The 130,066-nt window shown below is 47.5% G+C and overlaps 2 protein-coding genes across 4 annotated transcripts; both read left to right on the top strand.

Annotated features, from left to right (window-relative positions):
- The first annotated feature begins 12,172 nt into the window (after positions 1-12,172).
- Positions 12,173-56,249, top strand: LOC129704665 (thioredoxin reductase 1, cytoplasmic-like). Its single transcript, XM_055647950.1, has 17 exons — positions 12,173-12,318; positions 12,772-12,900; positions 14,642-14,702; positions 18,227-18,336; positions 21,712-21,816; positions 23,770-23,842; positions 24,362-24,481; positions 25,448-25,590; positions 27,466-27,581; positions 30,283-30,508; positions 32,960-33,052; positions 36,926-37,002; positions 47,148-47,304; positions 49,379-49,486; positions 51,710-51,805; positions 54,141-54,275; positions 54,877-56,249. The coding sequence occupies exons 1-17, from the start codon at positions 12,265-12,267 to the stop codon at positions 54,940-54,942; spliced, it is 1,869 nt and encodes a 622-aa protein (XP_055503925.1). The 5' UTR covers positions 12,173-12,264; the 3' UTR covers positions 54,943-56,249.
- A 1,957-nt stretch (positions 56,250-58,206) lies between these two features.
- On the top strand, positions 58,207-118,831 carry LOC129704662 (uncharacterized). Of its 3 annotated transcripts, XM_055647939.1 has the most exons (33): positions 58,207-61,081; positions 64,028-64,164; positions 67,093-67,265; positions 67,519-67,602; positions 70,589-70,698; positions 71,889-72,011; positions 73,396-73,469; positions 74,793-75,010; positions 77,036-77,201; positions 78,343-78,549; positions 79,189-79,338; positions 81,727-81,819; positions 83,746-83,911; positions 84,923-84,997; positions 86,953-87,105; positions 88,401-88,503; positions 91,901-92,003; positions 93,686-93,885; positions 94,897-94,982; positions 97,516-97,614; positions 98,509-98,581; positions 100,573-100,676; positions 101,722-101,866; positions 102,912-102,976; positions 104,064-104,183; positions 107,572-107,599; positions 108,415-108,449; positions 110,552-110,571; positions 111,804-111,848; positions 112,952-113,094; positions 114,372-114,534; positions 116,673-116,844; positions 117,978-118,831. In XM_055647939.1, exons 2-33 carry the CDS (start codon positions 64,145-64,147, stop codon positions 118,002-118,004), a joined length of 3,543 nt encoding a protein of 1,180 aa, XP_055503914.1. In that variant the 5' UTR covers positions 58,207-61,081; positions 64,028-64,144; the 3' UTR covers positions 118,005-118,831. The 3 variants fall into 3 exon arrangements, with proteins under 3 accessions (XP_055503914.1, XP_055503913.1, XP_055503915.1); XM_055647938.1 differs by lacking the exons at positions 58,207-61,081; positions 64,028-64,164 and having other exon boundaries at positions 66,918-67,265; XM_055647940.1 differs by lacking the exons at positions 58,207-61,081; positions 64,028-64,164; positions 78,343-78,549; positions 79,189-79,338 and having other exon boundaries at positions 66,918-67,265.
- The last annotated feature ends 11,235 nt before the right edge of the window (positions 118,832-130,066 follow it).

Genomic DNA, 130,066 nt, shown 5'->3' with positions numbered 1-130,066 from the left:
GGAGATGCAACGAGACCTGGGTGTCATGGTACACCAGTCATTGAAGGTAGGCATGCAGGTGCAGCAGGCAGTAAAGAAAGCGAATGGTATGTTGGCTTTCATAGCAAGAGGATTTGAGTATAGGAGCAGGGAGGTTCTACTGCAGTTGTACAGGGTCTTGGTGAGACCACACCTGGAGTATTGCGTGCAGTTTTGGTCTCCAAATCTGAGGAAGGACATTATTGCCATAGAGGGAGTGCAGAGAAGGTTCACCAGACTGATTCCTGGGATGTCAGGACTGTCTTATGAAGAAAGACTGGATAGACTTGGTTTATACTCTCTAGAATTTAGGAGATTGAGAGGGGATCTTATAGAAACTTACACAATTCTTAAGGGGTTCGACAGGCTAGATGCAGGAAGATTGTTCCCAATGTTGGGGAAGTCCAGGACAAGGGGTCACAGCTTAAGGATAAGGGGGAAATCCTTTAAAACCGAGATGAGGAGAACTTTTTTCACACAGAGAGTGGTGAATCTCTGGAACTCTCTGCCACAGAGGGTAGTTGAGGCCAGTTCATTGGCTATATTTAAGAGGGAGTTAGATGTGGCCCTTGTGGCCAAGGGGATCAGGGGGTATGGAGAGAAGGCAGGTACGGGATACTGAGTTGGATGATCAGCCATGATCATATTGAATGGCGGTGCAGGCTCGAAGGGCCGAATGGCCTACTCCTGCATCTAATTTCTATGTTTCTATGAAAACATCGTCTGCCCATTCCCTCCACATATGCTGCATGGCCCGCTGTGTTGCTCCAGCAATATGTTGTTGTTTTTTTGGTTAAGATGTTAAAGATGTTAAAGACTGATAATTTGGTGGGCAATTTAGAACAAGATAGTTAGTATGATTATATTGCAAATATTGTCGTATTTTCTCTCTCATTTGCAATATAATAGTACTAGCTCGTTCCACATCGCCCACTCAATCATAAGTCCAGTCAACCTCTTTAACATCATAACCAAAAAAACACGTGCTGGAGGAACTCAGCGGGTCAGGCAGCATCTATGGATGGAATGAACAGAGGACATTTCGGGTCTGGTCCTGGGGGGTGAAAACTGGAAAAGAGAGGTGAGGATGGGATAAAGCCAAGTGAGTGATAGGTGGGTCCAGGGGAGCGGGTGATTGGCAGATAGATGTAGTATGTGATAAAGGCTGGAGGTGGAAGGCTGAGTTGGATGATCAGCCATGATCATATTGAAGCAGGCTCGAAGGGCCGAATGGGCTACTCCTGCACCTATTTTCTATGTTTGTATGTTTCTATGAGACAAAAGGGTATCAGGTAAGGAGAGAAGATGAGGGGTGAAATGTTTTAGAGTTGGGGAGCAGGCCCCTTATGTAGCTGAGCTCAGACACTCAGCTCAGTGACATTAGAGACCAGATGGATTTGATAAACGATCTATAGGAAGAGGTTGCACAGCCTAGGACTAGATTCCATGGAGCGCAGTAGGCTGAGAGACGATCTTATAGAAGTGTACAAGATCATGAAGGGAATAGATTGGGTAAATTAATAGAATCTTTTACCCTGAGTAGGGGAATAAAGAACTAAAGGACACAGTTATAAGGTGAGGGGGGGGAAAGATTTTTTCGGAACCTGAGGGGTAATAAAGGGTGGTGGCTGTATGGAACGTGCTATGTGTTCGTGGTTGAGGCAGGTACTATCGCAATGTTTAAAAGACATTCGGACAGTTACATGGATAGGATAGGTTTAGAGGGACATGGGCCAAGCACAGGCATGTAGGACTAGTGTTGATGGGGTATATGGGTTGACGAGGGTAATTTGTGCCGAAGGGCCTGTTTCGAAGCTCTATGTCTCAATTACTATGAAAAGTGATGCCAAGTTATAACAATGTTGAGAATAAAGTGCTAACCATGTTAACTCAAGGGCAGTTTGTTGTTTAAGAAGGAACTGCAGATGCTGGAAAATCGAAGGTAGAAAAAATGCTGGAGAAACTCAGCGGGTGAAGCAGCATCTATGGAGCGAAGGAAATAGGCAACGTTTTGGGTCAAGACCCTTCTTCAGACTGATGTGAGGGTGGGGGGGGGGGGAGGCAGAGCTGGAGCAAGTGGACTGGAAGGTGCGGAGAGAGCTGAGAAGGGGAGGAGAAAGTAGGGACTACCTGAAATTAGAGAAACATAGAAACATAGAAAATAGGTGCAGGAGTAGGCCATTCGGCCCTTCGAGCCTGCACCACCATTCAATATGATCATGGCTGATCATCCAACTCAGTATCCCGTTCCTGCCTTCTCTCCATACCCCCTGATCCCTTTAGCCACAAGGGCCACATCTAACTCCCTCTTAAATATAGCCAATGAACCGGCCTCAACTACCTTCTGCGGCAGAGAATTCCAGAGATTCACCACTCTCTGTGTGAAAAATGTTTTCCTCATCTCGGTCCTAAAAGATTTCCCCCTTATCCTTAAACTGTGACCCCTTGTTCTGGACTTCCCCAACATCGGGAACAATCTTCCTGCATCAAGCCTGTCCAACCCCTTAAGAATTTTGTAAGTTTCTATAAGATCCCCCCTCAATCTTCTAAATTCTACTTTATACTGTGGCGTTCTCTGAAGCAGTCCCCCCAACCCTGGTAACATCAGTGGCTGTTCCACTGGGTCTTCCCCATCCCCCTCAAACCATGTGACCCCAGCCCTTCCCCACCCACACTACAGTCTTCATATCCCCCCCCTCCTTGACCACACCCACCCCCCCCCCCCCCCCCCACCAGACGTTGCCTTCCGCCTCAGTCCACTCACCTGCCTTCCTCCGGCCCCAACCCCCATCCTTGCCAAGTGTTCACCATCGCCCCTGACCTCCCCCTCTCATATTCCGAATGGTCTGTCCTTAGCAGAGGCCTCACCTTTGGCCCCCTCCATCCCCACCTCAATGAGTTCCGCGCCTGCCGCGATTTGGAGCTCTTCTTCCATCGGCTCCGCCTCACAGCGTTCTTCCTTGGGAAGGAGTCCTCGCCCCCCATTGATGATCCCTTTTCCCATCTCCAACGGCCCCTCTCCTCTCGAGCCCCCCGCAATCACCGCTATGCAATGCTCAGGCCCTCTCGCCGGGATGATGGAACTCCGACGTCGGAACGGAAGAACACCCTGAGCGGCTTGGACTTCCGAATCGGCCATTTCCTATCGGAGACCGCGGCTCCCGAAGTCCACAGGCTGAGCTGGGCGGAGATTCACACTGGCGGCCCTCGGCAAAGGGATCCTGGAGCTCCGCGATGTTGAAATCAGCATGGCCCGAGGCTGGGAGCTCCGCAAACCACAGCTCTGATGTTGAAGCAGCAGGCCCAACGCTCCGGAGCTTCAACCGGCGATTCAGGTAAAGCATCGACCGCTCCGCGGTGAATCCAATATGTATTTTTAAACCAACTATTTAATGACAACATACAGTAGGATCTAAAAGTGTCACACTGTCACTGTTGGGTACTCATGGCCCTCTAGTCGTGCGTGTGGGAGATTGGGAGGGGGGGGGCCTCACACGTGAAATAGCCTAGGGTCTCTCTTCATCTAAATCCGGCCCTGTGTTCCAGAGAAAACAATTCAAGCCATGTCAATAATACTCCCTGATCCAGGCAGCATTCAGGTAAACCTCTGCACCCTCTCTGAAATCTCCACATCCTTCCTGTAATGGCATGACCAGAACTGCATGTAACACCTCAAATGTCATAAAGCTGCATCATGACTTCCTGACTTTGGAATGTTACATTAGTCTGACCGTTTAGGTAAGGTGTCTGGGTAACTGTAAAGTATAAGTGTAATCCCCCCTCTTTTATTTGTGAATAGTTGTATAAAAGGGAGCTCAGTTAAACAGTGAAAGAAATGTGAGTGGCACAGTAACGCAGCGGTAGAATTGTTGCCGCGCAGCACCAGAGACCCAGGTTCGATCCTAACCATGGATGCTGTCTGTATGGAATTTGCACGTTCTCCCTGTTTCCTCCCAGATCCCAAGGATGTGCGGGTTTGTAGGTTAATTGGCCTCTGTAAATTGCCTCGAGTGTGTAGAGGAGTGAGAAAGTGGGATAACATAAAACTTGTGTGAACAGAGCCAAAGGGCTTCTTTCCATGCTGTATCACTAAACTAAACAAAGGGTTGGGTTGAGGTTTATTATTGTCACTTGTACCGAGGTACAGTGAAAAACTTGCATGTTTAATCAGATCAGATATACTATACATAAATACAATCAGTTCAAACTCAAGTGTCACAACGACTGGGAAGGCAGATGAAGGCTGCAGCAGAAAAGGAGTCTCCGATCGTCTTGAACTCCATGCCACTGGACCCTGACCCAGATCTGTCAAGGATCGTGGGGTGGCTGTCTGTGCACCAGCCTCCCCACGTTAAACAAAGTCACGCACAGGCGTCCTCCATATAGGGAATAGCACCCTGGGGACACCTTGGTCAGCCATGACCGAAGGGGACCTAAGAAATGTCTCAGACAAAACAATGGAATTCTGATTTGCAACAGCACAACAGAATATGTAAACATACTACTCTATAAGCAATATAATAAATGAAAAAAATGTTCAGTGGATATATATATATATAAAAAATAAATAAATCTGAAAATCATGGATAAGGTGATGTTTCGGGCCTTCAGTCAGATGCCTGACCGACTGAGATACTCCAGCACTTCATGTATTTTTTGTTGTAAACAAGCACCTGCAGTTCCTTGTTTCTCTAATCTTGGTCATGTCTTCAAAAAACCTAATCAAACTGGTGAGACATGATTTCTCATGCACAAAGCCATGATAATAATTCCTGATCAGTCCTTGCCTTTCCAAACACAAATAAATGCAGTCTCTCAGAATCTCCTATGGTAACTTTCCCACCACTGACTGCTGTTAGGTTTACCAACCTGTTGTGTTCCCTGGTTACCCCTGTCCCCTTCTTAAATAAAAGACTAATGATCTATCCTCTAGTCTCTTGGTATCTCACCTTGGCTAAGGAAAGCACAGGTATCTCAGCCATTACTTCAGTAATGAGAAGGGTTCCAAAGTGAAATGTCACGTATCTGTATTCTGCAAGGATGCTACCTTTCCCGCTGAGTTGCTCCAGCATTTTAGGCTGTGGGCTGAGCATCGAAAATGGTCTAGAATTTAACTTTTGTGACCAATGTCTGCTATCTACTTGGATTTAGGCACGGATTTAGATGAAATATAGAAACATAGAAACATAGAAAATAGGTGCAGGAGCAGGCCATTCGGCCCTTCGAGCCTGCACCGCCATTCAATATGATCATGGCTGATCATCCAACTCAGTATCCTGTACCTGCCTTCTCTCCATACCCCCTGATCCCTTTAGCCACAAGGGCCACATCTAACTCCCTGTTAAATATAGGCAATGAACTGGCCTCAACCACCTTCTGTGGCAGAGAATTCCAGAGATTCACCACTCTCTGTGTGAAAAATGTTTTCCTCATCTCGGTCCTAAAAGATTTTCCCCCTTATCCTTAAACTATGACCCCTTGTTCTGGACTTCCCCAACATCGGGAACAATCTTCCTGCACCTAGCCTGTCCAACCCCTTAAGAATTTTGTAAGTATCTATAAGATCCCCCCTCAATCTTCTAAATTCTAGCGAGTACAAGCCGAGTTTATCCAGTCTTTCTTCATATGAAAGTCCTGACATTCCAGGAATCAGTCTGGTGAACCTTCTCTGTACTCCCTCTATGGCAACAATGTCTTTCCTCAGATTATAATTGAGAAGGAATTCATAACTCGGTGTCAAAAGTTGCACTCTAATCAATTAAGCTAATTAGAAAATTAGATCAAAAAAGTAAGCGCCATCTTGTGCTCAATGCTCATATTACTCTAATTCTGTGCTGCGGTCTATTTAAACCATTATTATACTGTAGCGAGACAAAACGGGTAGAGTTTGTAAAATAGTTTTATTGTAAAAACAACATTTAAACTACACGAGTATCTGGTCGCGGGAAAACGGTTTTTGAGCTCTTTTCAACTGTCAACTGTCAACTGTCAACTGGTAACTGTCAAAATCCCGCGCACCAACCCTGTCACGTGACAGTTCCGGCCAAAGATCCTAGAGCTCCTCTAGGATCTTTGGTTCCGGCCTCTGACGAGGGTTCTGTAATACGCAGTTTAGCCACTAGGTGCCGCTACAATACCATATATGTCAAGAGTCAAGAGAGTTTATTGTCATGTGTCCCAGATGGGACAATTAAATTCTTGCATTGCTGCAGCACAACATGATATTGTAGTGATAAATACAGATCAGATCAGTGTGTCCATATACCATAGAATATATATACACACACATAAGTAAACAGATAAAGTGCAATAGGTTGTTATAGTTCATAGTTTGTTTGAAGTTGTGTTTAATAGTCTGATGGCTGTGGAGTAGAAGCTGTTCCTGAACCTGGATGTTGCAGGTTTCAGGCTCCTGTACCTTCTACCCGATGGCAGCGGAGAGATGAGTGTGTGGCCAGGATGGTGTGGGTCCTTGATGATGCTGGCAGCCTTTTTGAGGCAGCGACTGCGATAGATCCCCTCGATGGTAGGGAGGTCAGAACCGATGATGGACTGGGCAGTGGTTACGACTTTTTGCAGCCTTTTCTGCTCCTGAACGCTCAGGTTGCCGTAACAAGCCACGATGCAACCGGTCAGCATGCTCTACTGTTATATATGACTTGTATATGATTTGTGAATATGACTGGAGTTATATATAATATTATATAAAAATAATATAATGAATATAATTGTGAGTATGTACGTTGAATGAGACTGCCGCAGAGGTTCCGCTTTTCACCGACTCCTGAACCCGCCTAATTAATGGGTGAGGACAAATCCTGTGCGTTTCCCCATTTACTAAACCCCGTTTACTAAACATTATTTATCATTTTTACTTAACAGTTCACATCATCTTTACAACGATAAATCAGTTGTAAAACAAAATTATCATCAAGGTTAGCATTACCTTTATTTTTTCCAAACTTTGCTATTTTTTTGATGTAATTAGAAGACAGCCATGATCCCAGTGTGCTCGCTGCCAAGCTGCCATGAAATAAAGCACGTGAGTGGTCAATTGGCGTCCGACGCAATGTTGAACGTGCATTGATCGGAATATTGAACAAATTGGAGGTTTTTCTTATATTTTTAAAATATGTGCAGGTTTTGGTCTTGACGAGTTTCAGGTTCTGTAATATTTGTACACAATATGTTATAAATACAGGTAGATACGTGATTTGGGTCACAAAATGAAACGGAAAAGCGCCTCAGGTCACGGTCTATTTTGTGACTTTCAGTAATCTCCCTGGCTGCCTGCAACATCATAGGATATTAGACATGATGACCTTTATAGACAATAGGTGCAGGAGTAGGCCATTTGGCCCTTCGAGGTGATCATGGCTGATCATCCCCAATCAGTACCCCGTTCCTGCCTTCTCCCCATATCCCCTGACTCCGCTATCTTTAAGATCCCTATCTAGCTCTCTTGAAAGTATCTAGTGAATCGGCCTCCACCGTCCCCTGAGGCAGAGAATTCCACAGATTCACAACTCTCTGTGAGAAAAAGTGTTTTCTTGTCTCCGTTCTAAATGGCTTACCCCTTATTTATAAACTGTGGCCCCTGGTTCAGGACTCCCCCAACATCGGGAACATGTTTCCTGCCTCTAGCGTGTCCAAACCCTTCACAATCTTATATGTTTCAATAAAATCCCCTCTCAACCTTCTAAACTCCAGAGTGTACATGCCCAGCCGCTCCATTCTCTCCGCATATGACAGTCCCTCCATCCCGGGAATTAACCTTGTAAACCTATGCTGCACTCCCTCAATAGCAAGAATGTCCTTCCTCAAATTAGCGGACCAAAACTGCACACAATACTCCAGGTGTGGTCTCACTAGGGCTCTGTACAATTGCAGAAGGACCATTGATCAGTGCATTGAGTACAGATTGGGAAGTCATGATGTATCTGTACAAGATTTTGTGCAGCTCGGTGCAGCGGTAAAGTTGCTGCCTTACAAATAATACAGCTCCAGAGACCCGGGTTCAATCCTGACTATGGGTGCTGTCTGAATGGAGTTTGTACGTTCTCCCCGTGACCTGCGTGGGTTTTTTCCGAGATCTTCGGTTTCCTCCCACACTCCAAAGACGTACGGGTATGAAGATTAATTGGCTTGGTAAATGTAAAAAATGTCCCTAGTGTATGTAGGTTAGTATTAAAGTGCAGGGATCACTGGTCGGCGCGGAACCGGTGGGCCGAACCCGAAAGGGACTGAACTAAATGATGAGACCACACTGGAGCACTGTGTGGGAAAGAACTGCAGAGGCTGGTTTAAATTGAAATTTTAATGGGTGATGTTTTGGGTCGAGACTCTTCTTCAAAGAGTGGTGAATCTCTGGAACTCTCTGCCACAGAGGGTAGTTGAGGCCAGTTCATTGGCTATATTTAAGAGGGAGTTAGATGTGGCCCTTGTGGTTAAGGGGATCAGGGGGTATGGAGAGAAGGCAGGGACGGGATACTGAGTTGGATGATCAGCCATGATCATATTGAATGGCGGTGCAGGCTCGAAGGGCCGAATGGCCTACTCCTGCACCTAATTTCTATGTTTCTATGTTTCAGACTTCGCACCTGTTCAGGTTTAGTTTAGAGATACAGTGCGGCCCACCGGGCCCGCGCCGACCAGCGATCCCCGCATATTAATACTATCCATATACCAAGCCAATTAACCTACAAACCAGTACATCTTTGGATTGTTGGAAGAAACCGAAGATCTCGCAGGTCACGGGGAAAACTTATAAACTCCGTACAGACAGCACCCTTAGTCAGGCACTGTAAGGCAGCAACTCTACCACTGCACCACCATGTCGCCAGTTCTGGTCACCCAGCTATAAGAAGGATATCATTGAGATGAAAACTACAGAAAAGATCCATGAGGATGGAACCAAGACTAGAGGGCTTGAGTTATAAGGAGTGCTGGATCGGCTGGGTCATTTTTGTGGGTGTTAGACCAGTGGCTCTAACACCCATTGTAATGAAGTGTTTTGAGCGACTGGTTATGCAGCACATCAAAAATAGTCTACCTGCCGACCTAGACCCACTGCAGTTCGCCTACAGAGCCAACCGATCCACAGAGGACGCAGTCACAACAACACTGAACCTCGTACTGTCACACCTTGATCGGAAAAATACTTATGCCAGGATCCTCTTCATAGACTTCAGCTCTGCGTTTAACACAATCATTCCGCAGCAGCTGGTGGAGAAGTTGGAGCTATTGGGGGTTGATGCTGGCACATGTAACTGGGTCCTGAACTTTCTATCACAACGGCAGCAGACAGTCAGGGTGGGCAGTAGGACATCAAAAACCATAGCCGTGAGCACTGGCTCGCCCCAAGGCTGTGTCCTAAGCCCCCTGCTGTTTAGTCTGCTTACACACGACTGTACTGCTAGACTCAATAACAACTTCATCAACAAGTTCGCTGATGACACAACAGTGGTGGGTCTCATCAGTGACAATGATGAGTCGGCGTACAGGATGGAGGTGGAGCTGCTCACAGGATGGTGCAAATCCCACAACCTCATTCTCAACGTGGGAAAAACTAAGGAGATGGTGGTTGACTTCAGGAGGGCGGGAAAACAACACCATACACCTCTGCACATCGATGGAGCTGATGTGGAAAGGGTCAGCAGCGTGAAGTTCCTAGGACTCCACCTGTCAGATGACCTGATGTCCATAACCAACACCACAGCACTGGTCAAGAGAGCCCAGCAGCGACTACACCCTCTCCGAAGACTACGTAAAGCAGGTCTCCCCACTACACATCTACAAACTTTTTATAGGGGGACAGTCGAGAGCACATTAACCAACGGCATCACTTCCTGGTTCGGGAGCTGCAAGGCGTACGAACGGCACCAACTTGACAGGATTGTGAAGACCGCCAGCAGGATTATTGGTGCTCCACTCCCTTTCTTGCTGGACATATACAGGAAGAGATGTATCAACAGAGCCATCTCCATCATCAAAGACCCCTACCACCCATCGCATCACATGTTCTCCATCCTGCCATCTGGGAAGAGGTACAGAAGCATTAGCTGCAAAACCAGCAGGATGCTCCTCAGCTTCTTCCCGCAGGCTATAAGACTGATAAACGGACTTAGCCCCCTGCCAAAGTATCGCGCACCAACCATCAACCTGGACACACTGCAGCAGCTGTCGATCGGAACGCCTGTTGATGTTTAGTAGAGAGTAGAGTGTTTAATTTAATTTGTTCATGATATATGTATTTTTATTCCTATTTACTTGTTGTTATTTGTACTGCACACTGAATGGACACTGGTTGAGCAACGTTTTTTTGTTTCCTCTGGGTATGTGAGTACTCAGGAAATGACAATAAAGATATACTGATACTGATACTGATGATACTGATTTTTCTCTGGATCGTAGGATGTTAGAAGTGACCTAATGGAAATATATAAAATCATCAATAGACAGTGTCTGAAGAAGGGTTTTGACCCGAAACATTGCCTATTTCCTTCGCTCCATAGATGCTGCCTCACCCGCTCTGTTTCTCCAGCATTTTTGTCTACAATAGATATTGTGAATACAGTCTTTTTTTCGTGGTAGGGCAGTCTAGCACTAGGGGGCATGGGTTTAAGGTGAGAGGGAAAAAGATTGAACAAGAAACAAAGGGGCAACTTTTTTACAATGAGAATGGTGGGCATATGGAACGAGCTGCCAGGGGAGGTAGTTGAGGCAGGTACTATAACAACATTTGGCAGGGATATGGGCCAACTGTGGTTAAATGGGTCTATCATAGATTGGGCATCTGGTCAGCATGGATGAGTTGGGCAGAAGGGCCTGCTTCAACTGTATAGTTTGGTGTAGTTTGTTTGGAGAGCTGTCTTCACTACTAGAGCTGCAATGTTGTCTACACCCATTGCACTGGCTGAATCCAATTCTTTCAGCCACTTACGTTATAGTGTAAGAATGAATTGCACATGCTGGTTTAAACCGAGGATAGACACAAAAAGCTGGAATAACTCAGTGGGACAGGCAGCATCTCTGGAGAGAAGGAATGGGTGACATTGTCTGAAGAAGGGTCTCGACCCGAAACGTCACCAAATCCTTCTCTCCAGAGATGCTGCCTGTTCCACTGAGTTACTCCATCTTTTTGTGTCTATCCTCGGTTTAAACCAGCATGTGCAATTCATTCTTACACTATAAAGAAGTGGCTGAAAGAATTTCATTGCAAAAGGATTTGAGTATAGGAGCAGGGAGGTTCTACTGCAGTTGTACAGGGTCTTGGTGAGACCACACCTGGAGTATTGCGTACAATTTTGGTCTCCAAATCTGAGGAAGGACATTATTGCCATAGAGGGAGTGCAGAGAAGGTTCACCAGACTGATTCCTGGGATGTCAGGACTGTCTTATGAAGAAAGACTGGATAGACTTGGTTTATACTCTCTAGCATTTAGGAGATTGAGAAGGGATCTTATAGAAACTTACAAAATTCTTAAGGGGTTGGACAGGCTAGATGCAAGAAGATTGTTCCCGATGTTGGGGAAATCCAGGACAAGGGGTCACAGCTTAAGGATATGGGGGAAATCCTTTAAAACCGAGATGAGAAGAACTTTTTTCACACAGAGAGTGGTGAATCTCTGGAACTCTCTGCTACAGAGGGTAGTTGAGGCCAGTTCATTGGCTATATTTAAGAGGGAGTTAGATGTGGCCCTTGTGGCTAAGGGGATCAAGGGGTATGGAGAGAAGGCAGGTACAGGATACTGAGTTGGATGATCAGCCATGATCATATTGAATGGCGGTGCAGGCTCGAAGGGCCGAATGGCCTACTCCTGCACCTAATTTCTATGTTTCTATGTTTTTGAGTCTATCTTCACTTCATTTATGGTATTGAAACAAATCAATTGGCTGTAGAATGGCTTTTATGCAGGTGGGAATCTTTGGAACAAGGATTGTGACGAATTAGTATATTTATACCGAGGTACAGTTAAAAGGTTTTTGTTTCATGCTGTAACATGGGTAACTATTACTGTTGCCATCACTCATTGCAGGGGTGGGGGAGTTGAAAGGCAGGGAGGGAAATTATTCGGCCCACCGACTTCCCGCGCCCAGCCGCCAGGGGTCGCTGTTGCCGTGGCGACGTTAACGCCTTCAGAACTCGCGCACTGTTGGTCACCCCGGCAACTGAGTGGTCGCAGCCACAGCAGCAGCAGCCGCCGATCTGATCCCGGTCCCACCTCCCGAGAAGAAGGATCCTCAATGGGTTTGACTATTGGTTCGTCGCGGGGCGGAGACAGAAAGGAGGAGAAGGAGGTGAATGAAATGGAGGATGAGTAAGCATGCGCAACAGGGGCCGGTGGATGGAGACGGCGGCCGGGTGAAGGGAGCATGCGCGTTGGGACGAGTGGGAAGAACCATTAACAAGGGGCGGGACGAGGGGAGCATGCGCGTTGGGGACAATGTGGGAAGGGACAGCAGAGAGCTTGCGCCTTGGAGTTAATGGGCGGGGTCAGATGAGAAGAGGAGGGGCGAGGTGGAGCATGCGCAACGGTACCGGTTTGTGGGGAGGGGCTCGGAACGGAGAGGTGTGCACAGAGCATGCGCATTGGGACCAATGGGTGGGTCCAGGTGACAAGGGGTGGGACGAGAAGGGGGGCATGCGCAGTTGGCTCGTCACCGGTAGTCGGCTGCCGAGCGCGAGAGATTCGGGAAGGTGTTGCGGTCGGAGCTGAGGTTAACGTCCGCGCCGGTCGCAACCCCCCCCAGGCTGCCGCCCGCATGGCTTCCACCACCTTGTCCGCCCCGCAGGAGGAGATGAAGGCCACCATCAAGAAGCTGATCGACTCGAATATGGTGGTGGTGTTCAGCAAGAGCACCTGCCCGTACTGCAAGAAGGTGAGACTGGGTGACGAGGGGTGGGGACCTTGGGGAGTGGGTGGGGGGGAGAGCTGGGGAGTTAGGGGGGGTGAGGGACTGGGGGGGGGGGGGCAGGGGGGGGGGGGGGGAGAGGCAGGTGGGGGGGCTGGGGGAGAGGGGGGTGGTGGCCTGGGGGAGGGGATAGCCGGTGGGAGAGTGGGATATGCCTGGGAGAGAGTGGGCTATGCCTGGGGAGAGAGGTGTGGAGGGACATCGTGTGTTAACTTTCTGCCTTCCCTTGTTGGCTCTATGTCCATAATGAAAGAAATGCTATGTAAACAGTCATGCTGCTGGGTCTCCTACCTAATTTCCATGCCTTTTTTTAATCTACAATGGGGAAATGCTGTAGAAACACAGAAAATTCGGCCCCGAGAGCACCGTTTTTCAATATGACCATGGCTGATCATCAAAAATCAGTACCTTGTTCTTGCTTTCTCCCCATATCCCTTGATTCCTTTAACTCTAAGAGCTAAATCTCTCTTGAACATTCTCTTTAAAGTGAATTGGCCTCCACTGTGCCATCTGTGGCAGGGTCCCGACCAAAAATGTCAGATTCAGATTCAATTTTAATTGTCATTGTCAGTGTACAGTACAGAGACAACGAAATGCATTTAGCATCTCCCTTGAAGAGCGACATAGCAAACGATTTGAATAAAAAAAAAAAAAAGTCTCCGGGGGGGGGGGGGTGGTGATTGGCAGTCACCGAGGTACGTTGTTGAGTAGAGTGACAGCCGCCGGAAAGAAGCTGTTCCTCGACCTGCTGGTTCGGCAACGGAGAGACCTGTAGCGCCTCCCGGATGGTAGGAGGGTAAACAGTCCATGGTTGGGGTGAGAGCAGTCCTTGGCGATGCTGAGCGCCCTCCGCAGACAGCGCTTGCTTTGGACAGACTCAATGGAGGGGAGCGTGGAACCAGTGATGCGTTGGGCAATTTTCACCACCCTCTGCAATGCCTTCCGATCGGAGACAGAGCAGTTGCCATACCATACTGTGATGCAGTTGGTAAGGATGCTCTCGATGGTGCAGCAGTAGAAGTTCACCAGGATCTGAGGAGACAGATGGACCTTCTTCAGTCTCCTATCTATGTTCTCTAATGATGCTGCCTGACCCACTGAGTTACTCTAGCTCTTTGTCCTTTTTGCATTTCCTTGTTTTGAAGTGTTAGGTGAATTGTTATTTTCTTCAAGCGTTCCTCTATTCTCCAGTAGTTCTGGCCATGTTCGTACTTGGCCCTGGTCAGCAAGTATAGGAATGTTCAACTGTTGTGGTCATGGGCAGGTTCGTGATTGAGGTGCTTCAAATAGAGATGAAGGTTGCAAGCACCTGCTTTAGTGGCAGGTTTAAAAAAAAATTCAAAAAAGTGTCGTCTTGTGCTCTAGAGTTCTACAAGTGCTGATAACACTTTACAAAGATAACTTGGAGTCCTGCAATTCGATTACAATGTTCCCATGGTGAATTCAAATATCTTCAGGATCTTTGGATTGCAGTTGTATGGGACATATTAACACATGGTTTAAAGTCGAGTTGCTGAAGGAACTCCAGTGGGTCAGGCTAGTCTGTTGAGGAAAATGGAGGTGTGGTGGGGGTTGGTGAAGGTATAACTAGAGATGGGCACATGCAATTGTAGTCTTATAGTAGTGTGCCCATTGTGTGGTCTGTGGGTAATATTCAGACAATGTTTGTTTATTTTCATATCAAATTTCCTTTTTTTATATATCATAGGTTAAAGATCTTTTTGCGAGCCTGGGTGTTGATATTCACGTTGTGGAGCTTGATGTAGTAGGTAATAAATTTTTTTATTCAACTGATTTTGGTTGATTGTGATTACCCAATTCTATTCAAAGACACTGTTTTAATATTTGATGTGCTGTCCTTATCAGTATAGACTTTCAGTAGAACATTGCAAACAAAAGGGAGATTTGCAGAGTCATGCAGAGCAAGGGAAAATGTTTAGATTCTAGTTGAAATTGTTTATGGGTTATCACTTTATTACCATGATGCATAATAAACAATGAAGCTGCTGTGTCACCATGCTCTTGGATTTTTTTCCCCTCTAATCTTCACCCAAATACATTGTTTGTCAGCAGCCCACCTTGCCCTCGAGTGAGAAGCAAAAATTATCAGGTTGATCACCTTCTAGGGGAATTGAGATTTGATAGAATTACATTCGGCCCAATCTGCTTGTGCTAGCTCTTCAGTAGAGTTGTTAAAATACTCCTGCAGCCCTTTACCTGAAGATTTTTATTCCTTCATTATTCTTATGACTGCTACTTACTGGCAGAAGGTATCACCAGACTGCGGAATAACTGCTTCGACCCCATTATCAGGATTCTGAATGGGCTTGAATAAAGGGCCGTGGATATTTAATTGAGCTGTACTAAATTATGTAATTGAAAGAATGAGTATGAAGGACATTTCTTTACAGGTGTGATCCGTAACCAAGGATTACCTGGACTTTCAGAGAGCATTTGATAAGGTCCCACATAGGCGAATAGTGGGCAAATTTAGGGCATATGGTATTGGTAACTTCTGAGTCCCTCACCATCTTCCAGTCCCGCCTCAAGACCCATCTCTTCACCTCTGCATACCCTTAGTCCTATGTCCCCCTCCCCTTTGCATCTCTGTCTTACTGCTCTATTTTGTTTTGTTCTTGACTCACCATGTAAGGCGACTTAGTCCTTGAAAAGCGCTATACAAATAAAATGTATTATTATTGGGGGTAGAGTGCTGACATGGATAAAGAATTGGTTGGCAGATGGGAAACAAAGAGTAGGGATTAACGGGTCTCTTTCGGAATGGCAGGCAGTGACTAGTGGGGTACCGCAAGGCTCGGTGCTGGGACCGCAGCTATATACAATATACTTCAATGATTTGGATGAAGGGATTCAAAGTAACATTAGCAAATTTGCAGATGACACAAAGCTGGGTGGCAGTGTGAACTGTGAGGAGGATGCTATGAGAATGCAGGGTAACTTGGACAGGTTGGGGGAGTGGCAGATGAAGTTTAATGCGGATAAATGTGAGGTTATCCACTTTGGTAGCAAAAACAGGAAGGCAGATTACTATCTAAATGGTGTCAACTTGGGAAAAGGGGAAGTACAATGGGATCTGGGGTTCCTTGTTCATCAGTCTATGAAGGTAAGCATGCAGGTTCAGCAGGCAGTGAAGAAAGCGAATGGCATGTTGGCCTTTATAACAAGAGAAATCGAATATCGGATGAAAGAGGTCCTTCTGCAGTTGCACAGAGCCCTAGTGAGACCACGCTAGAGGCAGGAAACGTGTTCCTGATGTTGGAGGAGTTCAGAACCAGGGGCCACAGTTTAAGAATAAGGAGCAAGCCATTTAGAATGGAAACGAGGAAACACTTTCTCACAGAGTTGCGCGTCTGTGGAATTCTCTGCCTCGGAGGGCGGTGGAGGTAGGTTCTCTGGATGCTTTCAAGTGAGAGCTAGATAGGCTCTCAAAAATAGCAGAGTCGGGGGATCTGGGGAGAAGGCAGGAACGGTGTACTGATTGGGGATGATCAGCCATGATCACATTGAATTGTGGTACTGGCTTGAAGGGCCGAATGGCCTACTCCTGTACGTATTGTCTATTGTAAAGACCCAAAATAATTAGCAGCAATTTTGAAGATATTGAACTTCAACCAGCTAGAGTCGAGCATTATATAGGTGAAGCTTCATCTTGGTGGTGGAATGACAAATAAGCTGAAGTTCATCACAATCACTGCAACATTTCTTTTTTAACCCTGACTGAATTTTTTTTTGGGCAGCAGCTGGGGAGAAAAATGTTGAAGGGGTCTAGGGGCCAGAGCTTGTGCTTTTCTCTTTGCCCATAATATTCATTTATGCTTATCCTGTATTGAATTTCAAATAATGAGCCCAGCTATTTAAAGATGTGGTGCAAGTTGCTATGGCAATTGGACAAACAGTGGCTTTAAGAGGGAAATTAGCATCTAAAGCTATTCTGGATAGAGAGCGTGTGCTTTTGCATATACACGTGTTCAAAAGCACATCAAAGGTACTTTAACTATAAAGGTACATCAGCTGCAGATCATTGGTCTGCACAGGTCTTTAGTACTCAGCCAAGTGCACCATCTGGGCTGGATGCATTCTGTGGTTTCGCCTTAAAGTAGTTCCTGTGCAGGAAGTATGAGACATTTTCTGCATGTCTTGCAAATAGCAGTGAGAAATTCATCATTAATTGTTCAATAATTTTGAATAATTATTCAACGCTACTTTGAGGGAGTGGGAGAATAATTATTCAGAATATGAGGTGGTGTGGAAGAGAAAGTAATTGGATAACGTAGATGGCCAATAAGTTTCTCCTGCAAACAAAAATTTAAATAACACTACCAGGTACTGTGTGGGTAGCAGGATTCTCTTTACTCTTCCACTCCATCGAAGTAGGGATGTGGTTCTTTTGAACCACAATTTCATCCTGACCTTTTAAACCCCAATCTCCATTTACAGTTTGCAATTCCCTGAGCTTACTCAGTGTGGGTCTTGTACAATTCAGATAATATATCCATAAGGTTTGCTAGCAGATTTCATTAATAGTTAATGTTCTAACATGTTAATGGCACAATATAAATATGGTCTATCTGTGGTGGTCTGTGCGTGGTTTCCATGACCTGCTTTGATTGTTTTACGATTCACAGTTCATGACTTTCACATCTAAGTCCTTTAGCGCTTAGTACAGCTGACATAAAACACTTCAACTGCCCTGCCTATCCCAAAAATGTAAAACAAAAGCCTGTAACATTGATCAGATTACGGCGGCAGGCACGGGCACACCGCGACGCCCTGTGTCTCCCTTTCAAGGGAGATGCTAAAAATGCATTTCGTTGTCTCTGTACTGTACACTGACAATGACAATAAATTGAATCATTTCATTTTTTTTTCAGATGCTGAAACAATTGGTGTATTTGTGCAGACTGCAAGCTAAATACAGCATGTCAGTCGTTTGCATGTCAGTAATTTACAATGTAGAAACAAAGAACTGCAAATGTTGGTTTCCACAAAAGAGCACAAAGTGCTGGAGTAACTCAGCGGATCAGGCAGCATCTCTAGAGAAAATGGATAGGTGACGTTTGAGGTCAGGGCCCTTCAGACTGATTGTAGTGGGGCGGGGTGGAAAGCTGAAGTGTTAAGGGTCTCAACCCAAACTGTTACCTATCCATTTTCTCCAGAGATGCTGCCTGAACTGCTCTGTGTGTCCAATTGTTTTCTTCAGGTATCCAGCCCCCTTGTCATTGCTATCCTGACACTAAGTTGTATTTCCTCTGCCATGTTTTTCTCTCTCCAGAAAAGGGAGCACTTATGCAGGAAATGTTGAATGATATTACGGGCCAGAAGACTGTTCCCAATGTGTTTGTTAACAAGGCTCATTTGGGTGGCTTTGACAGTACCAAGCAGGTAAGGTACTATTTGATGAAGCCGCACACGTTTCTTGCTGCGACAAATACTTCATATAACCCTGTGGCGAACCTTCATTTTTGGGCCCCTGAAGCTTGAACTGTTATGGGGCCCCCTTCGCAACCAGCAATGAGGTCTGAGTAACCACTGTTATCTTCTTTAAAGGGGTTGTTCCATAACAGGCTGGCTAGGACCCCAGTGGGATCCAGGGGCAGCTCCCTGGTGGGGGTTCAGAGGGCAAAGTCCTCCTGCATTTTCAATAAATTGAAAATGATTTTCAAGCTTTCTCGCCCCTCAAATAAACCTCGCACCTTAACCCCACCTCACTTAACTAAACCTCCCATCTGATGCCTAATCAGCGCCTCGACTAATCGCCTTCTCCCCGCTGCCCCCCCCCCCCCCCCCCAGCCGTTGGCAGCGCCTCAAGTGAGCGGAACGGCTACAACGGGGGGGGGGGGGGGGGGGGGCAGTGCGGTGCAATAGAGCTGGTGGGAGGAGAGGGGCGCACGCACACTGACATTGATATCGAGTCTGTGCCCCGGCCACTGCCCCTCCCCACGGGATATAAATCGGAAGAATACGCTTCTGGGGCCCCTCCAGGATTAGGGTCCCTTAAGCTTCATTAATATCATAGTAGATCCGCCTCGATACATTTTAATTTGCCTCGCTCCTTTCCCTGCTTTATAGTTTAGTTGAGAGATACAACGCGGAAACAGGCCCTTTGAATGGGTCAGCACTGACCAGCGATCCCTGCACATTAACACTACCCTACACACACTAGGGACAATTTTTACATTTACCAAGCCATTTAACCTGCATACCTCCATTTCATTTATTATTTGGAAAAACAGTCTGAATGTAATTTAGAAGTTGCATGATAAAGTGTGGAGCCCATTCCAGATGTGTTTGGAATTCCAATGTGATGATGAGACCTACAGATCAAAGTCCTTGGTTTGATTCCCTTGTCTCTCCTAAGTTAAGAAACTCATTCTTTGGTCTACCACGTGCTGACTGTTTAGCCTATCTTCATTAATTGCATTTGCCTGCATTATATTTCTATGCCATGCCTATTCAAATGTCTGTTTAAATGCATCCAAAAGTAGTGATTGTATCTGTTTCTCCACCACCTGGCAGCATGTTCCCGTTATTAACCACTCTGTATGGGTAAACTATTATCTCAGATCCCCTTTAAATCTCTTCCTCCTCACTTTATACCTTTTATTTTTGACATGTCTATCTTGGGACACTCAGCGGGTGAAGCAGCATCTATGGAGCGAAGGAATAGGTGACGTTTCGGGTCGAACCCTTCTTCAGATTGATGTGGGGGTTGGGGGCGTGCAGGAAGAAGAACGGAAGAGGCGGAGACAGTAGGCTGTGGGAGAGCTGGGGAGGGGAAGGAGGGAGAAAGCAAGGACTACGTGTAATTGGAGAAGTCAGTGTTCATACCGCTGGGGTGTAAACTGCCCAAACAAAATATGACGTGCTGCTCCTCCAATTTGCAGGGGGACTCTGGCCATGGAGGAGGCCCAGGACAGAAAGGTCGGATTTGGAATGGGGGGGGGGGGGGGAAAGAGTTGGTGCTGAGCCACCGGGAGATCAGGTTGGTTAATGCGAACTGGGTGCAGGTGTTGGGCAAAGTGATCGCTAAGCCTGCACTTGGTCTCACCGATGTAGAGCAGTTGACACCTAGAACAGCGGATGCAATAGATGAGGTTGGAGGTTATGCAGGTGAAACTCTGCCTCACCTGGAAAGACTGCTTGGGTTCTTGGATGGAGTCGAGGGGTGGAGGTAAAGCAACAAGTGTAACATTTCCTGTGGTTGCAAGGGAAAGTACCAGGGTAGGGGTGATTTGGGTGGGAAGGGAAGAACTGACCAGGGAGTTACGGAGGGAGTGGTCTCTGCGAAAAGGGGAAGAGATGGGAAGATGTGGCCAGTGGTGGGATCCCGTTGGAAGTGGTGAAAATATCAGAGGATTATCTATTGTATGTGACGGCTGGTGGTGTGGAAGGTGAGGACAAGGGGGACTCTGTCCTTGTTACGAGTTGGGGGATGGGGAGTGAGAGCCGAGCTACAGGATATGAGAGCCTCATCTATAGTCGAAGAGGGGAACCCCCGTTCCCTAAAGAATGTAGACATCTCCGATGCCCTGGTTTGGAACACCTCATCCTGGGTGCAGATGCTGCGTAGACGGAGGAATTGGGAGTAGGGGATAGAGTCCTTACAAGAAGTAGGGTGGGAAGAGTGTAGTCCTGAAAGCCATGGGAGTCAATGGGTTTATAGTAGATGTCGGTCAGTAGTCTGTTACCTGCGATGGAGATAGTGAGGTCTAGAAATGGTAGGAAAATGTCAGAAATGGTCCAGGTGAATTTGAGTGCTGGATGGAAGTTAACTGACTTCATCCATTTCACCACTAATCCTCCGCTCTGTTCGCATTAACCAACCTGATCTCTCGGTGGCTCAGCACTTCAACTCCCCCTCCCATTTCAAATCCGATCTTTCAGTCCTGGGCCACCTCCATGGCCAGTGTGAGTCCCACCTCAAATTGGAGGAAGAACACCTCGTATTTCGTTTGGGCAGTTTACTCCCAGAGCTGCCAAGTAGTATGGATTTTCCGTATTTTGTACGGAACGTCACCCATTCCCTGTCTCCAGAGTTGCTGCCTGTCCTGCTGAGCTGCTCCAGCTTTATGTCTATCTTCACTTTCAGAGTTAAATTAAAAACACAGAGTGCTGGAGGAAGTCAGCGGGCCAGGCGGAGGGGACGGACCAGGAGCCGGCCAGGGCGAGAGAGATGCAAGAAAGCAGCTATGACATAATACACAATAAACTGTTACAAATGCACAATAAACAAGTTATGCATTCTTGTACTCTTTCATGGGTATGACCACACATAAAAAAATATTGATTTCAGGTACTAGAATAATGAAATGCTCTGACAAACCTTGGCAGCTCTGTACACCCCAGTGGTATGAACATTGATCCCAAATTTCAGGTAGTCCTTGCTTTCTCCTGGAAAGGTTGGTTAATGCAAACTGAGCGGAGGGTTAGTGGTGAAATGGATGAAGTCAGTTAACTTCCATCCGGCACTCAAATTCACCTGTGCTCCAGGTGAATACAGCGTGCCTTCTCCTCCCCTTCCCAGCTCTCCCACAGCCTACTGTGTCTGCCTCTTCCTTTCTTCTTCCCCCCACCCCCCACCACATCAGTCTGAAGAAGGGTCTTGACCCGAAACGTCGCCTATTCCTTTGCTCCATAGATGCTGCCTCAACAGCTGAGTTTCTCCAGCATTGTTGTCTATCTTAACTTTCATTGCTGTGGCCTTTAACCTAACCTAACTATGCAAAGTATGCTTGTAATTTTTTATTAATCCTGCAGGCTCAGGATGATGGCTTATTGAAGAGACTTTTGGATGGTGGTGAAATGTATGATTACGACCTTATAGTTATTGGTGGTGGTTCTGGAGGACTTGCAGCCTCAAAGGTAAAGTGTCTTTTATATTGTGAAATAAATCTTAATGGTCATTCATTGATGTAATAAGAAAACATTTGTTCATGAATTTTGCTGCAGAAAGTGTTAGCAACAGTTCCCCTTATCAAATTGATGTGGAATTTATTATTTTTATGCAAATTATACTAATTGAGTTCTCCATTTATATAAACAGTATTTACCTGTCCAAGTAGAGGAAGTGATAAAAGGCTAACCTGAAATATCACCTGTTTCTTCAGATGTTTTCTGACATGTCCGATGTTTCCGACAAATTGTCTTTATAATTTAAAGTTTAGAGCATTTGGCTTTTTGCTGTGAAATTGATAATGTTCGCATCTTAAAAACGGACAAAATACAATGGTTAAGGTAAACCACACATGCTTTACTTTTATGACAGATGGGAGTGGAGGGTGATGTTACAGTCCAGAAGTATCCAGTGATACTTCTGGTTATCCCAAGATACCACTCACTTTAACAAAGAATCCCGGGGTCTTTTATACAGCAAAAGTCACGTACGCAGAATACCAATGGAATTAAGTAATGTCCCAAGAAGCATCAGCCAAGTCCTAATATGGAGTTGTTTTTCACCTTTTGCTGAAAATCAAGACATTAGTCGTGGTCCCAAGATGCAACAGTCCAGACCTAACATGGAGTAGGTCAGGGTGTTTTTCTAGCCTGATGAAAAATGTCCACGAGTAAAAAAGGTTGTGAAAGTGGGACAGGCCCTTAACCCTCTTAACTGCTAGTGCTTTTCCACAGAGAAATACAAAGCCACAAGATCTGATCACGTATCCCAGCAAGCAATGCAATAGCAGTTGGCTCTCATTACAGAACGTGGTGATGACTAGTTAGGCGGAGTAGAGTGTTACAGAAAATGGTTAAATATGGCAGCAAACTATATAATAGCGATTAACTTTCAGAATTATTTTCTGACCATTTGGGAATGTAGAGGCTTTAATTAGCTTATTTGCTCACATTTCTGAAATGGAGTTAAGTTCATATAATGGGTGAATGCTGCCAAGGCTGGCACCTGGGTACATAGTAATTTCATTGCAAAGTGAAATTATGTTCTCTACTGGCTCTAACTGCGAGAGTGTCATAAATCATTCCCAATTCACGCTCAGTCACTCTACACCACCCCCCAACAGGAAGGCCTGAAAGAACAGTTTCTTCCTGGCCATGTTTATTGAATAAACCTTCTTGCTTGCAGTCTACAATAGACAGGTTCTGGTTCAATGGCTATTAGCCAACCTCAGAATACACAGAGTGCCTCGAGGGAGCAAGAGATGAGCCCCAAGCCCACTCGCCCATGTCTTGTGTCATGATATTGTCAAGCTTGAAAGGCTTCAGAAAAGATTTACGAGGATGTTGCCAGGACTAGAGGGTGTGAGCTATAGGGAGAGGTTGAGTAGGCTGGTCTCTATTACATGGAGCGCAGGAGGATGAGGGGAGATCTTATAGAGGTATACAAAATCATGAGAGGAATAGATCAGGTAGATGCACAGTCTTTTGCCCAGAGTAGGGGAATTAAGGACCAGCAGGCATAGGTTCAAAGGGAAGGGGAAAATAATTAATATGAATTGAGGGGTAACTTTTTCACACAAAGGGTGGTGGGTGTATGGAACAAGCTGCCAGAGGAGGTAGTTGAGGCTGGGACTATCCCATAATTTAATAAACAGTTAGACAGGAATATGGATAGGACAGGTTTGGAGGGATATGGACCAAGCGCAGGCAAGTGGGACTAGTGTAGCTTGGATATTGTTGGCTGGTGTGGGCGAGTTGGGCCGAAGGACCTGTTTCCACTGCATCACTCTATGATGTCAATGTATACTTTGTGAGTTTCTTTGTAATCCTTAAAATATTGGTTTATTCTGACAATTGTAGGCAATTTGACTGAGGCAGCCAATTCTATTTGGGATGAATCTTGACCTTTGCCTCTGTTTACAGGAAGCTGCCAACCTCAATAAGAAAGTCTTGGTGTTTGATTTTGTTGTGCCGACGCCCAGGGGAACTACTTGGGGTATGTTTTTTTGTGTTTTCTGCTAAGCTAGAATTTTCACGGATGTAGACAAGCTTTTAGATTTTTGCTTGTATTGTTGTCCGAGTCTGTGTGCCTGTGATGCGGTTGCAAGGAAGCGAGCCTTTCATTGCACATGTACCTCACCATACTTGTGTATACGACAGTAAACTTGACTCGACTTGAATGTCTGTATTTACGCTGGAGTTGAATCTTTTACCTAAGATTGTGGTAGAATTTGACTTGGATACCAATTATTTCTGCCATTCTCAAAACGAGAATAGTTGCCCAACAATACAACACATACTAAACCAAAATATCTAATGTATTTGGTTGTCAGCAGTATATTTCAGGAGAGGAGAGAGACGACTTAATTATCAGAATGTTTTCTACATAATCATGGTTTATTTAATATTTAGAATTGGTTGCACTCCACCCCCCCCCCCCCCCCCCCCCCCCCCCCCCCCTCCCTCCATGTTGGTCGTTCTTAAATCTGAATTGTTCTACTTTCTTTCTCTTGAGGTCTTGGAGGTACTTGTGTAAATGTAGGGTGCATCCCAAAGAAGCTGATGCACCAGGCTGCTATTCTAAACCAGAATTTAAGTGATTCCCGTAAGTTTGGCTGGGAGTTTGAAGAGGCAGGTAAGATTTTGTAAACTCATTTGACTGTTTTCCTTTGGAGCTTAATAAGTGGATTTCTTAACACAAGCGAACAAGGTGGCTAAATTTGAAAGGTATGTTCAGTTTTTTTCTATGATGGATCAATGCATTCAGTTAACTGTGTTCAAGACGGTTTCTCCATGTTGTTATGGCATTTGGCTCATCGAGTCCATGTTATCACATCATATAACTATTAAAACTCTGATCTTGTATGTGGATGTATTTGTTTGTGTGTGTATTTATTTGTGTGTTTGTTTGTCTGTGTATAATCACCGTCTCGAAAAAAACGACACCCTTATGGTAAAATGTTTACATATTCTGATAGAGATTTTTCCCCTGGAGTTCAAAATCGCCTTATCTGAAAAATTCATGGTTTATTTCTCGAGATATTAATGAAAATGTTACTGAGATACTTACTGTATTATAATTTTGCTGCATGTCATTGTGGTATATTGGTTGGTGAATATGTTTAGTTTGACTATATTTGAAGCAGAAATAATATGTGAATGCTTCATTGAGCACAATTCCCACTGGTAACTACGCACTTCATCCGAGCACATTATCGCACGCGTCATAAATGACCACCTAAACTGTCATTTGGCAACCTAAAAAGCTGCCAAGGTTGCCTGGTTGGCAACGGGGAAAAAAAGTTAAGTGTGAGCACTGCTCTCTCCCCCTCCTCCTCTCCTCACCCCCCCCCCCCCCCTCCCCCCATTTCCTCTCTTTCCCCCCCCCCCCCCCCCCCCCCCCCCCCCCCCCCCCTCACTCTCCCCATAAAGGCATATTGCTTTATGTGGTTCCTTATTTAAATGTCGCAGTTCCCTTTTGACTTTTAAAAAAGAACTGCATTTTCTTTTAATGTGACCCTTTATTTAGAACATTTCTCACCAGTAACTGCAACAATATTGCTATCAAAGTTGGAAAGACTTATTTGTTTCTGAATTACAGTTCAGCACAACTGGATCAAGATGAAAGATGCGATCCAGAAGTATATTGGCTCTTTGAACTGGGGCTACAGAGTGGCCTTGCGGGATAAGAAAGTAACTTATCATAACTCATTTGTTGAGTTTGTGGAGCCACATAAGGTCAAGGTATGTAATACTGCATCTTTGTTTATATAAGAACATGTACAATGTGTTTTATAGAATTACTACTTGTATTTCCTTCTTCTGCCATGTGTTCATTTGGTGATCTGAAATGTTAGAGAATCCTGGCACGTCAAAGATTTAGTCCATATCCTAAAAAATGTAGTTCAGTCTAATTTCATTCCTTATCTCTTGGTCCTTTAATGTTATGACATTCCCAGTGCCTATCTAGGAACTTTATTAATTTGATGGTTTCTACTATTTACAGTTTGTACTCTGAGTTGCAAAATACTGCTACTTGTGTCCACCTGCAGCTTCCTCTTGATGTCACAGCCTTGGATACTACTGCGCATTAATTTTCATTGGATTTAATTATTTTTACTTTTTTAAATTTTGTTGTCTTTGTCGGCATTTATAACCTACCCTAATTGCTTCTGAACTGAGGAGGCAGTAAATAGCCAATTGTATGTAGGTCTGGAGTTGCATGTTGTCCAGGTCAGATAAATAAGACATGTTTCCTTCTCTGAGGGGCATCAACAAACCCGGTGTGTTTTTATGATCATGCATCATGCAAATAAAATCCTGTTTCATTTTAATTCCAAGAATTTATATTCATCCTGTCGCTATAGGGGGATTTTAACTCTCGTCTGCATTAATGATCAAGGGTTCTAGTTGCAAGTTATGTTACAATCAAGAGCCTCCATACCTTGAATGCTTGAGTTATTTCCCTCTTTGCTCTGACAGAATCCTTTCACCAGAAAGACTACCTTGGTTCAGGTCGTAGCTCACTTCCACTGATATGGACAATTAGAGATTAATTGATTGATAAATCCTGGCTTTGCCATCTTTGCTTCCATCCAATAAACCAATATGATACATGTGCGTCCTTGTTTTAATCATTCACACATTAGAAGCTACACCTACACTTGCCTGAATTGCTTCTCGGGTCTATCCAGCTTTTCAACCTTTCTGTCCTGCCGCAGCAGTGACTTGCCCATGGAATGCCTGTAAGGGTTGGTGTTGGATGGGCCAGGTTGAGTACTGTTGCTTCTCAGCCTTGTGATATGGGGCTCAGGAAGACACTTGGATGGCATGGTGAATATTATGCATTTCTGGGAAGTGGCAACATCATTACAAAATCTGTGTGATGGGCAGAGCAAAGCCAGTAAACAGAAGAAGACACGTAAATGTCTCCAGAGGCCACGAGTACTGGGCAGTCTATCCACATGAAGAGTGATGGGTGTCAGTCACCAGTAATGCTTCACACTCTCCATGTTGGCTACACTGCATCCTTGTATCTAATATCCCATAGTGGAGCAGATATGCTGCTTAAAAGCACATCCCACCGGATTGAGGAGTCGTCAGACCACTAAATAGGCCTCATAAGCTACGGGTGCAGTCCTATCTCATGTTGCCATTGCAATTGTTTTGATCTGCTCTTTGTAGCTATAACGCTGTAACATATTCAGCGCTCTGGTATTTTTTGCTTTGCACTACCTGTTGTACCTACGTTTGGTTTAATTGTGCTCGTGTATGGTGTGCTTTGACTGGAAAGCACGCAAACAAAGCTTTTCACTATCTCGGTAACCGTGAGAATAATAAACCAATATCAATATTCTGCCATGTGCTTTGTCTGAGACGCTCTGTTCAGGTCCAAGAGCGTTAATGGAATCGGCACCATAGCAATGTTGTGGTGGGAAACAAGGGGGTGGTGGGGGTGATGGTGTGGGGGAGAAGAGAGTCTGCTTGATTACATCCACTGTTCATTTGACCTCATGTTTATACTGATTGAAGTGTCATGTGATTTTATTTTCCCCTCCACTGTAAAACATCGTTGTATGTGAACAGTCACTTTTCTCCTCTTTCTCCAACTGCCTCCAGGCTACCAACAGGAAGGGAACTGCGAGCTTCCATACAGCAGATAAATTTATAATCGCAACAGGCGAAAGACCTCGTTATTTAAATATACCAGGGGATAAAGAGTACTGTATAACCAGGTGTGCTTCCTGAATATAATCTTTCTTTGGTGTGGCTATGATTGTGAGTGCATATGTTCCTTGGGTCTTTGAAAGCAACACTGATTTCTTTGTTATAGATTCATAAAGTTTCAAATTCCAGGTCGATAAAAAATTGTTACTAATAGTTAGTGTTGAGTAAACTAATAGTGCCCTCCTAACCCTATGTAATATCTGGTTGCTATAGTGGCCTCCATAATGTTTGGGACAAAGACCCTTCATTTATTTATTTGCTTCTGTACTCCACAATTTGAGATTTGTAACAGAAAAAAAATCACATATGGTTAAAGTGCATATTGTCAGATTTTAATACATTTTTAAACAGATTTTAATTTTATATATTTTGATTTCACCATGTAGAAACTACAGCAGTGTTTAAACATAGTCCCCCATTTCAGGGCACCATAAAGTTTGGGATGTAGCAATGTCAAGTAAATGAAAGTGGTCATGTTTAGTATTTTGTTGCATATCTTTTGCATGCAATGACTGCTTGAATATCTGCGATTCATGTCCATCACTAGTTGCTGGGTGTCTTCTCTGGTGATGCTCTGCCAGGCCTATATTGCAGCCATCTTTAGCTTATGCTTGTTTTGGGGGCTAGTCCTTCAGCATATAGAAAGCATGCTCAATTGGGTTCAGATCGACGATTGACTTGGCCACTCAAGAATTGACCATTTTTTTAGCTTTGAAAAACTCCTTTGTTGCTTTAGCAGTATGTTTGGGATCATTGTCTTGCTGTAGAATGAACCGCTGGTCAATGGGTTTTGAGACGTTTGTTTTAACTTAAGCAGATAGGATGTGTCTATAAACTTCAGAATTCATTATGCTACTCCCATCAGCAGTTGTATCGTCAATGAAAATAAGTGAGCCAGTACCTTCAGCACCCATACATGCCCAGGCCATAACACCCCCACTACCGTGTTTCACAGATGAGGTGGTATGCTTTGGATCTTGGGCAGTTCCTTCTCTCCTCCATACTTCTTGGCAAACTGTAACCTGGCCATCCTATTTTTGTATAAAATACCCTTTAATAAAATCTGACAAGGATTCCAGGATTCAATGGTGGCTCCACTGTTGTTTGTTACCTATCTATACATACATACATAACTAAAACTCTCATCTTGTTATTTTCCGGTTTGCATTGTTTTTACAATTGCGCAAAACGGTACACGACAGCACTATGATTTGTCGCCACCTTACTCACCAGTCTCCTGTGCTTGTTCTGTTCTGTTTTGTTCCGATTGGTGGTATATTATAAGTTAATCTGCGTCATCTATCCACACGACCTTTTTTCCACAACTGTGGTTGCTGTTTTAAGTACTTCTTGCCAAACTATAACCTGGCCATCTATTTTTGCGGCTAACCAGTGGTTTGCATCTTGCAGTGTAGCCTCTGTATTTCTGTTCATGAAGTCTTCTGCGGACAGTGGTCATTGACAACATGGACACCTGACTCATGAAGAGTGTTTCTGATCTGTCGGACAGGTGTGTAGGGATTTTTCTTTATTATAGAGACAATTCTTCTGTCATCGGCTGTGGAGGTCTTACTTGGCCTGCCTGTCCCGTTAGTAAGCTCACCAGTGCTCCCTTCTTAATGATGTTTCAAACAGTTGATTTCGGTAAGGCTGAGGTTTGGCTGATGTCTCTAACAGTTTTATTCTTGTTTCTCAGTCTCATAATAGCTTCTTTGACTTTCATTGGCACTACTTTGGTCCTCAGCAATAAAATTTTCCAAAGACATTATGGTGCCCTGAAATGGGGGGGGGGAGACGCTATGTACATACACAGCTGTAATTTCTACATGGTGAAACCAAAATGTATACAAATACCCTTTAATAAAATCTGACAATGTGCACTTTAACCACATGTGATTTTTTTTCTCTTCTCTATTATATATCTCAAATTGTGGAGTACAGAGGCAAATAAATAAATGATGGGTCTTTGTCCCAAACATTATGGAGGGCACTTTTTTCTGGATGTTGTATTATGCAGACTGGTTTTAATTTATGTATTTTCCTCTTTAATTCCCTTGAAAATCTCCTTAACCAGGAAACAGAGGGTGTCACAGTGGCGTAGGGTAGTGCAGGTGGCAGACCAGCTTCTTCACAGCACCAGAGATCTAGGTTCCATCCTGACTTTGGGTACTGTCTGTTTGCCTGTTCTCCCTGTGACTGTGTGGGTTTCCTCTGGGTGCTCTGGTTTCTCCTACATCCCAAAGACTTGTGGATTTGTAGGTTAATCGGTTTCTGTAAAATTGCCCCTAGTGTGTAGGGAGTGGATGAGAAAGTGGGATAACATAGAACTAATGTGAGCGGGTGTTCAATGGATGAGTGAGAAGGAATTAAAAATATTCTGGCCAAAGATAGGAAGTTTAAGTGGAGTGTAAATCTTGCCATCAAGCTTACTCCACTTTAAGATCATGGTAACCTCGATAGCACATTAGTATCTACCTGCCTATCAAGTACCTGTCTGCACTTAAAAAGATATTGAAGGAATCTGCTTCCTTGGAGGGACACTCCAAGGACCCTTGGAAGAGAAAACCCTTTACCTCATCTTTTAAATGGGCGAGGTTGGCGTGGACTTGGGTGGAAGGACCTGTTTCCTTGCCGTAGCTTTAAAATTAAAACTAAAACTAAACTATTCCTGTTGATTCTCATTTTGTGCTTCTTGCTTTGTTTCCACAGTGATGATCTATTTTCACTGCCTTATTGCCCAGGGAACACTCTGGTTATAGGTGCTTCCTACGTTGCACTGGAATGTGCGGGCTTCCTTGCTGGCCTGGGATTGCAAGCGACTGTTATGGTGCGCTCAATTTTTCTGCGAGGATTTGACCAGGAAATGGCAGGGAAAGTTGGAACTTTTATGGAAAGTCACGGGGTGAAATTCCTGAAGAAATATGTGCCAACGAAGGTAATGCAGGAGATATTTGTTACAATTGTCTTACAATATTTGACTTTTGAGATGAGTAAAGTTGCAGGAAGGAGGACTACTACAAAAAGATTGCAATATTAAGATCTTAATATTTACAGCATCAGAAATACGAATTTAAATGTTGCTCTTAATCCTATCGATCTAGAAATAAAAAAAATTGAAATACTTAAGTTGGAGTTTGTGAGGAGAATAATGTTTCAGGTCAGCAGAATGATCTGGTGAATAATCAGCCTCTCCACACTTGTTGCTTAGCCAATTGAGTTTTAACAGCTTGCTTTTCCTGATAAGGTTCAAATCTGAATTGTGTACATCCTTGATTTTCTTGCTTTCTTTAAACAAGAGGGGAAAACAGACAGCAACGTTTGTGTTGTTTGCCAAGGATCACATTAAATGGAACAGGCTTGAGGAGCCAAGTGAACCACGCTGCTCCTAGTCTGTATGGAAGAGAGTGGGAGATCAATTTCCATTGTTTCCATTCAAACTATTCATATATAGGCTGCCTTCCCTGAATAATTTGGCTGTTGAACTCTGATGGATCCCTCTAGTTTCCCTCTTGCCAGCTTGATCCTACTTTTATTCCTTCAGTTTAACTACTGAATAAAACTAACCAATATGAATTAATCAGCCTCTCCACACCAGGTGATGAGTGGTGCTTGGTTTCCTCCAGACGTGACACTTGACATTCAGGCCAAAGAGTTCAACCTTGGTTTCATCAGACCAGAGAATCTTGTTTCTCATGGTCTGAAAGTCCTTTAGGTGCCCTTTGGTAAGCTCCAAGTGGGCTGTCATGTGCCTTTTACTGAGCAGTGGCTTCCGCCTGGCTACTGTACCATAAAGGCCTGATTGGTGAACAGCTGCAAATATTGTTGACCTTCTGGAAGGTTCTCCCAGCTCCACAGAGGAACATCGGATTTCTGTCAGAGTGACCATCAGGTTCTTGGTCACCTCCCTGACCAAGGCCCTTCTCCCCGATTGCTCAGTTTGGCCGAGCTCTATGAAGAGTCCTGGTGGTTCCAAAGCTCTTCCATTTAAGAATAACGGAGGCTGCTGTGCTCTTTGGGACCTGCAATGCTGCAGAGAGATTGTTTTATACCCTTCCCCAGATCTGTGTCTTGACACAATCCTGTCTCGGAGGTCTACGGTCTTCATGGCTTGGTTTTTGCTCTGACATGCACTGTCAACTGTGGGACCTTATATAGACAGGTGTGTGCCTTTCCAAATCATGTCCAATCAATTTAATTTACCACTGGTGGACTCCAATCAAGTTGTAGAAACATCTCAAGGATAATCATTGGAAACAGGATGAACCCAAGCCCAATTTTGAGTGTCATAATAAATGGTCTGAATACTTGTGTAAATGTGATATTTCAGTTATTTATTTTTAATTTGTAAAAATTTCTAAATGGCTGTTTTCATTTCTTCATTCTGAGGTATTGTGTGTAGATTGATGATAAAATAAAAATCATTTAATCCATTTAAAAATAAGGCTGACGTAACAATGTGCAAAAAGTGAAGGGATCTGAATACTTTCTGGATGCACTGCATAACTGTTGTAAATCCTGCTGTGTCCTTTGACAGCTGCCTTCATTGTCAGCAATTCCACCAGTTTTTGTATCGTTGCTTACTTGCTAACCAACCTGTTTACATGTTCCTGGGACCATTCGCCAGGCCAAGCAGTATCTGTGGGAAGGGTCGGTTAATATTTGCGTGCAGTTTTGGTCTGCAAATCTGAGGAAGGACATTATTGCCATAGAGGGAGTGCAGAGAAGGTTCACCAGACTGATTCCTGGGATGTCAGGACTGTCTTATGAAGAAAGACTGGATAGACTTGGTTTATACTCTCTAGAATTTAGGAGATTGAGAGGGGATCTTATTATAGAAACTTACAAAATTCTTAAGGGGTTGGACAGGCTAGATGCAGGAAGATTTTTCCCGATGTTGGGGAAGTCCAGGACAAGGGGTCACAGCTTAAGGATAAGGGGGAAATCCTTTAAAACCGAGATGAGGAGAACTTTTTTCACACAGAGTGGTGAATCTCTGGAACTCTCTGCCACAGAGGGTAGTTGAGGCCAGTTCATTGGCTATATTTAAGAGGGAGTTAGATGTGGCCCTTGTGGCCAAGGGGATCAGGGGGTATGGAGAGAAGGCATGTATGGGATACTGAGTTGATGATCAGCCATGATCATATTGAATGGCGGTGCAGGCTCGAAGGGCCGAATGGCCTACTCCTGCACCTAATTTCTATGTTTCTATGTTTCACAGTTGCTACTTAACCTGATTTTTTTTTTTTTTTTTTTCCCCAGCATTTACTGTTTATATTTTTAGCCTCTGCATTTTTTGGATTTTTTTCTATCTAGCATTACTCATGCCATTTTGACATTTACGTAAAGCTTCCTCAAACCTCAATTCGCTGCACAATTGTCTTTTCAGATTGAAGAGCTGGAAGCTGGAACCCCTGGAAGAATCAAAGTAACTGCAAAGTCCACATCTAGTAGAGAGGTTATTACTGGAGAGTACAATACTGTGAGTATGGTGCTGCACAATTAAAAAATAGTTCTTGAATTATGGATATTGAATCACACACTAATATTTAATCTTACCCTTGAAGAATTGAATTTTATATAAATGCAGATTGTTAGGTACTTTTCCACCTCTGGAGAGCTCCAAACACCTAGCCATTCATGTTTTGAGATGACAGTCAGCCTGCTGTGTAGCCATATTGGGGAAATGGGTTTAAGACACCCTATCTACAGCTTTCAAGGGAGCTAATTTTACCTGCCACAGTTAAGGAGTCCAGTTGTGTATGTTATGTTCTCTGTTTGGGATTAATGAAACGGAGAGAGAGAGAGAGAGAGATGATGGCAGCTCAGGAATTCCTCATGTTTTCTGATTTTCTTCAATAATGCAAAGTGGGATTGTACTGCCACTGCTTGTGTGCTGTGACATTTTTTAATAATGTGCAAGTAGTCTGCAACTGTTCAATTGTATAAAATGGGGAAAGAATGAAACTGAGACTATCTTGCTGTGCAGAAATTGTTTTAAAGATTGTTCTTATTTACTCATTGAGCTTTTAATTTGTGAATAACACCCGCTGAGTTTCTCCAGCATTTAAATGCTTGGGTAGTTTACACCCCAGCAGTATGAGCATTGACTTCTCCAATTTCAGGTAGTCCTTGCTTTCTCCCTCCTTCCCCTCCCCTTCCACCTTCTATACTGCATATAGAAGCAGGTCTTTTGACCCACTGAGTTAATGCTGATCATTGTGCTTGTCTGTACAAATCCCGTTTGCCTGCATTAATTCCACATCCCCTTCTATTCCCTGCTTATTCAAGAACCTGTCAACATGTCTTGTAAATATTCCTGTTCCTACCTCCACCACCACCTCACAACCACTACCTCACAACTCACTCCATCTACTCTGGAAAGAATATGTGGAAACTCCTACTGCCAAGCCAATTTCATATCCAATTTGCTAACTCATCCAGGATTACTTAGAATCCAGGATTACATAGAAACGTAAAAAAAATAGGTGCAGGAGTAGGCCATTCTGTCCTTCAGGCCAGTACCGCCATTCAATATGATCATGGCTGATCATGCAAAATCAGTATCTCGTTCCTGCTTTTTCTCCATATCCCTTGATTCCTTTAGCCCAAGGAGCTAAATCTAACTCTCTTGAAAACATCCAGTGAATTGGCCTTCATTGCCTTCTGTGGCAGTGAATTCCACAGATTCACAACTCTCAAGGAAAAAAAGTTTTTCCTCATCTCATTCCTCAATGGCCTATCCCTTATTCGTAAACTGTGACCCCTGGTTCTGGACTCCCCCAATATCGTGAACATTTTTCCTGCATCTAGCCTGTCTAATCCTTTAAGAATTTTATGTTTCTATAAGATTCCCTCTCATCCTAAATTCCAGAGACTACAAGCTCTGTTGGCCCATTCTTTCATCATATGTCAGTCCTGCCATCCGGGGAATTAACCTGTTGAACCTACCTCAATAGCAATAATGTCCTTCATCAAATAAGGAGAACAAAATTGCACACAATACTCCAGGTGCAGTCTCACCCTAAGCCCTGTACCTCCTTGCTCCTAAACTAAAATCCTCTCGAAACGAAGGCTAACCTGCCATTAGCTTTCTTCACTGCCTGCTGTACCTGCATGCTTACTTTCAGTGACTAATGTACAAGGACACCCAGGTCTCGTTGCACCTCCCCTTTTCCTAATCTGACACTATTCCGATAATAATCGTCTGCCTTGTTCTTGCCACCAAAGTAGATAACCTCACATTATACTACATCTGTCATGCATCTGCCCACTCACCCAAGTCACCATGCAGCCTCGTAGCATCCTCCTCGCAGCTCACATTGCCACCCAGCTTTATATCATCTGCAAACTTTACATTTAATTCCCTTGTCTAAATTGTTGCTATTCCATGTCTTCTAACCTTTTGGGCCAGCCTGCCATGCGGAATCTTGTTCAAATCTATATTTATCACCTTGCCGTCGTCAATCATCTTGGTCAGATCTTTTATAAAAAAAACAAAAAAAACTGGATCAGCTTTGAGACTTAATTTCTTATTCTCAAAGTCAACCTGTATATCCCTATTCAATCCATGCCTTTCAAAATGCAAACAAATCTAGTCCCTCGGAATCTCTTCATTAACTTTCTCCCACTGAAGTGGGGTTTACTAGTTCCTTGTAGTTCCTTGGCTTATCCCTGTTGCCTTCTTAAATAAAGTCCCAATATTAGCTATGCGCAGTCTTCTGGTACTTGGCCTACGGCTGAGATCAATACAAAGATCTCCGTCAAGGCTTCAGCAATTTCCTCTTTTCCCTTGCATCCTTGAGTGCACCTGGTCAGATCTTGGGGATTTGTCCACTTTTATACATTTCAGTGCTTCCAACACCACCTTTTAATATTGAGATGCTCCTGGATATTGCTGTGGCCTCCCAGCTTCACCAATTCTCCCTGATCAGTTCGTCCCTTCCCACCCAAACCACCCCCTCCCCTGGTACTTTCCTTTGCAACCGCAGGAAATGCTACACTTGTCCCTTTACCACCTCCTCCCTCGACTCCATCCAAGCAGTCTTTCCAGGTGAGGTAGAAGTTTACCTGCATCTCCCCCCACCTCATCTTTGCATCCGCTGTTCCAGGTGTCAACTGCTCTACATCGGTGACACCAAGCACAGGCTTGGCGATCGCTTCGCCCAACACCTCCGCTCAGTTCGCATTAACCAACCTGATCTCCCGGTGGCTCAGCACTTCAACTCCCCCTCCCATTCCGAATCCGGCCTTTCTGTCCTGGCCCTCCTCCATGTCCAGAGTGAGTCCCACCACAAATTGGAAGAGCAGCACCTCATATTTTGCTTGGGTAGTTTACACCCCAGTGGTATGACCATTGACCTCCAATTTCAGGTAGTCCTTGCTTTCTCCCTCCTTCCCCTCCCCTTCCCAGCTCTCCCACACCAGGGGCGCCGGGGAGATGGCCAGCCCTGCCGGCAGTCTGTTAGTTTTTTCACTTTTTTGTTATTTTTAGCGTCTGTTTAAAGTTTGTTTTTATGTTCTTTGGTTTGTTTTGTGTGTGGGGGGGGGGGGGGATCGGGGGAAACTTTTTTTTCAAGTTCTTACCCTCCCGGAGATGTGATCAATTTTCGGATCACACTCTCCGGGTTTTGCGGCCTACCATCGCTGGAGCTGGGAGCCGCCTCGGACAGTCGTGAGCCCCACTGTGGGGCGCGGACTTAACATTGGAGCGGATCCCTTTCCTGGGATTGCTCCCACCGCGGCCTGCGGACTTGCCATCAAGGGCTCGCAGTCTCGGGAGAGGCTAGTCGGAAGCTCCAACGACGCAGAAGGTTCGTCCAGCCCCGATGCGAGGTTCGATCGTCCAGCGCGGGGGAGCTGACATCTCCCCGATGCGGGAGCTGAACGCCTCGACACGGAGGGCCCGAACGCCGCCGGCTACGGGTGTCAAGATCGTCCCGTCAACGGAGGGCTCGAGGCCCCCGACCGAGGAAGAACAAAAGAATAGACTTGAACTTTATTTCGCCTTCCATCACAGTGAGGAATGTGTAGGCGTCACTGGTGGATGTTCATGTTAAAATGTGTTTTTGAGTCTGTTGCTTTTAAATGTATGACTGACCAGGACGGTGAAATTCCTTGTATGTTGCAAAACATACTTGGCGAATAAAATCTAATTCTGATTCTGTCTCTGCCTCTTCCTTTCTTTTTCTCGCCCCTTCCCCCGACATCAGTCTGAAGAAGGGTCTCGACCCGAAACGTCGCCTAGTCCTTCGCTCCATAGATGCTAACTCACACGCTGAATTTCTACAGCATTTTTGTCTAGCTTCCATGTGAGATCTTTTAATAATTAACAAAGAGTGACTTTCTTCTTTAGGTAATAATTGCAGTGGGTCGTGAAGCTTGCACCAAACACATTGGCCTTGAGAAAGTTGGTGTTACTCTCAATGACAAGTAAGATTTTTTAAATTTCATAAAAGTAATTGGTTTGTCCTCGTCCTCATTTAATAGATATAGTATGAAATTAGGTGTCAAGGGTAATTTCCCTTCCAACCCACTCTGCTCAAAGAATATTTTGCTCACAATTCTTTCTGTTTTGCGTATTTTATGAATAATGACTACCAGAAGTGATCCTGGATGATTCCTGCTGTCTGTAACATCGGGATTCCAGTAGAATTCTGGCCTTTTATTGCTGCATTGATGTAATGCTGAGAACTGTATTCTGCACTGTGTATCTTCACTTTTTTCTACCTATTATAGTTGAGTTTTTTTTGATTGTGTTGATGTATAGTATTATTTGATTTGATTATGTAGCAGGAAAAGCAAAGTCCCTTGGAACACATGACAATAAACCTTAGTTTGATTTTTAAAAATGATCTGAATAGAATGTCTATGGTCCATTGCCATTTACATTTTGTTTTGCATGGAACACTTGATCCAATTCTGGAGACCCTCTATCACAGGCAAGATAACTTGACTACGATAAAAAAAGTTAAACGCCATTATTTCTCCACCTCCTTTTCTGGCAGCATATTCCAGATAGGAACCACTATAATAAATTGCCCTCAAATCCCATTTAAAACTTCTTTCTCACACCCTAAACCTACTCTTGTGTATAGGTCCCTACACCTCCACTCTGTCCAGGGACCCTGACAGTCCTCTCGGGTTAGGCAGAGGCTCACCAACACTACATTTCGAGTTCCAGAATATACTGTACCAAGTAAAAGCAAGTCTAACCCCTCATAATTTTGTGCAGTGATTTGAGAATTAAAGTATATGAGGACATTTGCAGATTCCAACTTTAGTACATTTGATAATGATAAAATATTATTTTAGGTTTTTAAGTGTAGAACAAGAGTAACTAAACTATTGATATACAAATGTTTCATTATTTATGCCAGCATTGTATTATTATAAATCATTGGAACAATGCCCATGTACAGGGTAATATTTACACAGAAAAAAATATCAGTTACTTGTAAGCAGATAAGTTACATTCCACAGTAAGACAAATAATGAATTAGTCATCCAGCTGGCAAACGTCTAAGATATTCTATAATGATATGGTCCTAGAATGATACAGTGTGGAAACAGGCCCTTCAGCCCAGCTTGCTCACACCGGCCAACATGTCCCAACTACACTAATCCCACCTGCCTGCGCTTGGTCCATATCCCTCCAAACTTGGCCTATCCATGTACCTGTCCAACTGTTTCTTAAACATTGGGATAGTCCCAGCCTCAACTACCTCCTCTGGCAGCTTGTTCCATACACCCACCACCCTTTGTGTGAAAATGTTACCCCTCAGATTCCTGTTAAAACTTTTCCCCTTCACTTTGTACCTATGTCCTCTGGTCCTAGATTGCCCTATTCTGGGCAAGAGATTATGTGTATCTACCCGATCTATTCCTCTACACTATAAGATCACCCCTCATCATCCTGCAATCCAAGGAATAGACACCCAGCCTACTCATCCTCCCCCGATAGCTCAGACCCTCTAGTCCTGGTAACATCCTCGCAAATCTTCTCTGAACCCTTTCAAGCTTGACAATATCTTTCCTATGATGCTGCCCAGAAATAAACACAATATTCTAAATATGGTCTCACCAACTGTTACAAGGGAGCAGGTTGAAGGATCTGATTAGTAGATCATAAAAAGGCTGACTTGTCTGTTTAGTTATAAATCAGTTTTATTGGCAAGAGAGAACAAAAACAATACTTGTCCTGATATGCGCTGGGTCCCGTTTACAGCAGCACACCTGTCTCTCTGCCTCAGTCCGCGGCGCTGATCGCGACTCAGCCCGTCGGTGAACCCCTCTCGTACATGAACACATCAGATCTATTGGCAAGAGAGAGAACAAAAAGAATACTTGCCTTGGTATGTGCAGGGTCTGTTTTACAGCAACAAACCTCTGTCTCTCTCGTTTTCTCTCTTTTTCTCTCCTCTGCCCGCGGTGCTGATCACGACACAGCCCGTCGGTGAATCCCTCTCGTACATAAACTAATTTATGGCTACTGGCATCTGCCTTTATTCAGGTAAGAAATCAGCTGTTGAAATAGCCGCCGGTAAGTCCTGGCCAATAACGCTGCTCCGAAATTCAAACTATAACGAATGGCATCCTAGCGAGGCCACACCGCCCAACATTGGGAACAAAGCGCAATCGTCCGCCAACTGGCATGTAAAGCAAAACATACAGCGCTGCCAGTTTGGCACGCAAAGGTTTAAACTGAGTGCTGTCGGCTGCAGCGCTATGGGTTCTAAAATAGTGCTACTGGCCGCAGCGCTATGGGTCACAGACTGTTGGTGCAAAATTCCCGCATAACATTCCACCCCTCGAAAATGTCTGGTTACCGTCACATCCAGCCCACAGACTGCAGTAAAGTCCACGCTGTTGTGATGCCAAACCGCACATACAACGTCGTAATATGATGGCCAACAAGATTGTCCCGATTGTCAGTACCATGTGCACCACTGTTGTCCACCAGCCTCCAAACATCCTGAAAGGCCACCATCCTCAGTTCAGTTCAGTTTTATTTGTCATATGTAGGTTAACACCGGGTCAACGGTACAATGAAATGTGTTGTCATGGTATTGTTCTCCGAATCTTCTCTACGGCTTACTTGATGTGGTCAGCGAGGTTGATTGTGTTCTCTTTTACCCCGCTCAAGAACAAACCAGTCACTGAGTCTGTATGACCATGCATGGTATAAATTAACTTGTTTAGTCGGAGATCCCAAACCGTAAAATACCGTCATCAATGCCACCAGAGATAATTTGATTGTTTGTGTCATTAAACGTTGCTGTCAGTACTTGGTACGTGTTTTGAAACGTATGGATTGCAGCTTTCTGCCAAATGTCCCATAGCTTCACTGCTTTGTTGTTGCTTCCTGTACAGACCAACTGTAGTCCCCATCGGGCTGGATAACATGAATATGCGAGTTTGGTATTCTGTCTGCACGTGCCCAGGTCATAGGTCATTCGCGAAAAACATCTGAGCTGCTGCGTGTATACAGACCTGCGTTTCATCCATAGTCAGGATTGAACCCGGGTGCAAGCGCTGTTGAATTGCTACTGGTTAGATAATGTAGAACAAGGGCGAGCAGGTGATCTCACTACCGTCCCCGTCCCCTCCTGAGTCTCCCATCCCTGTCCGGGGACTGCCGGAGATATCCGGGGTTACGGGACGCTGGCTTAAAGCCAGCGCTAACTGCAGCTCAACTCTGCTCCAACTCCCGAGGAACTCGTTCCCCGATGGGCTGGGGACCGTCAGCTGCACCTCTCGCCTTATCCAGTGGCTATCGGTTAACCCCCTTGGTGCCGGCGAAAGCCAAGCATCAGTCATCAACGGGGATATACACAAAATGCTGCAGTAACTCAGCGGGTCAGGCAACATCTCTAGAGAAGGGTCTCGACCCGAAATGTCACCTATTCCTTCTCTCCAGAGATGCCGCATGTCCTGCTGAGTTACTGCAGCACGGTGTGTCTACCTTCAGTGTAAACCAGTATCTGCAGTTTCTTCCTCCAGAGCGATCCCAGGCTAGGATTGGGGGCAACTGTGTGATTCTGACTTCTTTCTAAAAGGGGGCTCTTAGATTGCAGTATTGAAGAATGTTGCACTAATGGGTCGATAGACAAAGGGAATGTCTGAGCCGATGAAAGGTTATCAATATTAAATACTTGTTTCCTCTTAAAAATCCTGCCAAACTTATTGAGAAACTGCAGATGCTGGTTTAAACCAAAGATAGAGACAAAAAGCTGGAGTAACTCAGCCGGTAACGTGGCCTGTTTCCTTTATCATCGTTACTTTTTTGCACATATTTTATTCTTTGTTCTTCATCTCTCTACATCATCATCTATATCTCTCATTTCCCTTATCCTTAACCAGTCTGAAGAAGGGTCTTGTACCGAAACGTCACCCATTCCTTCTCTCTGGAGATGCTGCCTATCCTGCTGAGTTACTCCAGCTTTTTGTGTCCAGTATGTTCTGATTATTTCTTCTGCATTAATAATTCACTTTTGAAGGGAGTAAAAGGGCTCTGTCCTCCAGTGCTTTGTTAGAACGACCGTCACCATTGTTTGCTTGTAAAGTGTTCGAGGAGATGTCTTGTCATATTGATCCAGCTATTTCTATGCGTTGAGCAAGGTATACAGTTGAAGTTGCAGCCAGATGTAAACTGTGGCTCCCATCACTCCGCAACAAACATGGCCAATCCCTCCTGGATTCTTGATTAGTAAGGGTATTAAGGGTTATGGGGAGAAGGCAGAAAGAATGGGGTTGGGACAGAAAGATAGATCCAGTAGGCGGCGCGGCTCTGGCCAGCAGCGGCCTCTGTAGCCTGTCCGCGTTTTTATTATTTTTTGTCTGTTTTTATGTAGTTTTTGTTATTTTAGGTTGGGGTGTGTTGTGGGGGGATGTTGGGGGTGGGAGGGGGGGGGGGGGGAAACTTTTGAATCTCTCCTGCCTGCACTATTTTTCTATGGGTCGTCGTTGAGCAAACGAGGATACAACGGGAAGAAGAAGTTGCAGCCAGATGTAAACCGTGGCCGTCCCAGCTGGCCGAGACCGCAACAAAGCATGGCCAATCCCTGCTGCTGCTGCTGGATTCTTGATTCTGCGGAGGCGGGAAGGGTATTGCAACGGGTTTCTCCCGCCCGAGTGGGGGGTCGAGAGAGAGCGGGGCCTAACACCATTGCCCCGCGCGGCTGGAACGGCCGCGGGACTTTGCGAGCGCACACCGGGGGCTCTAACATCAAGACCCGGTGTGCGACCTCGCACCACCCGGCGTGGCTTCAATGGCTGCGGGACAATCGCCATGCCAGCTGAATGGGGGGGGGGGGGGAGAGAGAGCAATTTTTGGCCTCCATCACAGTTATGTGATGGATGTTTATGTTAAATGTAATTATGTTGTGTCTGTGGTCTATTTGTGTGTATTGTATGGCTGCAGAAACGGCATTTCGTTTGGACCTCCAGGGGTCCAAATGACAATTAAATTGACTCTGACTCTGACTCTGAGCCTTGCTTGAATGGCAGAGGAGACTCAATGAGCTGAATGGCCTAATTCTATTTCTATGGCTTCTGAACATGATCCTGTAGATTTAATTGTGCTGATTTTCTTTCATTATTCCCTTCTTTAAAAAAAAATGGGCAAACAAACGCTTGAATCGATAAACCGGATGCATTTCCAACGATGTAGGGTATTAACAGTGCTTATTTCTTCTACAAAAAGGTACCAAATTCACAATTTAAAAAATATGTGTCCTTTGGCTGGGAAACACCTTGAAGGCGTCTAACATTTTTAGAGGTGCCGGTGTGGCATAATAGCAGAGACTGTCACATAAAAAGCACTGGGTCTAACTAAACCATCATAATTTCTGATCTATTTTCATGCTTTTTTTCCTGTCCATTTTCCCTGGATTTCCATTATCACTGCAATGTTAAACTGTGATATTCTCCCTTAGTAATGGATCTCTTAAGTTGGAATGCCTCATGCCAAAATCTTCCACACTATATTTGGATTTTTTCTTGATAATATTGCTGTGCTTTTGGCAGAGGTGTTGTGAGGGAATGAATTGGCAGTTTTTAACTTGAACACAATCCAACTTGTACTGGAAATACATCCAGCTGGAAGGGTGAAGTTTGTTTGTTGGACTTGCACATGGAGATCAATGTCTTCCTTTGGGCCCAGGTGGCTTTTTCCTGCACAATTAAAGCTACTCCTGCAGCTGTTTCAAATCCGACGAGGTGTGCTGCTGGTGGTTTACAGCCTGGCGGTGTTCCAGTTATTGCTGCTTAAGTTGCTTAATCTGCAGAACGCTTAGTTTTGAGATAACTGCCAAGAATTGTGCAGGTCTGTGTCTGCCTCGTAGTATCATCTGAACTAATTTAACATGGTGGTTACAGGTCATTCCTGAACCTAATGACATCATATTGTTCTAATGCTACATACTGGCACCCAACATGTGCCAAATCTGAAGAAGGGTTTCGACCCGAAACATTGCCTATTTCCTTCGCTCCATAGATGCTGCCTCACCCTGAGTTTCTCCAGCATTTTTGTCTACCTTCGATTTTCCAGCATCTGCAGTTCCTTCTTAAACATAGTTCACAAACAGATGAGTTTGGGGTGAGGCAGCTGGTAGAACCGCTGCCTCAGTGCCAAAGACCAGGGTTCGATCCTGGCCTCCGGTACTCTCTGTGGAGTTTACATGTTCCCTCTGTGACCGCTTGGGTTTCCTCTGATTGCTCCCATTTATTCCCACATCCTAAAGACATGTGGGTTTGCGAGGTTAATTGGCTCTCTGTAAATTGTCCCCTTGTGTGTAGGAAGTGGATTAGAAAGTGGGATAACGTGGAACTAGTGTGTGAATGAGTGATTGATTCTTACAATCAATTTCCCAATCAATCAAAGTTACGGGTCTGATGTCATGGATCAAAGGTGCCATGACTGTAGAAACCTCAGGAGAAATGGAAAAGAAAATGAGGGCAAAAAGCAAATGCAAATAGGCTAGTAGGTGATATGACGGAGAACCCTAACACTTCTATACATCTGTGAGTTATGAGGGAGGTTGAGGTAATTGTGGACTAGAAAAGAGAATTCCACATAAAAGCAATGGGCAATGGTGAATATATATTGAGTACATGGTAACAGTTTTTATGGCGGAAGAGTGCAGTGAATTCATTATTTCAATGTAAAGGTGGTGTTTGGGAAGATGGTCAGGATATATAGAGTGAAAATTGCTGAGGGGGGAGAGTATGAGAAAGATTGACTGCTTAAAGTAGGTATCACTCAGTCTAGATTGGTGCTCTGGGAGTAGAAATTGTAGATAGGTTGGGTAAAGGAGTGGTGCTAGAGGACTGAAGTGACAAATGTGATTCATTTGTTCAGTTGCAAGTGCCTACCTGGCAACTGGAATGTTTGTTGACCTTGTACAAGATGTGTTACAGTTTGCTCTGTGCCAGTTGCCTGCGCCTGGCCTGTATCCCTCCAAACCTTTCCTAATTTTGTACCTGTCTAAGTGAAGTTTAAATGTTCTATTTGTGCCTGCTTCCTCTGACAGCTTGTTCCATGCTCATGCCACCTTCTGAAAGGGTTGCCCCTTGGGTCACTTTTTCCCTTCTCCCACTAAACCTATGGTCTCTAATTTTAGACCCCTCAGTCTGGGGAAAATACTGTGTGTCACTCTTTTCTATGCCTCTCATGATTGTATATACCTTTATACGGTCACCCCTCTGCATCCTACACTCCATGGACAAAGTACACAGGCTATCTAGCCTCTTCTTGCAGCTCAATTGCTCCAGATCTGATTATCCTTGTAAATCTTTTCTACACCCATTCTAGTTTACTGTATGCTGTTCTAGTCACCCAGGCAGCAGGGGGACTAGAACTGTGCACAGTATTCCAAATGTGGCCTTATGAACACTTTACACAGCTGTAACATATTCCAATTCCTGTACACATTACCCAGACCAGTGAAGGCATAGAAACATCGAAAATAGGTGCAGGAGTAGGCCATTCGGCCCTTCGAGCCTGCACCGCCATTCAATATGATCATGGCTGATCATCCAACTCAGTATCCTGTACCTGCCTTCTCTCCATACCCCCTGATTCCTTTAGCCACAAGGGCCACATCTAACTCCCCCTTAAATATAGCCAATGAACAGGCCTCAACTACCTTCTGTGGCAGAGAATTCCAGAGGTTCACCACTCTCTGTGTGAAAAATGTTTTTCTCATCTCGGTCCTAAAAGATTTCCCCCTTATCCTTAAACTGTGACCCCTTGTTCTGGACTTCCCCAACATCGGGAACAATCTTCCTGCACCTAGCCTGTCCAACCCCTTAAGAATTTTGTAAGTTTCTATAAGATCCCCCCTCAATCTTCTAAATTCTAGCGAGTACAAGCCAAGTCTATCCAGTCTTTCTTCATATGAAAGTCCTGACCTCCCTGGAATCAGTCTGGTGAACCTTCTCTGTACTCCCTCTATGGCAAGAATGTCTTTCCTCAGATTAGGAGACCAAAACTGTACGCAATACTCCAGGTGTTGTCTCACCAAGACCCTGTACAACTGCAGTAGAACCTCCCTCCTATACTCAAATCCTTTTGCTATGAATGCTAACATATCATTCCAGTTGCCAAGGCAAGCAGACTCTTCCTTTACCACCTATTCACCTGTGTTGCCTCCTTCATGGAACTACGTATCTGCACACTTGGGTGTCTCTGTATTACAATACTCCTTATCTGGATTATACTCCATCAGCCCATTGATGCAGATCCCCTTTTAACCATAAATAATCATCGTTAGTGTCTATACCATCACTTTCAGTGTCATCTGCAAAACATACTGGTCACTTCACCTATATTTACATCCAAAGTGTTAATATAAACTAGACAAAGTGGGACCTGTTGGGTCCCTGTCACATGGGAGGTCCCAAAGCAACTGTTCCCCCAGGCAATATTCCACCACTCGCCCATAGCCCCAACTGTGCAGGTGCGGCTCATTTCCCATCATCCCCAGCACTCTCACGCACCTCTTCACCCTCCCTCTTCTTTCTCCTCTCCTCCTCCCCTCCCCAATCCCTCCCTCACCTTGCTAAATAAATGATGGGTCTTTGTCTCAAACATTATGGAGGGCATTGTAGATGGATGAGAGGGGATCTTATTGAAACATACAATTATTAAGGTATTAGACAGGCTAGATGCAGGAAAAACTTTCCTGATATTGGGGGAGTCCATAATCAGGGGGTCACAGTTTAAGAATAATAAGGGGTAGGTCATTTAAGACTGAGATGAGGAAACATTTTTTCACCTAGAGGGTTGTTAATCTGTGGAATTCTCTGTCCTGGAAGGCAGTGGTAGCCAATTCACTGAATGTATTCAAGAGAGTTAGATATAGCTCTTGGGGCTATCAGAATCAAGGGATACGGGCAGAAAGCAGGAACGGGGTACTGATTCTGGATGAGCAGCCATGATCACATTGAACAGTCGGTGCTGGCTTGAAGGGCCGAATGGCTTACTCCTACACCTATTTTCTATGTTTCTATCTATATTTTCTCTCCAGTTACACAATATTCTGCTTAAAAATACATTTTATTATTTTGTTATTGTTGAGCCTAATTTCAGAAATTCTTCCTGCAGTGGTTCATGGAAAAAGTCGATCAACACCTTCAAGGGCAATTAGAGATGGACTAAATGCTGGCCTTATCAATAATGCCCATGTTCCCCAAATCTTTTATTCGTCGATCATATTAAGATCAAAAATAGTGTAGGAGTTGGCTTATGAACTCCTCAATGTCCTGAACTCCTGATTGCTCAGACTGCAGATGTTGGAATTTTGAACAAAAAACAAAGCACGGAAGAAGCTTAGGCAGCATCTGTGGAGGGAAATGGACTGACTGATGTTTTGGGTCATGACCCATCACCACTCTGAAGAAGGGTCCCAACCCAAAACATTGCCTGTCCATTCCCCCCCCCCCACAAAATATTGCCTGACCCACTCACTTCCAGTTTGTTACTAGCTCCTTGATTGCCTTGCTATGAATGTATCTTGGGGGAGGCGGGATGTAAGGGGGGGGGGGGGGGGGGGGGGGGTGTGGGCAGGATGGGGAGAATGTGGAGAAAGTACATGAATGGAAATATAAGAAATCATTAAGTTGTAAATATGTTTCCACTGAATGCTCTTGGTTCAAGGAAACTTTTGGAGAATTTGTGAATATAAAAAGAGTTTTTGTATACTGACCTTTGACCAGGAAGTTCCATCTTTTTATTTGTTATGTGGATGTCTGCCTATAATTCTACTGCAGTAAAAAATACAGTGGAAGAACCTGCTGAGAGCATGTGATTTTCTGTTGAGCTTTTCTTTGAACAGTGTTTCTTTCTGACAAATTTATTCAGGGTAATTATTCTTTGCCATATAACTTTAGCAAATGATAGCAAACATTTTGAAAAAATAATTGCAATTTGTTAACTTGTTAAATAAAGTTCTATATCTTAAAATCTCTTTAATTTTGGAATTGAGGAATGAGGATTTTTAAGTATAGTATTTTTATACTTTTGGTTACATCTAATTTTTGAAAGTTTGGTTACATTAAGTTTTAATTTTTGTCAGAAATGGGAAAATCTTGGTGGACAGTGAAGAAAGGACCAATGTGCCATACATTTATGGTATTGGGGATGTTATTGATGGCAAATTGGAACTGACCCCTGTTGCTGTTCAAGCTGGAAAGCTACTGGCACGCAGACTCTACAAGGGTGCTTCACTCAAGGTAAGATGCTGGCTTGATTTGTGATATTCCTGTACTGTCAATGCAGAATCTGCGTACTTTACACTGCTGCCCCCATGCTCATTTACCATCCCGTCTCTGAGCTCAATCAGCCTGAGATTCTGAGAGAAAGGAGACATCGGCGCAGCGGGTGAATAGCTTCCTCAACCATAAATTTCTGAGGTGGTGAAAGCCTTTTAGGGGAACTCAGTGGCACAGTTGGTAGAGCTGCTGACTCACAGTGCCAGAGATCTGGGTTCGATTCTGACCTTCGATGCTGTCTATGTGGAGTTTGCACGTTCTCCCTGTGACTGTTTCCTTCGGTGGCTCTGCTTTCACCCACTTCCCAGAGATGTGTGGCATCTGTAAATTGCCCCAAGTATGTAGTGAGTGGATGCAAAAGTGGGATATCATAGAACTGGTGTAAATGGGTGATCGGTCTTGGTGGACCAAAGGGTCTATTTCCACGCTGTATCTTTCAATCAATTTAATTTTTACTCCTCTTGGGACAGAAGGAAAAGCGGGTCAAGAACAGTTCCTTGTCCAATGATACATGGTTGATACTTTGTAAAATCCACAACATTTCACAGAAGTAGATATTGTAATATCAACATTTTGATGATCAATTTTTAGTGAACACTTTTTTTAAATGGCATTATGCGAAAGGGAATTGGTGAGGTTTGTGAGGAAATTCAAGAGCATGGGGGTAGATGCTGCCTGTGATGGCAGAGGAACCACTGGTGATGTGTAGGGGTGGGGAGGCAAAGGAGATTCCACTAATACTGGAGGTGCACGACTTTGGACTGTGAATGCAGTGGAACGAATTAAACTTTTCATCTGGCACATTACCAGACTGACATTGGTCTGGGTGAGGCACCAGTGAATTGAGTTATGGCCCTTGAACCGCTGTTTGTGGGAGGGGACAGTAGCTCGATGGGGTGAAGTCCAAACAAAATATAAATAGTTAATATATATATGCATTATCAGTAAACACTGATAATCCATTGCTCAGAACTTTGGTTTGGCAGTTTTTCCAGACTATTAAATATTTGCTTAACGTTTATTACTGTCACATCTACCGAGGTACCGTGAAAAGTTTTGTTTTGTATGCTATCCAAACACATCAGCTATACCACACAAAATGGTACAATGGTGGTATCACTTAGTGGTATTACACAGTCTGAAGAAGGGTCTCGACCCGAAACATCACCCATTCCTTCTCTCCAGAGATGCTGGCTATCCCGCTGAGTTATGCCAGCATTTTGTCTATCCACACAGATGCAATCAGTTCAAACTCAAGTACAATAGGTAGAGCAAAGGAGAAGATAGAGTGCAGAATGTAGTTCTCAACATTGTAGCGCACCAGTTCCAGAGACCAATGCCCTCAGTGGGGTGGAGGTGCATCGGACAATACCCCAGCGTATGAAAGGACTGTTCAGAAGCCTAATAACAGATTGGAAGAAGCTGTTCCTGAGTTGGCGGTGTGCGCTTTCAATGTTCTGTTACTTGTGCCGGCGGGAGCAAGGAACATTTCTATGCATAGCTCAACTCTTGATTCACTTTTTTGGGGTGTTACATGGTATAGTAAATATTCCAGTGAAGCAGTTAAGATGAAAGGGAGCATGGAGGCTGAGGGCATGAGACTGCAGATACTGGAGTCTTGAGTGGAAAAAAAAAAGTGCTGGAGGAACTCGGAGGGTCTAGCAATAGCTGTGTACGGAAATGGACAAATGATGTTTCAGGTCTGGACCCTTCTTCAAACTTGGCCCCAGCAAATTGTAGCAAACTGCGGCAAACATTACCTTGTGGGATTTCTAAATATTTTGTTAGATTATTGTAGATATCGGCAAAATTGCAACTTGGACAATGGAATAGTAAAGCACAGGAAGAGGACCTTCGGCCCACTATGATCATGCTGTACATGATGTCGGGTTAACGTAATCTCCTATGCCTGCACATGATCCCTATGCCTTGATTCCCTGCATATCCATGTAACTTATATATTGCTCTTACTATTTAACTAGAAATGTACTGAATTGTGGCGTGTAGTGTATGATTTCTGCTTATTCATTTTCAGTGTGACTATGTTAATGTATGCACAACTGTCTTTACACCTTTGGAGTATGGATGTTGTGGGCTATCTGAGGAAAACGCTAAAACACTTTATGGAGACGCACATATCGAGGTAGGAACACAGTTCATTTCTAAATTTAATTCATTTTCTCATGGGCTCTTGTGTGACAATCTGGGTGTCTTGCTCAATACTGCTAGTTAAAAGATACAAGCCAGTTAAAATTGGAGCCAACATCATATGTGTATTTCTATTTATTTTTCATGCACACTGAATGGACACTGGTTGAGCAACGTTTTTTTGTTTCCTCTGGGTATGCGAATACTCAGGAAATGACAATAAAGATATACAATACAATACAATACAATATGCTCCTTGCAGCTGTAAATCCTGATCAGTGGGATGTTTGGTTGCACTTCTAACAACGTCATTCAGCTCACATCCAGCTTTGGAACTTTAGCCCAGTTTGAGCAAGGGCTGACATCAAATGTTTCTAAAAGCATTCAGTGTATTGTGAAAGCCTATAGCGCTCATCCTTTGTTATGGGATAGGTTTCGGAAAGAAGGTAAGTGGTAATATGCCTGCCTTGTTCTTTAGCTGCTGTATATGGGGTTTCTGAACATATTCCAGGCCACTAATCCTCGGAGTTGATGTGAGGGATACAGCGATGGCGGTTTTAAGCATCAAAAGAAGGTGTTTGGACACTTTGTTTGAAACAATCATAGCTGACACGAGTGGTGCAAATCTTTCCATTTAAGCTGGCAATGCTTGATGCTGAAGATAGACACAAAATGCTGTGGTAACTACGCATCGGGCCATATCTCTGGAGAAAGGGAATAGGTGATGTTTCAAGTCGTAACCCTTCTTCAGATTGAAAGATAGAGATGGCCAGAAGAAAGCGGCTGGCAACAGATGACCTCAGGAAGGGTCGAGTCCATAATGGCCCATTATTGGCTGTGGAATATATGCTAACGACAGAGAATTTCTTCAAAGTAGGCATACCTTGAGGAGCTTGTGCTTTGGAGCACACAAAATAAGTAGGAAGGAACTACAGACGCTGGTTTATACTGAAGCTAGACACAATGCTGGAGTAAAGCAGTGGGTCAGGCAGCTTCCCTGTAGAAAAAGAATAGGTGATGTTTCAGGTTGGAACCTTTCTTCAGACTAAAAGGTAGTGAAGGCCAGAACAAAATGGGGCTGGCAACAGAATACCTCCGCAAGGGTGGATTCCATAATGGCCCAGTTCGATGCTGTTTCAGTTGGTGATTGTAACTGGGTAAGAATATAATTCATAATGTCATGACCTACAGTTGGAAAATATTTGTGTGCCATAGAGCGAATTTATGAAGGTTTTCCAATAATATTCCATCCTGAAATGACCTGTGCTCTGAATTTGCATTGAAAACACTATTGAACAGGAAGGGAATTTAGTTATTGTTTCCTTCTGGTGTTAATTGTTGTACTTTGAGCACCAATGAAATGCAGCCTAGAGCTTGATCTGTTGGACATCTAGCTCAGTATGAATTGTGATCAACTTTTATCTGGTGAAAAAGTAAATGCACGTGGAATATTTCCTTTTAGTAGTGTGCTGGTGGATATTGTGTGAAAGAGTGTCACCCGTGTTTCCTACGAGTTGTGTGTGTTTGTCTGTCAATATACAAGATATCTTTTGTGACATGCTCTTAACTGGTGTTGCACCGTGCCCACCATAATGGTTGGGACAAAGACCCATCATTTATTTATTTGCCTCTGTACTCCACAATTTGAGATTTGTAATAGAAAAAAAAAATCACATGTGGTTAAAGTGCATATTGTCAGATTTTAATAAAGGCCATTTTTATTCATTTTGGTTTCACCATGTAGAAATTACAGCAATGTTAAATACATAGTCCCCTCATTTCAGGGCACCATAATATTTTTTTTTGGGGGGGACTATGTATAAACACAGAATAAACAGCGTACATGATAATGATAGATACGGCAATGAAGCTGCAGATGTTGGAGTCTTGAGCAAAACAAAGTGGTGGAGAAACTCAGTGGGTCAGGCAGCATCTGTGGAGGGAATGGATGGGCAACGTTCGGGTCTGGATCAAATGAGTGCACAACAGCAGAATGGTACAATCTGCATAGTGCAAGTAAAGAATAGTTCGATATTATTAGGAAATATGCATATTTTAACTGGATGTAAACATTATCACTGGCCGATAGCGGAATTTTATCTATTGCTGCTTTATGTAAAGTGTGGCATTTAAACAGGTTGGGTATTAAATGCAGAGAAGTTGGAGAATTACTGTTTCCTATTTACATGTCTTCTATATCTACTTTTTCACATTTCAGGTGTACCATAGTTTCTTCTTGCCATTAGAATGGACCATAACAGGAAAAGATAAGAATACTTGTTATGGCAAGGTGATTTGCTCGAAGCTGGAAAATGTAAGTCTACCCATAATTGCTTGACATTCTCCAGAATATGTGGGAATTTATGGCATTTGCTTTAGGCTCTTTAAACACATCAGTTGCTCCTTTGTTATTCACATGTAGATCCCATAACGTTGTTGTTTCGAACTGAATTTAGCAGGAATGTTGCAGGGAGTGGTTTTGAACGAGTTCTGCCAAGATGTATCATCTGCACTATTATTTTGTGGACAATAATTGACTCTCCGGGTATCTCCAAGTCTGAGATTGTAAGGAATCTACTCAGCCATTCAATCATTGCTGATCTATCTCTCCCTCCTAACCGCATTCTCCCGCCTTCTCCTCAACCTCTGACACCTATACTAATCAAGAATCTATCTCAGTCTTAAAATTATCCACTGACTGTCTCCACAGCTTTCTGTGGCAAAGAATTCCACAGATTCACCACCCTCTGACTAAATAAATTTATCCTCATCTCCTTCCTAAAAGAACATCCTTTAATTCTGAGGCTATGACCTCTAGTCCTAGACTCTTCAACTAGTGCAAGCATCCTCTCCACATCCACTCCAGCCAAGCCTTTCACCATTCTGTACGTTTCAATTAGGTCCTCCCTCATTCTTCTAACTCCAGCGAGTACAGGCCTAGTACTGACAAATGCTCATCATAGGTTAACCTACTCATTCCTGGTATCATTCTTGTAAACCTCCTCTGGATCCTCTCCAGAGCCAGCACATCCTTCCTCAGATATGGTGCCCAAAATTCCTCGCAATATTCCAAATGTGGCCTTATCAGCACCTTATAGAGCCTCAACATAACATCCCTGAAAACTAAGAAAGCTAGGACTTTCTGTGTGGTTTTGCCCAATCTGATCCTCATCGACAACCTTTCAACTTAGTTATTGAACTTGTGGCCTTTCACGGAAAGGTTTGGTGGAAGGTTCCTGGCTACTTTCTACTTATCTGGTGGCTCAGGGTGTGACGCAGACATTAAATGTGGGAACAGAGCTTGGCCCATCTGTGTTACAGCAGCTATAGGTCTTTTATGCAATTGTGATTAATTGCAAAATGAACACTAGATATCACCTGGATTAATCTGTGATTTTCAGCATTCATGTAAACTAGAACAAAAGATCAGCAAATAGTGGAAATTTAAAATGTCTTCTAATTCTAATTAAGGGTAATCAACTTGGAAATGTTAACTCTTTCCACTAATAAAGCCTAGCACAGTGCGCAGTGGAGACAGAAACCCAGGTTTGATCCTGACCTCTAGTGCGGGTCTGTATGCAGTTTGCATGTTTTTCCTGTAACTGTGGAATTCCTCTGAGTTTCTCCCACATCTCAAAGACGTGCTGGTTTGTAAGTTAATTGGCCCTTTGTAAATTGACCCTGGTGTGCAGGGGGGTTGGGGGGAATGAGAAAGTGGGATAACATGGAACTAATGAAAATGGAGATCAATGGTTGGCATGGACTAGGTGGCCCATATTTTACAGTATTTAAATGTATTGACTTGTGTGTTATCCTATAGCAGTAAGATACTAGTTTTTTTTAATAATGTTTAAGAAGGAACTGCAGATGCTGGAAAATTGAAGGTAGACAATGCTGGAGAAACTCATCGGGTGACACAGCATCTATGGTGTGAAGGAAATAGGCCACGTTTCGGGTCGAGACCCTTCATACTGATGTGAGGGTTGGGGGGGCGGGAAGGAGAAAGGAAGAGGCGGTGACAGTGGGCTGTGGGAGAGCTGGGAAGGGGAGGGAAAGAAGGAGAAAGCAGGGACTTCCTGAAATTGGAGGTCAATGTTCATACAGCTGGGCTGTAAACTCCCCAAGCAAAATATGCTCCTCCAATTTATGGTGGGCCTCACTCTGGCCATGGAGGAGGCCCAGGACAGAAAGGTCCGATTCGGAATGGGAGGGGGAGTTGAAGTGCTGAGCCACCGGGAGATCAGGTTATTGCGAACCGAGTGGAGGAGTTGGGCGAAACGATTGCCAAGCCTACGCTTTGTCTCATCGATGTAGAGCAGCGGATGCAATAGATGAGGTTGGAGGTGCAGGTGAACCTCTGCCGCACCTGGAAATACTGCTTGGGTCCTTGAATGGAGTCAAGGGGGGAGATAAAGTGACAAGTGTAGCATTTCCTGCGGTTGCAAGGGAAAGTGCCAGGAGAGGGGGTGGTTTGGGTAGGAAGGGACGAATCTACCAGGGAGTTACGGAGGGAGCGGTCTCTGCGGAAAGCCAAAAGGGGAGGAGATGGGAAGACGGGATCCAACCACTGGCCACATCTTCCCATCTCCTCCCCTTAAATGTGTTGTGCGTCTTCAGTATGCTCAAATTAGCTTTGCTTCTGGTTACAGAATAAGGTGGTGGGGTTCCATATTCTTGGTCCGAATGCTGGTGAAATCACTCAAGGTTTTGGTGCGGCGATGAAGTGCGGCATGACCAAAGAGCAGCTCAGCAGTGTGATTGGCATTCATCCAACCTGTGCTGAAGTAAGACTTACTACTTCATGCTTTGTTCTTTTCCTTCTACTTTTTTCTTTTCCCTGTGTTCTATTCTGTAAAAAAGGGCATTTGGAAAATGGCAGTTCTTAAATTTCCTGGCTGTAGATTTATGGTGCCCATATGCTCTTGTTGTGTGAGTGGACTATTTTCATTTAATCATAGGATACAGACATTAGCACGGTTCAAACACAAGATTGGCATTTTCCCAAGTGGAGTCATTGTTTCTTGCTTAATAATGGCATTAAAGTCAAGTGTGTCTGACTAGTGAATCAACTTGGCCCTGACAGCAACTGACAGCAACTGACCATGAAAAATTCTTGGTACATGCTCAACAATATGTGTGTCCTTTATATTTGGTACCCCCTCAAATAGCCCTCTGGTACTTTTCCATAAAGTCAGACAGCACAGAAATAGGCCCTACAGCCAAATCTGTCGCATACTGAGCAAATTGGCATTCTGGGCCAGTCCCAATTGTGTGCATTTGGCCCATGGCTTTCCTATCCATATCTGAATATATAGGATTAAATTATTAAACTTTTTGCAAGGGATTCTTGATCGTTTTTCAATTTACTAATTGTTTTATTTGTAGGTGTTCACAACTATGGATATAACAAAACGATCAGGTGTGGACGTTTCGAAGAAAGGAGGCTGCTGAGGTTAAGCCCTGCTGTTGTAATGCTACTGCCTTGCGTGCATTTGTGCTGCTGTAAGGCCGGCTCAACTTGCATCTTGCTTCCACTCAGGTAAAACCAACACAAACCGCAGCAGGAACCGTGAAACGGCTTTCCTTGCTGCAGTGTCTTGAGTTGTGTCGCAGCAGAGGATCACACATGCAGCGGGGCATGCAAAGCAACAGCGGGGTAAACCCTGGTTTGAACTTTATCTCCAGTCCTGCTTGGAAGGGCATTGACTCCAAGTGGTGCCTCCATGAAGTTTTGGCTTTTAACCTGTTATCAGGTAGGCCATGACAGATGACTAAAAAGCAGAGTCTGGAACCTCTATGTCCATTCAGATGATTGTGCTTCCTTTTCTGTACTAGGTCTAGTACCTAAACTCTCTCGGTGATATTACTGTTTATTGTTCCTTAAATGTACGTTGGGCTGCTGATGGGGGTGAAATGAATATTTTTCTTTGTATGGTCTAGCATCATTGTACTCTTAAGTTTTTTTTTAATCAAGAATTTATCTGTAAAAGAATATGCTACGTTTGATTAAACACTCTCCCATTTTGATATTTTATCAAAAAATATACTGATTATGGTTCAGAAAGCATATGTTTGGTTATTGTGAGGAACTGACGTGTATATAATTTACACTTTACTGCTCAAACTTTTGAATCTTAGCAAAGTCTAATGGGCATAAGGAACTTCCGACCAAACTTCCCTGTTTTAAAAAATTGAGTTGGAATGTGTGAATGTAGTAAATTCTTTTTGCAGATAATTTCATTCAAAGCTTGTGTTTCTGCAGAAAATTTCTGTTAAAGTTGAAGTCCTTTTTTTTTTTGTGTTGAACTGTTGGTCACAACCTGTTTAGTTCTATCTTGAGCTCCTCTCGTAGATGTTTCTTTTGAAAGAAGGCAGTTTTAAAACTTGCTGTAGTCCTCATTGTGACCAATTGAAGTGGCTTTTGATTGTCCATCAACAATTCCTGTTGGTTTTGTTCACTCGCCCTTTATGCTGATTTTTAATTTTGAACATCTGCATACTGAGATTGGGTATAAAGCATGCACTATCACATTGTTTGTGGCCTTGTATGTTTGACGGAAAGCACGAAGGTGCTTGGATATTTAATTGGAATGATATTCTATTTGCATTTTTTTAACAATGGTGCTTGTCTTATCAGAATTTTTGGTTTATAACGTCTGATGTATCCCGCCTCGAAGCAGCGCCAACTGGAACATTTCTATTGTAAACAAAGTTTGTTATCCAAAGTACATTTAATAAAAATCTATATCAAATTTGATGGTGTGTAAGGATTTCCCATCTGAGGAGGCAACCAGACTTCATTGCAATTGTAAATGCATTTCCCTTTGGTGTTGTAGTTCCGTTGAAAGTGGTGGCTTTCACAGCTGTACTTGGAAATCCTCTTTGCTAAGAATCTTTAAAATTTGTAACCAGTTCAACACTACTCACAAAAACGTTTGAATTGCAAGCAGGAATATGGCACTTGGACCCTTTAGCATGCTCCAAAATTTAATATGGTTGTGGCTGATCTGATTGAATTATCAACTCTGCATTTTATCCACTTCTGGTGAGCTTTCAACTTCCTTGCATAGCAAATATCTCTCCACCTCAGCCTTAAATATTCAGCCTTTGCACGTACTGCCCTTGAAGTGTGAATTGCAACCCTTTGACCAAACGTTTTTACCTCCAGTCTTGAGTTATTTTAACACCTCAAATAAAGAGACTAGAACTAAACACCTTTCTACATGTAGAAACATGTCTACTATTCTGTTCTGAAGATGTGGCCTCCATGTGCAAATGAAACACAACCCCTCTACTTTTGTCTGCATCTTGCCTACATCTTGATTTCCAGCTGTTTCCAGAACTTGCAATTTTGGCCCAACCAGGATCTAGGGTACCAACACTCCATCTACCACCTCGCAACAACTCTCCCTCCAAGCCCTACATTCTCAGTTGCTCCTACAGCTCCAGGTCTCTCCCTCACTTGCAAATGGACCTCTCCTCTACCGAATCCATGCTTTCAGCTGCCTGATCTCACCTGAAGAAAGAACACAACCCAAACCATCATCTGTCCATTCCCACCGCAGATGCTGCCTGACCTGCAGAGTTACTCTAACACTTTATTTACTCGAGGTGCCAACAGTCTCTGTGTCTACTTTTACAGTTGATTAATCTTGCAATCATATCATATACTTATTAAAAGTCTGATTTTGTACATGTGTATATTTGTGTGTCTTTACATCTTCGCGAAAAAACTACGTGGTAACGATAAAATATTTACACTATTTCTGTTATCCCACTTTATCATCCACTCCCTATACATTAGGGTCAATTTACAAAGGGCAATTAACCTATAAACTCACAAGTCTTTGGGAGGCGAAAGGAAACCGGAGGACATCCAAATGGTCAAAGGGGGAATGAGCAAACTCCACACAGACAGCACCCTTGGTCAGATTCAAGCACGGGTCTCAGGTGCTGTTAGGCAGCAGCACAACCTGCAGTGCCACTGTGCCCCAGAAAATTATCTGGCTTCTGGATCATATATACAGTATAGAACCAGACTTTTTGGCCCACCAAGTCTATACTCTCCATGCTTCTGGAGCCATTCTGCCTTGGCAATTTAGCTACTCATCTAGATATCAATTCTATTGAGATTTCTCCCTTCCCCCCCCCCCCCCTTTGCTTTTAAAAAGTAATTTTAATTATTTATAGATACAAAGACAATTAAAAACACTGTTCTAAGGTGAGGTTAATCGAAAAGGCAAATGTGCATATATGTATCAAAGCAAAATGTTTTACTCTAAGATGCACTCTAGCCCCTGCAGTGCCCAGAAGTCCTGGAAATTGGCCAAGGTGCCAGTAGGTAGTGTGCTCCCTCTCCAGTGACGCACGGGCATAAGACAGAGAGAAGGTTGGGGGGTGGCAGTCAGCCTGGGTGGAGCCTTCGGCTACCCAGCGCCATGACTCGTGAATGGTCAGCTTGGCTGGGCCCAACAGCAAGCTTCCCTCGCCCACATGGTTCACACATGTGAAAAGGCCAGTTTACAAACTGAGGGGCTTTAAAAGAATAAATGAGCTGTTCAATTAAATACAAAAGCTGCAGATACTGGAAATATCAAAATGAAACGTGTTGCAAACACTCAGCAAGTCAGACTGTATTTGACTTTTTGAAGTCCACAGGTGCTTATCTAATGCGGTGATCAACATGAGAATTAGGCGAAATGAGTGAGTCTCGTGCTCAGTGCGCAAGTCGCACACTCAACGTGTGAGAGTTGGCAGCCCTGCTGTGACCCTCTATTATTTATCTGCACTTTAGCTGTAGCTGTAACATGATATTCTACACTCTCCACTCCTCTAGCTTTCTTTCCTCCCTGCAGGCTGAAGAAATGTCTTAACATGAAACGTCACCTGTCCATGTTTTCCAGGAATGCTGCCTGACCTGCTGGGTTATTCAAGCTAGAGGATGTTGGCTGAACACAGAGGGCCCCAAGCTATAGGAGAGTTGGCAGGCTAGGACTTTATTCCTTCGAGCGCAGCCACTCAGGAGGATGAGGGGTGATCTTATAGAGGTGGGTATAAAATCATGAGAGGAACAGACTTGGGTAAAATCCAGTGTCTCTTGCGCAGAGCAGGGAAATTGAGAACCAGAGGACATAAGTTTAAAATGAGGGGGAATAGATTTAATAGAAACCCGAGGGGTTATGTTTTTACACTAAGGCCAGGGGGTATATGAAATGAGCTGCCGGAGGAGGTATTTGAGGCAGCTAGTATCGCAACATTTAAGAAACATTTAGACAGGTACTTAGATAGGACAGGTTTCACAGGTCTTTTATTGTCACATGTAACAATTAAGGTACAGTGATTTGTGAATTACCATACAGCCATACGGAAAAAAAAAGCAAGACATACATAAAAGTTAACATAAACATCCACCACAGCAGATTCCCCACATTCCTCACAGTGATGGAAGCTAGAAAAGAGGGATATGAGCCAAACGCAGGCAGGTGGGACTAGCATAGATCGGACATGTTGTTCGGTGTGGGCAAGTTGGGCCGAAGGACCTGTTTCCATGCTGTATGACTCTGACTCCAGCATTATCTTTTTTGTTAATCAGCATCTGCAGTTCCTTGTTTCTACCTTCTACACTGTTTATTTTCTCTTTAACTGCCTGATATACCTGTGTATGTTATGATCTGCATGGATAGCACACATAACAAAGCTGTTTACTCCACTACACATGATAATAATAAACTAATACCAATCTGTAAAGGGAGAAACAATTGACATCTTAGGCTGAAAAAATCCCCAGCCATTCCATGTACCAGAGGGATACTGGCATAGGCATGTTGTAAATGAGTGGACACAATTATGACTTTCAAGACATCTCGACAGATATGTGGAGAGGAAGGTGGACTGTTGGGGCCTAACACAGGCAAGTGGGACTTGCACAAATAGACATCTTGGTGGGCAAGGGCACGGTTGGGGCAAAGGGGGTGTTTCCTTGCTGTATGACTATTAATCTGCTCCATGCTGTTCTATCAATCATTGATTCAACTGTGTAGGAAGGAACTGTAGATGCTGGTTCAAACCAAAGATAGATACATAAAGCTGGAGTAACTCAGCGGGACAGGCAGCATCTCTGGAGCGAACGAATGGGTGATGTTTTGGGTCAGACTCGTCAGGGGAAAGGGAAATGAGAGATGGTAGACGATGATGTAGAGCAGGGTCGGCATCAAAGATCTTTGACCACAGCTCTGCGCTGCTCATCGGCCCCGCCATTGCACCACCAAGCCTCGGGCCCGGGAGGTACCGGAGATGACACAAGTCTGCAGGCCGTGTGATTTCGGGTTACGAGCCGCATTCGGCCCGGGGGCCTTAGGTTGCCGACCCCCTGATGTAGAGAGATAAAGAACAATGAATGAAAGGGCTGAACAAGGATCTCGGCCCAAAACGTCACCTGTTCCTTCTCTCCAGAAATGCTGCCTGTCCCGCTGGGTTACATTTTGTGTCTGTGGGTAGGAAGTGTTTAGATAAAAATATTTATTGCGCTGCCGCAAGAATTTCATTGTTCCATTTCGGGACAAATGAAATAAAACACTCGACTCTTGAAATGGGATTGGCTTATTATGCCAACTTGATAGGCATGGACAAGGTGGGCCGAAGAGCCAATTTCCGTGCTGTACAGGAGGAGGAGAAGCAGGGAATTGAGGAGTTTTTAAACGTTTGGTCCAGACTGTGCTGGCTAGTCAGGTGATAAAAGTAGATTTAACGTTATGAAATGAGTGTGGGGTTTTAATGCTGCAATGGGAAACCATCTGACAAGTGTGCGTGTGTATGTATCCAGGGCGGGGCAGGGGGTGGTAGATTCACTCAACAGGGGAGAGAGTAAGAGGCTGCGTTCCAGATCGAGTATTTCCAGCAAAGAACTATATGATCTTGGTTTCTAGCCCCCTTGCTTTTATTTTAGATTTGCAACATTTTGCAATTGGTTTACATCGTGTAGCCGTTACCAAGGGTGGGACACGTTTGCACCTTGCAAAGTTGCAACTGGAAGCTTGTTTAAGGCCGGTTTAATCTCGCCCTTTGGTGCGTGATCCAATATCCCGTTACTCCATTTCGCTCAGCAAAACAAAACACAAAGTACTGGAGGAATTCAGCTGGTCAGATAAGGAATGCTCAAGATTTCAGCATCTGTAGTTCATGGTGTCCCAGTGTTAATACAAGGAACTGTGCTGGAGTAAGTCAGCGGGCCAGGCAGCATCTCATGAGAACATGGATAGGTGACGTTTCAGTCTGAAGAAAAGTCCCGACACGAAATGTCCTCTGACCATTCCCTCCCTAGATGTTGCCTGGCCCGCTGAGTTCCTCCACCACTTTGTGTCTTGCTCAAGATTCCAGCAACTGCAGTTGCAGGTGTCCGCCTCAATGAGTGCATTATGTATCGGAGGGCAATAATTGACGAGCAGAATGACTGACAATCCCTTTGAGGCCGCTGGTGTATTTTCGTTCAAACCGGGTTTATAACGCCACTGTTCGCAGGCAGGCGGCGCCGAGCGACCGTCCAATTCCAGGGAAGGGCTTTGATTTTGTTACTGGGAACGGAACCCCGAAAGTGAGTTTGTTGGGATGAAGGGGTCGTTGCTCTCAGAGAGAAGACGACCAGGTAGCCTTGGAAGGGCGAGGGGGAAGGTTTATTCCAAGACGAGAGAAATCTTATCTCAAGGAAAGACCATTAATGATGGTGTGATCCCTAAATCTGAATGACGCCCCAATTTCACATCATGAAACCCTAAACACGGCATCCTCATCCCCACTGTGAACCGTTTCATCAATATGCCTCTTGACTCTTAATAGCCATAACCTCAAAGTGCACCTTAAATCACAATGTTGTCATCTGGGCTGTATAAAACAAGGGACTGCAGATATGGTTTATACCAAATATAGACACGATGTACTGGAGTAACCATGCTGACCTAACCTGCACCAACCTATTGCCATTTGCCAATTGGTTCCCCCTCTGGGAATGTCCCAAGTTTCCGAAGGTCCTGGTCCCCTCTTGCAAGTGGTGACACAATGAGGCAGCGGTAGAGTTGCTGCCTTACAGCACCAGAGACCCAAGTTCGATCCTGACCTCGTGTGCTGTCTGTACGGAGTTTGTATGTTCTTCCTGTGAACTTGTGTGTTTTTTCTGGGTGCTCCGGTTTCCCCCCACGTTCCAAAGACGGGCAGGTTTGTAGGTGAATTGGCTTCTGTAAATTGTTCCTCGTGTGTAGGATAGACCAGTGAACGGGTGATCATTGGTAGGCATGGTGGGCCGAAGGGCTTGTTCTACACTGTCTCTCTAAAATTTTAAAAAAATAAGAAAAACTCAGTGGATCAGGCAACATCTCTGGAGAAAAAGGAAGGGTGACGTTTCATGTCAGGATCCTTTAGTTTGACCCAAAATGCCACCTATCCTTTTTCTCCAAAGAGGCTGCCTGACCTGCTGAGTTACTCCAGCATTTGTGTCATAGAAACATAGAACATAGGTGCAGGAGGAGGCCATTCAGCCCTTCAAGCCAGCACCGCCATTCATTGCGATCATGGCCGATCGTCCCCAATCAATAACCCGTGCCTGCCTTCTCCCCATATCCCTTGATTCCACTAGCCCCTAGAGCTCTATCTAACTCTCTCTTAAATCCATCCAGTAATTTGGCCTCCACTGCCCTCTGTGGCAGGGAATTCCACAAATTCACAACTCTGGGTGAAAAAGTTTTTTCTCACCTCAGTCTTAAATGGCCTCCCCATTATTCTAAGACCTGGTTCTGGACTCGCCCAACATTGGGAACATTTCTCCTGCATCTAGCTTGTTCAGTCCTTTTATAATTTTACATGTTTCTATTAAATACCCTCTCATCCTTCTAAACTCCAGTGAATACAAGCCTAGTCTTTTCAACTTTTCCTCATATGACAGTCCCGCCATCCCAAGGATCAATCTACTTATGTCTACTTTTGTACTCGGGCTTGAGTTACAGGGAGAGGTTGGATAGACTGGGACATTTTTTCTTTGGAGCCTGGGAGGCTGAGGGGTGACCTTATTGAGGTGTACAAGATCATGAGGGGCATGGATAAAGTGAACGCTCATAGTCATTTTCCCCCGGGCTAGAGAATTCTAAAATTAGAGGGCACAGGATTAAGGTGAGAGGGGAGAGATTTACGAGGGAGCTCAGAGGCAACTTTTTCACTTAAAGAGTAGTCAATGTCTGGAATGAGCTGCAAGAGGAAGCTTAGAAGCAGATACAAGGATGACTGATAAAAGGCATTTGGACAGATAGATGGATAGGAAGGGTTTAGAGGGCTATGGGGGAAATGCACGCAAATAGAGGGGATCTTATAGAAAGAGAGGGGATCTTATAGAAACTTACAAAATTCTTAAGGGGTTGGACAGGCTAGATGCAGGAAGATTGTTCCCGATGTTGGGGAAGTCCAGGACAAGGGGTCACAGCTTAAGGATAAGGGGGAAATCCTTTAAAACCGAGATGAGAAGAACTTTTTTCACACAGAGAGTGGTGAATCTCTGGAACTCTCTGCCACAGAGGGTAGTTGAGGCCAGTTCATTGGCTATATTTAAGAGGGAGTTAGATGTGGCCCTTGTGGCTAAGGGGATCAGGGGGTATGGAGAGAAGGCAGGTATGGGATACTGAGGTGGATGATCAGCCATGATCATATTGAATGGCGGTGCAGGCTCGAAGGGCCGAATGGCCTACTCCTGCACCTAATTTCTATGTTTCTATGTCTATGTTTCTAAATAGTTTTGTTTCAGTTTAATTTTGAGATGCAGCATGGAAACAAGCCCTTCGGCCCACCGAGTCAACACCGACCATCGATCACCCGTTCCCACCAGTTCTACTTTATCCCACTTTCTCATCTACTGTCCTCGCAATAGGGGCAATTCACAAAGGGCCAATTAACCTACAAACCCGCACAAACATGTCTTTGGGATGTTGGAGGAAACCGGAACACCCAGAGGAAACCCACGTGGTCACAGGGAGAACATACAAACTCCACGCACAGACAGCACCCAAGGTCATGACTAGTCCAGTAAGCCAGCTTGGTCGGCATGGACAAGGTGGGACGAAGGGCCAGTTTCTGTGCCGTGAAGCTCTATGGTGCTATGACTATTGGGTGTTGAGGTGGTGGGGTTGTGTACAAGTCTCTGTGGTCCAAGAACCAATCTGATATTCAGCGGGATAATTGACTCAATAAAATTACAGCGGAACTTGCTTTGTATTTCATGCTCAGAACCATAACTCCCCAAGGGCTAAATTTTTGTCATGTTTGGTGGAGAGGATTATGTGATTAGTATTAGGGTGTCAGGGGCTATGGGGAGAAGGCAGGGGAATGAGGTTGAGATGGAAAGATAAATCAGCCATGATTAAATGGCGGAATAGACTTGATGGGCTGAATGGCCTAATTGTGCTCTTACAACTTGTGAACTTATAACCACCCTGGAAGTGAAAGGAAGGGGCAGGGTTTGGTGGGATCTGATGCTCTTATCCTGTACCTATCACTGAAGCAGGACCTCAGGAACAACTGGACACATCTGGCAAAGGGTGTGAGCAGTCGCCTTGAAGAGCAACATCTGCAGAGCACGGTGCAGGGGTTGCGTAAACCCTCGGCCACAACTGCTTCGAACATGCTGGCGGAAAGATTTGGGTGAGTGGCTGAGTCCGGGCACCCAAGGGTGCTGGGCCTCTGGTGTAGGTGTGGGAGAGGAGGGGGCGTCGTTGTGGGTGGAATGGTCAGCCACTGTGAATCTCCGGATCCAGTGGAGAAACGGTGGAATATAGAACTTCCCGGTGAAATCAAGATTAATGGGAGAAACTCAACAGGTCAGGAGGTGAGTTGATTGCCTGGCCCAAGTCCGTGCCCGCGGGTCCCTGGAGAGGGAACTCTGGAGGCCATCTCTGCACGCTGGTCACCGTGGGGGGGGGTCCAGTGCATTGTGGTTACAGATGATATTTGATCAATTGTTGTTTGTAAACTGCCATTTGACAGTATTGATCCTTCCAGTGCGTGTACTGTGATCATGAAGTCAAGTGAAATAAAATATCCTTGTTAGGAAAAAAAACAGTCAGGCGGCTGTTATAGTTTGATGCTCAGAGTCATTGAGTCTGACAGCGTGGAACGTTTGGCCCAACTTGCCCACCCCGACCAAGGTGGTCCAGCAAAGCTAGTCTCACCTGCCCACGTTTGGCCCATATTCCACCAAACCTTTCCTATCCATGTACTTGTCCAAATGCCTTTAAAATGTACCTGCCTCAACTACCTCCTCTGGCAGCTCGTCCCATACACCCACCACCCGGACAAGCAGACACTTGCACCATCAAGTTGAGTTTTTCCTCATAAAGTACAGACTTTATTCCTTGGAGTGCAGGAGACTGAAGGGAATCTTTTTTACCCAGAGGGAGGCAGGTACATGGAACTGATGCGCTACAATATTGAGAACTGTATTCTGCACTCTGTATCTTCCCCTTTGGACTACCACACTTGATTCTAACTTGATTGTATTTATATGCACTATTATCTGATCTGATTGGATAGCATGCAAAACAAAGCTTTTCACTGCACCTTGGTGCAGGTGACAATAATAAACCTCACCTCCATTAACACCAGTTAACAGACATTTGGGCAGGAACAAGGATAGTTGAGTTTAGTTTAGTTTATTGTCACATGTACCGAGGTACAGTGAAAGGCTTTCGTCACAAGCTAACCAGTCAGCGGAAAGAAGGTAGATGATTACATTGGAGCCATCCAAAGTGTACAGTTACAGGATAAAGGGATAGGAAAAGTTTAGAGGGAAATGGGGAAGCACATGCAGGTGAGACTAGTGCAGATGGGCAACTTGGTTAACATGTACGCGTTGGGCCAAAGGGCCTGTTTCTGTGCTGTATGACTTTATCGCTCCATCAAAATATTTATTTTATTCCAGAGGAAGAGGAAGTACTGACACTTTTGAAAAATATAAAAGTGGATAAGTCTCCAGGTCCTGACAGGATATTCCCTAGGACATTGAGGGAAGTTAGTGTAGAAATAGCAGGGGCTATGACATAAATATTTCAATTGTCATTAGAAATGGGAATAGTGCCGGAGGATTGGCGTACTACGCATGTTGTTCCATTGTTTAAAAAGGGTTCTAAGAGTAAACCTAGCAATTATAGACCTGTAGGTTTGACGTCAGTGGTGGGCAAATTAATGGAAAGGATACTTATAGATGATATATATAAGCATCTGGATAAACAGGGTCTGATTAGGAACAGTCAACATGGATTTGTGCCTGGAAGGTCATGTTTGACTAATCTTCTTGAATTTTTTGAAGAGGTTACTCGGGAAATTGATGAGGGTAAAGCAGTAATGTTGTCTATATGGACTTTAGTAAGGCGTTTGACAAGGTTCCTCGTGGAAGGTTGGTTAAGAAGGTTCAATTGTTGGGTATTAATGCAGGAGTAGCAAGATGGATTCAACAGTGGCTGAATGGGAGATGCCAGAGAGTAATGGTGGATGGCTGTTTGTCAGGTTGGAGGCCGGTGACTAGTGGGGTGCCACAGGGATCTGTGTTGGGTCCACTGTTGTTTGTCATGTACATCAATGATCTGGATGATGGTGTGGTAAATTGGATTAGTAAGTATGCAGATGATACTAAGATAGGTGGTGTTGTGGAAAATGAAGTAGATTTTCAAAGTCTACAGAGAGATTTAGGCCATTTGGAAGCATGGGCTGAAAAATGGCAGATAGAGTTTAATGCTGATAAGTGTGAGGTGCTACATCTTGGCAGGACAAATCAAAATAGGACATACATGGTAAATGGTAGTGAGTTGAGGAATGCAGTTGAACAGAGGGATCTAGGAGTAACTGTGCACAGTTCCCTGAAGGTGGAATCTCATGTAGATAGAGTGGTAAAGAAAGCTTTTGGTGTGCTGGCCTTTATAAACCAGAGCATTGAGTATAGAAGTTGGGATGTAATGTTAAAATTGTACAAGGCATTGGTGAGGCCAATTCTGGAGTATGGTGTCCAATTTTGGTCGCCTAATTATAGGAAGGATGTCAACAAAATAGAGCGAGTACAGAGGAGATTTACTAGAATGTTGCCTGGGTTTCAGCAACTAAGTTACAGAGAAAGGTTGAACAAGTTAGGTCTTTATTCTTTGGAGCGCAGAAGGTTAAGGGGGGACTTGATAGAGGTCTTTAAAATGATGAGAGGGATAGACAGAGTTGACGTGGATAAGCTTTTCCCATTGAGAGTAGGGAAGATTCAAACAAGAGGACATGACTTGGTAATTAAGGGACAGAAGTTTAGGGGTAACATGAGGGGAACTTCTTTACTCAGAGAGTGGCAGCTGTGTGGAATGAGCTTCCAGTGGAAGTGGTGGAGGCAGGTTCGACTTATCATTTAAAAATAAATTGGATAGGTATATGGACGGGAAAGGAATGGAGGGTTATGGTCTGAGTGCAGGTAGATGGGACTAGGGGAGAATAAGTGTTCGGCACGGACTAGAAGGGCCGAGATGGCCTGTTACCGTGCTGTAATTGTTATATGGTTTTATGGTTTATTCCTCTCTTGTCCTTTCTTTTCTCTTCACACAGGTCGTTGACTGAAGATGAGGGTGTGGAAATTCAGTCAAAGGCGCTCAGCGAGGGAGATATTACCGCTCCATCATCGATTTTAGGAGTTCTGGGCAGTCCCTATGTCTTGAATTTTCACCCAAGTTTGATGACAAAATTTGCCTTTCCCAAAAACCGGATGGAGGCTATGGAAGGTGAGGTTCATTTGAGATTCTGGAATAAAAGATTCTGCCCAGGACAGAGGCCAAGGAGATGGTGTGATTCAGAGTAGAGGGATCTGAGGGAGCTTCACTCTCGGTCTGACCCTGTGAGTACGTAGATGGGATGGTGTAGAGGAGGCTTCACTCTGTGTCTGACTCGGGGAGTGTGTGATGGGATGGTGTAGAGGGAAATTCACTCTGTGTCTGACTCGGGGAGTGCACTATTGCTATATTCTTCCCCTTGCAGTTACCTACAATGCCCGGGCACGTCGGCTGATTGTGCTGGACAGCATGGGCTGTGTGAGCTGGAGCCTGAACGCAGTTGGTGGAGGTGAGTTCAGACAAAATAGGGCATAGGATGCTGTAGTGATTAGAAACATAGAAACATAGAAAATAGGTGCAGGAGCAGGCCATTCGGCCCTTCGAGCCTGCACCGCCATTCAATATGATCATGGCTGATCATCCAACTCAGTATCCCGTACCTGCCTTCTCTCCATACCCCCTGATCCCCTTAGCCACAAGGGCCACATCTAACTCCCTCTTAAATATAGCCAATGAACTGGCCTCAACTACCCTCTGTGGCAGAGAGTTCCAGAGATTCACCACTCTCTGTGTGAAAAAAGTTCTTCTCATCTCGGTTTTAAAGGATTTCCCCTTTATCCTTAAGCTGTGACCCCTTGTCCTGGACTTCCCTAACATCGGGAACAATCTTCCTGCATCTAGCCTGTCCAACCCCTTAAGAATTTTGTAAGTTTCTATAAGATCCCCTCTCAATCTTCTAAATTCTAGAGAGTATAAACCAAGTCTATCCAGTCTTTCTTCATAAGACAGTCCTGACATCCCAGGAATCAGTCTGGTGAACCGTCTCTGCACTCCCTTTATGGCAATAATGTTCTTCCTCAGATTTGGAGACCAAAACTGTACGCAATACTCCAGGTGTGGTCTCACCAAGACCCTGTACAACTGCAGTAGAACCTCTCTGCTCCTATACTCAAATCCTTTTGCAATGAAAGCTAACATACCATTCGCTTTCTTTACTGCCTGCTGCACCTGCATGCCTACCTTCAATGACTGGTGTACCATGACACCCAGGTCTCGCTGCCTCTCTCCCCTTTCCTAATCGGCCACCATTTGGGAAAGGGGGAGATGCAGCTCGGTCCTAAAGGATTTCCCCTCTATCCTTAAACTGTGACCCCTTGTCCTGGACTTCCCCAACATCGGGAACAATCTTCCTGCATCTAGCCTGTCCAACCCCTTAAGAGTTTTGTAAGTTTCTATAAGATCCCCCTTCAATCTCCTAAATTCTAGCGAAGGGGTCAGGGGCATCTCTGGAGCACATGGACAGGTACATAGAAGAAAGCATACTATTGGGATGCATCACAGTTTGGTTTGGGAACAGCTCTGCCCATGACCGCAGGAAATCACAGAGAGCTGTGGATCCAGCCCAGTCCATCACACATACCAGACTCCCCACCATTGACTCCACCACTGAGATGAGAGTGTGGCCAGGGTTCCTGTGGATCCGTAGATCCTGTAGATCCCTTCGATGGTGGGGAGGTCAGTACCTGTGAAGGACCGAGCAATGTCCACCACTCTCTAGTTTATTTCATTCCTGGGCATTCGAGTAACCAAACCAGGCCATGATGCAACCAGTCAGCTTGCTCTCTACCGTACACATGTATACAGTGCATTCAGAAAGTATTCAGACCCCTTCACTTTTCCCACATTTTGTTACGTTACATCCTTATTCTAAAATGGATTAAATTCATTTTTTTTAAATCATCAATCCACACATAATCATCAATCCTATAATAAAAAAGCAAAAATATCCAACCTGACAGAGCTTGAGAGGATCTGCAGAGAAGAATGGGAGAAATTACCCAAATACAGGTGTGCCAAGCTTGTAGCATCATACCCAAGAAGACTTGAGGCTGTAATCACTGCCAAAGGTGCCTCAACAAAGTCCTGAGTAAAGGGACTGAATACTTGGGTAAATGTGATTTTTCAGTTATTTATTTTTAATTACTTTACAAACATTTCTAAACACCTGTTTTTGCTTTTTTATTATGGGGGTATCGTGTGTAGATTGATGATTTAAAAAAAAAGAATTTAATCCATTTTAGAATAAGGCTGTAACGTAACAAAATGTGGAAAAAGTGAAGGGGCCTGAATACTTTCAGAGTGCACTGTATGATATGCCGAGTTCTTTAAGCTTCTGAAGAAGGAAACCTAAAATTGAATGAGCTCGATGCACTCGGGCAGTTCCCATGAACTGACCTCCCTCTCCTCTCCTCACCTGGCCATCTTTGTGTACCCGGGGAGCATCCTGCAGCCGACCTTGAAGGTGCTCGAGGCATTTCCCCGCTTCACCCGCCTGCTGGCCCTCTCCTAGACGTCTCCAGCTCCCTCCCTCCCGGTTATGCCGTACGATCAGTGTTCGGTCGAGTTTACCGGTCCCACTGACCGACCAGCCTTTTGTGAGCTTACTGTGTGGACATTAATTGCTGCCTCTAAATAGTCTAAAGAGCTATACACCATGAAAACCAGGCCCACCTTGTCTATGCTGGCCTAGGAGGCATACCGGCTTTCTCTCGTTTGTCTGCATTTGGCTTATATCCCTTTAAACCCTTCCAGTTCGTATATCTGTTCAAATGTCTTTCAAAAGCTGTATTGTATCCCCTTCTATAGCTTCCTCTGACAGCTCTGAGTTAAAAAGTTGCCCCTGATGTCCCTCTTCAATCTCTCGGTTCTCACCTTAATCCTGTGCCCTCCAGGGGGAAATGACTGTGAGCGTTCACTTTATCTGTGCCCTTCATGATCTTGTACACCTCAATAAGGTCACCCCTCGGCCTCTGAAGCTGCAAATAGTCTCAGCCTATCCAACCGCTCCCTGTACTTCAAGATAGTGTTTTATGTCCCGAAATGGAACAATGAAATGCTTACTTGCAGCAGCACTACAGATATGTAAACATTGTACTCTGTAAAACCCATACTAAACTGCAAAAAAAAGTTCAATATATATAAAAAAGAAACAAACAAATAAATAAATAATAGTAGGGGAAATGCAGATAATATCCTGGTGAATCTCTTCAACCCCCTTTCCCAACTTAATGACACCTTTCCCACAGCTGGGCGACCAGAACTGCTTTAAACACTCAGTCATCTTGAGGTGAGATGTATTGGAATACTTTCATTAGGAGAGTGTGTGACGGGGCCTGTGGTTGGTGTGGCTTAGAGTGTGTGTGTTGACAGGAACGAGAGTAACTTATGCAAAGGGAGATTTTCGTGTGATTAATCTTAGTCTTTCTTATCCCCAGGCAAAAGGGAACTGGAGTTTCCCAAGCAAATGTACAGCGTTCTGAAACAAATTATCCACTGCAGCAAGTTCAATGTCTATTTTGTCCTGGGAAAGGATTGCTCCCTGAAGGTACAATGGAATTCCAGAGCCAAGGACTGCCAAACCGGTGATGGTGGGGTGGGAACGGGAATGGAGGAGTGCAGAGACTCGGGGTTGAAAGGGTGTAGGAGGTTTCCAGAGATAGGGAGGGGGCGAGGCCACATAAACATTTACTTGACTTTAGAGATACAGCGTAGAAACAGGCCCTTCGGCCCACCGAGTCCATGCTGACCAGCACTATCCTACACACTAGGAACAATTTATTTACCAAATCTAATTAACCTACAAACCTGTGCGTCTTTTATGTGTGGGAGGAAACCGGGGCACCTAGAGAAAACCCACACTATCAGAGGGAGAACATGCAAACTCCATACAGACAGCACCCGTAGTCAGGATTAAATCCAGGTCTCTGGCTCTGTAAGGCAGCAGCTCTACCGCTGCGCCACTGTGCCACCCCTTGCAAGAGGGGACCAAGGACTTCCAGAAACTCGGATATTCCCAGAGGGGGAACCAACAGGGGTGATTGACAAATGGGATGGTGCAAGATCGGACAGCACTTGTTTTCATTCCCGGGAGCAGGGCAGGTGGAGATCTGCAGGCATTGTACTTTGGACATGGATGAGAAACCTTCCCTTGGATGTGAGGAACACAGAACATAGAACAGTACAGCACAGGAGCAAGCCCTCCGGCCTCAAATGGCCGCGCCTAACGGTGCCGAGACCAGAGAAAAAAGGCGCAAAGTGCTGGAGTAACTCAGCCGGTCAGGCAACATCTCTGGAGAACACGGAGGTGACGTTTCTTCAGTGTCCCCACCCAAAATGCCACCTATCCATTGCACAGAGGGTGGTGGGTGGCTGGAACATGCTGCCCGGGGTGGTGGTGGAGGCAGATATGTTGGTGGCTTTTAAGGCTTTTTTAGATAGGCATGTGGATATGCAGGGAATGGAGGGATACGGATCACGTGCAGGCAAACAAGATTAGTTTAACTTGGCATCATGTTCAGCACGGACATTGTGGGCCGAACGGCCTGTTCCTGTGCTGTACTGTTCCATGTTCTAAGGGTGTTTACCCAGGTGTGTGGTGTTTGGATGTGGGAGTAGGTGTCACTTGAACTCTTTAGGCATTACCCGATCGCAGACTTACCCCAAAGCAGGAGGTAGAAGTGGAATCCCTCGAGAAAGAGGTTCCAGCGATGATTTCTGGCTGAACTCTCTCTGCAGGTCTACAACAAGGATTTCTATGAGACCTTTGCAGTTCTCAACTCTGACATGAAAGTGGTGAAGTCTATCGTATTTAACCCGAAGACCGATGAGCTTATTACTGGTGGCATCGGTGGAGTCAAGGTAAATATCTTCGATCTTGGAGGAACAGCACCACATATTCCACTTGGGTACATAGAAACATAGAAATATAGAAAACAGGTGCAGGAGTAGGCCATTCGGCCCTTCGAGCCTGCACCGCCATTCAATATGATCATGGCTGATCATCCAACTCAGTATCCTGTACCTGCCTTCTTTCCATACCCCCTGATCCCTTTAGCCACAAGGGCCACATCTAACTCCCTCTTAATTATAGCCAATGAACTGGTCTCAACTACCTTCTGTGGCAGAGAGTTCCAGAGACTCACCACTCTCTGTGTGAAAAAAGTTTTTCTCATCTCGGTCCTAAAGGATTTCCCCTTTATCCTTAAACTGTGACCCCTTGTCCTGGACTTCCCCAACATTGGGAACAATCTTCCTGCATCTAGCCTGTCCAACCCCCTAAGAATTTTGTAAGTTTCTATAAGATCCCCCCTCAATCTTCTAAATTCTAGCGAGTACAAACCGAGTCTATCCAGTCTTTCTTCATATGAAAATCCTGACATCCCAGGAATCAGTCTGGTGAACATTCTCTGTACTCCCTCTAAGGCAAGAATGTCTTTCCTCAGATTTGGAGACCAAAACTGTACGCAATACTCCAGGTGCGGTCTCACCAATACCCTGTACAACTGCAGTAGAACCTCCCTGCTCCTATACTCAAATCCTTTTGCTATGAATATTAACATACCATTCACTTTTTTCACTGCCTGCTGCACCTACTTTTAATGACTGGTGTACCATGACACCAAGGTCTCGTTGCATCTCCCCTTTTCCTAATCGGCCACCATTTAGATAATAGTCTACTTTCCTGTTTTTGCCACCAAAATGGATAACCTCACATTTACCTCAGAACCCCCCCTCCCCCCTCCCTCTCCCCCCCCCCCCCACCTTCCCCTGGTTCTCCTCCAGTGTGTACACATTTCTCTCATCAACTTCCCATTCCCACACCAGCCTTTCTGTCCTGGCCTCCTCCATCGTCAGAGTGAGGCCACAGACTGGCCTCGTATTCTGCTTGGGTAGTTTACAACCCATCGGTTTGAATATTGAATTCTCCAATTTCAAGTGATACCCCTCCATTCCCTGCATATCTGTCCCTATCCAAAAGCATCGTCAACACCACTATATCGTATGTGGCTTCACCGCTATCCCTGGCAGCCCATTAGAGGGGTATGTGGTTTAGAAGCACATGGGCCAAATGTAGGCAAATTGGACTAGCCCGGTTAGGAAGGGAAGGCCAAAGGGGGCTACTGGGAGGTGGGGATGGGAGGAGTGGGGGTGGAGAGACAGAGTGATGGTTGGGGAGGGTGAGAGTATATTGTGTTGAAGGCTGAGAATGCCCCCATTAAATGAACATCTCTTTTTTTTTCAGTTCTGGAAGTACAAAGTTAACCCAAAGAGCACAAACAAGATCGTGGCCATGTCCAACTACGAACTTTTCTTGAGGTATGGTGATGAGGGAGTAGATGTCACAGCGTGGAAACGGGCCCTTTGGCCCAGCTTGCCCACACCAGTCCCATCCACACCAGTCCCACCTGCCCGTGTTTGGCCCATATGCTTCTAAAACTTGTCCTATCCATGTACCTGTCTAAATATTTCACAAAACGTTGTGATATCACCACCTAACTACCTCCTCCGGCAAGTCATTCCATAAACCCACCACCCTCTGAGTGAAAAAGTTACCCCTCAGATTCCTATTAAATCTTTCCAGCCTCAGTTTAAACCGATGTCCTCTGTTTCTCGATTCCCCTACTCTGGGCAAAAGACTACCTACCCGATCTATTCCTCTCATGACTTTCAAAGGTCCTTTAATGTCATATGTGCCATAAGGTACAGTGATATGTGAATTACTATACAGCCAAGCGAAATAAAAACCCCAACAAGACACACAACTACATAAAAGTTAACGTAAACATCCACCACAGTGGATTCCCCACATCCTTCACATATGATGGAAGGCAAAAAGTCCAATCTTCTTCCTCTTTATTCTCCCGCGGTCGGGGCAGTCAAACCATCCGTCGGGGCAGTCGAAACTCCAGCGGCTTGGTTCTGAAGTCGGTCTCTGACCAGAGGCCGCGAGCTCCATGATGTTAAGTCCGCAACCACCCACTTTTTGGATCTCCGAGGTCGATCCCTGGCAAAGGGATCGCGGGCTCAGTTTGAGATTCTCCTGTCTGACAATCGCTGCTGTGAAGCTTCTGAGGGCATTATTCACATTTAGAATGGGGTCCTATATCGGGGTGTGTGTGTGTGTGTTAGTGTGCCTCTGTGTGTCTATATGTGCATGCATTGTGTAATTTATGGATGTATATTTGTGTGTGGACATTTTCTGTGTGTGCATGTGTCAAGAGGGCCACGAGATTTTAATAGTCATTATGTACCAAAAATGAAATTCTTCACTGCACAAAGGTTAAAATATATTCTGTACGTTTGTGTACTTTTGTATGGTGTGTGCATTTTGCACATTGCTGTGTATGTAGACATACAATTGTGTGTGTATGTCTTGTGTGCATGCGCCAATGCTTGCATGTGTATATATGCATGTGTGTGTCAGTTTAGGCGTTGTGTATGTGTGTCCCTCTCGTGCGACCTCTCTCGCTCTCTCCCCGTCTCGCGCTCTATCTGTTTCACGCTCTATTTTTCGTGCTCCCTCCGCCTCTCCCCCTCTCTCGCCCTCTCTCTCGTGAACACTCTCTCTCTTGCGTTTCCTCTCTTGCTCCCTCTCCATCTCTCTCCCTCTTTCTCTCTCTCCCTCTCTCCGTGCTGCAGGGCGGACTACCCTGACATGGGAGGGACGTGGGTGAAGAAGGTGTCCCTGGACGTGGGCAGCCAGCATGTCTTCTGCTGCTCGCTCCAGGCCCTGTTCTGCTACGACACGGAGGGGAAGCTGCTGCTGAAGATCCCCCAGCCCCACAGGTCATCGCCCTCGGCCTGCCTCTACTCGCCCCACCATAAGGTGGTGCTCACCTGCTCCGGAGACTGCCACAGTAAGCACACCCACGAACAGCCAAGTGCATGTCCTGGGGGAGGCATGTGGGTGGGTGGACCAGGGAGAGGGGGGGGGGGGGGGAGGAAATTGGGGGACTCGGGTATGGGAGATGAGTGTACGGAGGAGGGGGAAAGCAGAAGGGTCAACGGGGAGGGGAGAGTGAGGAAGATGGTGGGAGAGATGTGTGTCCATCAGGTGGGGCGTCGAGGAGCAAGAAAGAGAGCGAGAGGGGTAGAAGGGTAGAGCCGTCAAGAGTGTTTTATTGTCATATGTCCCAAAACGGAACAATAACAATCTTACATGCAGCCGCAACACATATGTAAACATAGGACTCTGTAAAATGAACAGACAAATAAATAAACAATAATAGTACAATAATTACTTGAAATTGGACAATTCCGTGTTCGTACCTTTGGGTTGGAAGCGAAATATGAGGTGCTGTTCCTACAGTTTGCGTTTGGCCTCACTCTAGCACTGGAGGAGGCGCAGGATAGAAAGGTCAGGCCGGGAATGGAAAGGGGAGTTTAAATGGTTAGTAACCGGGAGATCTGGAAGGCGATGGCGGACCGAGCACAAGGTCTAATAGGACAGTATTCCTGACTTGTCTTGTAGTTGAAGGTAGGAACTGCAGATGCTCACTTACACCATAGCTAGACACACAATGCTGGAGTAACTCAGCGGGTCAGGCAGCATCTTTGGAGGAAGGGAATAGGTGCCATTTCAGGTTGAGAACCTTTTTCACACTGAGAGTCTGGCGTGAGGTGAACTAGAGGTATGATTTGTTCTGTACCTTTTCACACCCTCTAGTTTCCCTCTCCCCTGCTTCTTAGTCTGAAGAAGGATCTCGATCCGAAACATCACCTATTCCTTTTTCTCCAGTGATGCTGCCTGGCCCGCTGAGTTACTCCAGCATTTTGTGTCTATAGTCTTGTAGTTGGAGCAAATAGTTTGGAGCGTCAGAGGGGGTGGTGCTCATGGTATTGGGGTGTCACTGGTAGAATTAGACACGGTCGGTCCAATGAATATTCCACTGCAGTAGTTTGCTGTTTCTAACAATCTAACACGCAGTTGCATGGGGGGGGGCTGCGGCGTCACACACACACTAACTACCCCCCAAACTCACAGGGGGGGTAGGGGGCAGGGGGGATGAGAAGGGGGAGGGGGAGGGCGAGGGGAGAGGGGGAGAGGTTTTTTTTTTTACACAGAGATTTGTGGGTGCCTGGAACATGCTGCCAGTGGTGGTGGTGGAGGCAGATACAACACCGGTTATATTAGAGGGTTTTGGCTAAACACATGGACATGTCTTGAATAAGGAGATATGGATTACGTTCGGGCAAATTAGATTATTTGAGCTTGGCATCATGTTTGGCATTGGTCATTGTGGGTCGAAGGGCCTGTTGCTTTGTTGTACTATACTATATTCTTTGTCTATGTTATACAATGAGCTGCCAGAGGAGGTAGTTGAGGCAGGTACAACAACATAATTTAAAGGACTTTTGGGCAGGTACATGGAGAGGAAAAGTTTAAGGGATATGGGTCAAACGTGGGCAGGTTAGACTGGCTGAGATAGGACATCTTGGTCGGCATTGAATGGATGGGGTGGGCTTAAGGTGGGCTTAAGCGCTGGAGTAACTCTGCAAGTCAGGCAGAATCTCTGGAAAATAAGGATGGGTGACTTTTTGAGTCAAGACTTCACATCAGACAAATCCTGAATTAGTTCGCCATTTTCAATATTGTTAGAAACTGTAAACTACTTCAGTGGAACTTTGATTGAACGGACCATGTTCTATCAGCATCTGCAGTTCCTTTCTATACAGTTGGGCTGAAGGGCCTGTTTCCGTGCTGTATGACTATGGCTACAATGCTATGGCTAAGACATTTGGACAAGTACATGGTTAGGAAAGGTTTAGAGGGATATGGGTCAAACGCAGGCAAATGGGACTAGATTAGACGGGGCATCTTGGTCGGTATGGACAGGGTGGGCCGAGGAACTGTATAATGGCTCCATATTCCCCTTCTTCAGTTAACAAGTGGTCGAGGAAAGGGATCCTTCTCCACAAGTTCACAGGTCACACCAAGGTCGTCACGAACCTGCTGCTTCACCCCGATACCAGGGCGGTCTTTATCTCCAGCTCCAAGGACGGCTCCATCAGGTTCTGGTCCCTGGACACGTTGAACGAACTCTTCAGGTAAACGCTCCCAGTCTCACTGTCAAACACCATCCACGTGGCAGGGCCACACGGAGGTGCAGCGGGTAGACTCGTCAGAGAGGAGCCACAAGGAACTGGAGGCGCTGGTATCCTGGTGGGTAGAAACCTGCTCGGTCACGGCACGGTCAGAGACCCGTGTTTGATCCTGACCTCAGGCTCTGTCTCTGTGTGGAGTTTGCACGTTCTCCCTGTGACCACGTAGATTTCCTCCAGATTCTCTGGTTTCCTCCCACATCCCAAAGACATGCGGGTTTGTAGGTTAATTGTCCTTCTGTAAATTGCCCCCTAGTGTGTACGGAGTGGATGTGAAAGTGGGATAGCACAGAACTAGTGTGAACGGGAGGTCGATGGTCGGTGTGGCCAAAGGGTCTGTTTCAACGCTAAAACTAAAACAACATCAATTCCATTTCTCATTCTCCCCGTATTCCGTAAACTACCCGAAATCTATCCTCAGCTCCACACGGGGAAATGTACAGAAGCCAAAGTAACCTATAAACCTGCCACGGGGTGTGCGGTGTGTTGTGAGTGTGCGCGGAGTGTGGGGGTGGGTGTGCACAGTGTGTGCAGTCCATTGGCAGTGCTGATTCTGCCTCTGCCCCATCCTGCTGGTGTTATGAGTGTGCAGTGTGTGCAGTGTGTCGGTCGTGTGTGTGTGTGCGCAGTGTGTCAGGTTGTGTGTGTGTGTGTGTGCGCGCGCAGTGTGTCAGGTTGTGTGTGCGCAGTGTGTCGGGTCGTGTGTGCGTGTGCGCAGTGTGGCAGGTCGTGTGTGTGTGTGTGCAGTGTGTCGGGTTGTGTGTGTGTGTGTGCGCAGTGTGTCAGGTTGTGTGTGTGTGTGTGCGCGCAATGTGTCAGGTTGTGTGTGTGTGTGTGCGCGCAGTGTGTCAAGTTGTGTGTGTGTGTGTGCGCAGTGTGTCAGGTTGTGTGTGTGTGTGCGCAGTGTGGCAGGTCATGTGTGTGTGTGCGCAGTGTGTCAGGCTGTGTGTGTGCAGTGTGTCGGGTCGTGTGTGTGTGCGCAGTGTGGCAGGTCGTGTGTGTGTGTGCGCAGTGTGTCGGGTGGTGTGTGTGCTCAGTGTGTGTGCGGTTTGTCCTCAGCCATGCTGACTCTATGTCTCTTCCCCAGCATGTCGGTGATGGTGGAGGGCATTGAGTGGATGGGACTGACGGAGAGCTCCTGGCTGTACTGCTGCTCCCACCGGCATTGCCACACCTATGCCATCAACCACTTCACCCACTTCTGGAACCACACCAGCAGCCCCGTCACCCACATCGGCTTAGGCTCCGCCAAAGGGAAGACCACTCGAGTCACCGTCTTACAGGAAGAGAACAAGTATGAGAGGGGGCTTTCTTGCCGGGGTTGGGGCCGGATGCTCTACCCAGGGGACTGCCGACACCATCTCCCGGTTACCAACCACTTCAACTCCCCTTCTCATTCCCGCACTGACTTCTCTGTCCTGGGCATCCTCCACTGTCAGAGTGAGGCTACACGCAAATTGTGTCGCCTCATATTTTGCTGGGGTTGCTTGTAACCCAGCATTATACACATGTAATTTATAATTTTAATGAACTTCATCTTACACTACCCTCCCCTCTCCGTCCTTGCCTCCATCCTCCACCCCAGTCATGTTACCAGTTGCAGTCTGAAGAAGAGTCTCATCCTGAAATGTCACCTATTCCTTTTCTCCAGAGATGCTGCCTGACACGCTGAATTACTCCAGCTTTTTGTGTCTGTTTCCAGTTCCACAGCACTCCACATTATGGTTATATATACCAATATATCCAGATATTTTGCCATAGGTACGCCAATATATACACCAATATATCATTGTATTCCCATATATACCCAATATATAAGAATATAGCTCCATAAATACCAATATGTACCCATATTTACCCAGAGCAATAGCTGGTTTTCAAGGTCCAGAGGGCCGGGTTTGAGATGCTGCTGTGTTTCTGATCCCTACTCTAGTCTACACGTCATGTCCCAGAGTCAAGGGGTGAACCTGTCTGTGGTGCTCCCACTGCCGATAAGGACCCTGATGCAGTACACCTACAACAGGAACAGGAACCTGGTCTTCTATCTGGTGGAGCCTGTGGAGATCTGGATCTACACCATCAAGTGAGTGACAGTGCATGGTCTGGGTGACAGTGATCTTGGCCCTGATCTCACCTTCACTTTCACCTGCCTGATCCTTGCCCTGAATATATATGTACGTGCGTGCGTGCGCACCAGTGTGTGTTTGTGTGTGCGTCAATGTGTGTGGTAGGTTTTTGTCCATGTGTCTTATTTGTGTGAGGCGTGTACATGTCCATGTTTGGTGTGTATGTATGTGTGGGTCTGTGTGCCTATGTGTGTATCTTGATATAGTGTGGAAACAGGCCCAATTTGCCCACACCGGCCAACAATGTCCCAGCTACACTAATCCTACCTGCCTGAGCTTGGTCCATATCCCTCCAAACTTGTTCTATCCATGTACCTGTCCAACTGTTTCTTAAATGTTGGGATAGTCCCAGTCTCAACTGCCTCCTCTGGCAGCTTGTTCCATACACCCACCACCCTTTGCATGAAAAAGTTAACCCTCGGATTCCTATCAAATCTTTTCCCCTTCAACTTGAACCTATCTCCTCTGGTCCTCGACTCCCCTACTCTGGGCAAAAGACTCTGTGCATCTACCTGATCTATTCCTCTCATGATTTTGTATACCTCCATAAGATCTCCCCTCATCGTCCTGCGCTCCATGGAATAGAGACCCAGTCTACTCAACCTCTCCCTTTAGCTCACACCCTCTGGTCCTGGCAACATCCTCATAAATCTTCTCTGAATCCTTTCATGCTTGACAATATCTTCCCTATAATATGGTGCCCAGAACTGAACACAATATTCTAAATGCAGTCTAACCAACATCTTATGCAACTGCAACATGACCTCCCAACTTCTATACTCAATACTCTGACTAATGAAGGCCAAAGTGCCAAAAGCCTTTTTGACCACCTTATCCACCTGTGACTCGACCTTCAAGGAACCATGCACCTGTACTCCTAGATCCCTCTGCTCTACAACAATATCTACAACACATCTGTGGAATTCTCTGCCACAGAAGGTCGTTGAGGCCAGTTCATTGGCTATATTTAAGAGGGAGTTAGATGTGGCCCTTGTGGCTAAAGGGATCAGGGGGTATGGAGAGAAGGCAGGTACGGGATATTGAGTTGGATGATCAGCCATGATCATATTGAATGGCGGTGCAGGCTCGAAGGGCCGAATGGCCTAATCCTGCACCTATTTTCTATGTTTCTACTACCCAGAGGCCTGCCGTTTACTGTGTAGGACGTGCCCTTGTTCAACATGCCAAAATGCAACAACTCATACTTCTCTGTATTAAATTCCATCAACCATTCCTCAGTCCACCTGGCCAATCGATTCGGATCCTGCTGCAATCGTTCACAACCATCTTCACTATCTGCAAAACCACTAACTTTTGTATCATCAGCAAACTTGCTAATCTTGCCCTGTATGTTCTCATCTAAATAATTGATGTAGATGACAAACAGTAACGGGCCCAGCACCGAACCCTGAGGCACACCACTAGTCACAGGCCTCCAGTCTGAGGTGCAACCTTTCACAATCACCCTTCCATGAAACCAATTTGCTATCCATTCAGCTATCTCATGGTCTGTGTGTATCTTTGTGTGTATATTGGTGTGTGTTAATCTGTATGTGTGGGTCTGTGTGTGTCCCTGCAGACGTGTGTATGTGTCTGAGTCAGTGTGTATATGTGTGGTGGGTCTGTGTGTACATGTGTGGTGGATCCGTGTGTATATGTGTGTCTGGGTCAGTGTGTATTTGTGTGGTAGGTCAGTGTACATGTGTTTTGGGTCATGTGTGTGTGGTGGGTCAGTGTATATGTGTGGTGGGTCAGTGTGTATATGTGTGTCTGGGTCAGTGTGTATATGAGTGGTGGGTTAGTGTGTGTGTATATGTGTGTCTGGGTCAGTGTGTATATGAGTGGTGGGTCAGTGTGTATATGTGTGGTGGGACAGTGTGTATATGTGTGTCTGGGTCAGTGTGTATATGAGTGGTGGGTCAGTGTGTATATGTGTGGTGGGACAGTGTGTATATGTGTGTCTGGGTCAGTGTGTATATGAGTGGTGGGTCAGTGTGTATATGTGTGGTGGGGGTCAGTGTGTATATGAGTGGTGGGTCAGTGTGTATATGTGTGGTCTGGTTAGTGTGTATATGAGTGGTGGGTTAGTGTGTATATGTGTGTCTGGGTGTGTGTATATGTGTGTATGTGTATATGAGTGGTGGGTCAGTGTGTATATGTGTGGTGGGTCAGTGTGTATATGTGCGGTGGGACAGTGTGTATATGTGTGTCTGGGTCAGTGTGTATATGTGTGGTGGGTCAGTGTGTATATGAGTGGTGGGTCAGTGTGTATTTGTGCGGTGGCTGTATATATAACTGCCCAATATATTTCCATCTGCAACTCATCACAAACTCTTTCTCTGCAGAACCAACCCATCCTGCAGAATCGCTGTGTGGAACATTCCGGAAATAGTCAGACATGCCTACACCCCCAATGATGGCAAACCGTCGAGACGGATGTGAGTCCAGGGGCCTGGCTGGAGGGAGATTGGGGGTGGTCTGTGGCTGTGTCCCATCTACCCAGGCCACCCCTAGCTCCACTCCCACCCCTCCCGTCGCCTCCTTACACGTCCCCCCCTCCCATCCTCCACCTCCTCTCAGCAATACTCGCTCACCACCAGTACCTCACCTCAACCCACCCCCACCCCTGCAACCCTCCCCATTCCAAGTCAGTTCCTTGCTGAACCAGATACAGATAGACACCAAGTACTGGAGTAACTCAGCGGGTCAGGCAGCATCTGTGGGGAAAAGGGATGGTTGATGTTATGGGTCGGGACCCTTCTTCAGACTTAAAGTGGAGAGGAGGGGGAGTCGAGGTAAGAAAAGGCCAGAAGAAATCAGGGACGGCAACAGATGATCAAGGAAGAATGGAGCCCATAATGCTCCATTGTTGGCTGGGATAACAAAGGGATACAAGGATGCCAACAGTGGAACTACTAGGGTGGGGGAAGGAGGGAAGGGAATGCAGGGGTTACTTGAAATCAGATAAATCAATGTTTATACTGCTGGGGTGTAAGCTGCCCAAGCGAATTGTAAGGTGCTGTTCCTCCAAGTTGCGTGTGGCCTCACTCTGACAGTGGAGGAGGCCCAGGACAGACAGGTCAGTGTGGGAAGGGGAGTTTTGCTATAACACAGCAGCAGAGAAACCTCCCACATTGTAGAAAATCACATTATTAAAACAATTGTGTTGATGGGGAAAAGGGGTCAGAGAGTTGAAGACTTTGAACTGTCTTAATAAAGACTTTATTCCTTGCAGCGCTGGAGAATAAGAGATGATCTTATAAAGGAATACAAGATCATGAGAGGAATAGATCAGGCACACTGGCCCAGAGTAGGGGAATCGAGAACCAGAGGATATGGGTTTAAAGTGCAGGGGGAAAGATTTAACAGGAACCTGAAGGGTAACTTTTTGATGCACAGTTTTGGTGCATGGAGTGAGCTGCCGGTGGAGGTAGTTGAGGCAGGTAGTATCGCAATGTTTAAGAAGCATTTTGACTAGTACATGGATAGGTTAGGTTTAGAGGGATGATGGACCGATCGCAGTGTAGACGGGGCGTTGGTCAGTGTGGGCAGGATCAGCCCAAAGGCCTGTTTCCACACAGTATGACTGACTTAATTGGACTTTATGAGACTACAATGTTATATCTTTGCACTAAATATTGTTTCCTTTATCCTTTATCCATGCACTGTGGACAGCTTGATCGTATTCATGTGTAGTCTTTTCTTTGACTGGATAGCACGCAAACAAAAGCTTTTCACTGTACCTCGGTACACGTGACAATAATAAATCAAACTCAAACTAAACTAAACGATAGCAGCCATTTTTCCCTCAGGATTTTCAAGTCTGAAAGTAATGATTGTAAGTTCATTTTTGCTGCTGAAAGCTAAATAATAGGCTATATGTTACATCATCTGATCCTTGTGCAAGTGTCAAAAAGGGCGATTGTTTTGCAATTTCAGTGGTCTCTCGGGGTTAAAGGGACAGTTGTGTTCATTAGAGACAACGCTGTCTGATTACTGTGGGGAGGTGACGTGGACGTTGATGTGTTCTTGTGAGAATTCTTCACCATCTCACTGTAAATATGGGTCCTTCAGAATCACAGATGGTTGTGGAGGCCAAGTCAATGGATATTTTTACGGTGCAGATTGACAGATTCTTGATCAGTAAGGTGTCAGGGTTTATGGGGAGGAGACAGGAGAATGGGGTTGAGAGGGAAAGTTACATCAGCCATGATTGAATGGCGGAGTAGACTTGATGGGTCGAATGGTCCAATACTGGTCCTATGGCGTATGAACGTGGGTGAGGGGGCAAATTATTGGAGGGAGGGGGAAAGTGCAGGATGTCACCATGACCAACTCTGCCCTCTGTGCCCCGAGCCGACTAGATCGCTTGCCAACGACACGCGCCTGTCTCCGTTTGACGAGAGCCTGTGGAAGGTTCCGGACTGTGCGTGCCGATGTATCGCCAGCCTCTCCTCACGCATCCACTACCCGACCGGTGAGGGGACCGCATGCGCTGACTCAGAGGAGTTTCTGCTCTTGGGCCTGGAGGTGGGGAGGGGACGGGGGGGAGAGAGGGGACGGGGGGGGGGGGGAGGTGACAGGGGGGGGGACGAGGGGGGGGGAGGGACGGGGCTGGGGGGAGAGGGGAGGGGGGGGGGGAGGTGGAGGGGAGAGGGGGGCAGAGATGGGACGGGGGGGGGAGTTGGGGAGAGGGGACGGGGTGGGGGGGGGGAGGGGAGAGGGGACGGGGGGAGGGTGGGGAGGGGTGGGGAGGAGAGGTGGGGGGGGGGGAGGTGGGGGGGCACGGGGTTGAGGGGGGTGGGGAGGGACGGGGGAGGTGGGAGAGGGGGGGGGGGGAGGGGTGGGGAGGGGCAGATGATGGGAGCGGGGGTCTGAGGTGGAGATGGGGACGGGGTTGTGAGGTGGGGACCATCTGTCGCAGTCCCTCGAGGTCCAGGGTCATGGGCAGGGCCAGCATTTAATGCCCCTTGACAAGGTGGACAGCCCAGTTGCACAGCAGTCGAGATGCTGACCATAGGTGCTGTCTGTACAGAGTTTGCACGTTCTCCCTGTGACCACGTGGGTTTTCTCCGGGTGCACCGGCTTCCTCCCACACTTCAAAGGCGTACAGGTTTGTAGGTTAATTGGCTCGAGTAAAAATTGTAAATTGTCCCTAGGGTGTAGAATAGTGCCAGTGTACGGGGTGTACCTGTCTGCGCAGACTTGGTGGGCTAAAGGGCCTGTTTTCACGCTGTATCGCTAAAGTCTAAAAGTGGGGGTGAGATCCATCATGAACAAGTCTACAATGATAACCAATGTGCCAAGTCTATGTAGTTCAGAGCTTATTCAGAGGTTGTAGTGTTTAGTAGCCTGATGGCTGTAGGGAACAAACTGCTCCTGAACCTGGATGTTACAGTTTTCAGGCTCCGATACCTTTTTCCTGATGGAAGGTGGTGTGGGTCTTTGATGATGCTGGCTCCCATTTTGAGGCAGTGCCTCCTGTAGATACCTTTGACGATGGGGAGGACAGCAATCATGGAGTCTCTCTCCCTCTGACAGGATGGACGGATATTCTTCGTGGATACCGAGGTGGTGAACGTGCCCTACCACGACATCCAAGCCCACGAGGGACCGGTGAGTCACCAGGAACCCGCCGGCAGTGGGGGTCGCTCCCTCCCGAACCCTGCATCATATTGACCTTCCTCCAGAAGTTGCTTCATGTGTTGTCCACCCAAAGAAGCCTCAAAGTGCCATGGACGAGGGTCTGATCCCGACCTCAGGTGCTGTTGGTGTGGAGTTTGCACGTTCTCATAAGTTCATGTAATAGGAGCAGAATTAGGCCATTCGGTGCATCAGGTCTACTCCCCAATTCAATCATGGCTGATCTATCTGTCCCTCTCAACCCCATTTTTGTGCCTTCTCCCCATAACCCCTAACACCTATACTAATCAAGAGTCTATCAATCTCTGCCTTAAAAATATCCATTGACTTGGTCTCCACAGCCTTCTGTTGCAATGAATTTCACAGATTCACCATCTTCTGACTAAAGACATTCCTCCTCATCTCCTTTCTAAAGGAACGTCCTTTTATTCTGAGACTATGTCCTCTGGTCCTAGACACTCCCGCAAGTTGAAACATCTCCAAATACACTCTATCCAGTCCTTTCACTAGTCGACAAATTTCAATGAGGTTTCCCCTCATCCTTCTAAACTCCAGCGAATACAGGCCAGTGCCGTCAAACGCTCATCATATGTTCGCCCTTCCCCTCCCGGACACTACTTCCCACAGAACAATTACACTACTGCTACTGTATGTACATATATATATATTACTGTTCCATTATTCTATGTTCGCTCTTCTGGGTGAGATGCTAACTGCATTTTGTTGTCCCTGTACTGTACACTGCACAATGACAATAAAGATTGAATTGGAATCGGAATCGGAATCTGATATAACCCTTTCGCACAATACCCTCCCTCTCGTATAGATGGTCAACTTGGACGTGTTAGGGAAAGGGGATGTACAACGAGATCTGGGTGACCTTGTACATCAGTCACTGAAAGTAAGTAAGCAGGTACAGCAGGCAGTGAAGAAAGCAAATGGCATGTTGGCCTTCAGAACAAGAGGAGTTAAGTATAGGAGCAAAGAGGTCCTTCTGCAGTTGTACAGGGCCCTAGTGAGACCACACCTGGAGTATTGTGTGCAGTTTTGGTCTCCAAATTTGAGGAAGGACATTCTTTCTATTGAGGGACTGCAGCATAGGTTCACGAGGTTAATTCCTGGGATGGCGGGACTGTCATATGTTGAGAGAATGGAGCGGCTGCGCTTATATACTCTGGAATTTAGAAGGATGAGAGGATATCTTATTGAAACATACAAGATTATTAAGGGATTGGACACGCTAGAGGCAGGAAACGTGTTCCCGATGTTGGGGGAGCCCAAAACCAGGGGCTACAGATTAAGGGATATGCCATTTAGAACGTTGAGGAAAAACTTTTTTCATCCAGAGAGTTGTGAGTCTGTGGAATTCTCGGCCTCAGAAGGCAGTGGGGGCCGATTCTTTGGATGCTTTCAAGAGTTAGATAGACTTCTTAAAGATAGCGGTGTCAAGGGAAATAGGGAGAAGGCGGGAATGGGGTACTGATTGTGGATGATCAGCCATGATCACAGTGAATGGCAGTGCTGGCTCAATGGGCCAAATGGCCTACTCCTGCACCTATTGTCTATTGAACCTGGGCTGAATGACCTGTTTCTGTGCTATCTCACCTTGTGACTCGATATAATAAAAACACAACTGCAGATGCTGGTTTATACCAAAGATAGACACAAAGTGCTGGAGTAACTCAGTGGGTCAGGCAGTATCTCTGGAGAACAGGATAGGCAATGTTTTAGGTTGAGACCCTTCTTCAGTCTGAAGAAACATTCTGACATAAAAATGTCACCTATCCATGGATCTGAAGAAGTGCCCTGACTTGAAACATCATCGATTCATGTTCTCTACAGATGCTGTCTGCCTGCTGAGTTACTCCAGCACCTTGTGTCTATCTTGTAACTCAATCACTGACTTACCTGGGAGTAATGTGTTGCAGGTAATCTTTATGCAGTCAATCGTGGATCAGAGCCAGTTGATATCGATGGGTCAGGACACTGCAAACAAGTGTCTCAAGATCTGGAGTCTACCCAAGTTGCATCTTCTCCACGATGTTATCATCCCATTCTCCACGGTCAGCCTCTCGATAATAGTGAGTACAACGGGGTTTGGGGGCTCCCTTGTTCCTACAAGTATGTTTTATTTCAGAAGCGTTTAACTTTAGCTTGGTGGTTGGGGAGGGCTATGAACTCTTGAGTCTGGACCTGGTACGACAGGGCCACACAGTGGCACAGTGCCAGAGTTGCAGCCTCCTCTCACCAACTTCTACAGATGCACCATCAAAAGCATTTTATCAGGATGCATCACTGCTGGGTTTGGGGAACAGCTCCATCCAGGACCGCAAGAAATTGCAACGAATTGTGGACGCAGCCCAGACCATCACACAAACCAACCAGTCAGTCTGAAGAAGGGTTTTGGCCCGAAACGTCGCCTATTTCCTTCGCTCCATAGATGCTGCTGCACCTGCTGAGTTTCTCCAGCATTTTTGTGTACCTTCACCCTCCTATTGACTCCATTTATACTTCATGCAGCCTCGGAAAGGCCAGCAGCAGAATCAAGGATGAGTCTCAACGTGGCCATTCCCTCTTTTCCCCTTTCCCATCAGGCAAAAGGTATAGAAGTGTGAAAACGCACACCTCCAGATTCAGGGACAGTTTCTTCCCAGCTGTTATCAGGCAACTGAATCATCCTACCTCAACCAGAGAGCAATGCTGAACTACTATCTACCTCTTTGGTGACCCTCAGACTATCCTTGATTGGATTTTACTGGCTTTACCTCGCACTAAATGTTATTCCCTTTTCATGTATCTATACACGTAAATAGCTCGATTGTAATCATGTATTGTCTTACTGTTGACTGGTTAGCACGCGACAAAAGCTGTTCACTGTACCTCGATACACGTGACAATAAACAAAACTAAACTGGATTTGATCCTGACCTCAGGTGCTGTCTGTGCAGACTCTGCACCTTCTCCTTATTCTCATGCCCCAAAACATGACCACTCCTGCATGTGTGATCTATGCAAAAAAAGGTTTACTGTTTTGTTTAGTTTAGAGATACAGTGCGGAAACAGAGCCTTCGGCCCACCGACTCTCAATCATCCCGTACATTAGCACTACCTTACACCCGAGGGACAATTTATAATTCTTACCGAAGCCAATTAACCTACAAGCCAGTACGTCTTTGGAGTGTGGGAGGAAACCGGAACGCTTGGAGAAAAAAACGCACAGTCACGGGGAGAACGTACGAACTCCGTACAGACAGCACCCATAGTCAGGATCGAACCCGGGTCTCTGGGGCTGGTAAGGCAGCAACTCTACCGCTGCGCCACCCTCTACGTAATGCACGTGCGACAATAAAACGGCGGTGAATGTGTTTGGTTTCAGGGCAAGCACCTGTGTCTGGGGCTGGAGTGCGGGTCAATCATCTTCTCCAACTTCATAGCCACCAGCTCCTGGCTACTTCCGGCATCTACCACCACACCGCCAGGTGAGCTGTGTGTGGCCTGGGGTCACCAGGGAAGATCCCAGGCGTCTGGGGGAGGGGGGAGGGTGCAGGAGGAAGGTTGGCTGCATAAACCCATTCAAGGCAGAGATGAGACTCAGTGGTCAAGTTAGGAAAAGGGGAAGTACAACGGGATCTGGAGGTCCTTGTTCATCAGTCAATGAAAGTAAGCATACAGGTACAGCAGGCAGTGAAGAAAGTGAATGGCACGTTGGCCTTCGTAACAAGAGGAGTTGAGTATAGGAGCAGAGATCCTTCTGCAGTTGTAAAGGGCCCTAGTGGTACCACATCCGGAGTATTATGTGCAGTTTTGGTGCCCTAATTTGAGGAAGGACATTCTTGTTATTGAGGGAGTGCAGTGTAGGTTTACAAGGTTAATTCCCGGGATGGTGGGACTGTCATATGCTGAGAGAATGGAGCGGCTGGGCTTGAATACTCTGGAGTTTAGAAGGATGAGAGGCTATCTCATTGAAACATATAAGGGTTTGTTTATTAAGGGTTTGGACACGCTAGAGGCAGGAAACATGTTCCCAATGTTGGGGGAGTCCAGAACCAGGGGCCGCAGTATAAGAATAAGGTGTAAGCCATTTAGAACGAGACGAGGAAACACTTCTTCACACAGAGAGTTGTGAGTCTGTGGAATTCTCTGCCTGTGGAGGCCGGTTCACTGGATACTTTCAAGAGAGAGCTAGTTAGGGCTCTTAAAGAAAGCAGAGTCAGGGGATATGGGGAGAAGGCAGAAACGAGGTAGTGATGATCAGCCATGATCACATTGAATGGCGATGCTGGCTCGAAGGGCTGAATGGCCTACTCCTGCACCTATTGTCTATTTGTATTGTTATACCCAAAGGGTGGTGTCTGTAGTGGTCTCTCCCTCAAAGCAAGGTGAGACAGAGACTTGGCATATATCACAGAGCGAGGGGGAGGGGGGGGGGGGGTGGGGCAAGAGCAAGAGGGGGAGGGGGGGTGACGAGGGGGAGAGTGGGGGAAGGGGGGGCAGGGAGAGGGGGAGAGAGGGGTGGGGGTGAGGGGGTGAAACCCACGAAAAGCAACTGGCCCAGACGGAGTTCCTGGCCGTGTCCTTCGTAGCCGCGCGGACCAGCTAGCGGGAGTATTCACGGACATCTTTAATCTCTCCCTACTCCGTTCTGAGGTACTCACCTGCTTCAAGAAAACAACCATCATCCCGGTGCCGAAGAAAAGCAAGACCTCCTGCCTAAACGACTACCGTCCAGTGGCCTTGACATCCGCCTTCATGAAATATTTTGAGGGGCTAGTTATGGAACACATTAAAACCAGTCTACCCAGGGGTCTTGACCCACTTACAGCTTTGCCTTTAAGCCCTTGTCCCACTGGATGAGGTAATTCAAGAATTCTCCCGAGTTTACCCCTGACCCGAACTCGGAGAATGCCCGTAGCGGGTCCGTAGGAGTTCGTGGATGTCTCGTAGCGGCTCGAATTGCTAACGGGGAATCTGGTAAACTCGTGACGTTTTTTCATCCCTGCAAATACTGTCCACGAGTAAATAAATACTCGTGATGAAAAAAATGGTTACGTATTACTCGTACGAGCCGCTACGAGACATCCACAAACTCCTACGGACCAGCTACGGACATTCTCCGAGTTTGAATCAGCGGAAAACTCGGGAGAACTTGAATTACCTCGTACAGTGGGACAGGGGCTTTAATATCAGGATTTTTTGTTTTGATTTCACAATAGACTTTATTCAAATAATAAATATGTACAATACGTGAACCGTGCGGAAAAATTCATCTGACATTTTCATTACAGTCTATACATTTCTCAAGTCTGTCCCCCACCCGTGCCACTCATGTGGCCCCCTGGCGCGGGATACCTTCCCTTGTTTTGAGGGGCGTCTCCACCATATCGTGCCCATGATACCATCCAAGCTTATCACCAAACGCGTGGGACTTGATGTCAGCACTCACCTCTGCAACTGGATCCTTGACCAACAGACCCCAATCAGTGAGGATAGGGGACAAATCATCCACCACGATAATCCCCCACACGCGGGCTCCACAAGGATGCGTTCTCAGTCCCCTTCTTTACCCCTTGTACACCCACGATTGTAAAGCCATGTACAAATCTAAGTCAATTTTCAAATTGGCATAAGGCACCACCATTGTGAGCTGGATATCAAATAACTGAGACGGAGGAGGAAGGAGATTGAGAACTTTGTGTCCTGTTGTCGAGACAACCTTTCAATGTTAGCAAGACAAAGGAGATAGTGAGTGATGGTGCCGAAGCAGAGATAGTTGAAAACTTAAAATTCCTCCGAGTCAAAATCACCAAGAACTTCTACTGGACCACCCATATTGAAGCAACGACCAATAAAACACACCACGCCTCTACTTCCTTAGAAGGCTTAGGAAGTTCGGCATGGCCCCTACAACTCTCACCAACTTCGACAGATGAACCATAGAAAGCATTTTATCAGGATGCATCACAGCTTGGTTTGGGAACAGCTCCATCCAAAACCGCAAGAAATTGCAGCAAATTGTGGATGCAGCCCAGAGCATCACACAAACCAACCTTCCGTCTCAAGAAGGGTCTCGACCCGAAACGTCACCCATTCCTTCTCTCCAGAGATGCTGCCTGCCCCGCTGAGTTACTCCATCCTTTTGTGTCTATCTTCCTTCTATTGACTCCATTTATACCTCATGCTACCATGGCAGGGCCAGCAATATAATCAAGGACGAGTCGCACCCTGGCCACTCCCTCTTCCCCCCTCTCCCATCAGGCAAAAGGTACAGAAGTGTGAAAATGCACACCTCCAGATTCAGGGTCAGTTTCTTCCCAGCTGTTATCAGGCAACTGAATCATCTTACCACAACCAGAGAGCAGTGCTGAACCACTATATAACTCTTTGGTGACCTTCGGACTATCCTTGATCGGACTTTGCTGGCTTTACCTTGCACTTCCCTTCTCATGTATCTATACACTGTAACGGCTCGATTGTAATCATGTACAGTATTATCTTTCTGCTGACTGGATAGCACGCAACAAAAGCTGTTCACTGTACCTCGGTACACGTAACACTAAGTTAAACTGTAACTGTAATTGATTTGGGGGGGGGGGGTAGATGGAAAGGAGAGTGTGAGGAGGATACTGACAGTGGGGGTGAGAAAGAGGGGGGAGGGGGGGAGGTGTAATGGAAAGGGGTAGAGAGAGGAGGAGATGGAGAAGAGGCAGTAAGGGGGAGACAGAGAGGGGGACATCGAGAGAGGGGAGAATGGGGAGGGGCCAGGGTGTCTGCCGATGCCAGTCACTAACATTGTCCATATTAGCTGATCTTCACCCTTGACCGTGGAGCTTCACTTGCTCTGGTCCTCTCCGAGTGTTAACCTCCTTCTCTCTTCAGATTTCGACGAGAGGAGTGACTCGGACGAGAGGCAGACGGCGACTCTAACGGACAACGTATTCACTGATGCCTGCCCAATGCAGAACATCTTCCTGAGTTGCAGGTGTGTCTGGGTGGGGGGTGGGGGGGTTTGTCACACTCCAGCCTTTGTTGCTTACTCCTGCTATCTGCCAATCACCCCTCCCTCACCTGTACCCACCTATCACTCATCAGGCTTTATCCCGCCCCCACCTCTCCTATCCAGATTTCTTCCCCCCTACTCTATCTGTCCGAAAAAGGAACCCGATCCGAAACGTCGCCTGTCCATTCCCTTCACCGATGCAGCCTGACCCGCTGAGTTCCTCCGGCACTTATGTGTCCCGCTTATGATTTGACCCAGAGGTAGACACAAAAGACTCGAGTAACTCTGCAGGTCAGGCAGCATCTCTGGAGGAAAAGAATGTGACGTTTCGGGTTGGAGCCCGTCTTCAGACTGAAAGTAGAGCTGAGGATGGCGGGAAATAAATTGGAGGTGAGAAAAAGGCAGAACAAATCAGGGCCGGCAGGGTATGCCAACTTATGATTTGACCGATTCTGATTAGTTCAGCGAACAGCCCGGAAACAGGCCATTCGGCCCCACTGAGTCCCCTTCATACACTAGGGATAGTTTACAGAAGCCAATTAACATACAAACCTGTAAGTCTTTGGAGTATGTGACGAAACCGGAGCACCCGGAGAAACCCCATGCGGTCGGGTCACGGGGAGGATGGACAGACAGCAGTCGGGATCAAACCCGGGTCGCTGGCTCTCTGAGGCAGCAGATCTAGTCAAGAGTCAAGAGTCAAGAGTCAATTTAATTGTCATTTGGACCCCTGGAGGTCCAAACGAAATGCCGTTTCTGCAGCCACACATTACACACAAATAGACCCCAGACACAACATAATTACATTTTACATAAACATCCATCACATAGCTGTGATGGAAGGCCAAAAAAACTTATCTCTCCACTGCACTCTCCCCCCCCCCCCCCGATGTCAGAGTCAAAGTCAAAGCCCCCGGCTGGCGATGGCGATTGTCCCGCGGCCATTGAAGCCACGCCGGGTGGTGCGAGGTCGCACACCGGGTCTTGATGTTGGAGCCCCCGGTGTGCGCTCGCAAAGTCCCGCGGCCATTCCAGCCGCGCGGGGCAGTGGTGTCAGGCCCCGCTCCAGGAGCTCTTCAACCCCGCAACTCGGGCGGGAGAATTCGCAGTTGCAGGAGCCCCGAAAAGCGGTCTCCCTCCAGGGATCCGTGGGCTCCCGGTGCCGCCGTCCGCAGACCCGCAGTAGCAGCCTCCGACTCAGCAGCAGCAGCGGCATCGGCAGCAGCAGCAGCAGCAGCGGCAGCGGCAGCGCTCCTCCACCGCTCCACCCGCTCCGGTCTCGGCCAGCTCCGCGACGGCAACGGTGAGTCGGCACCAGAGTCCCCGGCTTCTTCCCGTTGGAGGCCGCTCCTCGTTGCGGCCCCAACGACAACGGAAACCCGACGAGAAAACGTCGGGTCTCCCGTGCAGGGAGAGATTCAAAAGTTTCCCCCCCCCCCACCCACCCCACCCCCATCCCCCCACACACACACCCCAACATAAAATAACAAAAACTACATAAAAACAGACAAAAAAAATAATAAAACGCGGACAGTCTGCAGAGGCCGCTGCTGACCAGAGTCGCGCCGCCCACCGGATCTACCACTGTTGCCTGCGATGAACTGTGGTGGTTGTTGATGCTCTGGTTGTATCTACCCTGTGCCCATCCTCTATTCATGTTGCAGTGGTGAAGCCGTGATTAAAGTCTGGGATCTCCAGGGGTATCTGCTGACTGAGATAGTTCTCGATCACACCCTCACCCACGCCATCTTCCTCAATGACACAGGAGATATCCTGATGGGCTTCAAGCAGAATCTCTTCCTCATCCCTCACCACAAGCTGATGTTTGAAGTGACAGACTACACGTCTGATACATCGGCCAGAGGTGTGTGGCCCTACTTTATTTATTTATGACTTTAGAGCTATAGCGCGGAAATAGACCCTTCGGCCCATCGAGTCCACACTGACCAGCGATCACCCCGTACACTAGCACTGTACTCCGTCTGGTGAAGGGTCTTGACCCAAAACGTCACCTATTCCTTCTCTCCAGAGATGCTGCCTGACACGCTGAATTACTCCAGCATTTTGTGTTTAGGAGCACTATCCTACACACTAGGGACAATTTTGCAACTTACCGAAACCAATGAACCTTCAAACCTGCATGTTTTTGGAGTGTGGCAGGGAACCAGGGCACCCGGAGAAAACCCATGAGGTCACGGGAGCAATGTACAAGATCTGTACAGACTGCACCTGTAGTCAGGATCGAACCCGGCTTTCTGGCGCTGTGACACTGTGCCATCCTCCAAACCAAGGCTTTTAAGAGTGTACAATTGTCATATGTCCCAAAACGGAACAATGTTATTCTTACTTGCAGCAGCACAAAGGGTCTGTGAACACAGTACTCAATAGATTACATAACAAACAAATGAAAAAAAGTTAAATAAATTAAAAAAAACACTATTGGTGCAAAACAATAAGCCCGAAGTTCCAAGTGCAACTAAGACAGTTCGAAGTTTAATTAGTGTGCAGCGCTCAAGAACCTGTTGGTTACTGGGAAGAAGCCGTTCTTCAACCTGGAGGTCACGTTTTCAGGCTCCTGTACCTTCTTCCCGATGGTAGCAGCGAGATGAGAGTGTGGCCAGGGTGGTGTGGGTCTGCAGTCAGTGAGATGAGAGTGTGGATAAACAGGATGGTGTGGGTCCTGTGATGAAAGGCAAGATGCTTATACAGGAGTTTCACTGCTGCCACTCGTGTATGGGATGGAGAAAGGGATGGAAGGGGTCGCAGTTGGATTTCTCCAGACGGGGATCCCGGTGTCTGGAATGCTGACAGAAGCGGAACTGCGCCATTGTTTGCTGACTTGGTTCCTGCTCCTTCCTGCTCTCTCTGCTTCCAGAGTCGGTTATCTACGAGGACCCAGACATTATGGACGAATACAAGGGGATTCAAGCTCAGTCCCACATGGATATAGATACTTATTTGGTACGTAGCAAGTTCACAATTTCATAAGATATAGCAGCAGAATTGGGCCATTCGGCCCATCGAGTCTACTATGGCTTTCAATCATGGCTGATTATCTTTCCTTCTCGACCCCATTATCCTGCCTACTCTCCCTGACACCCTTGCTAATCATCTGTCAATCTCCAACTTAAAAACACGCAATGACTTGGAAGATAGATGTAAAATGCTGGAGTAATTCAGCGGGGCAGGAGAGAAGGAATGGGTGGCGTTTCGGGCTGAGACCCTTCTTCAGATTACTCCAGCATTTTGTGTCTATCTTCGCTGTAAATCAGCATCTACAGTTCCTTCCTACACACAATGACTTGGCCTCCATAACCATCTGTGCCAATGAATTCCACAGATTCACCACCTTCTGGCTAAAGAAATTCCTCCTCTTCTCCTTTCTAAAGGTACGTCCTTTTACTTTGAGGCTGTGCACTCTGGCATAACGTGTTCTCTCCGGCCAACAAGACCCATCTACACTAGTCCTACCTGCCCCTCGTTTGGCCCTGTCTATACGTTGCAATAGTACCCGCCTCAATCACCTTCTTCGGCAGCTCATTCCATACACCCACAACCCTTGTGTAAAGTAAAATGACCCCTTGGATTTCCCCCCTCACCTTAAACCTATAGGGCCCTCCATAATGTTTGGGACAAAGACCCACCATTTATTTATTAGCCTCTGTACTCCACAATTTGAGATTTGTAATTGAAAAAAAATCACATGTGGTTAAAGTGCACATTGTCAGATTTTAATAGAGGCCATTTTTATAGATTTCACCATGTAGAAATTACAGGAGTGTTTATACATAGTGTCCCCCCCCCGTGTCCCCCCCCCCCCCCCCCCTCCCCCTCCCATTTCAAGGCACCATAATATTTGGGACACAGCAATGTCATGTAAATGAAAGTAGTCATGTTTAGTATTTTGTTGCATATCCTTTGCATGCAATGACTGCTTGAAGTCTGCGATTCATGGACATCACCAGTTGCTGGGTTTCTTCTCTGGTGATCCTCTGCCAGGCCTGTATTGCAGCCAGCTTTAGCTTATGCTTGTTTTGAGGGCTAGTCCCCTTCAGTTTTCTCTACAGCATATAAAAGGCATGCTCAATTGGGTTCAGGTCAGGTGATTGACTTGGCCACTCAAGAATTGACCATCTTTTAGCTTTAAAAAACTCATTTGTTGCATTGGCAGTATGTTTGGGATTATTGTCTTGCTGTAGAATGAATGCCATTGCTTTGAGGCATTTGTTTGAACTTGAGCAGATAGGATGTGTCTATCCACTTCAGAATTCATTTTGCTACTACCATCAGCAGTTATATCATCAATGAAGATAAGTGAGCCAGTACCTTCAGCAGCCAAACATGCCCAGGCCATAACACCCCCATCACCGTGTTTTACAGATGAGGTGGTATGCTTTGGATCTTGGGCAGTTCCTTCTCTCCTCCATACTTTGCTCTTGCTCTGATAAGTTAATCTCCGTCTCATCTGTCCACAAGACCTTTTTCCAGAACTGTGGTTGCTCTTTTAAGCACTTCTTGGCAAACTGTAACCTGGCCATCCTATTTTTATGGCTAACCAGTGGTTTGCATCTTGCAGTGTAGGTTTGGCTGATGTCTCCCAACAGTTTTATTCTTGTTTCTCAGTCTCATAATGGCTTCTTTGACTTTCATTGGCACAACTTTGGTCCTCATGTTGATAAACTGCAATAAAAGTTTCCAAAGGTGATGGAAAGACTGGAAGAAAGACTAGGTGCTGAGAGCTCTCTTATACCTGTATTAAGAAGGCAATTAAACACACCTGAGCAATTACAAACACATGTGTCCCAAACATTATGGTGCCCTGAAATGCGGGGACTATGTATAAACACAGCTGTGATTTCTACATGGTGAGACCAAAATATATAAAAATGCCCTTTATTAAAATCTGACAATGTGCACTTTAACCACATGTGATTTTTTTCTATTACAAATCTCAAATTGTGGAGTAGAGAGGCAAATAAATAAATGACGGGTCTTTGTCCCAGATATTATGGAGGGCACTGTACGTCCTCTGGTTCTCGATGACTCTACTCTAGGCAAGAGACACTGTGCATCCTCGTAAATCTTCCCTGCACTCTTTCCAGCTTAACAACATCTTACCAATAACGTGACCAGAACTGTACAGTGCTCTAAATGTGACCTCACCAATATCTTGTACAACTATAACATGAGTGAATGATACTTTACTGTAACTTGTCACAGTGAAATTATTTGTTTTGCATACCAGACACAAAGTATGCAAAGGGTCGCCACCTAGAGGGCACGGACAAAGTTGCAATGTGTTCAATGTAGTCCCAAACATCCCTCTTTGTTCTCGGCAATCCCCCCACACTGGGTCCCTCTTCATTCTCTCGTGATCTCCCAACATGACCTCCCTACTTCTATATTCAAATCTCTGACTGATGAAGGCCTAGAGGCAGGAAGTCTTTGCGACCATGTGTATCTTGGTAACCTGCCCGCTGCTATTGTCTTTCAGACACCCTTCATGTATCATGATGTATTGTCGGATATTCAATCACTCACGTCCGAGCTGTTACCCACTGCAGAGGTTGCGGTCACCAACATAGAGGCTTCTGTAAGTACTGAGGGTGGGGAGGTAATGAGGGTGGGGAGGTAATGAGGGAGGGGGGGCAGTACTGAGGGTGGGGGCAGTACTGAGGGAGGGTCACACTGGGAGAGGGGTGCAGATGGAGCACCAAAACGTCTTCATGTTCCAGCTTTGATGAAAGGCTTCACTGGGGAACGGTGGGAGTGAGAGTTGTGGCTCCCTATTTGTTTTTAATACACCTTCTTGCTAAACATTTTGGGGAACCAACAATTATCCAATTGATTTTCCATCTAAAAGCCATCCCGATAGTTGACATTTTGAATTTCTGGGGAGTTTATGGTGACACAAAAGGGCGTCCCAGTGGTGCAGCGGGTAGAACCGCTGCCTCACAACGCTAGAGACCCAGGATCGATTCTGACCTCGGGTGCTGTCCGCGTGGGGTTTGCACAATGCCCTTATGAGGTTCCTCCGGGAGCTCTGGTTTCCTCTCACATCCCAAAGACGGGCAGGAATTCTGACTTGGGAGTCGGCATGGACAAAGTGGGCAAAGGGCGTTGTTCCCCGCTGTACACCTCCAAGGGTCATCGCCGACCAGCGATCCCCGTACACTAACACTATCCCACACACTGGGGACAATTCACAATTTACCAAAACCAATTAGCCTACAAAAAACTTGCACGTCTTTGGAATGTGAGATGAAACCAGAGCATTTGAAGAAAAACCACGCGGTCGCAGGGAAAACGTACAAACTCCGCACAGACAGCACCCTCAGTAAGGATGTACCCGGGTTTCTGGTGATGTGAGGCAGCAACTCTACTGCTGTGCCTCTGTGCCGCCCGACTCTGTGTGCCGAAGGACCTGTTTCCATGATGTTTGACGCAACAAAGACATGAAATATGTTGACGTCTGAACTCTTCTCAGGGCGAAGTTCTGACCACCATCATGGAAACCAGTGCATCTCCAGACACTGCACAACTGGAGCAGGTGGCAGAAGGTAAACCCATCCCCTCCATCTTTCCTTCCTCCCTCTCCTTCACCCTCTCCCTTGCCCTCCCCTTCACCCTCCCACTCTCCATCCCTCTCCATCTCACCCTGCCCCCTTACCCTACCCTCCCCCTGCGCCTCTCCCTCGCCCTGAACCCCCCCTCTCCCGCCCCCTCTCCCTCCCTGCCCCCCCTCCCCCCCTCTCCCCTCCCCCCTCCCCCCTCCCTCCCCCCCTCCCCTCCTCTCCCTCTCTCTCTCCCCCCCCCCCCTCTCTCCCTCTCCCCTCCCCCTGTCCCTCCCCCTGCCCCTGTCCCACCCCCTCTCCCTCCCCTCCCCCTCCCCCTCTCGCCTCTCCTCTTCCTCCCTCTCCTCCACCTTCTTTCTTTCTCTTTCTGTCTTTCCCTCTTTTATTAAACCAAGCAGATTTTATTTCACTTCATAACCACAGTACAAGCACTGGAACGATCAATACTTCCAATAGTTGACAAACATCAATCAATCAATGATCGAATTACAACAGTATCATCCTGGACCCCCCTCCCCCGTGGTGACTAGCATTCATGGAAGGCCTCCAGAGTTGCCGTGGGCACTGCGTGTTCCCTCCCCAGGGACCCGTGAGAATTAAACCTGGAAGACGGGCAGGCAGTCGACTCGGGCAGGACCCTCGACTGCCCGCCACCTGGACCCGTGAATGGCCACTATGGCCAGGCCCAGGAGCAAACCGACCAGGGGAATCCTCCCCCAGTGACTTTCCCTCCCCCCTCCGTAATGTGTGACCAAATATCACCAGTGCTTAACAAAGGTTATCAATATTTAATAAATCAAAATCTTAGGTCATAAGGTTATGTGATAGGAGCAGAATTAGGCCATTCGGCACATCATACCATTACATGGCTGATCTATCTCTCCCTCCTCATCCCATTCTCCTGCCTTCTCCCCACTAACACATCATTCCCAGTTTACATGATCACAGTTACAGTACTGGAAAGTCCAATACTGCCAATTAGCAGTTTGCAAACATTCATAATTGTCGGACTGAAATGCAGCCAAAACGTGAGAAGCATTCAGCATCCCCCCCCCAAGAGCCACCATCTTTTCAGACTTTAAGATGACAACAGACTTCCCACTGACCTTCAAGGCTACAATGGCCTCAAAAGTCTGATTATTTTGTAAATTTGTTTTAACCCCATATTTACGCCTCATCAAACAATGGTCGAGGCTCAGGAGCTGCGTAGTTCTGCATGTCTGCTGAGGAGTGGCTCAACAATCATCATTGTTACTTAATAAATCAAAATCTTGCTGCTGTAAACAGCGCATTCGGACATTTAATGAACGGTCTAATTAAGGAGTGTCTAGAAAAGCAACGAAAGCAGTATTGTTCAGATAAACGAGGAATATCCGTGTCGATCTTCCCCATCGGAGTTGTAGCTCCAAAGGTGTTTTCCCTGGTCCAAATACACGGTTCCCGTCTTCACCAGCCGACCTGGGCTCGGTAAATCGGTGAGGGAGGGAGGTTTATGATGCAACCAACCACAACAATGATCCAAATCTCAGCTCACACTTTTCCAAATGGACTTGGCAATCCGCCAGCCACTGCCGCTCCTACGACTCTCAAAGAGACACAGTCAAATTCCTCATAGATTGAAGAAATCATTTTTTAAAAGAAAATCTCTGAGCCTGGTGCTGATCCGAGCCTCCAAAGTCTCACTACTTTTGTTCCCCTTCCACGACGACTCCTTCCAAAATGTTGCTTCAAATCCTCCCAGCAATCAGAACGGCTCCTCCTCTCTCTGACCCCGGGAGTGTGTGATGGGACGGAGTAGAGGGTGCTTCACTCTGTCTGACCCGTGGCTTTTCTGAGTGTGTGTCTAAAAAAAAATTAAGTTTGCAGCTTAATATTTCACTAATATATGGCTGGGTTCCTTAGAATGTACCGGCAATTATTCCTTAGGAATAAGGAGCAGGCGTCTTGACCTGAGAATGTTGTCTCTCTGTCTCTAGAGAGAAGTGGAGACATCCTGCAAGAAGATAGCTCGCTTACTGATCTGGACAGGGTGCCCCAAACTACATCGATGGTCGACTTCGCAGAACTCAGTGAGACCGAGGTCAGTGCAGGGGACTTGAGTTAACATGAGCAAAACACAAAATGCTGGAGGAACTCAGCGGGTCAGGCAGCATCGGTAGAGGGAATGGACAGGCGACGTTTTGGGTTGGGACCGTTCTTCAGACTGATGGAGTGGGGGGGGGGGGAGCTGTAAGTGAAAGGTGGGGGCGTTTACAGTCTGAAGAAGGGTCTCAAACCGAAACGTCACGCAGTCCTTCTCTCTAGTGATGCTGCCTGGCCCGCTTAGTTAATCCAGCGTTTTGTATCTATCAAAACTAAAACTAAAACTCTGGGTTATTATCCACTGGTTCAGCTCCAACCTGAGGACTGTATCCAGTCGGGGTGAACGATGTAAAAGTTGTGGAGAGGCTGAAGAAAGGATTCACCAAAGTGACTCCAGGGATGACGGACTTAGAGACACCAGGAATTGCAGGTGCTGGAATCTTGAGAAAAACACAAAGTGCTGGGGGAACACAGCATGTCAGGCAGCATCTGTGATGGGAATGGACAGGCAATGTTTTGGGTCGGGACCCCTCAGACTCATCTCGCAAGGGGAAAAAGCTGGAAAAGAGAAGTGGGGGCAGAACCAAGCCTGGAGAGTGAAAGGTGGATACAGGTGTGTGGGTGGGGGGGGGGGGTTGGTTGGCAGATGGGTGGACTAATGACAAATGCTGAAGATGAAAAGGAGACAAAATGTCAGGTAAGGAGGGAAAGGTAAGGCTGGAGGAAGGGGGAAAGACGGAGGTAAGATGGGGGATGAGAGATGAGTGTAGGGAGGAGGGGAAAGGAGGAGAGAGATGGTGGGGGAGATGTGTGTGCTACTGGGGTGGTGCGTGGGAAATTGGTGGGGGGTTGTATTAAATGTAATTGTTTCATTTAATGTTCACACCGTTGGATTGTAAGCTACCCAGGCGGAATATGAGGTGGTGTCGAGCTGGAATGGGGGACAAATGGGTGGAAGGGGGAAGAGGAGGGTGGGGGGGGGGAATAAAAGGGATATTGATTTTAATTCTTCCCCATCACATCCTGCCCGGCATCTGGAGCAGATTGGCACAGTTGAGGAGAGCAGGGCTTCATCCCTGGAAGACCTCAAGAAGCAGCTGCACCCCAGCCCAGCCGCAGTCACCATCAACAGAGCCCCCATTGCCGCTGTGGTCAACCTGGCCGACAGATTTGAGCTGGCGAGAAGAGGTAGGGACACAAGAAGCTGGAGTAGCTCAGCGGGACAGGCAGCATCTCTGGAGAGAAGGAATGGGTGACGTTTCGGGTCGAGACCTTTCTCCAGAGCGAGCGTCAGGGGAGAGGGGACGGGAGAGATATGAAAAGGTACATAGAACAAATGAATGAAAGATATGCAAAAATGCAGATCAAGGCCAGCAACGATGATCATGGAAAGGTGGAGCCCACAATGGTCCATTGTTGGCAGTGGGGAAGGTGATAACAATTGATACAAACTTTGGAACCCAGCAGGACGACAGTGAAACTAGTACAACGACTAGGGTGAGGGAGGGACGGAGAGGGAGGGGATGCAAGGGGTTATTTGAAGTTAGAGAAATCAATGTTTATACCAGTGGGTAGGGACTGGAATGTGCAGAGGCCACACAAGGAGTCCTGTGCAAAACACAAAGTGTGCTGGAGGGAATGGGCAGATGACGTTTTGTGCCGGGACCCATCTTCAGACTGATGGAGTAGGGGGGAGAGCTGGAAAAGAGAGGTGGGGGGGCGGGACAAAGCCCGGCGGGTGATAGGTGGATACAGGGTGGATGGGGATGGGGAGGGGAAAGAGGGGGATAAAAGGGAAATAGGGGATGGGAGGTGAGTGTACGGAGGAGGGGGAAAGGAGGAGAGACACGGGGGGGGGGAGGGGGTGGAGATGGTGGGAGAGTTGGATGAACTCCAGTGTGGGGCTTGGGGTGGGGGCACGGTGAAAGAGGAGCGTAGGGGGTGGCATTAGATTAAATGTTTTCATTCAATGTTCACACCGTTGGTGTGTAAGCTACCCAGGCGGAATACGAGGTGGTGTAAGGCTGGAGGGGGGACAGATGGGGGAATGGGGAAGAGGGGGGATGAAAATGGAAATGGTGGACGAGGGGATGGGAGTTGGGGAGAAGAGGGAGTGGAGAGACGGTGGGGGGAATGCGTGAGGAGATGGGGAGGTGGGGGGGGGAGGTGGGCAGGTGGAAGACCTCATCCATCTGCCCATCACCCACACGTTTGTTTTCTTTCCCGTCGGCAGGTCTGAAGTTGGACCGGTTCTTCATCGCCAACCCTGAGCGAGCCAGGACCTTCAGCCTGAACTCGGTGCGTCCACACTCCCCCCTGCCCCGGGACCACCCCCTGAGGGGGCGAGTTCATGATTTTTATATTACACAAAAAAATAATCTAATCAACGATTAACAATAATATTTACGGCACAAAATAAAACAAAAAGAAAAACCCACCACCACCATACAAGTCAAACAAATATACTAAATAAACTCCTGTTCAATGATATCACCATCTTTACTGAGGATGACCTCCACCCCAGGCGGTGCCCAACAGTCCCGGGAATCCCCCAGGGCGCCCGTGGACAGCGCCCAGTCCCTCACAAGCACAAGTACCACCCGGGGGACAGAAGTAACCCCGCAAAAGGGGCAGGAGCCACACTGTGGGAGGGGCAGTACTGAGGGAGTGTCGTACTGTTTTTCTTCTTGTGTATCAAGACTCAATTATTTACAATGATATGTACGGTACAAAATAAATCAAAACAAACCCCACCGCCATAAAACAAAGATTCTTCGATACTAAATATACTATTATACTACAATATCACTTACCATCCCTATTAAGGGATCATTCCACCTTCTGCAGTGCCCAGCGGTCCCTGAAACCACCCAGGGTGCCAGTGGCCAGCATGAAGTCCCTCTCTAAAAGGGAGCCATGGGAGGGGCGGTGCCGAGGGAATGCCGTCATGTGGGAGGGGCGGCATTGTAGAGCAAGTGTTGTCACCTCTCCTCACTGATTGTGGCCTTTGGGGTCAGAAAGTGGAGGATCCAGTAACGATGGATGGGGATGGATGGGGATGGGGGGAGCAGCTGATTAGCTCTGGTTTTGAGCTGGGGAGATGGATGGTGTTTGGGGAGGAGGTGAAGCTCTTCTCCATGAAGATGCTTAGCGAAGACCCCAGGGACCTCCAGTGACCAGAAGGATGGCATGCGATCTCAATGAAATTGTGCCCGTACTTGTCAGGGGAGCTGTGGGGGAGGGGTGATGCGCGGAACCAGGGTCACGGGCTCAAGGCAAAGGGTCAGGGCGGGAATCAGGACCTTCTTCGCCCATTGCAGAGGAAAGAGTTACGCGACGCTGGAGGACAACAGGTCTTTAATTTGTGCTTGTCTTCGTTGTGTAGAAGGATATCGTGCAGCCTCTCTTTCTGAATATTTATGAGAACAAAACGATTCTCCGAAAAAAGTCCAAGAAAAATCGTAAATCCCAAATGAAGCCGATAAAGATCCCAGAATCTTTCAAGGTGAGCTCGGAGACGGGGAACCCTGGGGTGTGTGTGTGTGCCTCTCGAGCCCCACAGGCCAGGGATAACCTGTCCACCACGCGTCTACCAAGCTTGGGTATCTGATTCATTCATCCATCCATACATACACAGCATGGAAACAGGTCCTTCGGCTCACCGAGTCCACGCCGACCATCGATCACCCGTTCACACTCGCTCTAGTTTATCCCACTTTCGCCACCTCTGTGGGAGGGGCAAGGAAGGAAGGGAGGGGGAGGGGAGGTTGCGGGATACGGGGAAGGAGTAGGGGTGAAAGGGAAGTATGTGGGCTGGGGAGAGCGGAGGGGCAAAGGGATACGGGGAAGGAGTGTGATGGAGGGGCAGGAGAGAGGTGAAGGGGGTAGGGGAGGGCGGTGGACTTGGAGGGTTGGGGAGGTAAAGCAAGGAGGGAAGGGTGTGGGAGGGGGAGGAGGGGAAAGGAGCAGGGAGGGAAGGGGCAGGGAGGGAGGGGGGGAGGGGTGAATGGGAAGAATGCGGGATGGGGAAGGACGAGGAGGGGACAGAGGGGGTAGGATGAGAGGGAATGGGGAGGTCATTCAAGTCTACACCATTCAATCATTGCTGATCTCTCTCTCTCTCTCCTAACCCCATTCTCCTGCCTTCTCCCCTGACAATAGACAATAGTTGCAGGAGTAGCCCATTTGGCCCTTCGAGCCACCACCGCCATTCAATGTGATCATTGCTGATCATCAGTACCCCGTTCCTGCCTTCTTCCCAGATCCCTTGACTCCGCTATCTGTAAGAGCCCTATCAAGCTCTCTCTTGAAAGTATCCAGAGAACCAGCCTCCACTGCCCTCTTGAGGCAGAGAATTCCACAGACTCACAACTCTCTGTGTAAAAAAAGTGTTTCCTCATCTCTGTTCTAAATGCCTTACCCCTTATTCTTAAACTGTGGCCCCTGGTTCTGGACTCCTCCAACATCGGGAACATGTTTCCTGCCTCTAGCGTGTCCAAACCATTAATAATCTTGTATTTCAATAAGATTTCCCTCTCATCCTTCTAAATTCCAGAATATACAAGCCCAGCCGCTCCATTCTCTCAGCATATGACGGTCCTGCCATCCCGGGAATTAACCTTGTAAACCTACGCTGCATCCCCTCAATAGCAAGAATGCCCTTCCACAAATTAGGGGACCAAAACTGCACACAATACTCCAGGTGTGGTCTCACTAGGGCCCTATACAACTGCAGAAGGACCTCTTTGCTCCTATACTCAACCCCTCTTGTTATGAAGGCCAACATACCATTCGCTTTCTTCACTGCCTGCTGTACCTGTGTGGTTACTTTCATTGACTGATGAGCAAGGACCCCCAGATCCCGTTGAACTTCCCCTTTTCCCAATTTGACACCATTTAGATAATAATCTGCCTTCCTGTTTTTGCTACCTAAATGGATAACCTCACGTTTATCCGCATTAAACTGCATCTGCCATGCATCTGCCCATTCACCCAACCTGTCCAAGTCACCCTATATTCTCATAGCATCCCCCTCACAGTTCACACTGCCACCCTGCTTTGTGCCATCTGCAAATTTGCTAATGTTACTTTGAATCGCTTCATCGAAATCATTGATGTATATTGTATATAGATGCGGTCCCAGCGGTACCTCACTATTCCATGCCATTCTGAAAGGGACCCGTTAATCTTTGTTTCCTATCTGCCAACCAATTTTTTTTCCATGTCAGCCATGTCTACATCCACTGGCTCTCCCTTGTCCATTTTCCTAGTTACATCCCCAAAAAAATCCAGAAGATTAGTCAAGCATGATTTCCCCTTCGTAAATCCATGCTGACTTGGACCGATCCTGTTACTGCTACCCAAATGTGTCGCTATTTCATCTTTTATGATTGACTCCAGCATCTTCCCCACCACCAATGTCAGGCTAACTGGTCTATAATTCCCTGTTTTGTCTCTCTCGCCTTTCTTAAAAAATGGGACAACATTAGCTACCCTCCAATCCACAGGAACTGATCCTGCATCTATAGAACATTGGAAAATGATCACCAATGCGTCCACAATTTCTAGAGCCAGTACCCTGGGATGCAGGCCGTCATTTCCTGCCTAATGTGGATTTCCTTCAGTTCCTCCGTCACTCCAGATCCTCTGGCCACTAGTACATCAGGAAGATTGTGTCCTCCATAGTGAAGACGGATCCAAAGTATCTGTTCAACTCAACTGCCATTTCCTTGCTCCCCATAATAAATTCACCTTTTTCATTCTTCAAGGGTCAAACTTTGGTCTTAACTAATTGTTTCCTCTTCACATACCTAAAGAAGCTTTTAGTATCCTTCTTTATATTCTTGGCTAGCTTACCTTCGTACCTCATCTTTTCTCCCCGCATTGTCTTTAAAGTTGTCTTCTGTTGCTCTTTAAACAATTCTCTTGCTTCCCGCTCACCTTTGCTATGCTGTACTTCTTCTCTTTTATTTTTATACTGTCCCTGACTTCCCTTGCCAGCCACGGTCGCCCCTTACTTCCCTTGGAGTAATTCTTCCTCTTTAGAATGAAACCCTGACACCCGTACTAATCAAGAATCTATGTATCTCTGCCGTAAAAATATAAAATATCAATTGCCTTCTGTGGCAAACTCCACAAATTTACCACCCTCTGATTAAAGAAATTCCTCCACATCTTCTTCCTGAAGGAATGTCCCTTAATTCTGAGGCTGTGACCTCTAGTCCTAGACTCTCCCAATAGTGGAAGCATCCACTCCACGTCCACTCTATCCAAGCCTTTCACTATTCTGTATGTTTCAATGAGGTCCCCCCTCATTCTTCTAAACTCCAACGAGTACAGGCCCAGTGCCGTCCAACGCTCATCATATGTTAACCAACTCATTCCTGGGATCATTCTAGGACTTCACCTCCTCTGGACCTTCTCCATGGCCAGCATCATCCTTCCTCATATATGGTGCATAAAATTGCTCACAATACTCACAAATGCACCTGCCCAGCACCTTATAGAGCCTCAGCACTACATCCCTGTTTTTGTATTCTAACCCTCTTGAAATAAATACTAGCATTGCGTTTGCCTTCTTTACTACCAATTCGATTTGCAGATGACCTTTTGGGAATCCTGCACCAGCACTCCCAAGTCCCTTTGCGCCTCTGATTTCTGTGGTGGGAGGGAGGGAGTGTGGTAGAGGGAGGGATGGAGTGTGGGGAGGGTTGGGGAGAGGGAGTCTGAACCTCCTCTATCCCTTTGCCCAAAGCCCCCACTGGATGTGGTTTGTTCTCTCACGGTGCTGGGTGATGAAGGTGAGGGCAGAGGGGGGTGGTATTTTCCACAGTACACGCACCCTGTCCTCCCTCCCACCTTGACTAACTCCCCGTGTTCCCTTCACTCCCCAGAGCCATATGAAGATCGTCACAGAGTCAGGTGAGCGCAGGGATCGGGGGGGGGAAAGAGGACTCAGCGGATTGGCCCCGCTGGCAATTCCACTGAGAGGGATGGACTGACTGCCATGGGGAAACGGTATCTGTACCTCATGGCACAGAGGGAGGCCCCTCGACCCATCGACCCCGTGCTGACCGAGGAGAGTTTGCACGAACACAGATCAGAAAGATTCCCATCCAATGCAGAGTTGGAAAAGGATTACACACCAAGTCACACGATGTTTGGTTGGCACGGGTGAGATGGGCCGAAGGGCCTGTGTCTCCATGACCCTAATATGTCAGAGGGTTTGGGTGTACGTGGCAGTGTAGAGGGAGCGTCACTCTGTGTCTGACCCCAGGAATGTGTGAGGGGACGGTGTAGCGAGTATTGGCTCCAGGGAGAGGTTGGACAAACTTGGATTGTTTTTTTTCTGGAGCGTCAGAGGTTAAGGAAAGACCAGATGGAACTATATAAAATGATGGGAGGCAAAGATAGGCATAGATAGTAAGAACCTTTTCCCGAGGGTGGAAATGTCAAATATTCGAGCGCACAGCTTTAAGATGAGAGGGGCAAGGTTTAAAGATGTGCGGGGTAAGTTCTTTACACAAAGGGTGGTGGGTGCCTGGAACGTGCTGCCAGGGGTGGTGGTGGTGGTTCAAGATAGTGGTGTTCAACAGGGTTTAATATGGGCACATGGAAATGCAGGGAATGGAGCGATATGAATCACATGCCGGCAGAGGAGAGTAGTTTAACTTGGAGACACGTTCAGTACTACTGTATTCAGTGTAAGTTGACACATTTTGCTGTTGCTCTTACAGAGGCAGTAAGCTCATCTGCGGTGTCGGAAGATGAGGTAAGGTTCAAGGAATTAACGCAGGGATCTGGAATAAAGAAATATAAAGATTTGTTCTATACGTAACAATACAGTAAAAAGCCTCTCAATATCGGAGCACGGGGGTTGGGAATGATGTCTGTCGTTGCCGATTGTCCACCGTAACCATGTGAGGGGGGGGGGGGGTAGAGTTTAACTCGAGGCCGGCGCAGGGGGGGGGGGGGGGGGACCTTAAACACAGCGGGAGTGGTCCTGACCTCCCATCTGCCTCATTGATCTTAATTGAACTTTACTGGACTTTATCTTGCACTAAACATTATTCCCTTACTCCTGTATCTGTACACTGTACATTGGCTTGATTGTGATCATGTTTGGTCTATACGCTAAGTGGATAGCACGCAACCAGAGAGCTATTTACAGTACCTTGGTACACAGTGGTGCAGCGGTAGAGTTGGTGCCATACAGCGCCAGTGACCCAGGTTCAATCCTGAATATGGGTGCTGTCTGTACAGAGTTTGCACGTTCTCCCAGTGGCCTGTGGAATGGGTCATGGAATGTAATGCAGAATAATGTGAGGTGATGCATTTTGGCAAGTCTAACATGGGCAGGACTCTGGGAAGTGTTATAGAGCAGAGGGATCTAGGAGTGCAGTTGCATAGCTCCCTGAAGGTGGAGTCACAGGCAGGTCGGGTGGTCAAAAATCCTTTTGGTACATTGGTCTTCATTAGCCAAAGTATTCAGTATAGATTCTTCTTTCTTCTTGCGTATGGCGTATGTACAGCCTAAAGTTGCAGGTCAACTTCCTTTTTGATCTATTTGTTTGTGCACATCTGGTTGATTGCATTAGTGGAAACAGGGTGGATCGCGTGAAGGTTGCAATCTCCTACCCCGAGTATAGAGTATAGAATATTGAGTATTGAGTATAGAAGTTGGGAGGTCGTGTTGCAGTTGTATAAGACGTTGGTAAGGCCACACTTAGAATATTGTGTTCAGTTCTGGGCACCGTGTTATAGGAAAGATGTTGTCAAGCTGGAAAAGGTACAGAGAAGATTTACGAGGATGTTGCCAGGACAAGAGAGTCTCAGCTGTAGGCGGAGGTTGAGTAGGCTTGGACTTTATTCCTTGGAGCACAGGAGGTTGAGGGATGATCTTTTTGAGGTGTATAAGATCATGAGAGGAACAGTTCAGGTAGTTGCACAGAATCTCTTGCCCCAGAGTAGGTGAATCGAGGGCCAGAGAACATAGGTTTAAGGTGAATGGGAAAAGATTTAATAGGAATCTGAGGAGTAACTTTTTCACACAAAGGGTGGTGGATGTATGGAACAAGCTGCCAGAGGAGGTAGTTGAGGCTGGGACTATCCCAATATTTAAGAAGCAGTTAGACAGGTACATGAATAGGACAGGTTTGGAGGGATATGGACCAAATGCAGGCAGATGGGCCTACTGTAGATGGGACATGTTGGCCGGTGTGGGCAAGAAGGGCCTGTTTCCACACTGTATCACTCTATGACACTATGACTCTTAAGATAAAGTCCAGTTAATCCGATCAAATATATTTCAAGGGAATAATGAGGGAGATTGTACCTCAGCACTGTTCTCTAGTTTAATGGGATGGATCAGTTGCCTAATAACAGCTGGGAAGAAATTGTCCCTGAATCTGCAGGTGTGCGTTTTCACACATCTACAGTTTGTCTTTTGTCTGACGAGAGAGGGGTGAAGGGAGTGGCTGGAGAGTGACTAGTTCTGGAATATGCTGGTGGCCTTGCTGAGGCAGCGTGAAGTGTAGATGGAGTCAATGGAAGGGAGCTTGGTCGGTGTGATGGTCTGGGCTACGTCCACAATTCTCTGCCATTTCTAACGATCTCTGAATGGAACTGTTCCCAAACCACGCTGTGATGCGTCCCGATAAAATGTTTTCTACCCGATGTCCAATGTCCGCAATGGGGTGGAGGTGAATCGGACAGGACCCAAGCTTATATTCAGAATCTGTTCCTGATGTGGGGGCGTGCGTGAACAGGGAGGGTCTGGCAGGGTCTCGGTGAACGGAAGGGTTTGGTAGACTGAATGGAGTATTCCTGCTGCAGCTTCTAACCGGCTCCCATTCTTGTGTCTTCCCCATTCAGTCAACAAAGCATGTGCAGAGGTGAGTGACCAGTGGTCCTGGTGAGAGTGGGGACGAGTGCGGGAGGGGTCATAACTTCATAAGAAAGACAATAAGACATAGGAGCAGAATTAGGCCATTCAGCCCATTGAGCCTACTCCACCGCTCAATCATGGCTGATCTATCTTTCCCTCTCAACCCCATTCTCCTGCCTTCGCCCCATAACCCACTTAGACTCTTACTAATCAAGAACCTGTCAATCTGTGCTTTAAAAATATTTTTATACTGAGGCTATGGCCTCTGGTACTCTCCCAGTAGTGGAAACATCCTCTCCACATCCACTCTATCCAGGCCTTTCACCTTTCACTATTGGGTAAGTTTCAATGAGGTTACCCCCTCATCCTTCTAAGCTCCAGCAGGTACAGGCCCTGAGCCATCAGATGCTCATCATACGTTAACCCAAACATCACCAGGATCATTCTCTTAATCCTCCTCTGACCCCTCTCCAACGTCACCTCATCCTTCCTCAGATACGGGACCCAAAACTGATCACAATACTTCAAATAGAATATGGTCAAATGGTCTGCTGGACATAGATTAAACCCCCATGCCCCCCCCCCCCCCCCCCCCCCTCTCCCCCCGCACCCAACCCCCCCTTGCCACAGGCAGTTCCCAGTTTCCTGGTGTGTGCCTGCTCAGTAATCCCACAGTTACAGTGTCTGTACAGCCGCAAATTAGGTTATTTGGCCCATTATTGCTGTGCTAGCCCTCAGCAAGTGGTCCACCCAAATCCGTTTCTCTTCCTTTCCTACCCCCACCCCATCCCCATCACACACGGTCTCCATTTGCTGGATAGGTGGATGACAGATGGACTGGGCGAGGGGGGGGGGGGGGGAGAAAGAGGGGAGCAGGGAGATGGAGGGACAGAGGGAGAAGGGGGAGAGCGAGGAAGGGAGGGTCAGAGAAAGGATGGGAGAGAAAGTGAGATAGAGGGGACCAGAGAGACAAGGACAGAGAGTGAGAACAAAATCGAGGGACAGCGAAAGCGAGGAGCAGAGATAGAGAGAGAGGGTAAAATGTGGCGGTGAGGGGGGGGGCGGGGGAGGGGGGGCAAAGACAGATAAAAAGAGAGAGAGTGAGAGACGGGAAAGGAGTCTCAGTTGGAGCACCCGTGGGTGGGGTGGGGTCTGTACACGGGGGAGTAACACCCTGGGGAGACTGGTGGGAGTGTTGACGGGCTGTGTAACCTGTAACTGTCTCTCGCTTCAACACAGGGCGGATATCTCAGTGATGGACTGGCTGATGTCCGACATGCAGAGGTACTGCCCCTCCCACAGCACGGCGCTCCCCCACCGCCCTTCCCACATTGTGTGCCCCCCCCCCCCCCCCCTGAGTGGGGGTCCCTCTATGCAGGGATTCTCCCCCTCTACATCAGCTACCTGGGGTGGAGGCTACTGCATCAAGGAGTGTCCTGCAACCTGTTTCTCTCGTGGTTTACAGACACGCCAGCCGCCTGCCACTGTTGCGGGCTGGAAGCGTCTGTGTACCACGTGTATATGGAGCGTGTGAGGCTGCAGCCCCTGTTCCAATAACTAAAGGGGCTGCTCCTTGCCTTCTGGCTGCACTTCACGCCCACCATCCTCATCTTTGGACACCCTGTGCGTAGGGGAGAGGGTCGGGCCGAAGATGTCCTGGTTGGGTTGCTCCTGGGCCTGGCCAAGCTGGCCACCCGCGAGTCACGGCGCCAGGCCTGACCCTTTATTGGGGGTATGTTTACGATCGCGTGATGTTAGAGAGGGACTACGTGCGGTCCATGGGCGCCACGGGGGATTTCCGGGAACCCTGGGCACCGCGGAGGGTGGAATACATCCTCAATAAGGATTGTACTACAGTTATTTGAAAATTTAGTGTCTGGTGATTTTGCACTGTGGGGATGGGTGTGTTACCACGGGTTTGGTTTTGTAAGTATTATTTTGTAGAGTCTTTGGATAACCAGCGCTCTGGTGCTCCCTCACCACCCTCCCATAGCGCAGCGCTCCCCCAGTACTGGGGTTGGGGTGAGGGAGGGGGAGGGTGGGTACCACAAGGGGGGTGGGAGAGGGGCAGAGGGAGATTGGTGGTTGGCCGGAGGAGGGGGGAGTGAGCTGGGGAGAGTAGGGGGGGGGTGGAGGGGTGGAGATGTGATATGGGGGGGGGGGGGACGGGGCAGGGGGGAGGGGCGGGGAGGGTGGATTTGGGGGAGGGGGGGTGTAGGGTAGGGGAGGGGGTGGGTGGGTAAGTGTGGATGTGGGTGAGGGGTGGGTGGAGACATGATGTGGGGGTGGGGTGGTGGTGGAGGGGGAGAGGGGGGAGGGGTGGGCGGGAAGGTGTATGTGGGGGGTGTCCTGCTCCCTGCAGCACCCTGGGTGTGCGCTCCCCACAGGAAGGAGTCGCAGAAGATCGTGCAGCAAGAGCGAGCGACGCTGGGCGAGGAGCGGCGGATCGTGCATCAGCTGCAGCGCATTCACCGCCAGCGCAACCTCCCCGGCCATGAGAACTGCAGCCAGGCACTCTCAATGCAGCAAGGTGAGCCCCCCCATCCCCATTCCCCCTCCCCCATCTACCATTCCTCCAACATTCATTCCCGCTCACTCCTCCCCCCTCACGCCAACCCCATCCCCCACACCTCCTCACCTCATCATCCTCTCCATGCTATGCTCCCCTCTTCCATTTCTCCCCCCCCCCCTCCAATCACCCTCCCCTCTCCATTCTCCTCTTCCATTCCCCTCCCCCCCCCCCCGTTCACCTCCCTCTCCGTCCACCACCCCTAATCCCTCCCACGCCCTTTTTTAGGCAGTGCCTCCTGTAGATCTCTTCGATGGTGTGGAGGTCAGTACCTGTGATGGACCGGGCAGTGTCCACCACACTTTGCACTCTCCTTCGTTCCTAGGCGTTGGAGATGCTTCCTTGAGGCAGCAAATGACAAAGCAAGATGACGTCCAAGCCAGGCGACTTTGTACGTGCTGGTCCCACACTGGGATCTGCAATCATTCATTACAATTGCTCCACTTGTTTACACCTCTACTCCAACAGCAGATTCCCATTACAGCTCCACCACTTATGTTCCAGCACCCTTGGCTCCAGAGCCTTGCCACATTTTGGTCGAACCAACAGAGATCACGGCCTCAGAGAGCCGGGATACCTGCCCGCAAAGTCGGCTATGGGAACGGATCTGCTGGCTCCGGCCAGGCCGGACTTGCAGAGCCCTGGCCTAGAGCCCCGGCCTAGAGCTCACATTTCTGGGGGTCTTCCGGGAGGTATTAAAAGTGCGCTCTTGTAATTTTATCCAGATTGAAGGAGTTGCTGGAAAATTGGTGTATAGTCTTTCTACTGACAGGAGAGCATGCAACAAAAATGTTTTTTCACTGCACCCGGGTATATGTGACACTACACTAAACGAGACTAGACTAGACTCAACTAAACTAACCCTATTTTTTTATTTTAAACGGTGCCAGAACTGTGGCAACTGTGCATTTGTGGTTGTGCAAAAGAATTTCACTATGCTGTGCATCAAGCTATTAAATTAAATAAACTAAATTAAACTAGACCAGACCAGACTAGATCAGATCAGATGACCAGACTAGACCACACCAGACCAGACCACACCAGACCAGACCAGACCACACCAGCACACCAGACCAGACTAGACTAAAATAAGATAAATGAGACCAGGCGAGGCTAGGCTAGCTGAAGATAAATTAAGATAAGCTAGGCCAGTCTAGGATACTCTAGGCTGGGCAGGCCTCGCCAGGCAGCGCTGAGGTGGAGATGTGGACATTCACGGTGTTTCTCGTTTCTTGCAGTGGTGGAGTCACCAGTGGTACAGAGCGAGCCGCCGCCCCTCCATCACCGCCTCTCCGGGAGGATCCCCATCCCGTCCACAATCAAGTTCCGGTCGCTCTTCCCCACCCCCGTGCCAAAGACAAGGACCAATCGCATCATCCCATCCATGGACCCACGCTACCGGTCAGTGACACCCGCATGGGGGAGGGGGAGGGGGAAGGGCCAGATGGAGGGGTGTTGGGGTGTGGGGTGGGTGTTGGGGTGGGTGTTGGGGTGTGGGTGGGTGTTGGGGTGTGTTGGGGCGTGGGGTGGGTGTTGGGGGTGGTGTGGGGTGGGTGTTGGGGCGTGGGGGGGTGTTGGGGTGTGGGGTGGGGGTGTGGGGTGGGGTGGGCGTGGGGTGGGTGTGGGTGGGGTGGGTGTTGGGGTGTGGGGTGTGGGGTGGGGTGTGGGGTGGGTGTTGGGGCGTGGGGTGGGTGTTGGGGCGTGGGGTGGGTGTTGGGGCGTGGGGTGGGTGTTGGGGTGAGGGGTGGGTGTTGGGGGGTGTGGGTGGGGTGTTGGGGTGGGTGTTGTTGGGGTGTGGGGTGGGTGTTGGGGTGTGGGGTGGGTGTTGGGGTGTGGGGTGGGTGTTGGGGTGGGTGGGGTGTTGGGGTGTGGGGGTGGGTGTTGGGGCGAGGGGTGGGTGTGTGGGGCATGGGGTGGGTGGGTTTTGGGGTGGGTGTTGGGGTTGGGGTGGGTGGGTGGGGGGTGGGGTGTGTTGGGTGTGAGGGGTGGGTGTGGGTGTGGGGTGGTGTGGGGTTGGTGGGTGGGGGGGTGTGGGGGTGTGGGGGTGGGGGTGGGGTGGGTGTGGGGGGGTGTGGGGGGTGGGTGTTGGGGTGTGGGGTGGGTGTTGGGGTGTGGGTGGGGGGGCGTGGGGTTGGGTGGGTGTTGGGGCGTGGGGTTGGTGGGGTGTTGGGGCGGGGTGGTGGGGTGGGGTGTGTGGGGGTGTTGGGGTGGTGGGGTGTGTTGGGGTGAGGGGTGGGTGTTGGGGTGGGGGTGTGGGGGTGTGAGGGGGGTGGGTGTTGGGGCATGGGGTGGGGTGTTGGGGGGGTGTGTTGGGGTGTGGGGTGGGGGTGGGGCATGGGGGGCATGGGGTGGGTGTTGGGGTGTGGGGTGGGTGTTGGGGCGTGGGGTGGGTGTTGGGGTGTGGGGTGGGTGTTGGGGGGGTGGGTGTTGGGGCGTGGGGTGGGTGTTGGGGTGTGGGGTGTGGGTGTTGGGGGTGGGTGTGGGGTGGGTGTTGGGGTGGGGGTGGGGTGTGGGGTGGGTGTGGGTGGGGTGTGGGGGTGGGTGTTGGGTGTGGGGGTGGGGGTGTGGTGTTTGGGGTGTGGGGTGTGGGGTGGGGTGTTGGGGTGTGGGGTGGGTGTTGGGGGTGGGGTGGGTGGGGTGGGAGGGGGGGGGTGTGGGGGGGGGGGGGGGGGGTGTGTGTGTGAGGTGGGGTGTTGGGTGGGTGTGGGGTGGTGTGGGGTGGGTGTTGGGGGTGGGGTGTTGGGGTGTTGGGGTGTGGGGTGGGGGTGTGGTGGGGTGTGGGGTGGGGGTGTTGGGGTGTGGGGTGGGTGTTGGGGTGGTGGGGTGTGGGGTGGGTGTTGGGGTGTGGGGTGGGTGTGTGGGTGTGGGGGTGGGGTGTTGGGGTGTGTGGGTGGGTGTTGTGGTGGGTGGGGGGGTGGGGTGTGGGTGTGGGGGGGTGGGTGTTGGGGTGGGGGGTTGGGGTGGGTGTTGGGGGTGTGGGGGTGGGGGGTGGGTGTGTGGGGGGGTGTGGGGTGTGGGGTGTGGGGGGGGTGTGGGGTTGGGTGTGGGGGGTGGGTGTTGGGTGGGTGTGGGGTGTGGGTGTTGGGGTGGGGGTGTTGGGGTGTGGGGTGGGTGTGTTGGGGTGGGGGGTGTTGGGGTGGGTGTTGGGGTGTGGGGTGTGGGTGGGGTGGGTGTTGGGGTGGGTGTTGGGGGTGGGTGGGGGGGGGTGGGTGTTGGGGGGGGGGGGTTGGGGTGGGTGTTGGGGGGTGGGGGTGTGGGGGGGGGGTGTTGGGGTGGGTGGTTGGGGTGGGTGTTGGGGTGTGGGGGTGGGTGTTGGGGTGGGTGTTGGGGTGGGTGTTGGGATGTAAGGGGTGGGTGTTGGGGTGTGGGGGTTGGGGTGGGGGTGTTGGGGCATGGGGGGTGGGTGTTGGGGTGGGTGTTGGGGTGTGGGGTGTGGGGTGGGTGTTGGGGCATGGGCTAGCTGAAGGGGTTGGTTAAAGGGTGCTCCACAAGTCTTGGTCCAGTGACCCATGCCTGCCCGCCCGTTCATTTCCCCTCAGCATGTTTGTCCTGGTGCGTGAGACCTATGCTCCGCCGGAGATGCCCATTCCCAGCCGGCTGGAGGAGAGGTTGTTGAAGGAACGCTTCCCCAACTACAAGCTCCCGCTGATGAAGCCCAAGCCCCAGCTGGTGGACAGGAAGATCTACGGCCCCGGCAGCATCGCTGCTCTGGTAGGACATCAGCAACCAACTATCTCCCCATCGCGCACACTCCCAGCTCCTGCCCCTCCACATCCCTGCACCCACATCTGCCATGATAGTCTTTAAGGAAAATGGAGGTGGGGAGGGTTTCATGAGATGCATGCAATGGAAGTAAGGCTTCAATGGAAGCTGAGGAGAAATGAGATTAATTTATTTATTTGTTCCATCTGGGCCAGGCCAGCATTTTTTTCCGGGTGCACCGGTTTCCTCCCACACTCCAAAGACATGCAGGTTTGTAGGTTATTTGGTCCCTGTAAATTGTCCCTCTTATGTAGGATAGAACTAGTGGATGGGTGTCCGCGGGTCAGCATGGTGGGCCGAAGGGCCTGTTTCCACGCTGTTTTTCCAAACTTAATGAAACTGTCAGCTTTGGGAGGAAGACATTCTGCAGAGATCTTGCCTGACCCGCGGAGTTACTCCAGCACTTTGTGCCTTTTATTGTAAACCAGCCGCTGTAGTTCCCTGACTTTAGACTTTGGAGACACAACACAGAGTTTACAAATTACAATTTGCAGAGGCCAATTAGCCTATAAACCCGCACGTCTTTGAGATGTGGGAGGAAACCGGAGCACCCGGAGGAATCCCACGCTGTCACAGGGAGAACGTACAAATCCTGTACAGACAGCGCCCGTAATCAGGATGGAACCCAGAGGGGGTTCACGGGGCTGTTGGGGGGGGGGGGGGGGTAGTGGGGTAGTGGGGGGTGGGGAGGAAGTTCCAGGATTTGGACCCTGTGATGTTGAGGGAGCAACAATACATCTTCTTTGTTGGTGCTGGAGTAACTCGGCGGATCAGGCAGTGTTTCTGCAGGACACGGATTGGCAACGTTTCGGGTCAAGACCCTTCTTCAGACTGATTGGTGAGGGGTGGTGGTGGGCGGGGGGAGAAAGCTGGAAAGGAGAGGCCAGACAAGGCCTGACAAATGATAGGGATGGGAATGGGAGGTGGAATGGTTTTAGCAACCGGGAGATCCAGTAGGCTTTGGCGGCCTGAGCGCGTGGGAATAGAGGGGAGGGAAGTAGGGAAGGGAGGGTAGCGGAGTGGAGTGGAGGGAGAGGAGAAAGGTGGGAGGGGACTCACTCAAAACTGCGCTTACTTTTCAGATGCCTTCATGCTCGAAGAAATTTTAACAAAGGCCTCATGGTGGCAGCACAGAGATTGAAATATATTCAACACCAAATGACTAAATAAATGTGAACAATTTCCCTTTGTTCCTTTTGTAGTTGTTAGTTTTGATATAATGTGTTTCCAAGTCAATTATATTTCAGGCCGTTAGCATGACAAACCACCGGGGTCAGACACAGAGTGAAACCCGCTACACCGTCCCCACAGAGTTGGGAAGAACAAGTCCATGGTCGTGCAATAAATTAATTATGAAAGTCTTAGACTGGGTAGACAGTTGGAATCTTTACCCCAGGGTGGAAATGTCAAAGACAAGAGGGCATAGCATTATGTAAGGTCAGGGGTAAAGTTGAAATGCTCCAGGGGCAACAGTCCCAGTGCAGAGATAGGCACAAAGTACTGCAGGAACTCAGCAGGTCAGGCAGCATCTCTGGAGAAAAAGGATGGGTGCGGTTTAGAGTCGGGACCCTTCTTGAGATTGAAAGTAGTGGGGGGGGTGGGTAAAGAACTGGAGGTGAGAAAAGTCCAGGACCAGTCAAGGCCAGACACAAATGGGCGATGCTGCCTGACCCGCTGTGTTACTCCAGCACTTTGTGCCTGTCTTTGGTATAATCCAGCATCTGCAGTTCATTTCTGCACTAATGACCTCGGGCAGGGTGGTGCCTGGTAGGCCCATCGTTGGCTTGGGGAGGTCTACCCAGCTTCTCCTTATAACTCAAACCCTCCAGTTCTGGAAACAGGTTGGTGAGTGAAGAGGCGTGAACGGAGCCACGGAGGTTTCTGTTGGTGTCGGTGGTGGAGGACGAGACAGGGGGGAGGATTTGAGTACAAGGACTTTCAAACAGTCCAGCTAGTCTGGGTACTGGGCAAACAGCGATGACCGAGATATCTGATGTCAAGTGTTTCTGTGAGTGATATTGGTTCCTATTTCATTGGGTCCAGAACTGTAGGAAGACCAGGTCAGTTTAATTATTGCCCAGCATCTTTATTATGTCAATAGTGACACGGCACAAACACAGGTCCTTCGGCCCAACTCATCCATGCTGACCATCATTCCCCCTTTACACTAGTCCCATTTACACTAGTCCCCTTTACACTAGTCCCCTTTACACGAGTCCCATTTACACTAGTCCCATTTACACCAGTCCCCTTTACACCAGTCCCCTTTACACTAGTCCCATTTACACTAGTCCCCTTTACACTAGTCCCATTTACACTAGTCCCATTTACACTAGTCCCATTTACACTAGTCCCCTTTACACTAGTCCCATTTACACTAGTCCCATTTACACTAGTCCCATTTACACTAGTCCCATTTACACTAGTCCCATTTACACTAGTCCCATTTACATGCATTGGCCAATATCACTCTAAACCTTTCCTATCCATGTACCTGTCCAAATGTCTTTTAAATGCTGTTATAGTACCTGCCTCACCTACCTACCTCTGGCAACTCGTTCCATATACCCACCACCCTCTGTGTGGAAAAAGTTGCACCTTGGATTCCGATCAAATCTGTCCCCTTTCATATTTAAGGCCATGTCCTTTGGCTCTTGATTCTCCCATCCAGGTAAAAGACTTTTGGATATTGATTATGTGCAGGTTGATGAGAGAGGGTCTTGAAATAATGTTTGACACGGGCATTGTGGGCCGAAGTGCCTGTTCTACACTCTATGTAAATCTTTCCCCTCACATTTTAAACCTATGTCCTTTGGTTCTTGATTCCCCTATTCTGGGTAAAAAAAACTGTGTGCATTCACCCTATCTATTCCTCTCATTATTTTTTAAACACCTTTATTATATCAGCCCTCATCCACCTGCTCTCCAATGACTAAAGCACTAGCCTGCCAGACCTCTCCCTGTAGCTCAGACCCTCAGGTTCTGGCAACATCCTGGTAAATCTTCTCTGCACACTTTCCAGCTTAACGACATCCTTCCTACAGCAGGGTGACCATAACTGAACACAATACTCCAAGTGCGGCTTCACTAATAGAGTGATAGAGTGATACAGTGTGGAAACAGGCCCCACTTGCTCACACCTGCCAACATGTCCCAGCTACACCAGTCCCACCTATCTCCGCTTGGTCCATGTCCCACCAAACTTGTCCTATCTTGTCCTATCCACTATAAACCCACTGACTCCCATGGCTATCTGGACTACACTTCTTCCCACCCTGCTTCTTGTAAGGACTCCATCCCCTACTCCCAATTCCTCCGCCTACGCCGCATCTGCTCCCAGGATGAGGCGTTCCACACCAGGGCATCTGAAATGTCCTAATTCTTCAGGGAACATGGATTTCCCTCCTCCACCATAGATGAGACTTGCACCAGGGTCTCTTCCACAACCCGCAACACTGCTCTCTCTCCCCATCCCCGCACTTGCAACAAGGGCAGAGTCCCCCTAGTCCTCACCTTTCACACCACCAGCCGTCACATACAACAAATAATCCTCCATCATTTCCGCCACTTCCAACGTGACCCCACCACTCGCCACATCTTCCCATCTCCCCCCATGTCTGCCTTCCGCAAAGACCGCTCCCTCCGTAACTCCCTTGTCAATTCTTCCCCTTCCCTCCCGTACCACCCCCTCCCCGGACACTTTCCGTTGCAACCGCAAGAAATGCAACACCTGTCCCTTTACCTCCCCCCTCGACTACATTCAAGGACCCAAGCAGTCGTTCCAGGTGCGACAAAGGTTCACCTGTATCTCCTCCAACCTCATCTATTTCATCCGCTGCTCTAGATGTCAGCAGATCTATATCGGTGAGACTAAGCGGAGGTTGGGCGATCGCTTCGCCGAACACCTCCGCTCGGTCCGCAAGAACCTACCTGAACTCCCGGTGGCTCAGCACTTCAACTCCCCCTCCCATTCCCAATCCGACCTCTCTGTCCTGGGTCTCCTCCATTGCCAGAGTGAGCAACATCAGAAATTGGAGGAACAGCACCTCATATTTCGCTTGGGGAGTCTGCATCCTGGGGGCATGAACATCGAATTCTCCCAATTTTGTTAGCCCTTGCTGTCTCCTCCCCTTCCTCAGCCCTCGGGCTCTCCTCCCATCCCCCAGCCCTCGGGCTCCTCCTCCTCCTCCTTTTCCTTCCTTCTCCCCGCCACCCCATCAGTTTGAAGAAGGGTTTCGGCCCGAAACGTTACCTATTTCCTTCGCTCTATAGATGCTGCTGCACCCGCTGAGTTTCTCCAGCATTTTTGTGTACCTTCGATTTTCCAGCATCTGCAGTTCCTTCTTGAACACTATCCATGCACCTGTCTGTTTCTTAAACAATAGTTCCAGCCTCCACTACCTCCTCTGGCAGCTTGTTCCATCAGCACCCTTTGTATGAAAAAGTTACCCCTCAGATTCCTATGAAATCTTTTCCCCTTCATCTTGGACCTATGCCCTCTGGGCAAGAGATTCTGTGCATCTACCCGATCTGTTCCTCTCATGATTTTATACACCTCTATAAGATCACCCTACGCTCCATGGAATAGAGACCCAGCTTACTCAATCTCTCCCTAAAGCTCACACCCTCTAGTCCTGGCAACATCCTTGTAAATCTTCTCTGAACCCTTTCAAGCTTGACAATATCTTTCCCATAACATTGTGCCCAGAACTGAACGCAATACTCTAAATGAGGTCTCACCAACGTCTTAAACAACTGCAACATGTCCTACCAACTTCTATAATCAATACTCTGACTGATGAAGGCCAAAAGCCTTTTTGACCACCTTATCTACCTGCGACTCGACCTTCAAGGAACCATGCACCTGCACTCCTACATCCCTCTGCTCTACAACACTCCGCAGAGGCCTCCCATTCAATGTGTAGGTCCTGCCCTTGTACGACGTCCCAAAATGCAGCATCTCACATTTCTGTATTTAATCCCATCAACCATTCCTCAGCCCACCTGGCCAATCGATCCAGATCCTGCTGCAATCTTTCACAACCATCTTCACTATCTGCTAAACCACCTACTTTTGTATCATCAGCAAATTTGTCGTGTACGTTCTCATCCAAATCATTGATGTAGATGACACTGAACCCCGAGGCACACCACTAGTCACGGGACTTCAGTCTGAGAAACAATCTTCCACCATCACCCTCTGTTTCCTTCCATGGAGCCAATTTACTATCCATTCAGCTATCTCTCCTTGGATCCCATGCGATCTAACCTTCCAGAGCAGCCTACCATGCGGAACCTTGTCGAATGCCTTACTGAAGTCCATGTACACAACATCTACAGCTCTGCCCTCATCAACCTTTTTGGTCACGTCTTCAAAAACCTCAATCAGATTTGTGAGACACGACCTCCCACGTTCAAAACCATGATGAATATCCCTAATCAGTCCTTGCCCATCCAAATGCCAGTGTAACCTATCCTTCAGAATACTCTCTAGTAGCTTTCCAACTACAGATGTTAAGCTCACTGGCCTATAGTTCCCAGCATTTTCCCTGCAGCCCTTCTTGCCACCCTCCAGTCTTCCAGCACCTCTCCTGTATTTAAGGACGATTTGTAAATTTCAACCAGGGCTCCCGCAATTTCCTCTCTAGTTTCCCAATGTTCACTGACACTTTGTTTCTCTTGAATCAGTCGATTACTTCTTCTTCTACTTCTTCTTCTTTGGAGTTTTACGGCAGCCGGCATCCGCAATGTTGCATTGCTGCCATCTTCTGGCTTCATTCCACAGTACTCATGTCTTTATATTAGATCCTTTTTATAAGCCCAGAGGCCCTCAAGAAATCGAACAACAACTTTATTCCTTTTCCTTTCCCTCCACACTCTAGAATGTTCTTTACTGATATTTCTGTCAATCCACTTTTCCTCATTTCAATGATCATAAATCCTCTTTCTGTCTCATATCTCCTACATGCAACTAGGGCATGCTGAACTGTTTCTGGTTGATGGCATTCCTCACACAGCCCACTAGGGTGTTTTCCCAATATTTTTAATGTGCTGTTCAGGTGAGTGTGTCCTATCCTCAATCTTGTTAATACTACCTGTTCCCTCCTGTTCCCCCCTCTTCTTGCTGTAATGCCCACTCTGTTTTGTAGCGAATAGAGGTGTCTCCCCTTTGTTTCCTGTTCCCAGTATTGTTGCCATTCCTGATTTATTTTCTTCCACACAATGTTTTTTTTTTCAGATTTGGATAAGTTGTAAGTTTACCTCTATGTTTCTTTTTTTTACAGCCTCCTTTGCCAATTTATCCACCTTTTCATTCCCTAGAACACCAATGTGTGCTGGGACCCACAACAAAGTCACGTCACTGCCCCTCCTTGTCATTTGGCTTAATAGTAGCAGGATTTCATAAACTAAGTCAGGCCGCCTATGGGATGCACCAGACCCAATATTCTGGATTGCAGATAATGAGTCGCTACATATTACTACTTTACATGGTTGCATCTGTTCCATCCACCGAACTGCCATCAAAATAGCGTACAGTTCCACTGTATATACTGTCAAATAGTTGTTTGTTCTTTTGTAAAGCTCAGCATTCATCCCCTGGACTACCACAGCCGCCCCTGTTGTTTCAGCTACTGGATCCTTTGATCCATCTGTGAAAATTAAGAGGTGTTCCCTGTATCTATATGGCTATGATATTCTGTCTTTAGGTCTGAATTTTTGTTCCTCCTTTTTGCCTCCCATATCTCCAGATCAACTTTTGGGATGTTCAGTAACCATATTGGCACAGATGAATCAGTCGATTACAACAGGAGAATCTCTCTTTACTGTTGTTGATCAATTAGGTTGTGATCAATGATTAACTATCTACTGCCATTTGTCAATAAGCAGCAAGGGTCAAGGGAGTCACGAGTCAAGTGTTTAATTGTAGGTCTGTACCCGCAACAGAACAATTAAATTCATACTTGCTGCACCTAACAGACCTGTAAAGTATTATTAGTGTCAGTGTCACGTGTACTGAAGTGAAAAGCCTTTTTATGCTCTGCAGTTAGTGGAAAGTGTGATTACAATCAAACCGTCCACAGGGTATAGAATAGATGCAGGATAAAGGGTATAATGTTTAGTGCAATGTAAAGTCTAGCAAAGTATGAATAGAGACAGTTCAAGTGTCTCCAAAGGAGTAGATGGGAGGTCAGGACCGCTCTCCAATTGGTGAGAGGATTGTTCAGTTGCCTGATAACAGCTAACATGCATTTTCACACTTCTGTACCTCTTGCCTGGTGGGAGAGGGGAGAAGCGGGGGTGGCTAGCGTGAGACTGGTCCTTGATTATGCTGCTGGCCCTGCCAAGGCATCGTGAGGTGTAGATGGAGTCGATGGCAGGGAGAATGGGTTTGTGTGGTGGTCTGGGCTGCGTCCACAATTCTCTGGACAAAAAAAACACACAAAGTGCTGGAAGAACTCAGGGGGTCAGGCAGCATCTGTGGAGGGGGTGGACAGGAGATGTTTTAGGTCGAGACCCTTCAGACATTTCCGAGGCATTTGGATGGGGAGGTACTGTCCGTGGCTGGTACGGAACGGACTATTAGAGGTTTTTACGGTGCGAGCATGACCCAAGCCGTGGAGAGACACTATCTCACATTCACTTCTTCGCCCCCCTCCCTAAGTCTATTCGACCGCGGGTGATCCTTCACGTTGGGAGCTTTTTGCAGTTATTTTGTAGTGAAATAGGGGGAGTTTCTCAACTGACCCCCTCCCCCTGCGGTGGGAATGCCGGGGCCGGGTCGATACATCCAGTGGATACAGTGTAGCGGCGGCGGGAGAGAAGCGGGGGCTGTCTCGGGGAGGGAGGGGCGGGGGGGGAGAGGGGGGGGGGTGGGGAGAGGAGTGAGCATGGGAGGGGCAAGATGAGAGACCAGGGAAGGTAGACTAGAGGAGAGACGACGGAGAGGAGGGAGCGGGAGCACCGGAGGAGAGGGGAAGGGGGCCCGGGGGAGAGGAGACCCCGGCCGGGGGAATGAGGTGGAGGGGTCGGGGCCGGGGGCAGGCCGCCCGCCTCGCTGCCCTCTGCCTCGGCTCCTTCCTGCTGGCGATGTTCCTGCACGGCGGCCTCAGCCCAGGGTAAGTCCTGACCGACCGACCGGCGCCTGGGGTCTGACAGCGGGCACCGTCCGGGGCAATCTTGCAGCCCCCACTCTCTCCTACCCCCCCCCCCCCCCCCCCCCATCTCTACCCCCCCCCCCCCCCCCCCCCCATCTCTACCCCCCCCCCATCTCTAGCCCCCCCAACTCCCCCCATCTCCCCCCCCACTCTCTAGCCCCCCCCCACTCTCTAGCCCCCCCCCACTCTCTACCCCCCCCACTCTCTAACCCCCCCCCCACTCTCTACCCCCCCCACTCCCCCCACTCTCTACCCCCCCCCCTCTACCCCCCCCACTCTCTACCCCCCCCCCTCTAGCCCCCCCCCATCTCTACCCCCCCCCACTCTCTACCCCCCCCCCCACTCTCTAGCCCCCCCCCACTCTCTAGCCCCCCCCACTCTCTAGCCCCCCCCCCCTCTAGCCCCCCCCCACTCTCTACCCCCCCCCCCCCTCTAGCCCCCCCCCACTCTCTACCCCCCCCCACTCTCTAGCCCCCCCCCTCCCCCCCCCCCCCCACTCTCTAGCCCCCCCCCTCTCTACCCCCCCCTCTCTAACCCCCCCTCTCTAGCCCCCCCCCCTCTCTAAGCTCCCCCCACTCTCCCCCCCCCCCCACTCTCTACCCCCCCCCTCTCTAGCCCCCCCCTCTCTAGCCCCCCCCCCCCTCTCTAGTCCCCCCACTCTCTAAGCCCCCCCCCCCCCTCTCTAGCCCCCCCCCCCCCCCTCTAAGCCCCTTCCCCACTCTCTAGCCCCCCCCCCTCTCTAGCCCCCCCCACTCTCTACCCCCCCCCCCACTCTCTAGCCCCCCCCTCTCTAGCCCCCCCCCCCTCCCCTCTACCCCCCCCCTCTCTAAGCCCCCCCCCTCTCTAGCCCCCCCTCCCCCCCTCTCTTCTAGCCCCCCCACTCTCTAGCCTCTAGCCCCCCCCCTCTCTAGCCCCCCCCCTAGCCCCCCCACTCTCTAGCCCCCACTCTCTAGCCCCCCCACTCTCTAGCCCCCCCCCCCACTCTCTAGCCCCCCCCCCTCTAGCCCCTCTAGCCCCCCCCCCCCCCCCCCCACTCTCTAGCACCCCCCCCCCCCCCTCCCACTCTCCAGCCCCCCCCCCCCACTCCAGCCCCCCCCCCCCCCTCTCCAGCCCCCCCCCCACTCTCTTGCCCCCCCACTCTCTATTGACTGTACGAGCCCCCCCCCCAAACTGACTGACAACTACCCTCCTCCCAGACCGACAGGCAGTTGCCCCCCCACCCAGACTGACACGCAACTTGCCCTCATCAGCTTGATCAATGAACATGTTGGTAGTTTTTTTTATAAGCATTCAACATAATAACGGACCTGCATTTATATAGCAACTGTCTCGTTTTCAGGAAGAGTTGTATCTTTAAAAGGCGATCATTTTCTTTGGGTGGGTGTATTGCTGTTGGTTTATTATTGTTGCCGTCTGGAGATACAGTGTAGAATGCTTGCGTGCCATCCAGTCATTTTTATACTGTGCATGAGTACAGTCAAACTGTACACACTTACAACAAGTAGCGCAAAGAGAAACATACCAGCGTCCCCAACATGTGTTACAGAGAAAGTTCAGGGTCATATTGAGGTGGGTTGGAAGATTGGGACTACACCCTAGCTTATGCAAGGACCATTCAGAAGGCTGATAACAGTGGTGAAGAAGCTGTTCCTGAGTCTGGTGGTGCGCGCTTTCAAGCTTCTGTACCTTTTGCCGGACAGGAGCGGGGAGAAGAAGGAATGATCGGGGTAGGACATGTCTTTGATTATGTTGGCTTCTTTCCCGAGGCAGCGTGGTGTAGATGGAGTCGATGGTGGGGAGTCTGGTCCGTGTGATGGACTGGGCTACATCCACAACTCTCTGATTTCCTAGGGTCTTGGGCAAAGCTGTTTCCAACCCAGGCTGTGACAGCAGAGATTTGGGGCAGCACAGTGGCACAACAGCAGAGTTACTGCCTCAGCGCCAGAGACTTGGGTTCGATCCTGGCCTCGGGTGCTGTCTGTACAGAGTTTGCACGTTTGTGTGGGTTTTCTCCGGGTGCCCCTGTTTCCTCCCATACTCCAAAGGCATGCGGATTTGTAGGTGAATAGGCTTCGATAAAATTGTAAATTGCCCCTAGTGTGTAGGATAATGCTAGTGTACGGGGTGATCGCTGGTCGGCGTGGACTCGGTGGGCTGAAGGCTGTCTCTGTGCTGTATCTCTAAAGTATAAAGTAATCAGCATGTGTGATTTCCCCCCAAGACGGAACGGCTGAGGTGGGGGTGGGTGCGCGGGCGGGGGGGGGGGGGGGGGGGGTGTGTGAGGCCAAGTGGGATTATCATCACCAGGTGTGGGTCCTCCCCCAATCAACTTTATCTTCAGATCCCTGGAGGGGAAAGTGGAACTCCTTGAAGGAATGTGTGATGTGGCAAGGCAGTTGCTAATTCTCCCAGTTCATTGTCGTGAGGCCTCTTCTCGCCACAGAGAGGGTGTGCAGGAACTAACATGAGTCAGAGTGGGGCTGGGATGTGTGGAGAGGGAGGAACTGTGTCTGTGGCAGGGGGGTCAGTGAGGCATGAAGAGAGATGGGTCGGGGAGGGTGTAGAGTATGACGGTGACATTCAGCACAGAAGCAGACCTTCAGCCCACTGTCTCCGTACTAGCCATTGAGGATCCATCAAAACGGCCCTTCGGCCCACCCAGTCTGTGCTGACCAACGATAATCCGTTCACAGTAGTTCTATCCTACACTATCGGGGCAATCGTACCAAAGCTAAATAACCTATGAATGTTGGAGTGTGGGAGGAAACCGGAGCACCCGGAGACCCCCCCCGGTCACAGGGAGAACTTGCAAAGGTGATCGATGGTCGGCAGGAACTCGGTGGGCCGAAGGGCCTGTTTCCATGCTGTAACTAAACTAAACTACACTTCACGCTGCCATGGAAAATCAAGGACCACTCCTACCCTGGTCATTCCCTCCTCTCCCCTCTCCTGTCAGGTATAGATGGAGTCGAAGGTGGGGAGTCTACTCTGTGTAATTTGTAGTAGTTGATAGGAATTTGGGGAGAATTAAATGGGATTTGTGTGGGGTTAGTGAGTGTGAGCTTGCTGTCACTCTCTGGTCTGGAGCCTGGGTTCGTGCTGTGAGACTCCAATGAAGACTCGTGCACCTCCTCTGACGCGGTGGTTGTTGGTGTCTAAACACCGGCAGAGGGCCACGGCTCTTGGCCAAGGTTCAGGTCACCTAACGAGCCAGGTGTGGTGCACGGATTGAACCCACATCCTCGCCCGACCGCGAGTGGACAAGTTGCAGTCACTGAGGCATCGTGTAAGTGAGAGGGGAACGGACAGGGGTGTGTGTGGGGGAGGGAGAGGGATCCATGTGCGAGTCTGGTGGAGAGAGAGAGAGAGGTGGGGGGGGGGGGGGGAGAGAAAATGGGGGGAGAGAACAAACTGAAAGGGGGGGTGAGAGATCAAACTGGGGAAAAGAGAGATCTAACAGAGAGGGAGATCAAACTGTGTGGGAGTAAGGTGGAAGTAGAGGGATTAAACCGTCAGAGAAAGAGGAAGGGAGAGAGGTCAGTCTGTGATGGGGGGGGGGAAGGAGAGTGATGTGTGTGTGTGTGGGGGGGGGAGGGGAGTGGGAGATCAGTGTGCATGTGTGAGGGGGGGGTGAGTGATCAGCCTGTGTGTGTGGGGGAAGAGATCAAACAAATGCATGCTATGGTGCGTGTGTGTGTGTATACTGTGTGTATGTGTGCAAGAGAGAGGTGAGCATGCAAAGTTTGCAGTCTGCACATGTCCAGTTCGTCACGTGTGCGAGGCGTGTTCCCATGTGTCAGGCTCTGACCTGCCCGCTGGCTTGCAGATGTGTCGCGCTGAGGCAGCCAGCTGTGGGGGGGGGGGGGGGGGGGGGGGGGGGGGGGGCAGTGGGTGGGTTGAGAGATCAGCGTGTTCTGTAAGTGCTGTGTGTGATTCAGAAACATGAAGAACCTGGCAAGCCCTGTCCCCGTTACCCACTCTTTATGAAAGTCTTGAATAGTGTGGATGTGGAGAGGATGTTTCCACTAGTGGGGAGAGTCTAGGACCAGAGGGCGCAGCCACAGAATAAAAGGACGTACCTTTAGAATGGAGATGAGGAGGAATTTCTTTAGCCCAAGGGTGAGGAATCTGTGGAATTCATTGCCACTGATGGCTATGTTCAGTTTTTAGTTTAGAGATACAACGCGGAAACAGGCGCTTCGGCTCACCGAGACCACACCCACCCGTGATTGCCCCGTACACTACCGCTGTCCTACACACTAGGGACAATTTACAGAAACCAATTAACCTAGAAACCAGCACGTCTTTGGTGTGGGAGGAAACTGGAGCACCTGAACAAAACCCACGTGGTCACAGAAAACATACAAACTCCATACAGACAGCACCCATAGCCGGATCTCTGGCGCTGTGAGGCAGCAACTCTAATGCTGCGCCACTTTTAAAGAGATTGACAGATTCTTGACTCGTCAGGGTGGCAGGGGTTATAGGGGAAGGCGGGTTGAGAGGGAAAGATAGATCAACTAGGATTGAATGGTGGGGCAGACTCGAAGGGTCAAATGGCCTAGATTAGCTCCTGTGTGTAATAATCTTGTAACTCGGGAGGTGTTTTGGAGCAAGATGTGCAGAGTTCAGTCGCCACAAACAGCTAGATGATGCTGGCCACCGGCTGTGGATCACCTGGTTTTCTGAGCTGATAAACACCATCGAGACTCCACTCGAGTCCAATCGAGAAAACTGTCACACACAGCAATGTGGAGAAAATATAAATTACACACATGCCCCACACACGCACATGCCCCACACACGCACGCACATGCCCCACACACACGCACATGCCCCACACACACACGCACATGCCCCACACACACACGCACATGCCCCACACACACACACACATGCCCCACACACACGCACACACACACACACACACACACACACCAGTCACACACACACGCACACACACACGCACACACACACACGCACACACACACATACACACACACACACACACACAC

The sequence above is a fragment of the Leucoraja erinacea genome, chromosome 16 (assembly GCF_028641065.1).
Source record: "Leucoraja erinacea ecotype New England chromosome 16, Leri_hhj_1, whole genome shotgun sequence".
NCBI classification, from domain to species: domain Eukaryota; kingdom Metazoa; phylum Chordata; class Chondrichthyes; order Rajiformes; family Rajidae; genus Leucoraja; species Leucoraja erinaceus.
The sequence above is the reverse complement of the archived record's forward strand: the minus strand, read 5'-3'. Positions and strand labels throughout refer to the sequence as shown.

What these genes read in the sequence shown, in the direction of transcription:
- LOC129704665 (XM_055647950.1), top strand. Translation starts at nt 12,265, where the DNA reads ATGGGTTTGACTATTGGTTCGTCGCGGGGCGGAGACAGAAAGGAGGAG. An exon ending in ACAGAAAGGAGGAGAAGGAG is followed by an intron (nt 12,319 to 12,771) that starts GTGAATGAAATG and finishes AACCCCCCCCAG; the next exon opens with GCTGCCGCCCGCATGGCTTC. An exon ending in TTCATCCAACCTGTGCTGAA is followed by an intron (nt 54,276 to 54,876) that starts GTAAGACTTACT and finishes TTTTATTTGTAG; the next exon opens with GTGTTCACAACTATGGATAT.
- LOC129704662 (XM_055647938.1), top strand. Translation starts at nt 67,043, where the DNA reads ATGGTTTTATGGTTTATTCCTCTCTTGTCCTTTCTTTTCTCTTCACAC. An exon ending in ATCTGGATCTACACCATCAA is followed by an intron (nt 79,339 to 81,726) that starts GTGAGTGACAGT and finishes CTTTCTCTGCAG; the next exon opens with AACCAACCCATCCTGCAGAA. An exon ending in TTCTGCTCTTGGGCCTGGAG is followed by an intron (nt 83,912 to 84,922) that starts GTGGGGAGGGGA and finishes TCCCTCTGACAG; the next exon opens with GATGGACGGATATTCTTCGT.